Source organism: Mixophyes fleayi, chromosome 10 (genome assembly GCF_038048845.1).
Source record: "Mixophyes fleayi isolate aMixFle1 chromosome 10, aMixFle1.hap1, whole genome shotgun sequence".
Taxonomy (NCBI): Eukaryota; Metazoa; Chordata; class Amphibia; order Anura; family Limnodynastidae; genus Mixophyes; species Mixophyes fleayi.
In genome coordinates this window covers 25,747,868-25,892,046 of record NC_134411.1, presented here as the reverse complement: position 1 = coordinate 25,892,046, position 144,179 = coordinate 25,747,868, and the positions used below count along the sequence as shown (strand labels likewise).

General features: G+C 42.0%; 3 protein-coding genes across 12 annotated transcripts in view; 1 reads left to right on the top strand and 2 right to left on the bottom strand.

Moving 5' to 3' along the window:
- The window catches only part of LOC142103863 (para-nitrobenzyl esterase-like), a 31,301-nt gene extending 2,431 nt beyond the window's left edge, over positions 1-28,870 (top strand). Inside the window, exons 2-11 of one of the 3 annotated variants that reach the window (XM_075188168.1) lie at positions 978-1,078; positions 2,759-2,894; positions 14,863-15,551; positions 17,821-17,928; positions 19,303-19,499; positions 19,884-20,086; positions 20,614-20,672; positions 21,202-21,369; positions 26,778-26,999; positions 27,079-28,870. In XM_075188168.1, coding sequence (XP_075044269.1) covers positions 14,885-15,551; positions 17,821-17,928; positions 19,303-19,499; positions 19,884-20,086; positions 20,614-20,672; positions 21,202-21,369; positions 26,778-26,999; positions 27,079-27,221 — 1,767 coding nt within the window. In that variant the 5' untranslated portion in view covers positions 978-1,078; positions 2,759-2,894; positions 14,863-14,884 and the 3' untranslated portion in view covers positions 27,222-28,870. Of the gene's footprint in view, positions 1-977; positions 1,079-2,758; positions 2,895-6,970; positions 7,096-14,862; positions 15,552-17,820; positions 17,929-19,302; positions 19,500-19,883; positions 20,087-20,613; positions 20,673-21,201; positions 21,370-26,777; positions 27,000-27,078 lie in introns of those variants that run through there. The other 2 variants (XM_075188169.1, XM_075188167.1) reach the window with 2 other exon arrangements.
- Positions 28,871-33,177: 4,307 nt separating this feature from the next.
- On the bottom strand, positions 33,178-49,172 carry ARFGAP2 (ARF GTPase activating protein 2). 4 transcript variants are annotated; one of them, XM_075188162.1, is made up of 17 exons: positions 49,038-49,172; positions 47,051-47,169; positions 46,812-46,884; positions 46,552-46,683; positions 45,792-45,872; positions 45,429-45,534; positions 45,293-45,349; positions 40,921-40,965; positions 40,510-40,562; positions 40,289-40,425; positions 40,063-40,194; positions 39,007-39,132; positions 38,686-38,823; positions 37,810-37,933; positions 34,874-34,967; positions 34,127-34,230; positions 33,178-34,037 (listed from the first exon to the last, which is right to left on the bottom strand). In XM_075188162.1, the coding sequence occupies exons 1-17, from the start codon at positions 49,107-49,109 to the stop codon at positions 34,017-34,019; spliced, it is 1,614 nt and encodes a 537-aa protein (XP_075044263.1). In that variant the 5' UTR covers positions 49,110-49,172; the 3' UTR covers positions 33,178-34,016. The 4 variants fall into 4 exon arrangements, with proteins under 4 accessions (XP_075044263.1, XP_075044265.1, XP_075044264.1 ...); XM_075188164.1 differs by having other exon boundaries at positions 34,127-34,170; XM_075188163.1 differs by lacking the exon at positions 40,921-40,965 and having other exon boundaries at positions 49,038-49,171.
- An 8,983-nt stretch (positions 49,173-58,155) lies between these two features.
- PACSIN3 (protein kinase C and casein kinase substrate in neurons 3) lies at positions 58,156-116,206 on the bottom strand. Of its 5 annotated transcripts, none has more exons than XM_075188159.1 (12): positions 116,140-116,206; positions 78,504-78,584; positions 75,252-75,343; positions 73,865-74,021; positions 71,640-71,875; positions 69,122-69,277; positions 67,992-68,167; positions 67,710-67,830; positions 63,924-64,063; positions 63,004-63,066; positions 62,357-62,514; positions 58,156-59,327 (listed from the first exon to the last, which is right to left on the bottom strand). In XM_075188159.1, exons 3-12 carry the CDS (start codon positions 75,294-75,296, stop codon positions 59,212-59,214), a joined length of 1,368 nt encoding a protein of 455 aa, XP_075044260.1. In that variant the 5' UTR covers positions 75,297-75,343; positions 78,504-78,584; positions 116,140-116,206; the 3' UTR covers positions 58,156-59,211. The 5 variants fall into 5 exon arrangements, with proteins under 5 accessions (XP_075044260.1, XP_075044258.1, XP_075044262.1 ...); XM_075188157.1 differs by lacking the exon at positions 116,140-116,206 and adding an exon at positions 115,759-115,968; XM_075188161.1 differs by lacking the exon at positions 116,140-116,206 and adding an exon at positions 115,759-115,968 and having other exon boundaries at positions 62,430-62,514.
- Between the last annotated feature and the right edge of the window lie 27,973 nt (positions 116,207-144,179).

The window sequence follows — 144,179 nt, the reverse complement described above, 5'->3', positions numbered from 1 at the left end:
CCTCACCTTCCCCTCTGCCATAACCCTGACGTTCCCCTCTGTCCTAAGCCTCACCTTCCCCTCTGTCCTAAGCCTCACCTTCCCCTCTGTCCTAAGCCTCACCCTCCCCTCTGCCATAAGCCTCACCTTCCCCTCTGCCATAAGCCTCACCTTCCCCTCTGCCATAAGCCTCACCTTCCCCTCTGCCATAAGCCTCACTTTCCCCTCTGCCATAAGCCTCACCTTCCCCTCTGCCATAAGCCTCACCTTCCCCTCTGCCATAAGCCTCACCTTCCCCTCTGCCATAAGCCTCACCTGCAACAAGGGGGGCTATACAGAATTTAGCTATGGAGCACACAAATGTCTTAATGTCTAGTTACACCCATGTACCCAACAGTTATGTTGTCAAGTTCTCTTATTCATGAATACCTCCCACTATTTCTAAGCTAACAAATGGGACAAAATTGGACAGGTCCATGATTCAACTTGGGCACATCCAGCCATGTCCAAAATCATTATGGAAACACAGGACATCCAACTGGCCACTCATCCTTGTCCTCAAATCCTGACCTTATAGTGACTAGTGTTCATGAACTCCATTCACAGCCAGTTCATCATCTACAGGTAACTAATCACACTTTTGTAGTTTAGTAGAGCAAGATACACATTGAGTGGCCCACACTGCATATTGTAATTGTATGTGTTAATATTTATTTTTTACCATGCAAAATAGGTGTTTATAGATATGCTGACGCGTTTCACCTGAGACACATTTGTCCGTTTCCATCTTTGCCATTCACTGACCGACTACATTAACCTCTGATCAAATGATTCATAGCTGTAAAAACCTTTTTTCTAACAATTGGAAATGGAGCCCGGGCTACCGCAGATAGGAAAGTAATAAATACAGGAGCAGACAGGTCAGGTTGACATCTATAGTTTTGTAGAGTGGGAGATTGTTACTGTTTGATTAACCGAACTAATCCTTGTTCTCTCAGACAGGTGAAAGTAATCACGGCAGTGGTGACGTGCTTAACCCACGGACTGCCAGAAGACGTAGCAACACACTGGTTTAGACAACATTTTATCAGGCTCTGAGGTTTGCAAAACAATGAAATTTATTACCAGGGTAGTGCTGGTACCTTATTTGTATCAATGGATGTTGCTTGAATGCGGTACAGGCGTATCCACATGTATGAATATCTATATTAGCTTCACATTTTCCTGCGTATTGACCATAGAAACATTTGATTGCAAATACAGCATTTAATGATAATAGTCCAGTGTCCGTATCCATTTTTGTCTCTTCTCTTTTTATGTTTGTAAACTTGTGAGCATTTAAGATCATGTAAAACACTTATGCGTTACAGGAAGTTTTAATGCACATATCTGAAAATATCTGTGTATGTACTATCTGTGTGTGTGTGTGTGTGTGTGTGTGTATATGTGTGTGTTATTTTTGAATCTTTGCTCCACAATCTGGCACTTTGCAGCTGTTAATATGATTATTATGGGCCAATTCAATTAGCCGCAAGTTTCCATAGTAGTCTCGCGTTATGTTTTCATGCGCACATTACCCACAATAACTGTAATTAAATATTTGTCCATCTTTTGACCTCCAAGGCGTGTGTGTGTGTGTGTGTGTGTGTGTGTGTATATATATATATATATATGTGTGTGTTGTGTGTGTAAATGTATATGTAGATTAATCAGATATATAACTTTTTATTTAGATTTAGTATATGATTAAAAAAAGATGACAGTAGTTTAATAGATCATTTCAATAAACAGCATAACCCACAATAGGGCAAATACTCACATATTAGGCACCAGTCCTGTTCATACTTAATCTATACCTCAATCTGACTTATATTGAAGGGAAGTAAAATGCATATACCACCTTTTATTTAAGTTTAATGTATGCAATTCCATAAAGATGAAAATAATTCAGTTACTTGCATATAACCTGAATGAACTGCATGACGCATTGGAATAATTATCTGCATATTGGGCACTAGTTCCATCATAGCGCCCCCTATAGTGAAACAATAGGAAACATGAGGAATATGATCAGAAAAAGATACTTCTATAGAGATTCGTATTTTTGTAAAAAAAAAAAAGCATTTCTTTTTATTCAGTCGTAAATCACAACAACTTTCACATTTACATATAATCTAAATCATACACAGAAAGGAAATCATAAAACAGTACATTGATGGAAACCTATAACGTACCTAAGAATCCTGTGGTCATCAATCATTAACGTATATTAACATACACTGCGCTCACATGCAATATAGGCATTTTGCATCTCTGGTGAAGATACCTCTTCTCATTCTAGACCTATGTCTAGAAAGTTCCCAGTTACTTCCATCATGAACCTGAATTGAATTTTTTTTCAGAGTTGGCTCTAATTTATTAATAAATCAGCCCCATTTTATTGTAGAATTTCTTGGCTCTCTTACTTATGTACTTTCAAAATATAGTATTTATACAAGTGGTTATGTGAATGAGTTCTCTGTACAGCGCTGCGGAATCAGTGGCGCTATATAAATAAATGGTGATGATGATGATGATTATGAAGTTCTGGTTTCAGCAGAGCTCCAGGTATGTTTTTGAGCCTTTGTTCCACAATCTGGCACTTTGTTGCTGTTAATATCATCATTATGGGCCTATTCAATTAGCCACAAGCTTCCATATTAGCCTTGCGTTATGTTTTCATGTGCACACTGCCCGCAATAATGGTAATTAAATTTTTGTTAATTTTTTGATCTCCAAGGTCTAAACGTGCCCTTCTCTACATTTGAAGATAATGATAACCACACCAGGGCGTTATCCAAAATTAAGATTGGTTCAGTACTTTCCTGCAACACATTTGTGAAAATATGTGACTACCAAAAAATAACCTAACCAAGGTAATGAACCAGGTAGAGGTATGTATAATGCATTACATCAGGAAGCATGGTTCTCCAGACATCCACTAGGTGGCGATGTGTGCTAATATATTCTATACTGCGGATATACAGTATGTTTATCTGCGCTATAATCTGTAGAACACAATATTTCCCATATTTGTTGGGAGCCTACAAGTTACAGCACACAACTTCCTTCATGTACAATAATATCTTTACATAACGCCCTTCAGAATCAAGAAATGTGGCATGATTTGAAACTGGTTAAACCTTTTTAATTAGAATTGCCACTCCCAAGCTTTGAAAGTAAGCAAGGTAAACAATGTTATTTATAGGATTATTTTTACATTTAAGATGCTCAGCCTACATCAGGTGCGTTTCCTTCAGTGGTCCACATCAATATTTATTTTATGTACGTTTATAAGGTTTTTTTATCTCTTAATCGGGGACTTTGCACCCCTAAATTTCAAGTTGTAATTCTAATTTCTGCAAGTTGCAAAGACTATTCAGGATCATAATGTACAATAAGTCAATCAAATAAACCAGCTTTTTTTTATCACAGAAAAATAGAGCTTCACAGATGAATACCAGAAGTAGGTAATGTCACGACAAACCTCAATTGATAATGTGTGATGTGTGGATGTCCAAGGGTTAACAACAAAACCACCTGGTTTGACTAAAAATGACAGACATCTCCCAAAATTCTATCTTAAACTTACTATTCAATACCTAGCTATGGCAACAGTAAGATTTGGTTCAAGAGCTGACACTCTTTAAGAAGCCTTCAGTTACTCTTTTACTTGTGTCAAACTGCACTCGTAACCTCATTTAATCAAAGTTATGGTACCAATTATTTATCTGAAATGTAGCGTTATAAACCCAAGCCTAGCTGATCCGTAAATTATTTAAGAACACAGAATATTATTAAATGGAGTTTAATATGACACAGTAAGTTACAATGCTTAGAGAATCTATAACTGCAACACATTGTTCTTTTAAACAGGATTAAAAACAGAATTCACAAAAAAAGTCATATAACACGTTGCCTGGCGGTGACTAGAAAGTCTGGACTATTCATCAGTGAAAGACTGAGCCTCAAAAACTGACCATTTTCTAACATCATGTTAGAATTTTTAAACATTCACTTATTGCCCAATCCCCCCCCCCCTCTTCACTGTGAATTGTGTGGTATGGTAATCTGTTTGTCAAACCTGTTATTGCTTCTTGTTCAAAACCACTTGTAATCAGAAATTCTACAATCAGGATATCTTTCTTCAGGAACCTTATTCAGATATAATATTACACCCAATATACAGAGTATGATTTTATGCACATATGCATAGGAAACAACATTATGCTATATTGATTCTGTAGGAAGATTATTTATCTAAGTTCACTATCAGGCTGGTATTTATGGTTGACAAATGTTATGTGGCTTGTTTCTCTGATTTCAAATATTTACAACAGTCTTCCCAAATGTGGATTATAAAAAATATGGGTATGATGTATTTTTCCTATAGAAAATATACTCTTGTGGTCAACCAAGCCAAAGAAGTTATACCAATCTATTTTTTTTATAGATGAAATGGGAAAGTGTGGGGGCCAGGGGTACCATGGTCACCTTTTCTGTGAGTGGTGGGACAGTGGGCTTTGTGGGTCTTCCTGACCACAGAATTGCCACAACTACTAGATCTCAATCAATATATTCTACCCATTGTGATTGAAAGTCTACAAGATAGACCCGCCATGGGGAAATAGCTCTGCCGTGGGAAATCGGGGGGGCTAGAATCGTATATTACGTAAATGGAGATTCTGGTAAAGAGAAGCATTACTGATATTCCCCAAGACTCCTCTCAATAGTAATCAAAAGTTATTCTAATAAGTATTATCCTGGTGAAGTATGAGCAACGGAATAACAAGTAACATTCTGTTGAGTAACCAGTGAAACAGGAGTTTTAACCAGAAAAGCGCAAGAGAAATTGATCCCGAAAACTGTGTCTGCTCAACCGCTTTTATCTCTCAAGTTAAAGCAACTGGGGATAAATCGTTTCAATATCTGGTAATGTATTAATGTGATATCAGCATTGAAAACCACAAGTCTGAAACTCGGAATAAAACAATTGCAAGGTGCAAGTTTTGCAATGAAATCGATTGCAACGTACACAACACAGCAACATACACAGATAAATATTCTGTATTCATATCCACAATCACACGTGGTTTTCCTGAATCACACAATAAAACCAGATGTTTCAACTTGTGGTTTGCTCCAAACCGCATCCAATATTGTGTTTTCAAATCAAACCGACAGCGGGATGTGGTATTAAATAATCACTTCTTATTACGTTGTGTGATTTGCTTTTGAAAACTAAATCCCCTATCTGTCCAATTTAAATACGAGCGCACCCTGAAACAAAACTTTTATACATAATGGCCTTAATATTGGTGCATTATAAATGTAATTGAGGTAACTGTTCTGTAATATCTGTTTTGCATAGAATACTTTAAGTAACATTCAATGAGTCGCTGCTTACAGTAGGGTTCAACACAAATTCTTTTGAGATAATTTAGATGATCAATTATATTTAACGTTGGTTATTAAAGACTAAGGTTAAAGTATTAATAGCAGCTATTTCAGATATTTCCTATATACCAATACTCAAGTCATCCTCAGATAGTGTTAATGGCTTATGGCAAGTCTCTATGTAACATTGATTCTGTTTGCACTTTCCTCCGTTAGTAAATAAGATTAAGAGTTTTAGAAGAGATTAAAAAGTATTTGTATTACATCTGCTCTTCCGGGTGAGCAGGAAAGTGCCCTCAAACTGCAATCTACTTCCATGCTAGATCCATCATCATCATCATTTATATAGCGCCAACATATTCCATAGTGCTTTACAATTACCACCCACTCTAATAATTTTAAGTGCCCCCCCCCCCTAAAATACTTTCTGGTTTAGCATCCGTTATGGCTCACTGATCATGACAGTGAAGGGACATTATTTTTGTTTCATTGCAGAGTGTCTGGAAATTCACTTTTCCACAAAAGTAGAATGGAATTAAAAAATGCATCCCAATAAAAATTTAGAGATGAGGTTGGGGGGGATGTTGGCACCTCGGACCAGATAGAGTATTCCAAGTTCTTTTGCAGGGAGTAAAAAAGGCTGCATGCCTATCCCTAGAACCATTGTATACCTCACATAACGCGCCATCTCTACCCTTTCTAGCCTATCTAAACACGTCACACAAAATGTTATTTTCCCACTTCGACGCAGAGCTAGGCGCAGTTGTCCACTGAAGACAGTCCCGCCGCAGTCGTCCAACTCCTGCCATCAATCAGTGCACCCCCTTCCTTGCAGACACCGGGTCTGATTTATTAAGCAAAAATTAGGAGTAATTTTGCACCTGGGCAAAACCGTGTTGCATTGGAGGGGGAGGTAAATTTAAAATGTAGGGGCAGATTTATAGTTGGGTAGGACATCATCATCATCACCATTTATTTATATAGCGCCACTGATTCCGCAGCGCTGTACAGAGAACTCACTCACATCAGTCCCTGCCCCATCGGAGCTTACAGTCTAAATTCCCTAATTTACACACACACATAGACAGACAGACAGACAGACAGACTAGGGTCAATTTTGGTATCAGCCAATTAACCTACCAGTATGTTTTTGGAGTGTGGGAGAAAAACGGAGCACCTGTAGGAAACCCACGCAAACACGGGGAGAACGTACAAACTCCACACAGATAAGGCCATGGTCGGGAATTGAACTCGTGACCCCAGTGCTGTAAGGCAGAAGTGCTAACCACTGAGCCACTGAGGACATGCCCTAGATCAACTTTAAAATTCAGTGTAAAAATAAAGCTATCAAGTATTTGTGTGCTACATGAAAAAAAAACAGCCAGTATTTAACTTATGTGCTAAATAATAAAACTAATTTGCACCCCTTGCATTGTAACATGGTTTGTCCAGGAGAAAACTTACTTATGTTATGTGCATATGAATAATGTTAGATAACTGTGGATATCCACAATAAGGCAGACTCTTGCTACAGTGTGAACTCAGCTTGTCTTATCTAGCAGCTCAGACTGTGCAGGGAAGTGGAAGCACCAGGACAAAGGTTGGTTATCGCCCTGATGCCTGCAGCCACGGAGGGAGGGACTGGGCTGTACTTCGCGTCTGCAACATGGCCGGGAACAAGTGAGTAGTCTCCTGCTAGAGGCACTGATGATATGAGAGGGGGCCTCCAGAAAGGGAGGGGGTTGGACACTGGGAATTACATGTTTAAACCCCCCCCCCCTCCCCCTCCCATAGCCACAGTGTAGTGTTCTGGGATTGTCCAGGTCATCACAGAACATGTCAGAAAGTAAAGCATTCTTGTAGAGTTCTCTTAGAATTGTGCTGACACCATTACCAAACGTCAGATTTATATGTACAGTTATACAGCCTTGTGAGGTCATTGTCTATTACTGCATGATCCCAGACTACTGTAATACTGCACCTCACCAGGAATACTGACTGATTTCTATCTGTGTCAGACATTAACTCTGTGTCCTCAGTGTTTACATGGATTGAGTGATTATATGCTACTCCTATGATGCAAATGGGATTAAGTCAGTGGTTCCCAAACTGTGTCTCACAGGCGAGCTGTGGCCAGGGCGGGTAGTAAGCAAGCCGGGGGGATAACTAGGTAATTACTGTGCCTTAGGGGTGCCTTGAAAAAATTATGGAGACTCTAAGGGTGCCTCAAACTGAGAAAGTTTGGGATCCACTGGATTAAGTACCGAATCTTGTGAAAGGTATATGAGTTACTTGGAAACGGCTGCAGCTGAGTGACATGTTTATACAATAATAATGTTGTGTTAGTGGTTTATAAATATTCTATGTACAGGGTGATGGATGCTTTATTTTATTGTCTGGGTGATTTATTTAGGTAGAGTATTGGATTTTTTTGCATATTAGGAAAGGAGTGTGCATATCGGTCCTGCATCTTTTAGATACATATCAGTACAATGTCATTGACTGAAAAACACCTATTAACTTAATCCTCCATTAAATCCTTCCACATGCATGAAATACACTACACTATGGGGTCTATTTATTCATCAATTTTTGCCTGTAAATTACCCGAAAACTGCTGTTTTCGGGGAATGGCTGCAAAATTAAGTATACTGCACATTTATTATTGCTGCATCGCAGCAGATATCATAGATGTTTTTCAAATTACATAGCAGTCCCCGTAGATGTCTATGGGGACTGTTACCGCAATAAAAGAATGAATGAAAGTACTGTTACACCTATGGTAATGTACGGCATCTCAGGCTGTCGTACATTACTGTTTTCGCTCCCGTTCAGCTCTGCTGTGAAGAGCAGAGCTTCCCTGCGCCTGTGTGGAGGGATCACATGATCCCTCCCTGTCACACACCGCTCTCTGCAGCAGTGAAGCGCAGGGAAGTTTGTGCGCATGTCCAAAGGTTTCACTACGGAGCATGCGCAGAAGGCTGCTGTGGATCGCGCTGGTCATCGGGAACGAAGATGGAGTGATAGGATCAGTGTTAGACTTCACAGGGACAGCAGTTTATCAGGACTGTTGGCTTTGTGGAACTTTGTATGATAAACTTGACACAGATTTCAATCCTTATTTGTGCAACAAGGATGGAAAACTATCTTTCATCAAATGCGTTGGTACATATATATGTCCCTAAGACACAAAAGAGCTGTTATAGACTGGATTCTGGTGACCTGTACACTGTGCCAACACATTGCTCTGACTGCTCTGTCAAAAAATAAAATTAAAGCAATGTCGTCGCCCCCAACCCCCACATGCAGTAATAATAAAGACTAAATGAAATCTTTTCGCAACATATAGCCTAGGATATGAACCCACTGTGCTGCTTAGTAATAGAGTTGTCAGTTCTGGGGGGAACATTTGCTTTCACCAGGAACCCTCAAAGTGACTTATAAGCTTCTCCGTAGGGCATCTTTTTCATTCATTTTTATTTATTTTTATATTTATCTCGGCATTATATGATTAAATAGTTATGTGTCTTTTATTGTCATTATCTTTTCTTGTTCTCTATGGGGTAAATCCAATAGGTTAGGTTAATATAACTTTGTCTCTCATGGATCACCAGTTGAATTGGTTTAGTTATTTCTGAATTGATCGGTTGCGTTATTTAAGCAGGACCCAGAAGAGATTGGGTCATTCTGATTTACCTCTGATGAAGTTACCAGGGAGTAAATGTATCAAGCTGAGAATTTTCCAGCGGGTTTGAAAAGTAGAGATGTTGCCTATAGCAACCAATCAGATTCTAGCTATTATTTTGTAGAATGTACTAAATAAATGATAACTAGAATCTGATTGTTTTTTTCAAACCGCCGGAAAACTCCGCTTGATACATTTACCCCCTAGCACCTGACCTGTGTGGATTTACCGGTCCGGCCTGTGAGAGCCGGCCTGTGAGAGCTGGGGCAGGTTCGTCCTAGAGGCCTTATATGTGCAGCTTGATGTCCCTGTTTAGTTTGCAGAGATCAGGAGACCACTGAGGCTTTGCCCGTCTATCTACTGAGAACTACGGGAGGACTCATCCTACTGTATCTCTCCTCTCAGTTGAGCAGTTCCCATATTGAGACACACACTTATTCTTTACATCGTGGGACTAACAGTACACACATTGTGCCCAAATGTGTGCAACACGGACATTTAGGATGGATCCTGTATAATGGGTTCTGTATAATGGGTTCTGTATAATGGATCCTGTATAATGGGTTCTGTGTAATGGATTCTGTATAATGGATCCTGTATAATAGATCCTGTATAATGGGTTCTGTATAATGGATTCTGTATTATGGATCCTGTATAATGGGTTCTGTATAATGGGTTCTGTATGCTGACCAGAAATTGCTAAATGTTTTATTAATCCTTGCTGTATACAGTCTGATGAAGGATTTATTTTATATTTCTTAATTGGTATTTATACTTTTCTATATGTATTCATTTTATGTATTCTATTGGTTTGGTCTGCTATATCACTAATCATTTTCTTGATGGATACAGTATTGGCTAACTGGGTTGGTTTGTGTTAGAAGGATTAAGCATATATACATATGTTTTTTATTTATATGCATGTTTGTGATTTTTTTTGTATATGGATTAAATGTTATTGTTATTGAAATGAGTGATCTGTGAGAGATTTTATATGTTCTTCATATTTCTTTTATTTATTATTTTTTAGGGAGATTGAACCTAAGAGGTACACATTGGTTTTCAGTGCTGTAATTATACATTTTCCTCTGTAGGGAAGGCGCAGGTCTGGCAGAGCAGGTTTAGCAGCATTAAACAAGTTGCAATCAGGGTAGACTCATAAGTAAAGAATTTTAAATATGTCTGTATGAGGAAGTCAGGCAGAAAGTGCTTAAATACAGGGACTCTTAGAGATGTTCACTGACCTCCGTGTTCTGGTTCCGGTTTTGGTTCTGGATCTGGATTAACTTCGTGTTTTGGTTTTGGCAAAACTGCCCTTGCGTGTTTTGGTTTTGGATCCCTATTTTTTTTTCTAAAATTCACATCATTTTGCTTCCCCCCTTACAGTATTTTTAACCTCAATAACACTAATTTCAAGTCAATTTTGACCACCTCACAGGTCACAATATTATTTGCATACACTTTCAAACAAAGACTGCAGCGACCTGGCTGGATGCTAAGCGACAGAGCAATGACACAAACACACGGCAGTTAGGGGGAATGTACTTTAGTCCAGCGCAGTGGAGAATACTTTCCGTGTTGTGCATGGTGCTGAAACCACTCAACTAGTCACCTGTGAAGAGAGTGCAGACACTGTTATCTTGAGTCAAGTGATTCCCCTAATTAGACTTTTTGAATAGCAGCAAACGAAATTGAAGGAGGAAATGAAACAAAGCAATTCCGCTAATTATGTTGGACTTGTAGATTAAGTACTTTATTCGCTAGGATCCAAGAGTTATCAACATCTTGAAATCGGATCATTACATTTTGGCAACTGCTTGAGCCTAGGTTTAAGAGCTATGTGTTCTCTTTCTTTCCAACTGACCCAGTTCTCAAGAGATGCAATGATCTCCTGGTGAGCAAGCTGACAGCTGAAGTAGTACATGACACAATGACGTCTCCTCCTTCAATTTCTCTGGAAATTGCTGCTGGGACAAAACTTAGCTTTCCCAAGACACCCAGTGTTGATGCAGACGAGTCTGCACAACATTTTGACATTTGGTCTGATCTAAAAGAAATGTCCAAAAATTGTGACAGCTCTTCCATAAAATGAACTACAAATTCCATGGGGAAGGCCATTGTGATGGTGGATTCCAGCTGGGATGAATTAGTATTGTTTGAGGATGATGTATACACTGATGAGGGTGAATATGATGACAGTGTAGATTGTAGGTGCTGAGATCTAGCTGAGAGAAGGGAGCTAGCTGATGCTGGTATGCTTGTTAATATTTTGGGTAGAATGGCATGTTGGCAGTTTTATGTCAACATGTAAACTTTCACCTTTATTAGAGAGGTGTATTTTTTTTCATTAAAATGGTACAAGCTTTTATTTACATTTTGGTTTCCCTGGCTTAAAACCACTATGCACTTGAACATCGCTTTAGCACATGAGGTAGAGGGATTAGTATTTTCATGATTGAGACTGGAGAGTGACAAGGACACTGCCACCCCTCCTGTTTCTGTATGAGCTATGGCACAGTAAAATGTGACTGGAGAGTTTTAATAACACTGCCAGCCCTATTATTTGAATTTTTGTTTCAGCACTAAACACTGCCACCTCTCCTATTTCTGGGTGAGCTATGGCACAGTACAATGTAACTGCAGATTTTGAACAACACTGCCAAACCCATTATTTCTATTTCAGCAATGACAATTAGCAATGGAGCTCTCCTCTTTGTGTGTTTCCTATATAACACAGTACAATGTGACTGCAGATTTAGTAGATCAAGCCTGCCAGCCCTATTATTTCTATTTCAGCAATGACAATTAGTAATGGAGCTCGCCTGCATGTCACTGTACACTTTGAAGAACACTGCTACCCCTCCTCTTTCTTTTCTACCTATGATGCTGCCCAACTGCACTAGAGACTGCCAAGAACTGTGCTCCCCATTCTGTGTCCCTCTGTGAAATGGTGCTGGATGGCCATTAAGGGCGGTACTCGGATCTGCTAAGCTCGGATATGTTCGGTTCTCGGGGAACCGAGCCTGAGCATCTCTACTCTAAATGGTCACTAGAGAATAGTCTGAGCGGATTAAACAGAGAATGCTAAATATTATAGGAATATGTTTACCAGTTACTGGAAGGGCCTAAACATATGCGAGTATGTGACTTGCACCTAGCCATGCCCTAGTATATAAAGTGCGCCTATCCAGGAGTTGTGTCCTCCTGAAAGTGGACAACCTGGAATACAGTACCTGAGGCAGTGGGGATGCAAGGTCATGTTTGTGATATTGTTCTCCCTCCCCACACAGACACGAGCACACACACACACACACACACACACACACACACACACAAAAGCACAATGATCAATGACCACTGTTTTAGGTTTAATTTATCTCCTTGCTGTTGCTACCGTAGCACCAGGTTTTCTAGGAAGCTCCCCTGTTCTTTTCTTAAATTGTTATGCTGCTCTTTGCCCTCTTTTAAATGCTGCCACTTGGCGTCGTTGTGGAATTCTGGGCACTGTCTCCTGCATGTCTTGTATTTTAAACACATTTACTGCCGTATAGAACGACAAGGGACATCTTGACGTGTGATCATGTGGGAGAGGAGAGTTTAGAAAGAAAGTACAAAGATTTAATTTGAACACCAGACGACTGTGCCCCTCATAAAGTTTGGCTAAATATAGTACCATAGAGGAGGATCCGGTATTATTGGTACAATCTCAGCCTTGGCTTGTTGGGTGGGGCTATGATCTTTGTCAAACTGGACAGGCCTGTTTTTTAGGGCCAAACTTTGATCATAAAAATGCCTTCTTTTTCTTTTACGCTTGAGTTGTACACAGATAATACTGCAGTGTTTACTTAGCTGGAATGTAAGACTTTTACAAACTTTTACAGTATGTGTTCCATGGCACCTCTTCTATCCTGCGAAAAATGACTGGCTGAAATAAACATTTTACCCACAGGCTGCAATATTCTGCTTCCGCCCCTCTCGGCCAGAAACTCTTGCAACATTTAAAGCAGATTCCTTTTAAAGCAGGCACCAGTTAAGCCCACTGGGGCGTCTGCTGTGCCTACTTCACTGCCAGGGGTACTCCGAGCCTGCCCTGCTTCTCACCTGAAGTGCCCGCTCGTTGCTCGGGACCCCTCAGGTTAAGTGTTTAACACTTTACCCTAAATTGCAGCTTTAAATTAACATCGACAGAGGTCGCAATGACGTCAAGCTCTAGTGCCGAAGACCTGTCCTTTCGGACTAACGTGCTGTCAGCATGCTGGTAACATCGGGGACATGCAGCGTCGGGTTTCAGGTAAGTGTTTATTTTCCAATCGGTTTTTGATACATTCGGATTTTATTTGTAGGGCTTCTAGCTGTCGGATTTATGGTCATCGTTCAAGCGTACCCAACCCCCTAGAAGAGTGGAGGCTGGGGGGGGAGGGGGAACAGCTTCATATTCATGCCCACGGTTTTGGAATGAGATGTTCAGAAAGCACACATGTATGATGTTTGAGTGTCCATGTAGAGTGTTTTTTTCCCAATGGGAAACAGTGTGATATACATACAAATATTATTCTAATAATATATAGGCTAAACTATTTTTCATATTTTATAACTGCAATCATTGTATATTTTTATCAGTGCACAGTGAAAACACAGTGGATTTTTCATAGTTTCAGAAGGTGGGATTTAAAGCTGCACTACCACCTATGAAACATTTTTCCGAAGGTGGCCCCTCCCCAGAGCCAAAGTGGCTGCTACATGCAGTTTTTTTTCCTGGTTTGACTGTTCTGTAATACAGGACCAGCAAATTACATTTTTTACCCCACCCTGTGAGCCAACAATGAAGGGGGACATCCCAAGTGCAGAAATGGAAGCTCCAGAACCCAGTGAATGTTGGGACGTTGTTGTGTTGTGCGGTGCAGTTTGTCTTAGCCCTGAGCAAAAGGTGCCGAAGGTCAGAAGTTGGCTTCAAGTTGGAAGTTATTTTGTGTACAAGATGAAGATTTGTGATGAACAGGGACCCTATAGCTACCTGGAGAAAGGTCTTGCAGGTCACCTTGCAAATATGAACTTTTAGACCTAATAATGGTCAAAGTGGGAAGATGATGATGATGATGGTAAAGGGAGGTGCCCCCTTGAGCCTACAGTCTCCCTTGACCTTTGGCCGAGGGGAGATACGAGTAGGAATGGGCAGGTGTGTAAGCACCGGAGAAGGTAGTGGGTGTCCAATATCCCAATTCTGAATCTAGAAAGCATTTATTTCACCACATTCAGGGTAATGTTCTTGGTGCTCTAGATCAGTAAGAAATGCTGAGGAAGAGGAGAGGGGCCAGTGGTTTAGAGACGGTGCTCAGTCCAGAATGACTAGCAAGTAGTTAGCATAGAGGAGATATAGAGAGATTCGTACTTCCATCCTTATTCCCTACTCCTTCATTGCTTACCGATCCTGACTGCAGGGAGTACTGACGTAGAAGAGGAGCCAGACTAAGTGGTACCCTTGACAAGCATTGGCACATTTAGGACACTACATAACAAATTTTAACCTGTTATAGGACAGTGCTGGTGCTTCCACTGAATTATCCCTAAAAAAAAATAGAACATTTGCCGGCATCAAATAATCTTTGAACGAAGTCTCTGCTATAGATGGGAGCATCTTTCATTTCTGTAGAAAAATGTATGTAATTTGATTTCTCCCATTTTAATGATCTTTTCTCACATCTGTTTCTTCGCTGTTAGTTTTGTGCAGGAAATAGTAACTTTGTCCTTGTTTTGCTTGGCAGGCGTGTGAACGCGCGGAGTGAGATGGGGTCGCACTCTGAGTTCAAGCATCTGGTGGATTCGGATGAAGAAGTGGGCGAGCCCTCTCAAGATGACTTTTACACCTCCAATTCCTCCTGCACCTTTCCAACCTACAAAACAATGGCGTCTGTATGTGCCATAGTTATATTCCTATGTTTGGTAGTGATCGGATTGGCTTATCTGTCTGGAAACTCCGTGTGTACTCGAGTAGATGTGACTATATCATGTGAAAAGGTTCGAGGTCACCACTGTGACAAGGTTTACATGTTTAAAGGTATTCCATATGCTAGTCCCCCCATTGGACCTTTACGCTGGAGACCCCCTGAAGCGCCTACATGTTGGAATGACACTCTTGATGCCACGGAGTTCAAGTCAATGTGTGCCCAAATACAGCCTTTGAGTGAGAAGGGCATAGTGATGGGCTCAGAAGATTGCCTGTATGTCAATGTGTGGACACCCTCATTGGATCCTGATGCCAAACTGCCTGTAATGTTCTGGATACATGGAGGATACCTATTAATTCTCAGTGGGTCTGAGCCTGGGTATAGCCCCACAGAAGATCTAGTTGTGCACAGTCAAATGGTCCATGTCAGCTTCAACTATCGTCTTAATGCCTTTGGATTCATGGCTTTGTCACAACTCAGAGAAGGATCCCCCAACAACACTTCTGGTAAGCACAGCACCCACCACACATCTCTGCTTTGGCCATATCTGAGGTCTACCATCTTTACAACCACAAGAAACACACGTCTCTGTTATGGCCGTATCGGAGGTCTACCATCTTTGCACCCACCACACATCTCTGCTTTGGCCATATCTGAGGTCTACCATCTTTACAACCACAAGAAACACACGTCTCTGTTATGGCCGTATTGGAGGTCTACCATCTTTGCACCCACCACACATCTCTGCTTTGGCCATATCTGAGGTCTACCATCTTTACAACCACAAGAAACACACGTCTCTGTTATGGCCGTATCGGAGGTCTACTATCTTTACAACCACAAGAAACACACGTCTCTGTTATGGCCGTATCGGAGGTCTACCATCTTCACAACCACAAGAAACACGTCTCTGTTATGGCCGTATCGGAGGTCTACCATCTTTACAACCACAAGAAACGCACATCTCTTATGGCCATAACATGCCATATATTACCTCCATATTTACTTTTGGCACAAGCACATAAAACAACCCTACAATATTATAAACCCAAATACAGTTACTACATCCACCTGTCATTGGTTAAAACATAAACTCTAGCATATGGAGGGAAAAAAAAATCACAAAAAGGTGTCGTAATAAGTGTTAAAACACTACAATGTCTCTTAATGCTACCTCCATCCTGTACTGCCATCATTTTTCTTTTTCCTTATTTTGATATTCCCAAACTAATATGGTACATTTTTATTCATTTTGAACCTGTTTTTCCACCAAGGCATAAATGTATATCCTGATGCACTGTGCCTGACATTTATAACCTGTTTAATGCTGCACTACTCTGCTGTGTGTACTGTCCACACAGGAACTAGGCTGTCACTAGCAGAAACGGATGAGAACCATTGCAAGCAGTTCTGTGTATAGAGCTGCACATATGATGCAGTTACTCACCTTTCACTTCCTCTGAAAACCTTGGGACATCACCATCAAGGTTCCATAGAGCAGAGAGTCCCAGGTCTAGTAAGCAGCTCTCTACAGTGCCCCTAGTATACGTACACACATTCACCTGCTATAGTATGATCTTGGATGTCACTGACTTCAAAGCTTGTTATTGCATGTAAATACGTGTTATTTTAATTAATCGTTAACAAAAAAAACTAATGTCTCCACCAATGGGGATACAAATTAAACAAAATGTATAAAAAAAACACCCTCTATACTGTATATAAACCTAGTTAGCAGTCCAAGGGGTATATTTACTAAACTAAGGGTTTGAAAAAGTGGAGATGTTGCCTATAGCAACCAATCAGACTCTAGCTGTCATTTTGTAGAATGTACTAAATAAATAACTAGAATCTGATTGGTTGCTATAGGCAACATCTCCACTTTATCAAAATCGCAGTTTAGTAAATATACCCCCAAATCTCTACAACTATTACCAAATTCTGTGCATTGTATTAGACATACATTTAGAGATCTATTTGGGGGTTTTCCACTAACTTCGTAAAAATGAGAGAGAGACACTTTAAGCATTAACTAGAAACCCCTTAATCTCTGTCTCTCTCTCCTATAAACATGAGTTTGTAGAGCAAGATAACGTGGAGTAGTGCAAAAATGAGACTTCATTTGGCACAGTGTGAATATGGAATCAGGATAACCACAAAACATTTTAGGGGGGTTCCTTGCCGTGCGGAGGGGCACCCTGTCTATTTTTCTCCTTGTTTGTGGCGACATAAAGACAAGTTTTATTTTATGAAAGCGGGAAATTGTATTGTGGTAAGAGGCTGGACAGTGATCATCTTAAAACGTTTCCGCCTCTCCATACACAGAAGATTGCAGAGGCGTCTTGTTCAAGCGGACGGTAGGAGCACATCAAACAAGAGCTTTTAACTGTCTTGACCTTTGTAGCTGCTTGTATAATCCTGGTACAGCTCTGTGCAGAGTAAAAAGGTTTTATAGTTTTTATAGTCTCAGCTAGTTGGGATTATCTGTGTTCCAATACTACAGGACACTCATCATATTATTGCTGGGGACCACCTGGGTATCTTCTAGTACAAAGTTTTTGAACCACTGTTATATTGCACCAATAGGGCACATAGTGCTTCTATGCATTTTTTTCCTGTAAAGTGATTTATCTAATACATCTGTTTTTTCCTTTTATCTTTATGAACTGTATAAACCTTGTCGTCTCCTCTTTATGCCCAGCAGGTTCATAACCACCTTTCAGCTGTCATTTCTACCAACCGCATGTTCATAATCCCCTGATTTCTGCCCTCTAGGTAACTATGGTTTCATGGACCAGGTGGCTGCACTGAAATGGGTGCAGGAGAACATCCGATACTTTGGTGGGGACCCAAACAAAGTCACCATCTATGGCCAGAGCTCAGGTAACGTGTGACGATGGTGGGAGTCATAGTTCCAAACTGTGATAGGACAGACTATTTTGTGTTTACCCATTTATGCTGGGTTTTATGTGAACGCTCAGTGTTTGTGTTGTTTGTTTGTTTTACTAATCTGTAATCCATGCTTGTGGGAATGTTGTCCGGTGCTGCCCACATTCTCTATTCAGAGAAGGCAGACGTTCTCCTGCAGAAGCAGAAAGGTAGCCCAGACACATTAACTTCTACAATATACTATATAGTGTGATATATAGAATAAAAAGTACAGCATTGAGACAGTGAAAGATTAGAGTAACATAGAAAGAGGAATTCTCAGTTATACAGAAGGGTCAGCAAGACACCGCTCCCTGTAGAGCTCTATTCCTGAAAAAAAGAACAAATGTAAACATTACATGACATGAACTGAACATTTTAAATTCTAGCCAGTGGTGTTGCTACCAAAGGGCATGACCAGCACGTAGAGGAGGTGTAGCCAGATTGTGAGTTAAACTGGAAGATATCTGGCTGAACTACCATCATAGTGCTTCAGTGTGGTAGATTAAGATTTCAAGTCACAGTTGTCTCTCTAATAGCTCCTCTATCACCCCCACATTACATCAATAGCCCCTACCAACCGACACATTACATTAATGTTCCTCACTACAATAGTACCTTACAATGCATATCAGCCCTATGCAGCCAGTCAGGGCAAGGGGTTGCTCCCCAGCCTAACAAGGACCACTGCTCCCCCTAAGCCAGTACGAAAAGAATTCAATTAAAATAACAGAAGTGCAGCAGTGTGCCACAGACAACCAGTATCAGACGCTGTGTCAGTGACTGTCTAAAGCGACATGAACACATGTTCCACCCACGCTATGCCCAATTCTAGCTTGCACAAAATGTTGATGTTACATTTTCTAATTTGATATTTCCTCTGTGTGGATGATGCCATTTATACAGATGATTAAAGTTAAATAATGTGAGCACTGTATATGAAAATATAATTGCACATGTCCACATTCCCCTGTGCCTCTGTCACTTAGGGAAAGAGGACCTCCAGCGACTCTATTTGAAGTTCTGAAGCCGAAATATACAGCAACTCTTTATAGGGAGAAAAAACCTTTTCCATGATAAAATAACTTTTCTCCATTGTTGATGTAAATATGGTTGTTTTAAGCTCACCCTAGAATATAAAACTGCTGATCACCATTATTCCCTGAGAAAACAAAGTTACTATGAGAACAGAAGAGTGTTCTAGAACAGTGCTGTACTAGAACACATCGGATCATGCATAGTTTTTGGCTTTCACTAGAATTCCGTACCATAGATTTGCCGGTTGTGACGAGCCCTCAACAATCTCATGTGTTTATCTTGTTATTGAAGGCGGTACCTCTGTTTGGGCTATGATGGTGTCACCCCTGGCCAAGGGTCTCTTTCATCGTGCCATTGATATAAGTGGGTCATCCGTTTTTAAAGCCAGTTTGGAAGAGGCGGAGAAGGACAACCTCCTCTTCCTGAAACGCAGCGGCTGTCGGGATGCACAGTGCTTGAGGCAAATGAATATATCTAGTATCCTTCAGGTACGAACCAGCCTTGGGAGAAAGGCAAATGATCACTAATTATAGGAGCCCGTCTACTGACCTTAAGGCCCATATAGGATAATGTCTCAATTTCTCCGTAATATAATGGTTCTTCCATTGCTTTGAATTGCCATTTATTAGACCAACAAATTAAGGTCGAACATTAAATCCCTATAGTTAAATGCGGTAGTAATGACATATATGCAGAAAAATATTTAGTCGGGATCCAATATAATTAATTATAGGGTCTCACAAAGGGTCAGACAAACTGGGAGATAAACATATCCTCTGAATAAATTACACAAACTAACTGATTGAGTCAGAGTTTTATCATTTTGTTCGTAATCCATTTGTTAAATCATTGTCTATTGTTGCTACTTCTAGTCCATCCCTTGGTATGGATATCCAGATTGGGCTGCAGAGGACCTGTGCAACCTGCCACAGAAAGGAAAATTTGCTGGACCGGTGGCTGTCGTGGATGGATATGTGGTACCTGCTCCCCCGTTGGATGTGTGGAAGGAGAAGAGAGACGGGTATAGTGACGTGCCGTATATGATTGGCACCAGCCGCCAAGAAACAGAATTCGCGTAAGGGAATCTTTTTTGTAAATCTGCTGACTGGGTACCTTTTTAGTCTGGAAATGCACCAGTCTCCGATATACCAATCGAATATATAAAATAAATCATTTCGGAAGTTAACAATGGCCCATTACATATATAGACACACAGCATTACACTGTTCTCAAAATAAAAGCATCAGAATATTTATTCGAGTACAGAGTGTGCAAGAGGAACACATACCTCACAAATATAGGAAAGTCAATTTATGCTTATTTATAAGTTTATTTGCTCTGTAGGATATGGGTTTTGTTTCTGTATGTATATTTGCTACAACTCATTTTAATATTTGTATTATGATAAACAATGTGTATAATCAACTCTAATCTCCTCGGATTGTGACATGACTAAAAAGGATCTATTTCTGAAACAATAAGTTTTTTTTTTTTTTGTTTTTTTTTAATATATATATATATACTATTTAATTGTGGAATTTAGTTAATGCTGACAATACCGCCTTATGCTTAACTAGATTTAAATTGTACTCTTCTCCACAGCCCAAGTTATGCCAACATGTCCAAGTGGTCGGAAGAGGATTACCGGTGGTTTGTGAGATGTAAGTTGTTATGGAATAATTCTAGGCCAATGTCTTTTCACAATATGCTCAGTTTGTGTACGTACAGTACAGACCAATCATTTCAAAATGAACAATTGAAATGTTTAATTACCCACAGATAATCATATCACCCTACATACAGGCCCACCCAACACCCATCAGAAACAGGTTTACCAGCATGTAACCACAGCGTAATCTTTCCAATATCATGGGGTACATTTCTAAAATAAATTGCACGATTAAATACCGTAATTATATAGCTGCATAAGCCCTTTAGTAACATCTGCTAAAGCAAAAACAAGCTAATTTGTCAGCCCATATAGTAACTCTTAAACATCCTAAGCATTTAAGCATAACCTGTTTATTCAACTTCCATTTTAATGTCATTGATTATATATATTAAAGTGACGTAAAGTTGGGTAATGGGCAACATGATTATATTAAAAAGAGAAATGTAACCATTTTGGCTACTTATGGCTTCAGTCCCTATGATGTTAAGTAAAGAGGGTTTGTGTCGTTCTGTTCCCAGTAAACCTGAACACATTTGGTGGCAATCTGTCGGAGGATGCTCTGGCTCTATATCCAACCTCGGAGTTCTGCTCCCAGCCTGAGCGATGTGTGGAGAAAGCCTACATGACTATGGTGTCGGACCTAAGAGCATCCTGTCCTAATAACGAGCTGGCCAAACAAGCTTCAGGTATATGTACAGCCTAACCTTATCAATTACATCTCTCTGAATGTGGCCCAAAATACTAGTGTGCTACAGATGTACGGGTTAAATAATTATCAAATGAAAGGAAACTGGCTGGTGCCTAGAGGGAGTTTTAAAAGAAGATAGAATCTGTATACCCAATTTTAGTAGCTATAATATATGGATATATACAGATTTTATAGAATATACCCTAAAATAAGGGCACAGTCATTACAGATATGATATACATGTATACTTACATTTATGTACATATACCCCCTGGAAAAGGACAATCACAATGCATGGAATGTAAAGCAACCAATGGGGAAGGATGAAGTAATGTCTGTAGCCTTCTAAAAATAGATCCTGGATTGTTCTAGGTAGAATGTCTGTGAATGACAGCAATGCTGATTTGGGGACCAATAGGTATAGAAATTAAATAAATGCGATGTGTGAATTGTGTAAAGGGTGGTAATGGGGTAGAATAGCCTCGAGAGGTTAAAATGCTAGAATTTGATTGACAAAATGAGAAGAGTTTTCCTGAAACATTTGAAGGTTCAAAGGATATGGGGAAGTTTTGTGCGAGGGAGAGAGTTCTGCAGAGTGGGTTCAGCCCCCCAAAAAAGCCTGTAACCCTGAATTGGGAGCGATTAATGAGTGTGGATGAGAGGCACAGGCCACGTTGGGTGGTATTTATCTGTCATGCTACTGCGACAATGGGGTATAGCAGATGGCCGTTAATCTGAAAGTGTGAGCTGACAGCTCCTCTCCTACTATGCTGCTCCTAGATGGAACTATCCTCAGGTGTTGTTAAGTTCCTTTTGGAGTAGAGCATTTTTTTTTTAGGGCTCTTGACCTGGACTTTTTAATCATTAACTTTTTCATTCATTAATTTTTTTTCTGTTTGCCTCAAGGACGTCTCCCATGGAGTGGATAGCATGTGGGCTTCCTCCACTCTGGGCCGTTGAGGCGAGTAGCCTGCGGGCTTCCTTCACCTGCAACACGCTGCAGCCGTCCCCTGCTCTCCGCAGGCAGGAGATTGTATAGCTTTTATTCCTGTTCACTTTACTCCTTTCTCTCCTGTTAATCTTGTGTAGTGTGAGTGAGCGCTTATATCTGTTCAATTATAGTTACTGTATAGGTGTCAATGACCATTTCTGTCTGTATTATACAGATTTTGTGTTTACTGAAAATATTGATTTCTGTCCTTTCTTTGGTAATTGTTTTGTGTGTTTTAACTTTACTGCTATGGCCGAGAAGACTAAAGAGTCTGCTGGAAAGTCTGTGCTGCATTATACTTGTGCAAAATATAATGCTAAATAGTCTTGTAAACAGTCAGACCCGAATACCCAATGTGTAAAGTGTGAGGCGCTGTTCTGTGTACAATGGTTGCACACGGCTGCATCTATAGCTGTGGAAGAACCTGCTTAGCTTAAGTCTCTGACCACATCCATTGCCAAACTCACTCGGGTAAAGTCTCAAAGGAAACACTTCTCTTCTTTTTTACTGCATAGACAATCTGCCTTCGTCCACTATTGGGGTGTTCCAGGTGGAGGCTGGTTTGGCGTTGGCTCTTGCCGAGTCTGCCTAGAACCTCTTACTCTTTTGAACCCCTCCTTAGCGCCCCCCACAGGGATGGTTCAGATGATTGTTTCCGATTTCTGATCTCTCTTCTGAAGATGGTGAGTTGCTTAGGAAGTCTGACAGGGAGGGGCTTTTGAAGATTACCCAACCTCTCATTGCGTGGATGACTTGGTTTTGGAGGTACGGCAAACTTTAGGGTTTGCGGATCCTGAAGTTTCTTACTTTGCTGGCTTCTCCATTTTTAAACGTCAGAAGAAACAGGTGATCTGTTTTCTCCTCTCTGCAGCCTTTAGAGTTGGTTTTGGAGGCTTGGCAGAAGTCAAACCCGATATTCCATATGCCAGGATTTGTGGTAGAGGTACTTCTCCTGCTGTTTCAGGATCAATGGCAAACCTCGTCCTTGGATGCCTGGATTTGAGGGATTGTCACTGATGGTTGTGTTATTAACCTTGTGCATTTCCCTCATCACCGTTTCTACACTCCAAGAGGCTATCCAGAAATGTCTAGTTGCAGGAGTTGTTATTGTGGTTCTCTCTTTGGAGAGGGGTTTGGGGTTTTTCTTCAACCTCTTTCTGGTTCATAAGTTGGACAGCTCGTTATGTCCAATCCTGAACCTCAAAACCCTCAAACTGGTTCGGGTTCTGGGTCTCACAATGGGATTGTTGTGGTCCGTCATCACAGGCATGGAACATGGGGAGTTCCTTGTGTCCCTGGACATAAGATTCTTACCTCCAGGTCCCTATGTGGAAGGGGCATCAGTGTCTTCTTCAATTTGTGTACCGTGATACATATTATCAGGTCTGGGCTTTGCCCTTAGATCTAGCTACCGCCACACAGGTTTTGGCCATTATGGCAGGTCTCCTGCGTTCTTAGGCAGTCGCCATTGTTCCTTATTTAGATGACCTGTTGAAGGCTCCATCACATTTTGTCCTTTTACAACACTTTCAGCTGACAATGACATTTCTGGAAGCACATGCCTGAATACTCAACCAATCAAGACTTTGATTCTCACATAAGGGATGCGTTTTCTTGGCCACTGCCTTGACACAGTATGTCAGCAGCTGTTCCTTCTCGAGGACAAGGTCTTCTCGGTTCCATTCAAGACCTGGACCCCCTGGCCAGACGGCAGTTTTCCCTTCTTCGCTGTCTGAAGCGGATAGCGACCATGATATGTGTTTGAAGCTGTACTCTTTCCCTCTGAAAAGGACGAGAATGAAACTGGGTAGCTTCTCTGGAAACGGTCCATATCCTCCCTTCATTTTTAAAAGCAGCTCATCCAGTTTACCGTTCGCCAGTCCCTCTTCTGGTGATTGACCAGCGCAAAGCTCACCAACGGTCAGTCCTTCCAAACGTGGGAGTGGACCTTTATTCACTACGGACACCAGTCTGACCTTGTGGGGCTTGGTCTGTGCTCTACAGTTCCAGGGCTCCCCAGTAGGCACTGTTGCCCATCCACATGCTGGAACTCAGGGCGATTTACAGGGCACTTGTACAAGCTCGGGGGATTCTGGCTGGCATGTCCCTGAAAGTCCAATGCGACAGCTATAGCCTACCAGCACCATCAGGGAGAACCTGCAGCGCCATGGCTGTAAATTAAACGGCACCAATCAAATCCTGGGTTCCCGTGATTTCAGATATTTTCAACCGGGAGAGGAGAACTGGGAGGCCGATTACCTCAACCAGATCCTTCCGGGAAACTAGTCCTATAATGCAGAGGTTTTTGCTCTTCTGGTTCAATGTTCAGCTAGAGATCAATCTCATAGTGTCCCGTTTGAACTTCAAGGTCCCTCTTTAATGTGGAAAGCCCAGGGATTCCACAGCAAGGTCCACGGATACCATGCTGATGCTGTGTGCCGTTTCATCTGGTGTACTTATTTCCTACAATTCCCATGCTCCCTTTGGTGCTCAAGAAACTAGAAAGAGAATGAGTAGCTGCCATTCTAGTGGCTCTGTATTGGCCTTGCAGGGTGTGGTACTCCAACATCCCACCTTACTGGTTGCCTCTACTTCTAGATCTTCTGGTCCAAGGCCCTCTTTGTTGCCACTCTTTAGGTCGTATGGTTTTTGACTACAAAGCTACTGAAACCTTGAGTTTCTTGCATAAAGTTGTGCCGACCATGAATAAGGCTAGGAAACAGTCTTGTTTCTGGAATTACTACCTTGGGTAAAAAACATATATTCAGTGGTGTGAGGGTCAGAGGGGATCTTAAATTTGGTTCTACAGGCTCTTAATAATCTTTTGAGCCGTTGAATTCAGTTGATTCAGTAAAGTCACACGGAAGGTGGTATTCCTGCTCACTTTTTCTTCTGCTTGCCGGGTGTCTGAGTTGGGGCACTGTGGTGTACCCCACTTTTATGGTGTTTCATTCCAACAGGGCCATGCTTTGCACTAAACCCTCTTTTCTAGCGAAAGTGGTCTTATGGTTCCACTTACACCAGGAGATTGTTGCTCCGATGTTTTGTCCTGGGTCTCGGGCTTCTGATGTGTCTTTGCAGCTTCTATATGTAGTCTGGGGTCTCAAGTGATTTGTGGACCGTTCCGCTTCGGTTTTTCAGACTACTGACCTGTTAATTCTGTATGACGCAGACGAGCATGGTTGGCTGGCATCTAAGCAATCTCTTGCTCATTGGATTACATCCACTATTCATTTGGTTACATTCAGTTGTCTAGACTGGTGCCCATGTGTATGAAGGCTCATTTAACCAGGCCTGTTGGTGCCTCATGGGTGTCATGGTGCTTCATGGTCATCTGTCCCCAGCATCTTGTCCAAATTCTACAATTTGTAGGTCTTTGGGTCTCAGGATCCTAGCTTTGGGCACAAGGTTTTATGCACAGCTGTTTCAGGCCCTTAAGGGTATCTTTGGAATGTCCCCATTGTAACAGTGTCCCCCAATGAACTTTGAGAAATGGATTTTATGGTGAGTAAAAATTCTGTTTTCTCTTTCATGCCTTGCACTCTCTTAGCTCTGGTTGTTTGGTTGTTGACAGTTCACCTTTTTGATGGGTGTTGTTTCGCCTAGTTTGACCCTCTTTGAGACTTTGATATACATGAACGGAGGATGGCTCCATCTGGGAGGGGTATAGTAGGGGAGGAGCTAACATCAACTGTGTGAGATTTAAAGTGCCCTTGCTCCAAGTCCACCTACTATACTCAATTGTTGCATGTGTCCCCCAATGGACTCTGGAAAAATGGATTTTACTGTGAGTATAAAAATCCTCTTATTGGGCTCAAGTTGTAAATCCTGCCATCTTCAGAAAGCACAAAATGAAACTTGAATATATGAAATCTACATATTATTCAGAGCCACCCCCCACTACCCAATATTCTCAGAGGGAAAGGGGATTGAAGATTTGTAAGCAGATAAAAAGTAGTAATAATTGGTTGATGTGCAACTTTTCCGGATCCATTCACTGCCAATTCCCTGGTAAAGTAATTTCCAGATAACACACACTCCTACACTGTGGGCTGAAACAATTCATGAGCTACCAAGAACCATTGGACTGACACACACACACACCCCCCACCCCATTGCCAGACAAAAGCTACTCTCAGCATGCAGAGTAGATGGGTACATTTTAAGCTGCACAACTAGTACGGAAATAAGCAGTCATGAGTTAATAAGTAAATGTTTGCTCTGAGAAAGTACCAGTGATCCATGAAATTGGATTGAAAGTTCAGTATTTGAATGGTGTAACAATTTATACTGCGAGCTCCAATGGGGCAGGGACTGATGTGAGTGAATTACATAGTCTCTGTATAGGGATGCTTAATGATTGCCTTTCTATAACTAAATAATAATGGTGTCATTTTATTACTTTGTCATCTTAGATGCACTGATGAGCCCGGTCTATCGCTACGAAGTCACCTACACCCCATCCCACCCAGCTAAAATCAATAAAATCTTCTCCTACAATAGTTGGTTCTCTTTTCACATGCTGGATACTCTGGGGTTTTTTGGAACACTGCAATACTCACTGGAAGAGACCACAGAAGAGGATCATACATTCCAGAGGCTATTAAGAAAATACTTCCTTCACTTTGCCAGAGAAGGTAAGAAGCAGAATAAGTCAGATCCAATTGACTGAGTTTTAGATACATCACCTAAAGCCTTTGTTATTTTTATATACAGGATCCATGCCATCGGAATGGCCAGAGTATCCCAATGGGACAGCGCTGCTTTCTACATCCCTGACCGTGGAGAAGGACTATCGTTTTGCCCAGTGCTCGCTGTGGGAGAAGAACGATCTGTTCCAATATGCCTGGATCAACTAAGATGTTCTCAACAGCTAGAATACAGCACTTGTCCTCGCTTACTATCTTGAGACAGCTTAAATACTTTGCCATCTACAGATTTGAAAAGTAATAAACACTAACAGCTACTTTTCTTATAGTGAATCAAATATCAGGAGTATACATTTTTTTTTTTGTTCTTCTTTCTTGGTCCACTATACTCCAATCTTGTCCGAACCATTCATGCAGCTGAAAGTGGTCTAGTCTGAAACTTTACAATCCAAGTTAAATTGCATTGTGGAATGAAGCTACTTCTTTCAAGTTTATTGCCTATTATATTAGCTATTATTCTGATGAAGAGCACTGCGGTCAGGTGAGATCTCTTTCAGGAGAATTGGGATAATTATTGCCCACTGTCAGAAACTTCACGCAAACACGAGTACAATAGTTTAATGGAGAGATATATGCTACATAAAAAGGTATTGTAACAAATTAGTTTGCTATGGAGATTAAAAGTGCCTTAATTTAATTTGTTTAACTCCACCTACACACATTTACATCCCTATAACACATGCCTCAATCATTTCTGGGTAATAAAGGATATCCAGCTCCTGATTGTCAGATAGCGCCATTGTAAAAATCACAGAGGAATAACGGTGTTATTCAGTAGGAGAACCCTGTAGCTATGTGTCAAGCAAGGATTCACACTGACTAATAAGGGGGGTTAATAATTAATAATTAACGGGAAAAAACGAGCGCTCAAAAAAATATTACCGTTTATACGGTAATATTGCACTCAAAGCGTTAATACGGTAGTCTACTCGTGGAATTTCACTTCGCCGATCAGGGGGCTGCGAGCTGAAATTCCGCGAGTAATTACCGTATTAACGCTAAGATTTTTTGAGCGCTCGTTTTTTCCCTTTAATGCTAACAATTGAATACCCCCCTTATAGTTGGAACAAATAGGTCAGCGGTTAAAACAATTCAATTTAGGGTAGAAAATAACCTATATTGAGTGACTGTGTATTGCAAGCAATCATATGGTCTCTGTAGGGTTTTGTCTACTTTATGACCTTTTTAAAATAGAAACAGCAATGTTAGAAATTGGATCAGTCATAATGACACTTCGGTGCCTGAGGAACCAGCTGTAAAGGCAGTTTTTATACATGACCAAGTTTATATAGTCCAAGGTAGGAGCCTTCAGTACAGAAAATCAACAGGATTATGGCTCATTTACCAACATCAGTTGCTGTCTTTCAGTGCAAATAATACAATCAGAAATTGACTTTTAGCCGCTTAGAGTAAATTACACCATGATTCACTTCCCTGCTTATTTCATTGGAAACGCTCAGAGAAAGAGGATGAGAGGAGTTAAATATTGCAAAAAAACAGAGTGTGGACTGTACTATGGCAGCCAAGGTAACTTGATACTGTGGACTAAATGGACAGATCAATCGAAATATTTTCTTATTCAAAGTCAAACTTTACAAACTATTACTGCTGCAGGGCAATACATATTCGGCTTACAATGCAGCTCTGTAGAATGGTTTGTTCCCATAAATTAGTTTAACACCAGCTGAAAATGTGGCAGAGGGGGCTGGGTGCTGCTGTCTATACTGCAAAATTTGTCTTACTCCATGATTCCTGTTCTGCAACTTATGGAATAAAAATAAAGTGGTTTCATAAAGTTACTCATGAGATTTATTATTAAATTAAAACTTTTTTTTTTTTCTATAGCTCAAATCTATTGTAGTTTCCTTTTGCCTAGAGCAGTGTTTCCCAATCACAGTCCTCAATTACCACTAACAATGCATGTTTTCCATATCTCCTTGCTGGAGCACAGGTGTATTAATTACTGACTGATACATTGTAACAGATCCACAGGTGGTAGAATGATGTCACTTGTTACCTGGAAAGCCTGCACTGTTAGGGGTCATGAGGACTAGATTTTGGTAACACTGTCCCAGCAATTTACCACCATGCAGAGGACTTGTTTAGACAGGAAAAGAAAGTTTCATAAAGAAGTTTCTTTTTGCTGTCAAGCATAAGCAAACTGCACGAATGGTCGATCACAGGGGCGCAATGACAATAGGCTGATTATTATATACATATTCCAAAGGGGGATTTATTGTACTTTCTTCAGGAAATTAAAAGATCCTATGTAGCCAAAACCAGTTGATTTACATAAATAACTGGATGCTCATAACATTCACAGATGTAGCGGTTTCCATAGCTTGAGATATTTGACACCATTTACATTTAGTTTGTAGTAGAGTGCACGCTACTGCTCTCTGGTATCAGTTCTTTCAGAGAGAGGAGGAATGGCTGTGCCCATTAATGAGATTACAGAAAGTAAATCTGCTTAATATCCCTCCCTGAACACAACACAACAAATATCTTCCAGTTCTAATAAGTGCCCGACCCTTTTACATGTATATTGCTAAATATGCTCTTGGCTATTAGTATATAAAGTTTAGTGAACTTTTAAAAGAAAGGTAAGAGGCCGAGATATTAAAATCATTTCCTATTTCATCCATCTCAGACAGAACCAGTGACAGAATCACCAGCAATAGATGACTGAAAACTTCACAGGGTATAATCCTCATACTGCTAAATTATATAACATGACACTAAAATGTTCACAAATGACATAACCAGATGCAGCTAAAAGGCAATGTAAAACTACAAAGCTAAGATGGAACAATATTCAGTGCTATAAATACTGTACAATAAAGTACAGTACACATCTGGTGCTAAGTATCGGTGTGAAGTCTCTACTATCATGTCACCTATTAGCAACCTGATTCAGCTTTTCTACTTTATTTAGCTCAACTTTATAGAGGAATTAAAGCCACTAGATAAAGAGCACCTAGAACATGGTTATTGCCCATGGTAGTCTTTGCTTGGCTCAGATAAGGCCCAGGGACTTGACGGAACAGGAACACAGGTCAACTCACCGCTCCAGGAAGCCTGAAGCGCACTTGTCTTCATACCAGAACTCCCTACAAAAGGAGTCTCTTTGGACGTCCATCACTTACAGCTGATTATTCTTGCAGCAGCTGACATTATGTGGAATACAGGAGTAGTTTCTGGGTACAATCTACTGTAATCTGTGGAGACGGCAGTTTCCAGAGCCACATAATCTATGCCCACCGATACTAGGACAGTCTGACAGTCGCTGTGTCTATTCCTGTGGCCGCAGCAGAAAGAGGAGCTGAAAACTTTATAATATCAGATGGAGAATTAGAGAATGGAGAGGAGCAGACATCATACGTATCATCCCTGACTTCACATACATGAAGATGCTTAAAAAACAAAAAAAATGCAACGAGGGAACTCCTCTTGGCAAAAGAAGAGCAAGGACCTGTAGTGGAGGACAGGAGGCTTTAAGATGCTCCAATTTTTTTTTAGCTTTTCCATGTATACAAAATAATAAATGAAGAGTCATTCCTAAGAAGAAATCCTTCCTTTCCAAAATGATGGCTAAAATGTACCAGACAGCAGAAGGTAAGAAACATTTTAGGATCAGCCCCAGGGTGGATGCTGCCATCATCAGCATGGGCAGAATGACCAGTCTGGCAGAGGAGGATGGGATGACCCTAAAAGGCAGCATGTGTGGGAAAGAGATCATTTAGCGTCAGTGATGGTGCTAATACCAGCTAAAACCATCACTATATATTTGCAGAGCAACCAAGTTCTCTTCAAGTTACCCCCAATGGTGACAATTATCAACTCTCCAACAAATCAAATGCTTAATTTGCTGAGCTAGCTGCATGACTATTGTATACAGCATTATCTGTGGCAGCTAGACAAGTGTTACAGCTCCTGCAGAGCCAGGCACATAGGCAGTCCAAGAATAACGGACGCTTGGTACCTTTTCAAGGAGAGTTGCTGTTTGGTACAAGATTGGACAAAATCATTGCAACGAATGTGGTAGGAAAGACAAAATGCCTACTCCAAGGCAGCAGGCAGAATCTGGAGGTTAATACCAAGAGCTCTTAGAGGAGGCGAAGCCAAACAAACCAGGGAAATCAGATTCAAACCAGCAGGGTAGATCCTTTCATAACAGAAACTTTCTGAAGGATAAGGCTATTCAGGCAACACATTGTACCTTCTGAGAAGTTGTGTCTGCAAATTAGTACCACAGATGCTTTTCATTGTGCCCTGATTTACAACATGCCCTTACAAGTGGATTTCTAATGTCAGTGGAAGACAAGAGTCTCAGCCAGGTGCCTTTATCTGAAGAAACCCTAGTGAGCTTGTACTGATTGGTTACATCAAGGCAACTTCAAAGATGGCGGGTCATTGAGAATGCCTCACCACAAAATCACAGCAGATGCCAACTCCATAATTGGTTGGGAGGCTCCACTGGAGGTTTAGAGCATTCAAAAGAGGTGCATGTTTTTTAAAAGCAGGAATATGTCAAGAACAGAGGATCCCATCAGACAGCATGACAGTGGTCAATCAATAAAGGGCACCACAACATTTCTCCTCTTAACACTACTTGAGAAACCTTTGCATGGGCAGAGAAACCTATCCAAGCAAAAGTCCCTGGGATCCAGAATGTGGAGGCAGATATCCTGAGATGCATCAGTGACAGCCAGGAGATTGGAACCTTCACTTAATTGGCATCTATGGAAAATCCAGCAGAAATGGGGAATGGCTGGTCAAACACTTGATGGTAACGCCAACCAACATAAAAGTGCCAAATTTCGAGAGGATGGCATCCTTTGTAGGGGTGTTTTTGATTATGTGGAATCTTCCCTTGTCTTACCCAGGTGTCGGGGAAAATAAAGACCAGGAACCAGCTAACAATCCTCATAGCTCCTTGGTGACGCAGTTTGTTCCTGGTGCTTTTCCAGCTGTTTATAGATGATCCCGCCAATGGAGCGTCACCTGGAGCGCGGCGCAGGGCGGCTGCCAATGGAGCGTCACCTGGAGTGCAGCTGCCAATGGAGCGTGGCGCAGGGTGGCATCCAATGGAGCGTCACCTGGAGCGTGGTCATGGGTGTAACAAAATACAAGGGAGGAATCCTTCCAATTATTTTTGTTTCCCTACTGCTTAGGTATGTCCCTTTCTATTCCCCTTCTATGGCAGAAGGTACAGGAAAATTACCTTCCAATTTACCAGAATATTGTTTTCCTGTACTGCAGTGGGCATATTGCGACCCCTATAGGATGAGCCCACCAGGAACAGAAGATGACTAATATTTGCAGTGAAGAGGCGGCACATTTACCTTACAAAGGAACTTCCCATCCAACGCTGAGTCTACAATCCAGGAAGAGAAAATCCTGTCAAATTGTAGAAGAAATTTCCTATTACTTGGACAAGAGAACTGAGATTTCCCAGTGTAAGCCGGTAAGGAATATTACATCTAAGGTGATACAGTAGTCTACAGAGAATGTCCTATAACATTACAATTCATATTGGAGTAAGTTCAATGTCAATACTGAAGATTAGTAACATCATATCAGAATTCTGGTGAAAGAAACATGTATATGGAGAAAAACAAAACAAAAAACTAACAAAAAAGGTATAATCCTCTATAAAAAATAAAAAAAGCACTGTCCTCTATTCTATGCTGGGTGGAATATCACCTGTTAAAAGCCTGTCCCACAAGATTATGTACGCTTGGGGTATGGAGTTAAAGCCATTTAGCGGGGCAACGGCATCTTGTGCATGCGAGTCACTCACTCCCGCTGCTAGAGTGTCCGTCGGTGGACAACACTTTGCCTGGTAGAAAACAATAAAACACTCGAGCTCAGCGACTCCGGCCAGACCAGTAGTTTTTCAGACCTGTAGTATTTTGACCACCGACTCCACTGCCAGTGGGAGCAGGTAGGAGAGAAGTATATTGGTAGCAACATGTCAAGGATACCCCAAATTGTATGAATGCTGGGCTCCAGAAATATATGGTTTTGGGACAGATTTTTAGCTATTTTCAGTTCTGGGTAGAATTAATCCTCTGCTTTCATACAAGAAAAACAGACAAGGGAGTCATTGTGCCTCAGCTTCTTTATTGGATTTTAGCTGGTCAACATTATTTGATGTTCCATGGGGCATGTAAGTTCAGAGAAATTTGCATACCTAATCTTGCACCTGGAAGGCAGTCACCAGCGCACCAAGAGACAACATAATAAATACTCATGCAACCACTCTGTCGATTCACTCTCCAAACCAGGGACTGCAGTCTCTGCAACACTACAACTCCTCAAACCCCAAATCCGCTCCACACTTGTCCAGATGCAAATAATTCAAATCACAAAAATCATACCAGACACGTTAATAAAGCACAATACGAAATCTCAGTCCTAGGAGATGCGCAGCCTCATCCAGACAGTAACAGTCATTGGATTCCTAGAATGAGCTGCCCAGACATCTTCTCTGCCACACACACACACTTTCATTAACATCCTGCCCACAACATTCATAACATGCTACACAGAGACATCTCTCCTTCATTTACATTGCAGAGGTTCTGCAGTACAGACCCCATAGAGTCCACTCTCACAAACACACACGGTAAAAGCGGTGTCTCCAGGTGATCCCTGGCAGGAAGAGCAGCAGGAACCTCCGGGGAGGTCAGGAGCAGCTGATGGACACAAGCAGACACTGGATGTGGGGCGAGGATTGCTCCTGTTAGGGGCTTGGTGTTAGAGATAGAGGAATACTGAAGCGTAGTGGCCGTTTTCTAAAAAACAAAAAGGGTGTATTTGCCACCTGCTTGAAAGACGTTACGCTCTCCTTTTCTGGCCTCTCCATTTCCCCAGCCCGTATCTGGTGGGTATATGGGGGAAAATACTATAGTGGGTTCCAAGTTCCTCTCCATTGATGAGTTAATAGGAGCTGTATCGATCCTATGGGAAAGAAAAGTAGATTGTCAACCATTCTTCCAGAACCAACTAAAGTGGAGCAGAGAGTGTGGCTGGCGGAAGAGCTGCGTTACCTGTAGAGAGTTCATCACGCCGTTGGCCAGAACCGCCATCTTCCCTGCAACAGATTTCACACCTTGCTTAAAGTTGGTGATGTCAGCAGATGGTAGCACGTTACCTAGGGAGACTCCAACTATGAGTAATACACTCACTACACTCCGTCACGTACGAGGGTCTGGAATTAGACACGCACAATCTCTCACTGGTGGAAGGTTCGCACGACCCTGGGATTAGTCTCATTTGGGAGAACATCCGGTTCAGTCTCTACTCATGGGTTGAGAACCATGCTGGTCTGTAGCCATATAAAGAGATCTTCAAGCGGCTTCTGAATGCTTCGCGTCTAGTCGCTTGTAAAGGAGCGCGGGAGTTATTGGAAACGTTACCAGTTCGTTCGATTATTTCAGCTGGTTTGAGTTCTCATAAAGACACTTTTACTAGATGTTGGAGCAGGTGAATTTCTGATCTCGGAGCAGAGGTTGAAGTTGGTGTCCTCCCACTGTCTACAAGGGCTAATCAAAGGAACATGAGGACCTTCCACAAGTGACAGATTGTAAAGCAGACCTGGATCCCAGACCTTGGATTTAGTTGCATGCAAAGACGTTACATAATAGACCCTCATTCATGACACCATCACAGAAGTCCCCAGTACAAATGCCCAAGCAGTGCAAAATATGTACCACATCTGAGCACCCCATGTAATACCTAGCTCTATCTCTGCCATGAGGACACATGGAAACACACAAGAGAAGTAGATCACTTACCTGCCGCGTTTACAGAGTCTGCGTCTCCAAAGAGATCGGCTGAACTTATAGAGGTGCTGGAGGAAAGCTGCTGCAGACGGGATCTAGCTTCGTACTGCGGGGAGAAGAAACCTCATCACCATCACACATTAAAGGACTGGACAATAAAGCTAGGACTGGCGGGAGAGTCAACAACTCTGCTTGTGGTTTAAAGCAGCAGCAGATCTCTGCAGTGCAAGTCCGTTTTGGGTGGAATTATTTTTCAATGGGAAAATATACGATTTATCAATAGGATTTAATTTTCATTTTATTTTTCTATATACATAAAGGGGGGTGGATTCAATTCAGCTTTAGGTTCTTTGGGAGACTCATGCGATGTCAAGCTGTACACACATCCGGTTATTATGCTACTTATGAAACATCACTGATATCTGCTCGCACCCATACGAAGAAATATCAGCAATGTTCCAGATACTCAGCACCTCCTGGAGCCACAAAGCAGGAGGCTCTAACAGGGCACTGAAGCATAAAAAGACAAATAAAACATCCTATCCATCGCCTACAATGACACAGTGGACAAAGTGTAGAAAAAGGTCAAATTTACAGCTTATTTTATCAAGCAAAAAGGTCACAGAATCTGCCCACTCTAATTTGTAACGTTAAAGCTTATACTTTAATGTGTGCTAATTTTCATAGGCAACAGTGGGCAGCACGGTGGCTCAGTGGTTAGTACTTCTGCCTTACAGCGCTGGGGTCATGAGTTCACTTCCCAACCATGGCCTTATCTGTGTGGAGTTTGTATGTTCTCCCCGTGTTTGCCTGGGTTTCCTCCCACACTCCAAAAACATACTGGGAGGTTAATTGGCTTCTATCAAAATTGACTCTAGTCTCTCTCTCTCTCTCTCTGTCTGTGTGTCTGTGTGTGTGTGTATGTTGGGGAATTTAGACTGTAAGCTCCAATGGGGCAGGGACCGATGAGTTCTCTGTACAGCGCTGCGGAATTAGTGGTGCTAAATAAATAATTGATGATGATGAGCAAAACCATAATATTTGTGCTATAAAGTTTTTTTTATACTTGATAAAATCTCCTCCGTTCCCTATAATAGTACATTGGTAGAGATCTCAACCAATCTCTGTATTTAGGGTTCCGACACTCATATATAACCACTGATCACCCTCTGTACGAATGAGCTCTATATGGAAGATCTGATGCAGCATTTCTCCCAACCAAAATACTATTACTGGGAAGGATTAAGCAAAATTCCTTCCTTACATAACATGGAAACAGCCCCTTCATTGACCTAACTGCAGTGCTGTTCAAGCGTTTACACAAAGGGGACCACATGTATGACAGGACTAGGTCAATGCTCACAGCCAAATATTAACCTCCAACATCGATATCGCAATATATCTGGTCAATAGTAATCCAATCAAAATGAATGAGAACATTGTACAAGACGTTGGTCATCGGTCTGTGTGTACAGTCATCTACAAACAGCACTGGTGGGTGCTCAGCCACAGTACCAAATGGCAGGGTCTCTTCTAATTTGGCCATCAACACGTTGGGACAAATTGGACAGGGACCCAGTTATTGGCTCTTGGGGCAACTGACAAAATCCGTGTATGTGGCTAACATTAGTAAGCCACATATCACCAATATATCAGTGTCATTCACCAAAATACTTTTACTCTCCTGCAATATTCAGTACTTTTTTTCTGCCTCCAAACTCCAAGCTTACAAGCGTATAAGTACAAGTATAAGTATGCAGCCTAAGTTAGGCAGCATAACCTCCAGAGTTCCTGGCACAGTTCTGTTACAGATGGGCTGGTGGGGGAGAGCTCCGTCATAAATCTGTCGTTGCCTCATAAATGATCCCTTCCTAGTTGCAGCCAACAAGGTTACAGCTGAAAGAACACAGGACCCAGCCGTGCGCAGCAAATGCTCATATTATGAAACACTGAGCAAGACCGGGAGCAAAAGAGCTTGTAAGGACATGAGGCTGGCACTGTCCACACCAATGAATCAGTGGGGGGGGGGGGGGGGGGGGACATGGGTGTTGTACATTTTATAAAACGGTGAAAGTCTTTACAATAGAGACACAGCTCAGTCATATCAAACTAGACTTCTAGAAAGATAATCAGTGATGACTTTAGTAATTCTTAGTGTCCAACTGCATCACAGCGCTGCGGCCACGGGTTCGATCCCGACCAGGGCCCTATCTGTGTGGGTCTCATCCCACGCTCCAAAGACACACTGTATAGACTGTAAGCTCCACTGGGGCAGGGACTGATGTGTATAATTAAATATTCTCTGTACAGCGCTGCATAATATGTTGGTGCTATATAAATAACAGTTAAACATAAATAATACATAAATAACTGGGAGCTCCAATCTCCTGTTTTTTTGTCTGTGCCCATATACATTTTCTCAGAGATAGACATTGACGTCACAGCCATCTCGAGGCAGCAGCCTATCTTCCCCATCCAGCCCCTCCTTTCTCCATCTCCAGCCATCGTTCTGTCTTTTGTCCTGGTCTCTCCTTCCCTGTATGTGATTTGCTGGAAATGTCTCCCGCTTACCACAGAGAGCCTGCCCTCCACTGATTTATTATAAGTGCAGTAAGCAGATAATCTAAGTGGATCTAGTCCCTCACTATGCAGAAGGAGCAACTGGATCATGTTGGGTTCTGTGCGGTAACCCAGAGTCCACGACAGACTGATCAGCTGTTATATGACAGCAGTTCAGATCAGATGGGCTTTGGGTCCGCAGTTAATTTTAGGCCCATACAAGACGCAAATACAGGGACAATTGGTGTAAAATTACAAATGGCTGTGTGCCTTTGCAGCCCATGCCATATTTTCCACAAAGCTCACACACCACAATAATACAAAACCTACAACTTTATTTCCCTTCCTCTGAGAACCAGTCAGCGCACAGAAGTGTACAGTGGGCTCACCTCAGCATCCTGCTCTCTCCCAAAGAACATGTCTGAGGAGATGGCTTTGGCGCTGGCAAACTTCATGCGAGCTTCGTTGGACTCTGGCGCCGGAGTACTCTCTGGTTTTCTCCTGTTTGCAGGCCTGTGGGGGATGGACACATTGTTTACTGGGCAGCACGGTGGCGAAGTGGTTAGCACTTCTGCCTCACAGCACTGGGGTCATGAGTTCAATTCCCAACCATGTCCTTATCTGTGTGGAGTTTATATGTTCTCCCTGTGTTTGCGTGGGTTTCCTCCGGGTCCTCCGGTTTCCTCCCACACTCCAAAAACATACTAGTAGGTTGATTGGCTGCCATCAAAAATTGACCCTAGTCTACCTCTCTCTCTCTCTGTCTGTGTGTGTGTATGTTAGGGAATTTAGACTGTAAGCTCCAATGGGGCAGGGACTGATGTGAGTGAGTTCTCTGTACAGCGCTGTGGAATCAGTGGCGCTATATAAATAAATGGTGATGATGGTCAGCAGTACATTATGTCTGCTAAGTAAACACAACAAATGTGGCCCCATTTGTATTCAATGTTAGAATTCGCCTTTCTCCTGTCCCCAACATTCACTGGAGTGTTCCCAGCCATTCACATCAAAGGACTGGATTAACTGGTCTCACTACGGAACATTACCGACTCCCTAACTGATAACTCTTCCTTATTTAGTGACATAACCAAAAGTCACATTGTTATTTCCATCACTGAAGATCTCGTAGAACCCCTTATAGGAAGACATGGTTTGCACCATCTGTATAAAGCCACTACAGTGAGTATAAGCAGCCGAGTAGGCACTAATCATCACAGGCCATATAACAGCTGTAACAGCCTACAAACATTTGTACAGTAACTCACCGCTCTCGTGCTGGCTGAATACTGGAGATGGTCACCTCTCGCTCGTCCTCGCCCTTATCTACGGACCCCCACGTTGAGGTCTCAGTCTCCCACTGTGAGTTAAAGCCTTCTCCTAGCGAGAAGGGGTTGTCTTTATATCTGAGGGGTGACAGAACCAAGTCAGTCTCCTGGAAGTCCACAACAGAAGTAAAACCATTACATAAATCGCAATAAATAAGGAAATCTCCTGTCCAGACCTTGACAGAAGCTCAGGTGAACAGGAGACTCAATGCAGTGTTCTACTAACAGTTACCGTATAAACTGCAGGAAGATATAACGTACTTAGGAGGACCAGAGGTAAAGCTGGCATCTTCCATGAGGTCAAGCTGAGAGCGGGAGGATTTAGAAGCAACGGGTGTCTCCTGCTCAATCACGTGCATTTCCGTCAGAACAGAGTGCGAGATGGAGCTGTGTCAACAAACAAAGCGTTAGATAGGCCTGGCATGAGCAGACTGTATGATTAGCATAAATAAAGTTCATACAAGCAAAGGCCATAAAAATAAATAAATAAAAAAATCAATCCATATTAAATTGCACTGGTCACCTTAGACATCCATTCTGAGGGCTAAACCAGCGTTCACAGAGCGAGGTCAGCAGCTCTTCGTGAAATCAATAAGTTGCAAAAATATTGGTTCATCCCACAAAATTACTATCTAGGCATCAGGAGGAGAACCGGTTACCAGGTTCTGTATGTACATTGCCCTTTTCATCATTACCATGTGCTCTATGGTTTTAGAAAAAAAAAATAATGTACAGAGATTATTCTGTGCTGGCTGTGAAAGACCACAGCATGGTCTGAAGGGCGACTTGGAAGCAGAATTGAGCCATCAACATAGAGAACATGCTTTATTACATGTCATAGTCGCCTACTCTCCAGAATGTAAGGGAGACTCCTGAATTTCTGGGAGTCCTCCTGTACTCCCGGGACAGCAGGCAAACCTCCCCGGTTCTTGGCAGAAACCATTAATTTAGTGGAGGGGTCAATGACGAGATTAATTGAGCCCTGCCCCTGCACACCCACCTGCCCCCGATCTCCCAGACGGCAGCTTGCCCAAGTTGGCAAGTACGTTACATGTGCTCACACCGGAGTAAGAGAGGGGCCAGAGGAACCCAGTATATTTGGGCTAAACACAGAATGCACAATGTTGCAAAAAAAAACCAAACCAAACAAACAAAAAGAACAACATGCAAGCTTAATATTTCATAAACTATACTTGTGGAACCCGAGGAAGGCTGAACACATTAAAACTAATACTGAACCTGATGAAAGTTCCTGCAAGTAATACAGAGTAATGAGTATGGACTGGCACAGTACATAATATAAAGCACATCCTATACCTGCGGGATGCCAGGCCCATACCCAGACGCTCAGCCTGCTCTCTTTTCTTTCCTTCCAGGTTCTGCAGTTTCTTCTCCTCTTTCTTCCGGTCTATCTGGAGCTCATGGTAGGCCAGCCTCATGGAGGAGACACTAGACAGAGTGTAGGAGTGAGACAGTGGAGTTACACACACACACACGAACACACACACACACACACGAACACACACAGGACAGGGGAACTTACAGCGACTCCTCCGCTTCTTTCCTTAGCTCAGCCGCCTGCTGCTCCCTCAGCTTCTCGGTCACCTGAGCCCGTCGCTCAATCTCACTGAAGCTCTGACTGCTCACTTTCTGGGCACCGAGACCTTTCTTAGCACCCAGCTGAAAGACAACAAAGTATGAGAGCTGCCCTTGCGTGACATGGGCACACACACAGGCCCTTCACACTCACACACTCGTACTCACTCCTTTCTTAGCCGCTGCGGGCTTCTTCTTCCCAATGAGAGATGGTTTCACTTCTAGAAGAAAGTGGCAGAATTGGCAAGAGACTATAACGCACATGCAGGTGGTGTTAGAAACAAAAGGGCTGAGTGCCAGCACAGCAGAGTACCCCGTGCAAGAAAACGTATGGTTAGTACTGCAGGAACCCGGAGAGCAGGTCCGCAGAGACGGGTCACCTTAGGGTAGACACACATGGGCGACTAAGCACCAGCAGGAGTTATCCATGTGCAGCTCCACTTAGAGCCATGTAAATCAATCATGATCCACAGCGCAGCTACAAAGTCACCCATGTGAAGCCGGCCTTATAGATGTGTCTATAAGGCTAATACACTGCACGGACATGCCAAGCACACGCAGCCACAGCCAGGCAGTCACCTGTGCTGGGGGTCAGCTTCTGATCAGAGAGGCACATGGCCCGGTCTGAGGAAGAGAGGAACACGTATGTACGTTCAGATGTATATCGGGACAATAGGGCAGAAACATAAAGCAGGACAGGGCTGGTTTATAAAGAAATATTTCGAAGACCCCCCTTTTTTGGGGGGAGAAGAGCATGTTGGATATACTTAATGACCGCTGTATATTATGAAAGCTATCTAGAGTAAGAAACTACAATAGAAGAATGTACAATCAAACTGAACGCTCCTCACTGGGGACCTATAAACATTTACCTAGATGTGAGCAAACTGTGTGAGTGCTGCTTTTAGCTTCTGTGGAATGGTGACCTCCATTGTGCTCTGTGATGAGGGGTTGGGGGGTAAAGGCCAAATTCTACAGGCGAAAGGTGCAAGAGTCCACACCCAAATGCAGAGACAAACCTATTCACATTTACCATGATCTGACCCAAGAGTGCATACAAGACGCAGACATATTTTTTGGACATGAAGATAAACCTGGAGATAAAAAAAAAACTATATAGGTCTTTCTCCAAAGGAGGGAAAAGAAGTCAGGCCGCTTCTCCCCCGACTTGCCATTGGTTCCTTTGCCGCAGCAAGGGCACCAATGAGCGGGCGTAGACTGCGGTCAGATATGGGAAACAGAGAGGTAGAGAGAAACACAGGAGTGTTTGGGCAGAATGGTGGCTAAGTGGTTATCACTTCTGCCTCACAGCACTGGGGTCATGAGTTCGATTCCCGACCATGGTCTTATCTGTGTGGAGTTTGTATGTTCTCCCAGTGTTTGCGTGGGTTTCCTCCGGTTGCCTCCCACACTCCAAAAACATACTAGTAGGTTAATGGGCTGCTATCAAAATTGACCCTAGTCTGTGTCTGTCTGTGTGTTAGGGAATTTAGACTGCAAGCTCCAATGGGACAACGACCGATGTGAATGAGTTCACAGTACAGCGCTGCTGAATCAGTGGCGCTATATAAATAAATGGTGATGATGATGAGTAGAAAGTGATACAGGAGGAGACCATAAGGGGGCAGGGATGGCAAAGACACAGAGTGGAAATAAAACTAATGTTACAGAGAAACTACTGTGTATCCTATGCTATGTCATGTCCTCCATGCTGTACCAGGTAACATCTGATAGTAGCGTAACAATTGTATGAGGGTTTATGGATATCCGTGTTGGGCAACTGGCAGCCATGGGGTAACAAGGTCAGGAAGACCAGGAATAAATTCCCCTTTAAACGTTTCTGGCATTTGTGAATTCATCCAGATGGCATCAAAGCCTGAGCAGCAAGCGACCCATGATCAGATGGGCATACACTGATCACATAGGCACTGGCTGCCAGTCAGACACGTGGTTTCAACAACTGCTCTGATAAAAAATACAATGGACATCACACAGTTGTACTAGGTATAGGATGAATATGGTCCTTCTCAGCACACACAGTTGTACTAGGTATAGGATGAATATGGTCCTTCTCAGCACACACAGTTGTACTAGGTATAGGGTGAATATGATCCTTCTCAGCACACACAGATGTACTAGGTATGGGATGAATATGATCCTTCTCAGCACACACAGTTGTACTAGGTATAGGATGAATATGGTCCTTCTCAGCACACACAGTTGTACTAGGTATAGGATGAATATGATCCTTCTCAGCACACACAGTTGTACTAGGTATAAGATGAATATGGTCCTTCTCAGCACACACAGTGGTACTAGGTATAGGATGAATATGGTCCTTCTCAGCACACACAGTTGTACTAGGTATGGGATGAATATGATCCTTCTTAGCACACACAGATGTACTAGGTATAGGATGAATATGATCCTTCTCAGCGCACACACAGTTGTACTAGGTATGGGATGAATATGATCCTTCTCAGCACACACAGTTGTACTAGGTATGGGATGAATATGATCCTTCCCAGCACACACAGTTGTACTAGGTATGGGATGAATATGATCCTTCTCAGCACACACAGATGTACTAGGTATGGGATGAATATGATCCTTCTCAGCGCACACACAGTTGTACTAGGTATGGGATGAATATGATCCTTCTCAGCACACACAGTTGTACTAGGTATGGGATGAATATGATCCTTCCCAGCACACACAGTTGTACTAGGTATGGGATGAATATGATCCTTCCCAGCACACACAGTTGTACTAGGTATGGGATGAATATGATCCTTCTCAGCACACACAGATGTACTAGGTATAGGATGAATATGATCCTTCTCAGCACACACAGTTGTACTAGGTATAGGATGAATATGATCCTTCTCAGCACACACAGTTGTACTAGGTATAAGATGAATATGGTCCTTCTCAGCACACACAGTGGTACTAGGTATAGGATGAATATGATCCTTCCCAGCACACACAGTTGTACTAGGTATGGGATGAATATGATCCTTCTTAGCACACACAGATGTACTAGGTATGGGATGAATATGATCCTTCTCAGCACACACAGTTGTACTAGGTATGGGATGAATATGATCCTTCTCAGCACACACAGATGTACTAGGTATGGGATGAATATGATCCTTCTCAGCACACACAGTTGTACTAGGTATAGGATGAATATGGTCCTTCTCAGCACACACAGTTGTACTAGGTATAGGATGAATATGGTCCTTTTTAGCACACAGTTGTACTAGGTATGGGATGAATATGATCCTTCTCAGCACACACAGTTGTACTAGGTATGGGATGAATATGGTCCTTCTCAGCACACACAGTTGTACTAGGTATAGGATGAATATGATCCTTTTTAGCACACAGTTGTACTAGGTATGGGATGAATATGATCCTTCTCAGCACACACAGTTGTACTAGGTATGGGATGAATATGGTCCTTCTCAGCACACACAGTTGTACTAGGTATAGGATGAATATGATCCTTCTCAGCAAACACTTTCCATGATTCTTATATCTGTTACCTTCACACAATAAGAGAAACCCTAGAATTTTGCACCTAAATTTAATTATCTCATGTGTCTACAGGTCTCAAACAGATACAGTTTACACAACGAACAAAGAACAAAGATACATCATGGTGACTGCAAGAGTCCTTATGGATGGCGCCAGGGGAGATAGGAATGGTGGTGGGCGAACAAAATGTAGGAGGTTGTTGTATTGTTCATACATTTCAGCACTAGTAATTATGTGTGAAACTCATGCATTAGGGTGTATTACACAGTGAGAGCTGGGTGTGCTCTTACTGTGGTGTTTTTACTTGACTAATTTTTTTATTTATTTTTTTTAAATATTTTTGTTATAATAGGGGAGCAGAGGGACCTAATGCATGACTCCCATGCACCTCTGATTTGGAAGATATAGATAGATTATATCTAGATAGATATAGAGAGCAGTCCTGGTGTTGTCATGACAACATTATCCACTTGGGTTAAGTGTTCAGATTGAATCCTACATTTGAAAGATCGCATGGCCAGGACCCGACCGAGATGGTTCTTGATCATGCTTCTGAAACCAGCAGCCGTCATTGACAGCCCAGTCCCAGGACAGCACCTTACAGCACTAAAAGCGTAGGTCAACGACGTGCGGGTCTTAAAGGCTTGACGTTCATCGGCCAGAAATCCAGGACCATTCAGATCCATTTTGCCTCTAAGGGCTAGATTTACTAAACTGTGGGTTTGGAAAAGTGGAAATGTTGCCTATAGCAACCAATCAGATTCTAGCTGTCATTTAATTTAGCGCATTCTACAAAATGACAGCTAGAATCTGATTGGTTGCTATAGGCAACATTTCCACTTTTCCAAACCCACAGTTTAGTAAATATACCCCTAAGAGTACAAGAGTAATAGCTACAATCATCCACAAGGTTTAGTGAAGAAAAACACAGGTCTGTCGCAGAATAAACCATTAGTGAGAGAAATGGGCAGATTAGTCAGAACAATGGCTCTTTGTCTGCATGTTTCAGAGAACAAGTTGGAGAACAGATTAGGTACCTAGTAACAATAGCCCGGTGTGACTAGCAGCCTAATGTTTGCAGAACACCTCTTTGTGCTGGAACAATATAGCAGTAATGTAAATACCACATATGCTGGCATGTATTCAAAATGTAAATATCTACAATACAAACGCTCTCTAGGAACGTACTGGCCTCTTCAGCATATAACTAGTATATCAGGACTATTCCTTTAAAACAATTTATAACCAGCAGTTAGAATTTTACCTGTCTGTATTGAGGGAACTGATGCTGAACTATAGAACCTGTACCCTGTGTTACAGCGACTGTGTTGGCGGATCTCAAAATCTCCTCCAGCACTTAGCGGCTCCATCTGGGATGGGATAGTCAATAGGAGATAAAGGACTCACTTACCCAGTGTAGCTTTGGGTGATGTGCCGAGGTGATCAACACAGGGACCAGACTCAGGAGCTACGGGCACAATGAGGAGCGTTAAACAGGACAGCAGAGACACAGAACTACAAAATACAGACTATAGACAAGGGCTCACAGGGGGGCTCGCAGCCTGCAGGGGCGCCGGTGGGCTGTTTTGCTGCTGATGGGCTGGTCTCCGATATTTGTTCTATAGCTGATGCTGCCTCCCAGGAGCTGGAAGACTAAAGACAATACAATCAGAATTGTACGAGTGGTCCCATCGCTTACTCAGAGCTATTGTGTGGGCTTAACCAATATATAGGAGAACGCGACCTATAAATTGACTAAGAACTAGCGACAACACTGAAGCACAAAGTGCCAAAAATCTTGGCGAGATCTCTAGTAAATTACATTCCTGTGTATAGAGCAAACACAAACTGCCTTCATTATATATAGCCAACACTTTACATAAATTAGCAGTAAGACTTATAGAGCGTACCTGGGTTAGCTCAGCAAAGAAGTCCGACTCCTTCTTCTCGGGGGAATTAGCAAGGGAGCAATTCATGGCATCTATCCAAAGCTAATGGGGGAGACCACAAATATTGTTCAGATCCCATCCAGTACACACACACACACACACACACACACACACACAACCACTGCATTCCTACTTACACACATGTCAAACACATAACCAGTCATAAATGATCACGGATGATTGTTAAGTGCAGCATTTTTTCTTTTTAAACTTTATATTTGTGTTGCCGTTTTGCTACTACAATGTGTGAAAAAGTTTCAGCCTTTATAAGAACTTATAAGATGCTCCCATCTGAACAGAACACCTTAAGTATTGTCTCCATTGTTTATTTAGTTTTCTATAAATATTAATCAAAAAATAACTTGCTCTGCACACAGTCCCTGGATTTTGTACATATTTCTATTTATTAGGGTGAAAGCAGCAACTGTTACTTAACTCTTGTTAAAGAAAACATCAGCCATAAACAGCAATGAAACAGCGCCCACTACTGGACAAAGTAAGGAACAATTCCAGAATGCATGTATGCAGTGGAGGAACAAGCTGATCTTCTTCTGAGAGCAAAGCGTGGGGCCGAGAGTGGCATCGCCCAAACTTAGGTACGTGGCCTGTCAATGCTGGGTTCATTACTGAGCAATAGCTTCTGGATAAAGCATGCGTCATACAGACAAGCTCTATACATCATTTACTGTTTTTACAATAATGTCCCTTTAAGAGCACTCACTTCTGTGTCATGTTTAGACATGGCTGTGGTGGCCAGTTGTCGGATCTTCTCCCGGTACATCTGAGCACTACGACTGTTGTACTTGGCATTGGTGTCATTGGTGGTGCAGCCATGCTGGTGGAAGAAAGCATTCTGCAACAACAAGAACATAAACAGTATAAAAGTAGATCAGCACAAGCTTTAATGACAAAAGAAGACGTATGCACAATTACATGCAGAATCAGATGAGTTGCCAATAGTCTTGGTTAACAGTTACTTACAGCATTGGCGTTGCCTCCAACTTGCATACACCTCAGCTGAAACCAGCTCCAGTTGGAATCCAGCTCAGTGGACCTAACGGAGAGACATCAAAGTCCACATTTCATTAACGCATTGAATCTGGGCTCGGCCAGAAAGTTATATCAGCATTACTGAGAATATGCACAGAAGAAACACTCAAACAGTGACCAGCTTGGATCTTTAAAGGGTCTGTCTGCTTGTGGTGGTTATTGTCACTCACCTGATGAAGCTGAGGTGGACTCCCAGAGACCTGTGGATGCCAGAGCAATCAATGCATAGAAACACTCCATAGGTAATACTGGACCAGCTAGGATTCTTAGCACCACAGTCAAAGCAGGCCTGACGGGAAACAGGGTTAACTTAAGAACAGCAGCAACTAACACAGGAATAACCTGCACCAAAAAAGCTATAACAAAGCATAATGGAAAATCAGTCAGTATGCCATGTAGCGGTCATCACTTTTTGATGGAAAAACAAACATATTTACAGGATATAGATGAAGCGCTATATGGAACCTGAACAGCTAATAGCAGCTTTGATCTCATGGATTTGTGCAACTTTCACCACCATGAACCATGTCACGGCTTTATGAGGATATATTACACCTTGCATGGCTGCATATTGCCAGCTACAGCAGACGCTTAGGGCCATAAACCTTTTCTATGAAACTCATACAAATGCTTTTTGTTATTCCAAATCAATCAATCCTTGGGATCTGTATGCTCTCACCGATTTCTGTGGCCATTGCAATCAATAACATCCTTTGTGAGGCATAGTGTTCTATGAGGGGGAAGGGAATACACCCCCTAGGACAAAATCTATACCTATAAAGAACAGATCCTAAAATAATGCCCTGGAAGCAATGTTACACATCTTAAAAAACAAAATATTTATTTAGGTTCACCATTTCTGTAGTTAAAAAAACAAAACCTCTAGATTATATATCATATATTTCATGTATTGGCTTATGTTGGATAACAAGCAAAGATCACAGGGCTGGAGATATATTAGCACAAGCAACACAGATAGGATGTTTTGCTGGGATTTTATGAGGACTTTTCACTTAGTTTCTTTTCAATCCATTTTAGCCTGATGGTGCCTTCAATAGCCCAGTTAATGTAAAAGCAGAGGTGATAATTCCAGGTTAATGTTTTTTCCCCTTAAAACAAACAAACAAACATTGTCTTTGACCTGTAGGTTACCCATATGTGTCATACATACTAGGTGCTTGGTGGCTTGAATGTCCCACACAATGCCACCCAAAAAAAGGAAGCCCTGGTTACATTTCCAATATTTTGAAATGTCCGGGCTGCTGTCATTTAATTATTTTTGAGCTAAATACTGGCAACACAAATACTAATATACACATACATAATAGTAAACAAAATCTGGTTATACTACAAGTCTAACACAAACATAAATGAGGCATGTGACGCGTTACCAGTTTAGCTAAAGAGAAAACGGTTGCATCCAGGACATTTCAGAAATGACAGCAGAGATGTAAATTATACATCTGCAAACACAAGCAGAGTTTCCTTCTTTTTTGGTGGCATTGTGCCCATGCCAGCAATGGGTAATCTAAAGTGACATATAATGTGCTTTTAAAAGGGAAAAACATTGACTTGCAGTCATCACCTCTGCCTTTACATTGTTTAATGGAGGTGATGAAGGTATCATGAACAAAAAGACCAGAATGAATGGTTTGGAAAGAAAGAGAAAAGAGTACATAACATATATTGTTGGGATGACATGCCATTGTTATACTGGGAGAGTTGCTAGGTCATCACTGTAGCATTATAAAGAATAGCATCTAGTGTAAATCAAGGCAGAGATTAGAAGTCACAGTGGAGTTCTGTGAGTAGTGGAGAAAGCACTAGACTGCACCATCGGATGACTTTTACTTTCCTAATAAATGACATTACACAATACCCATTAACCCATTACATCCCCTGTCTGCCCTCTCAGTAGCAGATTCGGGTACAGTTTTGCTCGCCATATGCTTTTTGGAACTACAAGTCCCAGCATGCCTTGAAAGGCTCTGGATAGCAGGGAATGCTGGGAGTTGTAGTTTAATAAACAGGTACCCGGCCATAGCAGACACTGGGATCATGAGTCACTGGCTGATAACAAGGCCACTGTTCCCATACACTGCTCCAGCAGCTGGCTGGACGCCCCCCAGCTACCATACTTTACCACCCCCGTCTCACCTTGTTGGTCGGTGTAGCCCGCAGCCGCTTGAACACGGCCTGGATCTCCGCTTTAGTCGGCTCGGCCGCCATGTTTTCTCCCTCCCACTAACCACTGCGACCCTTCTACATCCCAACCAATGGCAAAGCGCGACTTATTCCACGAAGCCGCTACCGAAACTGACCAATCACAGCGCCGCGGAAATGAGCGACCATCAGCAGTCATCTTAGTACTCTCAACAAGCGTATATAGGCCATTATTACACCTTGGAAATATGTTTATATTTGGGTGATTTTACACTTAATACGATTCCCCCATATCAGCACAGCTTTTGAAGTTGTTTTGTGACTACTCTCCTCATTCATCTTTGAGCCTTGGGTGTAGAAAGATGGCGTACTTACGATATCTGCAAAGGGGTTCTTAAGAAGAACTGCATGGATTTAAAAAAATGCATGGTAATATATGATGTCACTAAGTTTATACAATGAAAACATAAAAAGTAACGTTATGGTTAAAGTAAACGTTTTTTATTAAAAACTAAACGCTTTTATTTTAGTGTGTCATTGTGAATGTCACAATCCCTTAGTTAGCCTCCAGGGGGAGCTGTTGCAGTTAATATGCTTTTTTTTTTTTTAAGAATCAAAATTGTTCCCGAAATGTGTTTGGAAACCGCCTTTCTTTTTAAACTACTATCATGCCTGTTTCATCTGTCTTATTCCTCCATTTTACTATAACCCCCAACATTTCAAATAGCCAAGATAAAATTTTACGCTTTATATAAATGTGTATGTATTTTTATTTGTTCAGACACTCGTATGTTATTGCTGTCATCATAACAATTGCTGATGTTTGGGGATTTTTTTATTTAAATATTTTTTTTAGAGAAAAAGCAAAGATGAATGAATGGGGAAAAAGACACAGGCCCTAACTTCGGATTTTGCTACATATTTAGTGTTTATTTTATATCACTTTATGTATTACATCACTGTTTTCTGTAAATATTCCTTATGTACATTAGAATATTCATATTACCCAGAATAGATACAGCCCACAAATGTGGATAGCCTTCAAAATTAGGAACCAAACTAAGCTAATTTGAGGGGACTGTTCTGCGTTTAGCCCAACTCGCAGAAAGTTGGGAGGTATCACCCCACTCACCACGGGTGCTATGTCCACCAATTCAAGGGTGTTATTTTGGGGTGTCCTGGCACTTCAGAAGAGGTGCAAATGCCCCCAGGGGGGTGTCTACATTAGGGTCTCCTTAATGTGACAAGACAATATCTCCCTTGTTTAAGGAATTTTATTTGTTGGGTGTATGTATAAATGAAATGTAACTTTTGTCAAGGATGCAGTATTGGCATATAGAGCTTTGCTATCTGCAATCCAAAGTGATAGGTACTTCCAGATCAAAGTTTTGTCACCATGGATAAACTATACTAAATTACAAATAAAATACAATATAGTTGGGGCTGCAAAAATCCAACAGCCATTACTACTTTATACACAACCCATTCAAATATTATATTCATTATCTTCATCTACATTAAAACAATTAACTAGATTTTGTCTGTAGTTTCTGCCCATTTATTGTTGTTATTATTATTAATAACATATATCACCGCTATGTGCTGTCTTGCTGCTCTCCAACCTATTGCTTTTGTCTTGACTACTGCCCTCTCAGGCCCAGTGCTTGCACCATCGTCCTCCTACAGATCTCTCCTGGTACACCTGTGACAGCCACTGACACAGTCTCCACTGCCTCCCTCTGCGACAATCCACCTCTGACAATCCATGCACGCCGGCTTCCGCTTGCCACTACCTTGGTCTACATCCCTGGTCTATATCATCAGCCATGTAAAGACCTTTGAGCTCCCTCATGGATGCTGGAGAAAGAGGTGATGACCAGCACATCCCTCCATCCTTCAGACTCCCGGAGACCGGACCTAGGGAAGACTGTGTGCACATCCTGCATGGCAAGCACCCTTGCAAACAACAGCTCTCAGGACCTGGCTCCAGAGTCTGCGAGTACATCCATCATACCACAGGACACCTTCAGAGGTCTTGTGGAGTCCATGCCTCGACGGGTCAGAGCTGTTTTGGCAGCATGAGGGGGACCTACACAATATTAGGCAGGTGGTTTTAATGTTGCAGCTGATCAGTGTACATTTGGTTTGTGACTATTTCGGCATATCACAACAAGAAGATTGTCTACTCAGAGGCGGAAGTACTTGAGACTTGATTGCTGGGACAACAGGATCGACGGTGTCACTTCAGACATCCACTAATAGCCATCGGTGTAATAATGTCCTAAGTCACAAACCACCAACAATAGGCGAATGTCTCTACAATATTTAAAGAAAATGGATGCATCACACAGTGTGCACTCTTGTATCTTTTTTTTTATTGTTTTCGTTTTAACACTGGATCTGTAAGGATTAACATGCACCAGAGCAACTTATCCTTGTATTTCTTCATATAGTGCCAATCATATTACACAGCGCTGTACAGAGAATATAATCATTCACACCAGTCTCTCTCAAATTAGACAGATGGGACACCAGCTCTGTGAGACCACAATGCTTACCACAGTGCCACCATGCTGGCTATATACCGCATTTTTATTGAACTTCACTTAGGATTTCTATAGGGGTAGGACAAGAGATAATTGCGGATCAGCGCAAAACAATGGAGAGAAATTTACAGAAACTAAATTAAATAATTGTGGCCAAAAAGGCTGTTTAAACAGTCCAAGATCAGGGCAGGTAGAGATAAGCGCAGATCTGTTTAACAAGCCAAGGTCAGGAGCAGGAGAAGATAGCAAATTCCAATAACAAATCAGGTCAAAACCAATGAGACAGAGTCAGCTCAGGATACAATAGCACACTTGGTCAAACAGGAACTGTCACCAACACCGGTATAATACAGGAAGAGGTTTAAAGGTTTGTTAAAGCCAGATGAACTAATGAGAGATAGGTGATTAGCTGCACAAGTGTGGCAACACTAATTGTAAGCTGATGCTGCCTAGCAACTGGCTAGATGCCAGAAAAAGTAGAAAGAGGATGATATGGCAACCAGCTTAGATCAAGGCACCGTCTGCTGCCGCCCGTCAGGAAGAGGATGCCGGCTTCATTTACTAGGCGACCGGTCCCGTGTGCAGGGCAAGTGCCACGTTTCGTAACAGCACCACATCTTTTGAATGAAGCCTGCATTGTAGTCTAACCAAAACTGGGACTGGACTGCTGTGACAGAAGGGCCAGCTTTAGCTCATTCTTCAAAGCTTTAGTCAAAACAGGACAGTCAGTGTGGCTTTTAGCCCCACACACCGAAATATATAGAAAACATTTTATCCAGTTGTCATACTGACAAAATCTTTCATCATATGTCTTGGTCTAATCTGGTCAGAGTTTTGATGGAAGTGTATGTGTTTAGAAGGAACATTTAGCACGGTGGCTAAGTAGTTAGCACTTCTGCCTCACAGCACTGGGATCATGAGTTCAATACTCGACCATGGCCTTATCTGTGTGGAGTTTGTATGTTCTTCCTATCTTTGCGTGGGTTTCCTCCGGGTGCTCTAGTTTCTTCCCGCACTCCAAAAACATACTAGTAGGCTAATTGGCTGCTATTAAATTGACCATGGTGTCTGTCTGTGTATGTTAGGGAATTTAGACTGTGAGCTCCAATGGGGCAGGGACTGATTTGAATGCGTTCTCTGTACAGCGCTGCGGAATTAGTGGCGCTATATAAATAAATGATGATGATTTCTGCATCTTAATCTGTTGTTATTCTGTTGTCACTCAAACTAAGACTGAAACTAAAGTTATGTATATTGTACTTGATTAATTATTTAGGATATTAAACCTCAAGTAAGCCCTACTGACAATTCTACAGATTAGATATATTGCCCAGCTATAGAGCAGGTAGAAAAGACTGGCGTCTTTACATGTAAGTGGTTGGTATATTCCGTAGCTTGCAGGGTATATTTTCCCTGTAGTCCCCCCAACTCTTCAATCTATATCATGAATGGCCTACTTGAAAACTTTGGTCATATATTTATAGGTCAAATTAAAATAAAAAATTTCAACTTTCCTTCCAGAAACCTACTATTTGTTTTCCAAATTTCATCCCTGCCAAGAAAATTAGATGAAATCTTTCTTTGTAAATTATTTTGGAATGTTGTGCGACGGCCAAACCACAAACCCTGCATTTGGCTATTTAAACTTTCAAGCAACATAAAAGAGACTATAAACACTATATTTTCCATTTTCCCTAATTTTGTCTAATGTAAATATGGGGAGTGATCTTGATGCAGTGAGTAATGGCAGCATTATGTTAGAGCTACGCTACCTGCCATACAGTTATAATTAACCACCATGACTTACTACATTTATATAGCCAGTTCTTGGCCTCCTCACTCCCGTAGCCCAGTCAGAGGCGGAGAGGACTCCCGCTGCTCCGTGCACTAAACAGAATCTAATTGAAGTCCTGGAACAATTTAAGAAAGATCTGCAAGTAGATAGTGACATACAGAAAGCCAGCACAATAAATCAGCTTTGAATATCAGGATATATGCTGCAGAAGGGATAGATAACAGAGGCAAACGTAGGATTTGTAGAGGAGGGGGGGGTTCCACACCACACCACCAGTGGGAGTGACCAGCATGCATGGGGGCGTGGCTATAATATTAGACAGTGCTTGGCTGCTCTCCACCTTTTCCTATCTCTATAATATACATGGCAATGCTGCATGCACTACTGTTGGGTGCACACAGCTCTCCCTTTTCAAGCAGGGCCGTGTGAAATGGGGGCAGGTTCCAGCCACCTCAATTATACAGTGCCCCAGGCTTGGAGGGGGGTTTCCAGGCACTAGAACCCCCCCCCCCCTCGGTTTGCCTATAGATAACACACAGTCCTCTAAATAACTGCCACAAAAGTAGAGATTACTTTACAAAACCATCATCCTGGCTTGCAATACACAAGAACGGAAAGGTCCTTCTTGGTACAGATCTACCAGTGCGATCAACATTTACTACCATGTAGAAAAGACACATGATAGGCTGCAGTAGTTCACAGAGAGGGAAGAAATTATGAAGGCAGTTAACCCTGTCCAAACAATGCTTAATACCCCCAGGGACTGAGGCACTAAGGGCAGCAGGGGTGAAGTTCCATTAGGCCTTCTCTTTACAGAACTCTAAGAATGGACTATATTCTTCAATTAGAGACACTGCTGAGGTCCCGTATCATCTGACAGCTACTGGCATTACCAGATATGCACAAGCATCCCTCTAAGATACCTGATTAGACACAAAAGACTACACTTGTTTATTTGTGAGGACTTTTATTTGTACCCCAATTTAAAAGGTTCTGTTTTCCTGGTGACTGTTGGATTTCCACCTTCAGCTGCATGTAGAGGACTTCAATAGGAAACAAGTTGTAAAAATAGTCCTAAAATCAGTTTACTGTCCTTGCCATTTTCCAACTTCCATCAGATTTTTCAAACGTAGGATGGGTTTCAGTCCAAGTCTTCCTTCAATCTTACGGATTAGCCGATAATACATTGCAGATGGTGATGCTCTTATTTGTGGCAGTTGTTCACTTTTCTCTTACTACAGGGATTTTGTGACTTTACACCCCAAGGTTTCTGCACAGACTTTATTTTGTCCTTAAATATCGCACCTCATAGCCCCCTTCTCAGATACAGATTGTGTTAGTGGTTTCTGAGTTTTTACGACATATGAAACCTAGTATACGGTTTGAGCATCATTATACATACTTCCCTAAATGTTGATGCTTTGTGTTGACTATATCAAACATCTGAAGAAGCTGATTAAAGATAAATACTGCAGTCATAGACCTTTAACTAGACTCTGACCACTTCACATGAACATTCTCAGCCGGTAGCCCTTAGTCAGTCGGCACATAAGACACTTATCTCGCGTAAGTTGTCTTTTGTCGGATATAACCCGAGCCCAGCGCTTTCGTTTTATTTACCAATATCTATATTTCACTACCATTATATTTATCCCTTTTTGGCTACAACTTTCTATAAGTGATATTGTACATTTTACACACATCTTCTAATGTGACTTTTTTTCTATCCCATTGTATACCGTCTACGATTGGGGGGTTTATTTTTTACCCTCATTTACTCCTCTGAACAAACATTTTATATTGTAAGGCACATTAAAAATAACAAATACAACAGGCTGACTGATCCCTCTCTATCCGTAATTGTCTAGTTCTTGCTTCAGCCCAACACCTAAGTTTCAAAAGCTGGGGGGAAATGTCCACCTTCTGGTAAATGTAAGTCAGCATTCTATCCCGGGCAATGGGTAGGATTGTACAATTAGATCTTAAAACACTTTTACTTGGGTCTCCAAACACCGTAACCTTCTCTCAAACAGTTTATTATCGGCAATGGGTTTGGGCCCTGGCAGAGTATAGAATGCCCCAAACTCATTATAAATTCAATATCTCTAGAATAAGTGATCGCCATGATCCAAAGTGAATTACCAATATGGGTTAACGCTTGTCTGTGCACCTTGGACTGACTAACTTAAGTCTGGTGGGTGGGTAGGGGTGTACCTGGATATATGGAAGTGCTGGTGATGTTCCCATCTAAATAGAGTAGTTATCGCCACCCCTATAATAATTCTTCTTTCTCCCAGTTTTGTTCATCTTCTACCACTGGATATTATTGTAATTATCTCCCAGGTTTCATTATTTCAGCAACTTAATCCACAAAACCTGCCTTTAATTCTATCTGCTCTTTTAAAGATTATATGTGAATATCTCGCCAAATCCACTCTGAATTAGCTTTGTTTTCTTAATGCTAGTGTTTTTATATCATTATATTTGTATTTACATCCACTTGTGATTTTTTTTTCTTCTTCTAACTGATTTCTCTGAAGGGGATAGGTATGGCTGCTCAACATTTAATACAGTTGCAATGTTTGCCTTTCCCCCCCCCCTCTCCAAAATCCCCTTAGGTCTGTCAATCTAATATGTTAGGTGCACGCAGCTCTCCCTTTTTCAAGCAGAGCAGTGTGAAGCGGGGGTAGGGTCCAGCCACCTCAATTATGCAGTGCCCCAGGCTTGGAGGGGGGTTTCCAGGCACTAGAACACACACACACACACACCCCGCCCCGCCCCGCCCCCCCCTCCCCTCGGTTTGCCTATGCTCAAGCACCTGCTCACTCATGACTCGTTGTCTTCAGCCTTTACCATGGGAATATATCCTGATTAAAACTGCACTCCATATTATATTTCATGTTTTCTTTTTGCTTTGGAGAATAACTATTCTTATATATTAATTAGTTTATAGAGTCAGGTCCATAAATATTGGGACATCGACAGAATTATCATATTTTGGGCTCTATACACCACCACAATGGATTTGAAATTAAACAAACAAGATGTGATTTAAGTGCAAACTTTCAGCTTTAATTTGAGGGAATTTACATCCAAATCAGGTGAACAGTGTAGGAATTACAACGGTTTCTATATGTGCCTTCCATGGACCTGACTGTATATCTGGCTAGGGTATGCTGTAACTTGTAGTTCCACAACACCTGGAGAAGGTTGTACAGGCCCACATTATATGAAGGTTTAGAATAGTCTTTACCTGCTCATATTCAGTCGTTATCCATACGTTGTCTTCCAGCATGTGAAATGGCAAAATGGACACTTATTGCTTGGTTATATAAAGCCTTCCATGGGTTTAAACAGCCCACAAATCTTGTATTGTTTTCATATAAAAATAAAAACACAGGAAAAAAAAACCAAAAACAAAACACAATCAGTATTTGTGAATGACTGGAGACCATGGCTAGGTACACACTATATAACATTTCTCCCGATGAGATATCCTTAACGATTTTACCAAAGATTTAAAAAAAATAAAAAATAATCCCCAATCAGCATGCTTCATGATTCATGTGTACACACTAAACACATTTTACCTTCATCTGTCAACCATCGGCTGAAAAGATTGTGACTCTGCACACTCCACAGAGATCTATGGACACTGTCGGTCGTAGTGCAAACACACTGTAGAATTGGAACGGCATTGTTCCATCGTAGATTTTTAGTCCGGTTTAAAAATCAAACGATAATTGTTCCTCATTGGAGTGTACACGCTAATGCGATATTGGGCCAAACGGTCTTTTATAGTGATCAGCTGAAAACCTTGTAGTGTGTACCCATCCTTCGTACTATAGTTTACCTTTGGTTATTCTACTCAGAATGGGCAAATATTAGTTGAAACAAGTCAATTAAAGTCTACTATCTTCACTATATTCCACTTGGACCAAGTCAGATGTCGGAGACAAATATAAAAGATGATTGATTTGTCTGTAGCCCTTCACTTGGTATGCTGCCAAATACGAATAGCTTGTGAGACGCCGGAAAGAGTGTCCAAGCCTTGGTTCCATACATCAGACACGGAAATGAGGTGATTACAACTACTTATATTCTGGACAACTATGTTTATTTTAGTTTGCCTTGATAAAGACTTATATACAGTCAAAACGCGTTGGTAAAACAGCATTTGAATCGTATTGTGAACAACAAGGAGAACGTGAGATACAAACAGGATCTGTTAAAACTTCCAACGCTCAAGTCACGTCATTCTCTTGTATGAGTCCACCTTATTTTAATTTTTATTGTTTTTGTCTCAGTCCATGAGTCAGTTTTTGTTTTATGCATTTTGTATTAAAAGTTTTAATGCACTAGATCCTATCCACTTCTCTTTTTTTGGTCTCATGACTATTTGGCTGATTGACTTTGATGACTAACTATCGGGAGTGAGGATGATTTGATCTGAAGGCCTGAATAAGCTGACCATCTTGTAAGCATAAACTCTTATGGGCTACAAACATGTGAGGATCACGGGTGACATATTGGGACTTCATAGTCACTGTGGATGGTGGAAAGGACTTTATGTTTGACAATTGTATTCCAACAGTATTACACTATGTTTTAAATATGTTCTCCGTAGATCTCACCTTGCGATACAGTTACCTTGATCAGGAGATCCAACCATTTTTTGGGAAGTCTGAAGACTAATTCTCTCTGTTTGGAGGGAGTGCTTGATGTATGTATATAAGACATCAGAGACACTTGAGAAAATAAAAACTTGGGATAAAAACAATGTGGTTTTTATTATTATTTAAATACAAAATACATCTTTCACAATAAGGTCACTTGCATGATGAGATGGCACAAAATTCAACCTCCCTACTCGTCTCTTTGTCCAAAGGGCTTTACAAAGTCTCATGCTGAACTCATTGGCTTCCTGAAGATCTTCAAAGTTCAAATATTCTAGCACTGACACTGCAGGAGACAATACGGGGTGTATTCCCCCCCCCCCCCCCCAAGAGCATTTATCTTCAATGAACCCTCAAACCTCAAAAATTACAAAACTAAATATCCCAAACCTTGTCCAGCAGACAATCTTAAAAACCAGACACTATTATTAGTGAATTCTATAGATCACCCGTGTACGAGGGCTTGGAAACATACCGAATGACAATATGAAACCAATTCCCTTGGACATCAAGGTATTAATATACTTTCTAAAAACACCTCCATCCACTATAAGAGGGTGAGAGGTGTTTATTGTGTGCAAATGTGGGCAGTAAGCATCAATTAACGTTGACAACTTGTTCACTTGAAGTTAACTAGCTGCGAATTGTAATTTGACAGCTGGCATATCAAGTCACTGTCCCTGCCTTGCGGGACGGAGGCCGAGGCTGGCACATGCGGGCCTTAATTGTTGTGTTTAACAAACAACATAAATCATTACAATTTCCATAAAATCTTTGAACGATTATCATAGGCGACAACCATAAGAGGCGCGTGTGGAGGAAGCACTATTTTTGGTGTATTTAGTTTCACGCTCTATATATTCGGGTGTTTCCAACAAGTTCTTTTGTACCCTTCAGAACAAAATAAAACGTTAGTATGCACACCCTTTGTTCGCTGTAACCTCATTATGCTGCGGAGAGCAGCCAGGCAGAATATTTTCTGGGTCGTTTTATTAAGAAAAAAAAAAAGAACTGCATGTCTAAAATAATATGGTAAAAGCAGCAATGGATGGACTAGAAGGATCCAATGTTCATAGTTTGCCCCCCCCCCCCCCCCCTCCCACTGTCCTAATGAAGAACTGGGACACACAAGGACACAGCTTGATGGACTCTCAAGACACAACATCCTCCACGTAGTTTGCTGGATAAAGTCCAGATTTCCCGGAGACGAGACATCCCCTGCACCAGCCCTGTTCGTCTTCTGAGCCCAGCCTTATGAGCTCTTCTCCTAAGGACCAGAACATCGAGAGGCAATGGGACAAAAGCAGCAATTAAAAAACAGAAAACATTACATTATTAGGAGACGGCATTACAGAACTGAACCCAGTAAATGTACTGATATCGTGCAGAGGTGGTGAATCAGAGCTTACCTCAAACTCCAACACAATTTTGGTCAATGGATGCTGCCATATTTAAGATATCCATACCATAACCAAAGCCACCGACTTAAATACATTGAACACCCAATGGGTGGCAATCTGTGCCACAGCAAATTTTTACCTCCTTACTTAGAACAGGCAGCTTTCAACCAGAAATAGAGGGGATTGTATAAATAAATCTGTATTTCCTGATTTATACTAATGGTCACGTATAAAGACCTACCTTTTGGGTTTAGTTTAACTTTTGCCACAAAAACCACCAGATCTGAGATCTATGTTAAAATCTACTCATCACATCCGCAACTATTTTGGGGCCTGGTCCAAAATTTATGAAAATGTAGCCGGTCAATCCTGTAGGAACTGCAGACCTCACTGAGGCACTCTGGCTTAGCCATCAGTGATGTCACAAGTATAGCTGGCTGCACACTCTACAGATATCGGCCTACGCTGTTGGTCATGAGTGCATGCACACTTACACATTTGACCGACATCGTTGATAATTTTTTAAGAAGTTCAGAAAACCAAAATCAACACATGCGATGTGTTTTGGTAAGATAAAACATGATCGTGGGAGCGTACACACACTTGCAATATCAGAACAAACAGTCATGAATCGTGTGATATACACGATAATTGCATAGTTGTGTACCCGGCTTATATTGACAAGGTTAATATTGGATCAGCTGATAAAATAGTTGCACTGTGTAGGCGACGGCAACAACTTGTCTGTGTCTCAGAATGGACTTATACAACACTTACTTTTCTATATATTTTTACCCAGGTAGATCTATACTGTACATGCACCAAAGTCATTTCATGACCCAAGATTAAAAGATGTCCTGTATTATAGGAGACCAGAGATCTCACCAGATACAATCACTTTAATCTGATAGTCTTGAGTGTTTGTTTATGAGGAATCTTGTAACATTAACAAGTCTGAAGAATATCAATAATTCAGCTGCCCTGGTTATCTCTGGAAATGAGATACATTAAGGTCACTATAAGAATATTAAAGACTTGATCCTGCTACTGTTATTGATACAGTTATGTTGATTTATTCAGTACAATTTAAGAATTGGCTTTAGTTATTCCAGTTACCTATACTTTATAATTTGTCATGCACTTTAGTTTTGTTGGCCACTTTAATTGCTGAGCGAAGGTCATGAAAATGCAGCCAATCAATTCTCTAGAAACTTGTGACATCACCAAGTGACTTCTGCCCACAGAATGACTTCTGCAACCCAGTAGGTCACTATTATTTTGTGGGACATCACCGTGGTCACCTGCATTCTATCCTTGGTCCACTGTATCTGACAAGGTTAGCAATGGGGGATTACACCAGTCCTAGTTTGCCAATAGCCAGGAGGGGGAGGGGAGGTACATTATATACAACATGTGACTAAAACATCCAATGTCCAGTAAGCTGCCTCATATGCTAAATACCCACAGAGACTGGCGTTTCATTCTCCCGGCCACCCGCCACTGGGAAGAGATTGCGGGTAATAGTGGGTGCCCCGGTAGGCCCCATCTGAAGGGCGAGTTGACAACCTACTTCATTTGCATGTATGAAAAATTACATATTATATTCTCTTGAAACTTATGATACAGATCTAGCACACGTCGAATGGTCTATTAACGCTGGGCAACTCTGCTGCTATTGCGTACCCCATACAGTACGATTTTCCCTGTGTAATATTAAACATGAAACCATTACCAAGCTTTACTTTAATTATATGGCTAACTGCACAATGAGTTTTTTAAAATCACTGTAAATATACAGTATGAGGCCGTGGTGAGAAGTTTACACTGAATAATGGATGAAACTGAATTAAAAAAACAAAACTAAAACCTTTTTGCACCCCCCACCCCCCCCTACAAAATGAAAACTACCTCCTGTGCTGTCCACCCTGATTTTCACTATAGCAGGAGTTCCCCTTACTATTGGTCTTCCTGCTCTAGTGGAAACAAGCCCAGGGGGCTATACAGATACAGTGATTAACGAACCCCCATAGCTAAAACGCAGTGGATCTGACCCACCTTTAGAACTGAGCAAACTTGGACCCACCAATCTACCACACATTATGAGCTTGATCAATTCCCCCACCTTATGAAAGCTAGTTCTATTCTTTAATATTAAACTGTTGTGGAGGTTGGGACTCCTGATGATAGAAACACTGCAGTAACAGGTACCAGTTAGATACTCTAGCAGCTTGTATCTAACCAATAGCTAAAAATTTCTCAAACATTTGCATTTTAAAATCAACTTTTAACTCAACCTGCTGCCAAGAAGTCATCTTTTTGTAAGTAAAGCTGCAGAAATTTTATTTTAGCATGGAGTGGCAGCTTCAGGACAGGAGGTAATCATGGACATTTCTGAAAACTGGAGCAAAAAGTAACCGGGGGAATCTAAATTGCAAGTACAAAAAATCTGGTTGCTATGAGTTACCACAATGTCTGCCCCTGTTACCCATACACCGGTTTTCAGAAACACCCTCGACCAAATCCAGAAACCATAAATAATTGAACAGATTCCAGCGTTCAATCCATTGCTTTGGGACACAAAAGGTTGGATAAATACCGGATGCCCGGTTTTTCATCCAGATCACACTTTGTGCGCGTTTCTCCAAGGCATGACCTGTGTCGGTCTCATGCTGGAATTAGTGATGTGTTAATGGTGGGTGGGTGAATGGATGGTTGGATAGGAAGGTAGCGAAATGCGTGCGTCATACACACATGCTAGCCTGCGTGCTCTGCTTTCTGCCAGATTCATGCACTAGGCCTGACAAGGGATGGAGGATGGAGGGTATATGGGAGTGGGAAACGTGCCTGTGGATAGGAAAAAGGAAAGGGAGGTTAAGGGAAGGTTAGTGGTCTGTACCTGCCGAAAAGCTCAGCTCGTCAGCTTCCTGGCCACAGTAATCATATAGTGCTCGCACACGCACGCCCTCTACCTGTGACACCTCCCGACCATTACTGTCCAGTGACTTTTTAGGACTTTCATCTTCTGACCACTCCGACGTGTCATCCTTCCCAGGGCTGCAAGAACCAGACAGATTAATTACACCTCTAAAACATCCACATTTAAAAGGTAACCGAAACACCAGTATACCCAAAAGCATACAAAAGGCTCTACAGACACCACTACATATTTATCCCAAGTACACCTTCCTACTTACAGATACGAGACATAAGAGCAGGGACTATAACCAAGACCCACATACATACAGACTTGCAGAAGATAATCTAAAGACGATAGTTGTTGGTTATAGGTTCACCAGGGGATTAATGGTGATCAAAAGAACCTAACACCGAGAAGGTAGAGTCGCAAGAAGAGAAGGAGAGTGAGACACGTTGTTTATAATTAGAAGAAACTGATCTTGGCACAATTCTTCCTCCAATTAGAAACAAGCAGGTTCTCCACAAAAGCCCATCACCATTATGAACCAAAGACAGTCAATGTCAATGGGGAGAGGATAGGAGGAGCTCAGACAAGGGCACCATGTCTGTAAAGGGGGCTGTACTGACTCTGAACGTGGGGTATCCGTCAGAGTGGCATAGAAATCCTGGTCTTCATCAGCGTAGGAAAACCTGGGGAGGGGGGGGGGGGATGTCAAACAGATTGTGAGCCAACACGAAGCCCAAGCAGTTACTTCCTGGAACACGTTACACTCAACAGTCCCATAGTCTTCTATCGTGTCAAACAGGTTTCCTACCCTCCTAATGATTTTGCATTTACTGGTGTGAATAGGCCTTTATGCAAATTTTACAGTGCGTCTCCTTGATGGTGTTTCTGTGGTTTTCAGCAAGTCAATAAGCTGGTGTATTAGGATAGTGGAAAACTCAAAGCCACTTCCCAAAAATCTGTCACTTGATTATATATATATATATATATATATATATATATATATATATATATATATATATATATATATATATATATATATATATATGTATATATATGTATAACCCCACACACAATCATAATAGCTGTTTCCGCAAGGATTATAGAACACCGGTGATCATGTACATGTTTATTCCCTAAGGATTCTTTGTTGCCAGTGGTTGGATTACCAATAGGAAACAAAACTAACAAGACACCAAGGTGTAATCAGTATTCTAAGGAATAATCCACCCCCTGCTGTAATTTAGTATGGATAGTAGAAGTCCCCTCTGATTTCTGGGAGCTGTATGGAAACATTGTCTTGTGCATTTAAATGCTCACAACACAATGCTTTGAATAGCCATATAATTTACTGCAGGGAGTGCCTGTAAACCGTACGTTCGGATGTCATTCTTCATTGTTCATTAGGTAAACATGTTTACTTAAGGAATTTAAGGTCACCTTGTAGCACATTGTGCATTGGATCAGTATGATGGGTAGACGGCATCTATAATGCAAGCTGCATTTAGGTTTGTAATAGATGATCGAGGAAAAGGTCACTCACCCTCTGTTCAGCTGCTGGGTGGGGCTCCCAGCTGACACTCCATCCTTTGCCGGCACAATACCGGTGAGGGTCACTTCCTCGACATTCTTACTGGTGCGCTCCTTCTTGCTGATTGGCCTCTGCGTCTCTGGAGACCACTCCTGTGATCAGGAGAAGGAGATTCCATCAGTATCTGGACAACACCTCCCGTTCCCTATGAAGCTGCACCTCAGCTGATCCACATCCGCACCCCAACTAACCAGATGCGGAATGGTAACGGATTTGGAGGGACAACAACTATATATTGCAGAGTATTTTCCACTTGCACCCACACACCAGTGGATCACTCCATCACGTAAAACGCAGGTGGGGTTTTAGCCTCTGGGAAGTCTACCCATAAAGGGGTTGACCATGGGATGAAGGACGTTCCCGGCTAATAGTCAAGGAGGGTTCTCCTGCTTGTTGCTGCTGGAAAGGACATTGTTACAAGGGGTGTAGAGTCTGCAAGACACCAGTAAATGATCGTTCAAGGTAGCCATGAAGTGAAGCAGGTGCTGCCTTTGCTCCAAAGCCATCTTCAACAACAACAACACGGCTTCCTTTGGGCACTCCAGTAGAGTTTCCCTTTAAAGTCTGCTGAAATATGGTCAATGAGGGGAACAAAAGCTAAGGTCTAGCAAATCTCATTTCTACCCTAAGGATCTATATCATATATTCAATGACAACGTTAAAGTCTTGTATATCTGGGAATGTAGTTACAGGACAAAGAAAAAAAAAAAAAAAAAAAAAAACAACCAAAGTAAAACCTACTTTGTCATCGTCCCAATCTCCTATAGTGTCTACCAGGACAGATCTAGACCACTACTTGAACACATTTTCTCACCGTGCATGCGAGAATACACAGTATGGGGTTCACCATTTATAGGACAGGATACAGATTACTACAGTGTATTATATTTCTTGGCAACGCTACATAATACAAATAATGTAGATAATATCTATTACCCTTACACAATCTTTTACTACATATTGTATAGAAATATCGATATATGCTAGATATACAAAGATAAGAGCTACGATAGAAATGGGATAAATAGTTAAAACACAAAAAAAGAATGCAAAAGAAATTCCAATGACACTGCATAATTAACAGATGAACTGAGCAGGATATATACACAAGTCATGTTGGCAACCATAATGCAATGGAATTCAAGAGGTCATCCCAGATCTCAAAAAAACAGGTATATACACAAATGTCCAGCGGACAGGTTCAGAGTACACGGGTGAGCGGAGTGCCTCTAAGGTTACCAAAAATATCTTGTAAACTTCAGAGACCATACGAACGCCAAGGATGTTGGGTCACTTAACTTATATTACAATTAGTGGTAATAAGAATTCCTGATTGTATACAGGCATTGTGCATTTTAAGACAGGTCTAAAATTCCTGGGGGCATTTTGCTGTGGGTAAGCGTGGCAGGCATAAAGCACAGATAAGGCATCACGATTACTACATGCAGTTAGAAACCTAATAATGCCTGCATTATGTAACACTAAAGGTAATGCAAACAGTAACATGGGTGTGTGTGCTGGGAGCACAACTCCGGCTTATGAACGGTCTGAAAAAAAAACAAACTACACGGTTTGAAATCATATTTGCTGGTGGTGAGTGCATACACTGCAGAATTAGCCCAACGTCGTTCCATCATTTAGATTTCTAGTCCGTTTATAAAATCAAACGATACGATGTGCTTTGGTACCATAAAACATGATCGTGGGAGCGTACACACTAATGCGATATCTAACCCAACAGTCATCTATCGTGCCATTGGCCAGATACTTGGGTGAAAAACCTGTAGTAGTGTGTACACAGCCTAACTTGTGACTGTAGCTGTAAACTCTGTATATCCTCAAACTATATCCATGGTAGCACAGCAGTTAGCATTTCTGCCCCACAGCATACCGAACATATAGATAGAACAACCCTGGCTCATTATTCACCTTACAGCGAGGAGCACTGTGACATATTATTGTAGATTTGTAAGGTGCCACAGTGCTCTGCAGCGCCGTACAGTAGGGAAAACAGGACATACATAAAAACAGGGACATACAAAGCAGACAAAATAAACGCAAACATGAAAACAAAGGTTATGGAGGACCCTGCTCATTAGAGAGCTTATATTCTAAGTGGAAGAGGGCACATCTGAAACAAGAGGAGCGAGTGTGGCTCAGAGTGGAGATTGGGACAGTTGTGAGGGTGCATTAGTGTGAATAGTGTTATCGGGGATAAGGTCACCTCTAAAAAAAGAGATGGGTTTTCAAAGAGCATCTAAAGATTTGAAGGTTGTGGGAAAGTCTCATTGAATGTGGTAGGGAATTCCAGAAGTGGGGAGCAGCACGGGAGAAGTCTTGTAGGCGGGATTGAGAGGTGGTTACCAGCGAAGGTCAGAGATAGATCTAAGAGGGCGGGAGGGAGAGTATTTTGATATGACATTTGAGATGTATGAAGGGGTGGTGCTTTGTGGATAAAGTTGAGTAATTTGAATTTGAATCTGGAGGACACAGGGATTTGCAAAGTGGTGCAGATGTGGAGCGTTGAGAGAGAAAGACATACAATTCATCCATCTGTATAGAGGTGTGTGCTGACAAATTGGAGTTCTACCTCGAATAGGCAGCTGTAGGGGAATGCAATAATTTTATTATGTACTGCCCACATCGGTCATTTTTGCAGATAAATAGTGAAATTATATCTTGCGGGAGCTTTAGAATCAAATACACAGTATTGGACCTTCTTCATATGCTGCTAATTCACATAAGGGACAGTATAATACAACAGAAGCCATCGACATGAGGCCCAGCGTATGATGTCCAATGTAGGACTTGGCTTTTACAGTGGAAGAAACACACAAAACTTGACAATATCAACTAAGTGTTACAGAAATAAGGTATAATAGTACAGCTAACAGAACACATCTTAAGATGCTTTCAGTTAATTTCTGAACCTTTCATAACTTGCTGGGAAGCCGTCCCCGCGACACGGCGACTTCCCAGCATTTGTTTACAGAAGCAGAGAAAGGGTTCAGTGCGAGTTTATGGAGGAAATGTAGATGTTTATCCCAGAACTGAAACAACTTTTTCCAAGATCAGGAAGGAATTATTTTTGTAGTTACCAGCTAGAAAGATATTACTTGGTTGGGGGTTCTGTTCTTGTTCCTTCAGTTGATCCTCGGGGGGGGGGGGGGGGGGAAACAAGAAGATATAGACTGACCGATTTTAATTTATTTTCCCACTTGAGCAACTATTAACATTTTAACTCCCCGCTGCCTTCTACATTTGCCAAATGTAGCTTGGCCATGGGTAAAGCGGAGCATGCCACGAAACATGGGGATTACTAGACCGTGACGGCCGTGGGGCATTGTGTGGCCTCAGGTGGCGGTTCAAGGTGGAGTTGGTTGGAGAAGAAGCAACAAGCCAACGGACACTGCTGCATAATATACAGTAAATCACGCAGCAGTGAGGAGCTACCTGTGCACCTTACAGCGGATGTTGACACAGTGGAAGCAGCCATTTTGTGAGGTAAACCAATACTCAGGAGAATGCAGCCTCTCAATTACTAAACGGACAGGGTTCATTCACACAATGGCTGCCTTCACTGTGCAGACATTGCAGAGATTCCTATAAGGATCAATTTAGTAGAATCCTTGACACCACCATATTGATACATTATGCAAACCTAGGCCAGCACTAGGCAAGTTCCTAATGCTTGTGCAGATTAGAGATTGACATTTTCATCATGCTCCCCGTTTTTACCTCAAACTGAGGCCAGTTCATGGTGGTGCCTGGCCCATGGGTGTTTCTCCACCATTTCAGATCCTGTTGGTCCTCAGATGCCTGGATTCCCTGGTACAGGTCTCTGTATAAAGCATGGAAGCTGGGGGAGAGGAAACACACGTGAGCACGACAGACATTCCGCCAGCACAGGGCATGTGACATTGGCGGAGGGTAGTGATTGGCTGAGGGCATGAAGATCTCTCTGGCTTGTAGAATGTGCAAACTGCATTCACAGGTCCAAGATGTGGGGACGGACGTTACCTGTCTTTGCTGGAGAGGTCAAGGTGTTTTTGAATGTCCAGCAACATCTCCTTAAAAAAGGCCAGGCGCTTCTGCTCAGCCTCCTGGCAGCTCTCAAACTGTTGTTCCATGTCTTCCATGTAGCGGGGGTTGTAACGATTCAGCTCGTCCAAAGCCTTCTCATACACACCTTTGTCCTGAAATAAAACAAAAAACAAATGAAGTACTATCTATTACTATTATACGCACAAATAAATAAAACTTATTCCAGGTGAAATAAATTTGCAGCACACACAGACACGCATACACCCCCCTGCTCATTCTGCCCCTGTCACCCCCTCCCCGTTATTGTACCGTGTAGGTACACTACCACTACCATCCCCTGTCCCGTCACATAATAGGTGGTCTGTAGTGGGAGAAGGAACCAGCACAGCAATAGCAGCAAGACACCCACTCTTGTAAGATACATATAGATGTATATTATAAAGGACGACACTCACAGGTCTTTAAAGCACTCTGAAAACAAAGCTTCAGCAGCGATGATTCAAAACTATTGCGGTCTCTTTTATGGGTAATTGTATGAAAGGGACCAGAGACCTGATCCTCATCAATAATAATAATCTCCCCCTCCCGAGTACTAGATCTATGCCTCTGTAACGAATACATTTTTTAACTGGAAAACAGTATTGACATGTCCTCTACACTACAGGATAAAGATATTAGAAATCATTTTGGAGTTTTTAACCAATGTAATACACATTTATCAGGTTCCTTATTTACAAACAAGGGTTCTTTTATTCATTATGTATTTTTTCTTAAGATTGAAACAATTCTTAAAATTGATAATACATTGCAACGGTTCTCCTGCACTCTCAGTGCTGGACTCAATGTTTAGTGCAAATAACTGCAATTTTGAGGCATAAATTGCATCAGTATCTTTTAGGTTCCTATTATATTGTGGTTGTAGTGACGTTTATAAAGAGCAGCAGAACCGTTCACAGTGAAGATAGATCTAATACAGGGTGTAACCCAGACGTGAGAATGCAACGCAAATCCGCTTCACCCACTTATATACAAATTTACACAACATTTGTGTCCGACAGTATAGTCAACACAGGAAACGGGGTCTGCCACAACGCCCATCCTCTGACCTTCTCAGCTTCCTGGTTGCACCTCTCCACGCGCTCCTGCAGTTTACGTAGCTGCTCCTGTGAAACGGAGGCATCGGCTTTCGAATGATCCTCTCGCACCTGCGCTGCCCGTTCATCCTTGCGAGCCACATGGTACCGCTTCTTGGCAACCTCCACCTGAACAAGGAACACGAAACAGACATTAAGTATGCTACGTTACTTAACTAACTTCATACAGTGCCCACATATACTGTACTGCATACCCTAGATATAGAAGGGGAGGGAGTTGCAATTTAAAAATAAGAGTCATGGCTCCTCTTTGCCACTATCAGCCGGTCAAGGCGGACTAATGCTGTGGTTAATGCGGAAGCACTTGCACCATAACCCAACTGGCAACAAACTACTCTGCAGCAGGTCGCAGCAATCTGTCCGTGGCAGCTTCAGACTGCTAGAGCCAATACTAAGAGAGGCTGCCGGGACACTAAGAGAGGCTGCCGGGACACTAAGAGAGGCTGCCGGGACACTAAGAGAGGCTGCCGGGACACTAAGAGAGGCTGCCGGGACACTAAGAGAGGCTGCCGGGACACTAAGAGAGGCTGCCGGGACACTAAGAGAGGCTGCCGGGACACTAAGAGAGGCTGCCGGGACACTAAGAGAGGCTGCCGGGACACTAAGAGAGGCTGCCGGGACACTGCTGAAAAGTTACGAACGAAGCACTGTTAATAATAATGTAGATCGTACTCCTCCACATAGCAAATGCAAAGTCACATCTCAAGAACTGGAAAACACATACATATTATAGATTTGCAATATACAAAAGGTAATGTACATAAAAGATTATTATGTCCTTGTAACAATGCAAAGAAAGCAGTAACAGCCAATACTCCGCACCAGCAGTATTGCTCAATGAATGTATTGATTTTCTACTCTGATCCATCATAAATAACATGCTGGAGAATCGCTGCAAAGTTGTGTTTCCACATTCATTAAACACGTTATTATATAATTTAGAGCTGCACATAGACCTTACCTTTCGGGTCTTTTCCCCAACTTCCCAAGAAGCCAACACTCGGACTGGCACGAGAGATACCTGCGCTGGTCTTACCAGAGAATTATACTGTGCCCTGCTCTTATACCACCATGTACCACTTCACAACAACATTAAAGCATAATAATGCCAGTATTAAACACGGCCTCTGCTTTCTGTAGACCACTTACTCTTACGCTGAACAATAACTGTTGTTTTCCAAATCCATTCATATAAATATTTACATAAAAAGAGGAAGATTCCCCCTAACACAAAGTACTGTATTTACTTTATCTATAAACGTTTAAAGGCGCAGGAAGTTGAGAGAGCAACTGTCTGACAGATCAGACAAACATTTCACTGTTTCTACATCAAAAAAGTAATTTGCAACTTGATTTCCAAAGAATACAAAACCCATGACCAATGGGTGGAACACTCAGACATATCACCATATTAAAAAAAAACAACATTAAATAAACATTTTAAGTGTTGTGTGCGTGTAGAGGAAAACAATTACGTATGAAAACGTTGGCAGTTAATACTTTAAAATGTTACTCTCAATGTAGGGGATAAAAGTGATCTTATTTGCATGTACTGATTATATTCCCTGACACATTCACAGAAAATAACGTTCAGGTATATGGGGTGCCCATTTTATACCTTTATATTGTTTCATTGATTTCCCTGGTAAAATCCATCATTAGATCTCCAAGTACAGCCACATTCATTGGTTTTGAACAACAAGAGGTGTGATCTCTTAATACGAAAGAGTGGGGTGATAAAATAGTGTTAAAAAAAAAAGAAAAAGATAAAAAAAAAAAAAAAAGGTACGATGGCTCAGTGGTTAGCACTTCTGCCTCACAGCACTGGGGTCATGAGTTCGATTCCCAACCATGGCCTTATCTGTGTGAAGTTTGAATGTTCTTCCCATGTTTGCGTGGGTTTCCGCCAGGTGCTCCGGTTTCCTCCCACACTCCAAAAACATACTAGTAGGTTAATTGGCAGCTATCAAATTGACCCTAGTGTCTGTCTGTGTGTATGTTAGGGAATTTAGACTGTAAGCTCCAATGGGGCAGGGACTGATGTGAGTGAGTTCTCTGTGCAGCGCTGTGGAATCAGTGGCGCTATAGAAATAAACAATGATGATAATAAAAAAGGTACATACCAGGGGTACAGAATCTTGATTGGCAAGGATATAGATATAGATATATATATATATATATATACATACATACATACACACACACACACACACATACAACTACCCTGTGATCTTAGCATAGAATACAGTTCTCTTCCCACCGCTAAAATTACAATTAAGATTATGTAGTCTGCACCTACTACTTTTGCATGCAAATTATGATTTTGATTTAGCAATCTGCTAAACCTTATGTGAAAAACCCCTAGTATATACAAGGACATTTTTAACATAGCTTTTTTTCAAGGCAACAAACAAACACAGCACATTCAATAATCCAGTCAGAAATGGTAACATCCGTATGACACACTTACATCTTTGAGCTTTTTCACCCAGGGTTTCTGAGCCTTGCTAAATCCATCTTCTGCTTCCTTTGTCTCTCGGAAACCTCCAATCATCTGCTTGTGGTAGGCTTCCTTCTGCCAATCCCGGACCTTCCCGCTGTCTTCATCCCACAGCTGATTCCGCAGCTCGGTGTGAATCTCGCTGAGCTTATCCGCTGCAGTTAGGAAGGCGTGCCAAGCTTTCTCCAGGGTGCCGTATTGAGGACCTGCGGGAGATGAGACGAGATCAGGGCACTGATTAAAGTAAAGCAGCATTATCATCTACAATACCTAGGTATATTGTGAGACTTCACTGTAAAGTTATTGTTTGGCAGTAGTACATTAACTTCATAAGATGCCTGCTGGGTATTGAGTCTGCCCAAGATCCAGGTATCATACCATAGGCAAACCGAGCAGGGGAGAGAGGGAGGTGTTCCTAGTGCCTGTAAACCCCCTCCAAGCCTGGGGCACTGTATAAATTGAGGTGGCTGGACCCTGCTCCCGCTTCACACGGCTCTGCTTGAAAAGGGAGAGCTGTGTGCCCGTAACAGTAGTGCACGCAGCATTGCCCATGTATATTATGGGGATAGGAAGAGTTGGAGAGCAGCCAAAAACTGTCTAAAATTATAGCCACACCCCATGCATGCTGGTCACGCCCACTGGCGGTGTGGTGTGGAAACCCCCCTCTACAAATCCTGCGTTTGCCCCTGCATACAGGACATAGTTTGTAAAGTTATTTTTGCTTTCATTTTACCTTGGCAGAGCAGACAATACTGTGACACTTCGTTTCCATGCACCGTCTCGGTTTAAAGAGAACTATTTACCTTTGTTATGTTAATAAAAGTCCATTCCTACTTACAAACAAAACTATTTACCAGAGTCTGCATTTAAAATTAACCTGTAAACTAACCCAACTTCATAGAATAGCTCTACCCTAAAGCAACTTGGTGAGCAGTTCTGGGTGTGTGAAGTAATGCAGCTGGCACTTATACATGCACACAGCGAGTTCCCAGACCCCGCCATTAGAACAAGCCACAGAAAGACATGCGGGCGCTACGGTTCATGCAGATCTGTAACCGAGTACTGTTCATATGTAGCCCTCTCTGTTCCTCACCGCACACCTCAAAGAGCAGCTTGTCCGCTTCCTGCGACATCACTGCCTGTGTGTATGTATCTACCAATCAACACAAAGCAAGCCATCAAGCCTGTCACTCCTAGGCTTCTCCAGGGTCATGCAAGACAGACTCCCCTCCCTCCTAACAAGGCAACCTTCTACAATAGGGCGTAATACATTGCTTGTAAACACTTCAGCTACAAAAGTTACATTCAGCTTTGTAATGCACAACATTTTTAGTAAATAAATCGCCAACAGCATTCACAGTAAAATCCCTTGTAGGACTAAGTACATACACATATTGCTTAAACATGGACATTGTTACAGGTGGTGGATATCCCCATATGTCACGGAAGGGTTGAGGGAGGTGGAGCTCTCCTAATGATTGCTCGGGGCAGACATCCAGCCGACTATTATTGAGTCATTAAGGTCAACGATTATATTCTGTATTATCAAAACTGTATTATTATTTCATTGCATCTTGAAATTGTGGAAGATGTGCATACCTTGGTTTGAATATCTGAATGTCAATGCTTTTTCTTTTGTGATCCTATTGTGTATGAATACTTGATAATACCTGTAACACTGTGTGGGTTATAATTGGGGATTAAGCCCAATGTTATGGGCTTTTTTGTTGTTTAGAATTAAAAAAAAAAAAGAAAGAAAAATGCAATAAAATTTTACCCAAAAAAAACATGGACATTGTGCTCCTCTATTTCCAATTTTGCTGTTAGTCCTATGAATGCTGGTAACTAATAATTTCAGCCCTGCAAGTACGGCTTGCATAACTCTTCTATTAGCCTAGGGGTGAGCTTCCTTCTCCTGCAGCAGATCACATTACAATAAATAATTCCCTTTCCCACAATTTGTGTACAGCAACAGCTCTGAACATCTGGATCAGTGACAAGTTTTTGTTTTTTTTTTATATAACTTTTATTTCCCTGTTATTTTGTGTTTCCCCATCAACGTTCCGTCAGCAACAGCACGTACCCTGGACTGTTCCGCACAGGAGCTACACGTACCAGTATCAGGTTAAAGTGAGGACAGTGCGTCCCCAGCAGATCTTTATCCCATTTCTATTCCGCAAGCTGCAGCCACTCACCCTTCTCCAAACTGCTCTTCCACTTGCGGCTCCAGTCCGTCAGCTGCTGGGCGTAGCCCTTCTCAATTTTGGCTCTCTCCCTGAAACAGGTGACCAGGTCGTTACACAGCCGGTTCCCGTCCTCGATCCGCTTTACAGTACGACGATAGTTGCCAGCCTAGATCGGAGAGAAGGGGTTGCAGAATGCTCAAATAGTAATTACGCCCAGTGTGTTGCATGCTGGGTCTTGTAGTCCTACACTGCCAGAGAACCACAGGTTGTCCACGAGTAGCTGTTAATAAACTTACTTTAAAAGTAGATAAAGGTTCTCACAAACCCCAATGTGCGCAGTGGAGGGTGAAATGCGGACTCCATATATGAACAGATTGTGGCAGTCCCTACTATTTGTGGCAGTGGTTTAACAGAACCCTTAGATTGCCAGCACTTGCAGCAGGTTGCCAGTTATAGGATACTATTGTATTTGTATAGAAGTCTCATTTCCCTAAATGTTTAACCCCTTACATACAGCTCTGGGAACATGTTGGCACATGACTAATAGTAATATCTTCCGCCCTGTGAGCAGTACGAGTAGGCCACATGTAAAACCTAAGGGATTGGGTTTGTGTATTTAGAGATTCAATCATGTACATGATTGAATATTAACAATAAGGCATATATGACCACATATATTAAACATATTACACAAGGGTAAGAATAACTAAATTATACAGACATGTATGGGCAGATTCCATTACAGCTATGTCCAGTTAGGCACATTTCGGGTACGACGGTACCCAAACATCGCAGTCTATGGGTTGCCAGGAAAACTCTGCAATGTCGCTTAGCTGCAGATTATCCCAGAGAAACTCGCTAGTCATTGAATTGACCCCATAGTGACACAAAGTACAGCAAGTACAGACGATAATGGAAGAAATGCTTCAAATCCCCCCCCCCCCCAAACTTAAATGCCTATCAAAACCTACAAATAAACATTAAAACAAAAACTACTATAAACAGCTGATGCAAGGTACCACAGTACAATTAATATACTTAACTCCAATAACTTAGAATACATTGATACTTTACACCAAGGAGAGATAGAACAGTTTACTAATAGGATTAAACTGTAACACATACAAGTCAATAGTGTAATAGCTGCAATAAACACACAACCTCCTTTAACTATACCGGAGTAACTCAGCTGATAACATCCACACGTGAATGATAAAACTACAGGTGAGCACCACACTCTATAGCCCTCTCTTACCATATACACAAGTAGCCATATTATTCCATGTAACCTGTCTGACCTCCACCAGCTCTAAGGGGGCATTAAGGTTGTGTGAGCAAAGTCTATTCATGGAAATGTTTGCTGAGTGGGGGTGGTAGAGGATTACTGACTACTCACTTCCCAGAAGCTGCCACCGACGGGCCCCTCTCCCTCGTCCGTCATCGTCGTGGATTTCTTACAGCACAGAATGTTTGCAGATTACGCTGGCACTGTAGAAAAAAAAATATTATATATCAATATATCTCACAAAGGGGTGTCCTCCACTTGGGCATAACCTTCCAGTAGACATGGGGCATGTATAAAAGGCGAATACGAGCATATAGGTACAATGAGCATACGTAGAGTAAAGGCATCATCACCATTTATTTATATAGCGCCACTGATTCCGCAGCACTGTACAGAGAACTCATTCAAATCAGTCCCGGCCCCATTGTGTTCTGAACCAGCCCTCGCCAAATGCAGCCTATCCGTTAAATAGCCTCAATATTCTGTGGAAATTGGTCCATTTAATTATAAAAGTAAACACCGTGTTCCACTATGGTCTTCAAAATATTGCCAGAGGAGAAAAGAATAAATTCCTCAGCGTGAAGCAGCCAGGTCAGCACATTCTCCATGCACAACCAAAGCACTTACACACTAATATATATATAGATATAGATATAGATATAGATATAGATATAGATATATAGGTGTTTTGTTCTTTCCCCACCTATAGCCATCTTTTCTTCTCCTTTGTGCCGTTACCATTTCTCTTTGATTGTTTGGTGACGGGGATTTTCCCAGCATTACAGCTGGCCCACACAACACAATCATCTTACTGTGCATTACACTACGTTCTTCAGCTCAACCTGCATCTATTAAATTACAACATAGATTCCTAAACCAGGCAATAAAGATTATCTTTCTACATTAGGGATACCATGAGGGCACCAATTTAATATGTTTCCATACAGACGAAAAGATAAAGTATTTAGGGAAGGTTGCAAGAAGCCATGTGCAAGTCAATAAACTGAAGGGGTTTGAAGTGTCTCAGTAATTTGTATTAAAATACTGCTAACTGTATGGTATAGCTTGACTCAACAATGCATACCCTGCATTTAAAAGGGAGAACACAAGTATGGCTGCCATGCCATGTGACCGGGGTAATAGGGAGAACACATGTATGGCTGCCATGCCATGTGACCGGGGTAATAGGGAGAACACAAGTATGGCTGCCATGCCATGTGACCGGGGCAATAGGGAGAACACAAGTATGGCTGCCATGCCATGTGACCGGGGCAATAGGGAGAACACAAGTATGGCTGCCATGCCATGCGACCGGGGCAATAGGGAGAACACAAGTATGGCTGCCATGCCATGCGACCGGGGCAATAGGGAGAACACAAGTATGGCTGCCATGCCATGTGACCGGGGCAATAGGGAGAACACAAGTATGGCTGCCATGCCATGTGACCGGGGTAATAGGGAGAACACAAGTATGGCTGCCATGCCATGTGACCGGTGATTTCCAAAAACCACCACGGCTTAGTAAGGCTAGACCATGGGAATCTGTAATTCTGATATGACCCAGGAGACTTGAAGGCTGGAAAGAAATTCATGTGACAGAGCAGATTCCTGTATCAGTCTTGGTGACCTTTTATGGGTGAAAAACTTCATGGTAAAGGAGCGTCTCCTAAGCCCTACTAACATGTGGTCTAATTACCCTGCTTTTACTATATGACAAAGATACTTAAAAAAAGTCATTGAGATTGGAATTTACGCTACAGACTTGACGGCAACGAGTGCTTTATGGCATGAGATTAGACACTCCCTGCTATATAAATCAGGCAAACGTGATCTGTGTATAACGACAGATCACGGTGGTGTTCTAGCACCACGTAGACAGAGATGCTCAGTACCCCAAGGATAGATCCCGGTGTCAGATCAGTGACTGGTCTGGGCTGTACGATTCACAAGTACGAGGGACTCTGCGGCCTCCATCCCGGCATGCCTTGTTATTAAAAGCTCAGACAATCCAAGAACGGAAACTGTTCTCACTCCCAAAATAAACATTGAACACAGGCCTAAAATATCAACACCTGCTGCCAGCTATGAGAGGGACCCCTTCCCTCCCCTCCCAAAAAGAAACAAAACTCCAGGGGATGTAGAGACAGGGCTGCACCTTGTAAGATCGAATACAAGATCATGTACTGGACAATCAGAATTAAACCAGAGGGCACAGAGACAGACTCACTGTGACATATAGTACATCCCTGTATTTCACAAGCAGCTCTGAGAACACATTTGTGCTACATCTTCGATGCTCTAGCCATCGTGATTATTAAAATATATAAGGTGAGAAATATTACAAAAGAAAGCAGCAAAGTTCATGGGAAACTTAGATTACTTGCAAAATTTTAGACAAATGTACTAGTGAGCTCTATCCACACACACACTTATAGCTCCCAATGCTAGCTTTATAATTTGTGCATTTAAATATACACTTGAGCCCAAGTCATTGGAGTTTTACCTCTTTTTTTTTTTTTTTTACAGCACTTTTCATAAAGCAAATGAATAAGTGCAACACGTTTGCTAAACTTTTTAAACTCCAGATACTCTATTTTCCTACACCTGTACCAGGACGCATTCATGTGCCCTAATAAGAGTCTTAATGGGTCAAAACAACTAATGGGAGACGAAGGAAACTCTTACAAGAAGTGAAATCAAGTTTTTGGCTACCCTTGAAATCATATTTTAGTTGTAAATAAAACACATTAGCTATACTTCCTTTTGGATATTTAACACGCTCCCATTTGTTTGTGATTCTGCTCTTTTTACAATGCTCTAACAAATGGGGTCTCACTAAAAAAATTAATTTAGGCTGTCCTGGTAGATGTCACAAGGTCGAAGACCACCGTCCTACCCAATTGTTCTGCCATGTTGTACCATAAGCAGAGGCACACACAAAGACACAGGTCCTTGTACAGTAATCAGTTATATGTTTATATTTTACAATAAGCGGTTTTTTAGAAGTCTGGGAAGACCCAAAACACAACGTTGTTTTATTAAAAAAAAATAATAAAAATAAAGCAGGGACTGACTTTTGCAGACTTTTAATGTCATTTTTAACATTCTGCACCTTCAAGCCTTGGTTTCGACTAAAGAAGAATACTAAGCATGCATCAGTTTGTGTTTCAAAATCACTAAACCGGTATAACACAAACACACACACACTATGTGCTTCAGACTGCACCTAGTTTCTAATTAAACAAGCTCTACCTGCATGCATAGGACTCACCAAGACAGCACCCAGCTCCGGAGTGCACAGGACGCCCCGGCAGAGCACCCAAATTCCCTGTATACCTAAAAGAACGTATTCGTGTCACATACCTTCCTGCCAGAAGACAAGCTCCAGGAAAGGGAGGAGGGGGGGAGGTAGCAGACCTGCACAGACCTGTGCTCTTCCAAAATCTGCAGAGAGAAGATGAACAGTCAGAGGCAGCTGCACACTAGACTCTTTCACATGACTCTACTAAATATGGAGACACCAATATAGCACTGTCTAATTTGACGCTTATGCCACCAGCTCCCAGTGATGTCGCTTGTACCCCCCACCCCCCCTTCCCCAAGAACTGACACCAGCAAGCCTTAGTGACTCATACAAATCTGTCAGAAGGGAGTGGGTCGGGGGCACAGGATCTAGAGGACGAGTTGCAGTTGCTATATTGAATTGCATCGACCCGTCCCAGAACGTCACACCTTACAGAGACATCTGAAGAATCAATTAGAACGAGAGAACTTATTCATCAAAAGATTTGGGAGTTAAAGGCCAGGAAGAACACGGGCCGGAGGGGTTAACGGCACGTGATAACATGGGGAAATTTTAGTTGTTCATAGAGACGGGGACTTTTCCGTCATTAATACAGAAGGGTTTATTTCTCAGTATTAAATTTACAAGTCTAACCTGCTCTTTCAGTAACACTTTTTGGATGTGGGATATTTTGGTAACAGATATTACCCCAACTTACTTCCCATTACAGGTGTAGACAGAAGTCAAGGTTTAGTTAAGATTCATAGCAAGCCATAACACTGTAGGAATAAACTGATTAACAGGCAGTTTATATTTTGTGTGTCTAGGTTCCCTTAGTGCTTTCATCATACACACTGCCATAAATCTGCTGGGGTGGTATACCACGATTTCATGCTCAAGTTGTTGCTATTTGGAGGTCGTATAACAATTTCCTCTACGGGACACAGACAGAAATAACTTCTTAAAGTAATACAGTCACCAGCAATATAGTGGAGGCAGCCATTTGTGGGCGGGGCTAATATTCATGAGCAGACAGCCTGTTCATTAGGAACTGGAGTATGATGCAGTTTGTGAAGGACAAATAGCATAGAGGAAGACAATCAGACAATGGTAACACTATGGAGTTTAAGTTGTCACTGCACACTGAGCCACTCAGAATACATGAACAGCAATGGATCCTGTTCTAAAAAAAAATAAAAATTTTTTTTTACAATTAAACAAATGTAACGTTAAAGTGATTTTTTTATCATTTTTTTTTTTATTATTTTAGCAGTCGTTAAGCATTATATCTTCCACTGCAGCAAAAAGACCAATTTCTAAACCCTTTCTTAGACTATGGCATGTAACAAAAGTCATGCCGAAAGTTACAATGTTGGGACAGTGACAAAATGCCCAAACCTAGAAATAACCAGGAACACACACACGTACGTTTCCTGACTAGACACCACTTGTGATGTTAGCACTGTAGAACCATCTGATAGGAGATGGTTTCCAGTCTGCTCAGAATGCTGAAGACAAGAGATAATCCTAGAATTGCCAATTATCCCTACTTTCCAGGGACAGTCCCAGCCTTTATAGATTTGTACCCTGGAAAAGACCTTCAATTTGTATTACTGGTCAACTGCATAATCAGTTCCTCTTTTTCTATATGCTGGATGTATCTGTTCGTACTCACACACACACACGAAGTTGATATTTGATGGGCAGTAGGTAAAATGCAAAAGTTACATCGCAATTAAATTCAGTTAGCGTTACAGGTCAATGAATTCCACCGAAAAACTAAAAACACATTTGAGATAGAAGACACAACTGTCGAAGTCAGCAAATTGGATAAAGTAATTTCAATTAATATCGAGCAAACTTGGTTGTCTTTGTCTGAAAATATGCGTAGAGCACGCTACGGCGTGGAAAGGCGTATCCAGCCGCAACACGTGGCAATAAGTTTTTACACTTTTATACACATTCACACGAACACACACACACACACACACACACCTGTAAATAGTACACATTAATTGTAGTTGCAACACAGTTTATGTCAAAATATAGCAGTATTTATGTGTAATATTATAAGTTATATGCACGTTCTTAAAACTCAAGGTTCAGGTTGCGGGAACTGTGTCATGTTTAGTATCATTTTAATCCCCATATTCATCAGCAGCTGTCCGGTTCATTCGCCGAATAGATCGCACATTGCATACTCTAGTGATTGATGTTAGGGAATAAAGGTTTAAAGTGATACCGACAGTAAAATGCTAATAGACTAGTTGAAACTGGATTCTTGGCGGGAAAGTAGGAGCACATCCCCTGGAGAGATGACCCCCACCTTTGGATATTATGGTTTGAACTGGCCTATGACCTGCAGTATACTGGACCTTCCTGAAGCCTGGACCAATAGAAGCAAGCCACACCATCTGCATTGTTTTACTGTATTTCTGACTGCATAGAAGCAGGAGCATTGGGCTTAGTGAGCAGTCTTTGACCACAGCCTTCAGACCTGAATGACTTCACTGGATCCAGGGCGCCTGCGATAAGCAACGGCTGTACTTATTATTTCGCTTGAATTATTCTGCTACTTTAAGATAATTACTTTGTGCTTTGGAAACACAAAATCGAGATTCGACAATCGTTATTGGATAGCGACAAAACGCTCATGACACAACATAAAAGTGGCGATCAGTGGACCTGGCGATTTGTGAAAGAACATTCCAAGCTGGAGGAATGTTGTCAAAGCCCCTCCTCTGTGAGCTTTCCATTCACACACATGAGAAACACTCAGGAGAGTCTTTGACAACCCAATGCAAGGCTCGCTGAAGCAGGAGAGAGGATATCCCCTGCTCTGACTCATCAAGGGAACAACTGAATCTCCATATTTACTGAGGGCTAGTGACCAACTACATTTTAAAACATTTCAAGTGTTATAGGTATTTCCTATTGTAGACAGCCATTAAATAAAACAGACAGTGCAAAACATCATCAAGTTATAGATGACTGTAGTGGGGCAGATATATTGACATATGTAGATAAACTCCCTTAAAGTCCACCTGTACGGCGATACCACCGAAATGAACAGATAAGGCGTGGTCCCCTAGCCTCAGCTGTACAACACCCAAATAAATTATGACCAGCCCTTCATACCACAGAACAATGCATATGAATTTCAGCAGCGTGCAGACACGATTACCTAAAAGGTCAAATATGCTATTGAACCAAAAATGAAAGGACATCCTTAGGGCCTGTATGTACTGTAGTCACTCTCGGTGCTTGTGGTGTATTAACTATGGAGGCAGCACCTTCTGTTCTGTGCAGCTTCTACTGTGTTCACAAAGTGGGTATCAAAAAAGCTATAGAAATAAGAGACTGTTTAAGATAGGGATATTTTGTTTTGTGTGTTACGTTTCATTGGCTTCTGGCTAAAAGTGTGTGTGTGTGTGTGTGTGTGTGTGTGTGTGTGTGTGTGTGTGTGTGTGTGTGTGCGCGCCAAGGGGCCCTGTGGGAGATAAATTAAGATTGCCAGCTTCACTGGAAAGGGGAATATGCCTGAATATGATTATCCCAATTATACAGCATTGTTGAATACGAAATACCTATCTTTTTTGTATATATACAAAAAAATAATAAATTATGGATATATTTTCTCTTCATAGCATCTCACTGGCCTCTCCCGTGCACTACAAGACATTGTGTTATGACTTACTGCATGAGAAATACTGGCATAATATTGCTACAAACTAACATGAAATACACGTCCCACTGTATCGCAGCCATTATTAATAAATCTGGTTCATCACCACCACACTGTGCAATACTCCATCTAGTCATCCAAATGGTTTAAGCACTAACCTCTGTGTCACCCAACTTACACATGTGAGGGTTAAAAGCAAAGCAAGAATATAGGTTAGGCAAAGTTGCATGATTAAACTTTAATATACCGTATATATATTTATTATTATGATGATTATGATTATGATTATTAACAAAACAAAAAAAAAAAAAACACCTGCCCTTAACAAAATGGAAAAAGAAAAAAAGAAGAATACAGATTTACATAGATTATCTAGATTCAAAAAACAAAACTCGTCACACACTGCATTATCCTAATCATGAATATTACCCATTTATCCTACCCAATGTCACTCAAAGAAATAATTGTAAATTTTGGGCGGTTATTCTTTAAGTACTTTTGTTACTCTGCAGGCTGTTTGTATAGAACCTAAAAAGGGGTCATAATTATTATTGCTAACCAGAAAGTGGTTCAATTCCCGGGGACAGCTTAAGCTAGGTACACACTACTGAAATGTCAACCAACGTTTTATACTGAGCAATTTTCCATGCGATCGATAGTCCGATCGCTCGGTCCATGGACTGCATACACACTAGCCTTGTTTAGGACGATAAAGGGAAGAGCGGACGTCCCTTTAGCGACTTTTTACAGCCATGTTGTCGTGAGCAATGATTGCAATTTCATACACACTTAAGCAACATTTGCGGGAAATGTAGCAAGATACCAAAGACATTAGCATAAAGGGGCAGAGCTTTCGCTATAGTTAACTCCCAAAACAGCATAAAAACAAAAAGGTTAATATGACTTTATAACTTTAATACTTTATAAACTTTATAAAAGGTTAAATGAGAATTGATTGTCAACATAGATGCAAAGGGTAATAACACCCATGCTTTATACACGTGTAATGGTCTGCAGCCAGACAGGTGCAATACACATCGATACAAAACACAAACCTGTGATGTGTGGATACCGCACCACGTGGGACTGGGACAGACATCAAAAATTTACATACATACACACGCCCCCCAGGTCGAGGAAGTATCGGAGGATTGTCGCGGATCGGTAGGAAGTTTATACACACTACACAACGGAAACGAGATTGGAACGAAAATATTAAACGGTACGACCAACCAAATGAGGCGACAATAGTCCATTTGGGCAGACTTTTGACCATCGTGTCACTGCACACACTGACCCGACTTTTGAACGAGCGGTCGTATGTCATCTGTTTGAGCAGATTATTGGACGAAAACAGTGTAGTGTGTACCTAGCTTTAGGCCCAAATGCTCTTTCCAATTCCTAATGACAGCAGAGAAGGGTCAGTGAGCAAAAGCCTGTTTTATGGCACAGTCCTAAATGTGAGCATCCTCCGGCTGCCTCACGACCCCGGGTTACAGTCATGTGTGAGCAATGAACCAAGGGTCCATGCAGCTATATTTCCCAGAGTTCCAGGGAGAGGGGGAGGAGCTCATTAGCTCCAGATGGTAATACTACTTTGAATGAACATTCCTATTAATAGCACATTAGGTATATCTATCTTTACACTCCAGAATTTTGTGGGGATATGGTTTTCCTCGAGTGTCCAGACCTGCACTGCAAACACTGAGCTATATTCACATGCAATCTTCTCCAGGCATAACAATCTGTAGAAGCATTTGTTGTTCTCCTTAGATGCTCTCCACAGAAAACATACCATACGCAACACCACAGGAACAAGACATGTTTTCTTATAAGGTTATATTGCGTAACAAGAAATATAATTATTAAAGAAAACATTGTGATTATACAGAATTCCTTTAATGCTTAGTCCAGGAGCAACTATTTCTCTGTTACACACGATTAATGTCCTCTCACAAGTCCTTTCATGGATCCGTGAGGAATACTGAAACGTGCCCAACTCTACACAACTTCTCTGGGAATACACGCATTGCTACATTCCTTTAGCCTCTTCAGCGCATTAATATAAAGATTTATTGGGAACATGGCAATCTACTACCTGACAATGTGCAAACAGGAAGCAACAATTATACACAAAATAGAATAAACATCTGTTGTTGACTTAAGAGGTCAGTAGAGACCACAAGACTATTTATGTTAAGCATGTCATGCCATAATTTCCATGTCATGTCCAAAACATACAGAAACACTTCTTCAGTTATAAAAAGAGCCTTTATAGGTGGGGGGATTACATTACAAGTGTTAAAATAATGCTTGAGGTGCAGAGCATTAAACTCTAGCATCTGCAGTACCACTTAAGGCCAACAGGGGGAGAAACATCTCCCATTGCTCTTATCACACCTATACATACACTTGTAGCGAGTCTTGACTCTTAACCTATGAGGTTCATATTAGATGTATAGTATGCATACATTGAGACTGATATGGCATTAATGTTCTACCCAAACTCCCAAATAAAGCCTGTGCCTGCAAGGTACAAAACTATAAGCTTCATGATTATTGTATCAGGCCTTCCCATGTCACAATTAAAATTCATGTAAAATAGGGAAGTGTCACAAATTTTAGATATATGTACTCACTGGAACAGTGTCCTGCGTGGTCAAAATTTAATGAAACAAAACTTACAATGTTGTTGCCTGGTAAGTTTCTCTCAATTATCTGTCAGGTCATGTGACTGTTCCTACATAGGTCTAATATGAATCAGACATTGCTGCCTCTATTAGGCAATGAGTCAATGTTAAAAACAAAAAACAGACAAACATACACTTTATAACTCAACTAGAGAAAATGTGAGAAATTTAAAAAGTGTGATTACAATGATGAAGGGTAAATTGGGAGAAATGTTAGGAGAGAGGCATCACTTTAAAATGTACATTAGAATTTCTGCTGCACCTTAGAATTAAACTCATGATGGGACAGTCAGACCCCCACAGGCTTCACATCGAAACCGCTATATCCATTTTTAGCACTTCTGCCTCACAGCACTGGGGTCATGAGTTTGATTCCTGACCATGGCCTTATCTGTGTGGAGTTTGTATGTTCTCCCTGTGTTTGCGTGGGTTTCCTCCGGGTGCTCCGGTTTCCTCCCACACGCCAAAAACATACTAGTAGGTTAAGTGGCTGCTATCAAAATTGACCCTAGACTCTCTCTGTCCATGTCTGTATGTTAGAGAATTTAGACTAAGCTCCAATGGGCAGGGACTGATGTGAGCGAGTTCTCTTTACAGCGCAACGGAATTAGTGGCGCTATATAAATAGCTGGTGGTGATGATGAAGACTCACATCAGCTGTTTTTGGGCCCATCCTACACGAATGTCAGAGGCTTGTAGTTTTTCATATCTCTTCGAACACATGTAATAAAACTGACAGCAGAACAATGCAATGTACCCAGGATGAGTAATACATGTATAACAATCAGTGTGGATTAAAGGACACGGTAGAAACGAGTTGAGAGAAGATGTATAAATACAGGTTTTATATTCTTGCTTTCTATAAAAGGATAGGACGACCAGAGGTCCTCGGTTTATAGCGAGTCGTGTTTTAACTGGACAGTCCCAGATCCTGACAGCACAGAGTAACTGATTGTTGGTGCCCAGTTGCTCTATCTACAGTGAATTCTGGCAGTCAACAGAGTTTTGTGCACGAAAGCAAACAGGGATTTCAATTACCAATAAAAATGATATAGGATGATAGAGTTCCTACACTTAACAAATGGGGCAGAGCTTGGCATAATGTGAGGCAAGTGAAGGGACCTGTATAGAGCCTTAGTCACCAGGGTTATGGTCTGTTTTGTATACTAGCCACCAAGAATGGAGGGGTGCTTTGTATACAGATAATCAGGGGGAGGTTGGGGTAGCAGATGTGTGCACTAGCCACAAGGATTAAATTCCTTTTGAGGGATAAGTTATCCATAACAGACACCAGGAATGGGAGTTGGGGGAGGGGGCTTTACCATGTACGCTAATCACCATATTTGCTGAACGCTTTTATATACCATCAGATTGAGATCTGTATTGTGTAATAGTAAGCTTAAATGTGAGCCCATACATACTTTGGTTAATATTCTAGGGGTTTTGTCCCATGTTAATGGGAGCCATGAAAGTCAGCACATGTTCATTGTACCATTTTGTCCTGTACATCTCTGGTTCCGTTGGTGAAAACGGCTGATGCAGATTATTAAGACATTATTAGATAACAGAGTCTGGGATCTTCTGTAGAATTTATCACTATCCTAACTTCAAGGGCAAATGGCACTTGAGTATGATTATTGGGCTAATTATTCTGTTCCCTAGAATGGATGTTGGGTCACACTACAATCTAACCCTCTATGTGTAATCCTAGTTGATATCTAGCTCAGCATTCCCTTGAACAGACAGCAGGGGAGGAGCCAGCAGCCTCAGCAGGGGAGGAGCCAGCAGCCTCAGCAGGGGAGGAGCCAGCAGCCTCAGCAGGGGAGGAGCCAGCAGCCTCAGCAGGGGAGGAGCCAGCAGCCTCAGCAGGGGGAACTGGGAAAAGGTGAGCTGCCTCTTCTTGGTTTCTCCTCCAATGAGGTTCTGAGGTGTTGAATTCTATGGTTAACGCCATCCACAGATGTTAACTTCAAGGGGCATAATTAATTGGTTCCGGAGATGGCGGTTGCATTACATAAAGTAATATGTTATAGCAACAATGCAAATGTCCCTTTGAAACTCTATGGGGCAAAGGGAAATCCCTCGCATGCGGTTCCGGAGCGCAACTGCGATTTCCAAACCTAACTGAATAAACCCACAAGAGAAAAATTTCAGTCACATTTTTGCCATCCCCATAGCGTTCTGTGGAGCAATTTCACCGGTGTTAGCGGCTTCATAAATAAGCAAAATGAAAAATAAAATAAACCTCTCTCTGGTGAAAATAGCCATTTCCACAGGAATGGAGGCTGATCATTAGATAAATGAACCCGAAAGGGAGACTCCTCTTCACACTAACATAGCACAATAGCAACAAATCTTATGAAATGCTGCCCTTACTTAGCTGAAAAAGTATTGAACAAAAGTCACAGCAACAATAACCCCTGAATTTTAATAGTAAAAATACACAAGAACATGAACCTCAAGTGGACGTAGGATTTCTGTGTTGAATTCACTTCACATTGAAAACCCTCTTGAGAACAAACCTAGTGCATCTGTCATTGCCTATTTGCAGGTGAACAAAACAGTTATCTTTTTATTCTATAAAGCACTTAAACCAGTTTCAACAACTTGAAAACATGAAACAGTCAAACCTTCTGTGCCGATCTAGCACTCAGTGCTGTATAGCACAATATCTTAAACATGACTCAGCTGTTGGTCACGATATTGGAAACCATCTGCGGGGTGTTCCGTGATTCTCTGAATAGTCACTCGGACGTCACTGTGGGTCCAGGAATAGCCGATATCATCATCAACATGAACAGTCACCAATGACCGTGCAGGGCAATAAGACTCCCTGCACTCGATGGTGAGGTTGACATCGACACAGAGGGCAGAATGAGTGTGGTGGGAGGTAAGTGATGGCCGTTAGTCACCAGAATTAAGATCTGCTTTGTAATCTAGTCATCATGAGTAATCACTATGGTCATTAAACAATACTGTATTTTAAATGTTTAAAAAAAAAAAAAAAAAAAACACCATCTTCGTCTAGGAAATAGCTGCTCCTTAAAATTATGGATAACTTACAAACTTAGAGGTGCAGTGCACAACTTAAATTAAACCAGCTCACCGTTGGCAAGAGATTCAGTATGTAGACTGAGCACTGAATGGGCAGGACCTGCATCTGCTACACACCCCAGACCTAGATACTTTAACAGCTTTCAGGAATTGGGCCTATGGGCGGAGCAGAGCGGACAGCATTCCCCATTCTGGTTGTCAAAAAACAAAAACAAAAGTGAAAATAAAATTTAAAAAAGCATACCATGCATACGTTAAAAAAAAAATAGATAAATAAATGATCTCCTTGGTGTTCAAATGCCTGAATATTCGGCGTAGGGTTCTCACTTGACACTTGAACAATTCGCACTGCAGAACAAACAAGGAAACATTTCACGCAAGTTCCCTTTAAAAAACATTCCATATCCTGAAAAGACTTCACCAAAAACATATTCCTAGTTGTCAGCTGGATTAAACACACACAGCTGTTCACTAAATGTCTTACACCTAAAATAAAAATAACACCCTTTATTTTATATATCGCTATGCTGATCTTCCCCTTTAACTAACGAGCTGATAATTAGTCATGGTTAAGAGGCATCAGATCAATTACAGTCCCCACCCTGGTTCCAGATTAGAGACTGAATTCCCCTGTACCCAGAGCGGCTGTTCCCTTCTCTCCCAGTGTGCTGAGCCTACTGAGGGCGTACGGCCGCCTCTCCCAGCATATATAAATAATCCATGCAGGATCCCAGTCCCTGCACGGGGGCGCACTGGGAGCACTGTGCCAAAGGGAAAGGGGCCGAATTGATGACATCAACATGCTTACTGTTAATCATTGGCAGCCTCTGGCTTGCTGGCTGTTGAACCAAGACTGAGTTTTAGGTAACCACTCAAATAGTTGCAATATCTATAATATATATATATTCCAGGTGAGGCGGCACTCAAGGATTTAAGACAAAGTGGAGTATTATCAAAAGGGTGTATTTAATCCAAAAGGATGTATATAATAACATTACTTTTCTCAGGGACATCATGTGTAATTATATATAGACATACACACACACACACACACACTATGATAGTTAAAAATGGATGCGACTGCTTTCCAGCTCAAAAGAAAGTGTAATTAAGAATTCTGTGGCTGAGCGTCTGCAATGTGTGGTTGGCGAAGCGATTCAGTAAAATATGGCACTCTCAGTATGTGCTGTAGATCTTGCAAGGCTCCGTGCCAAACATTAATCCCAGATATTGAACAGAAGCATTCATCAAAAAAAAAAAAAAAAGAAAAAAAAAAATCTCCCGGACATTTAGAAATGCTAGTAAAGTGGACTTATACTAGAGATGCTCACTGACCCCCGTGAACTGGTTTTGGATCTGGATTAGCTTCGTGTTTTGGCAAAAACGCCCTTGTGCGTTTTGGATTTTCTAGAAAAAAAATCCTAAAATATGCTAAAAAAAGAAACAAAAACATAATTTTGCTCTCTCTTTTGTTCCTACATTATTAACCTCAATAACACTAATTTCAAGTCATTTGCAGTCAATTTTGACCACCACCTCAGGTCACAATATTATTTTCATACACTTTCGGACAAATACTGCAGCGACCTGGCTGGATGGTAAGCGACAGAGCAATGACACAAACACACGACAGTTCCTACCACATCTAGGACACATTGGCACACAGCAGTGGCAGAAAAGAAAAAGGGGGATCCACCCGTTATTTTGCATCTTAAAAAGGAAACAAAAACTTGTGAGATCCAATGACATAACAATGATGTTTTGCCTCGTTTTCAATTCCGAGGGAGCGCGACAGTACCGAGCCGGCTCCGCTCGGTACTTGGATCTGCTAAGTCCGAGTATGTTCGGTTCTCTGGGAACCGAGCCGGAGCATCTCTAACTTATACCTGTATACAATTAAACATCCATTTTTGGGATGTTATGTAGCCTGCTGAGAAGCAGTGAGGTCACTGAGATACTGCCTAACATTCACAAGACCAAACTTCAATTCACAAGTTACTGGTTTCTGGAATTGGGGCTTAGGTCTCTAAACCAACAGAAAGCACCAAACATTTTACAAAAAGCATCAAAACAATTGCAAGAAATGTGACCAGTTTCTCACAATGTGCATTAAAAGTAAATCTGTAATTTTATCAAAAAGGATACAACATACACCATAGAAGAATCCATACAGCTGATCATAAAACGATCAAGATCCATAGCAACTATTAGCACACAAGACTAAACTGGCCAGTCTATACCCTATGGCAGTGGATTCCAAACTTCTTCAGTTCAAGGCACCCTTAGGGTCTCCATAATTTTTTTTCAAGGCACCCCTAAGCCAAAATTATTACCAAGTAGTCCTCAGCCTTGCTTACCACTGGTCCTGGCCGAGGCACCCCAGGGAGCCTAGACGCACAGTTTGGGAACCACTGCCCTAGGGACCTCATGTCTGCTACAAAATCAAAATTAAATGTAATTTATGCATTACCCTGTAAAGTCATATCAGATTAAAAAAAAAAAATTAAAAAAAAATCCCTCAAATTATTTTCTCAGAGTTTTAAAAGAACAAATTTGCTTTTATTATACTCGTTTTTATAAATTGGACTTGCCCTTTAGTAGTAGACGGTGGTACATCCCGAGAGCCCATTCTTCTGCCCTATGTGGACCCCTGATGAACGCTAGGCCACTCAATCTCCAGAAAAGGCCACATCACGTTGAGCTGCCCACTCGCCACTTTAACCAGCCAACATAAATGACTTCTAAAGGTCTCACCACAGATGACTTAAGGACACGAGTCCAAAGACCAATAGCAGCCAGATGAAGGGACATAATGACATTCGCACGTGTGTGAGTGCGCTGGTACAATGTGCCACACTAGCTTGGTGTATACTATGATGGTCATTTGGACTGTGCAATAAATTCTGCACTAATCCTCCTCTTTAATTGGCATATATTGTATACCAGAAAAACACAAACAAAAAAACACATCCACCCCTTTTCTTATAATATTGCCTGCTCCAACGCTTTGGATGAGCTCTGTCCGGGCCCGAGGTAAGTACCTATTGGGCACACTGATGGACTACTACGGTGCACATTAAATATTACACGGGATCTCGTCTGGCCTATCTTGCTGGATATACAGCCGGCATATCCTGTGCCTTGCTTAGCATATTATGTGTTTGTGAGCATATTACTGTACATCATGATGCTGGGAGTTTTAGTACCATGTCTGTGGTGATATTCTGTGGGTACTGACCAAGTAACTATATATGGTGGGTATTTAAGGTTTATATACCAGTATTTACTTAATTAGCATTCCTTATGTGCCAAGTATTAACTTTCTTTGGCCATATTGTGCAATAGCAGCAGACTGAATATACTCTCCTCCGCTCTACCACACATGCAAAGTACACACTGTGCCAACTATAACTATCCTGTTTTTTGCTATGCTATTCTGGTAACTGCTAGATTAGTGCACATGCTTCCATTTAAATTACTATTTATATAACAAAAAAATACCCAAACAAGCCTTGCAGTGAAATCACACACTCCCGCTACGCATAATCCCCCCACTCCTCCAAATGTCTCATCCCTCAAACTTTACGGCAACCTCAAATTTTGACAATTTAGTTCTGCTCAGCTTATGGAGCAGCAGCTCACCCACAATCCATGCCACAGTGAGGTCTCTGGTTTCTAACACATCAATAAGCTGCAGCCCAATATCAATGCATTCAGACAACAGAACGGCGGCCTCCATTGTGTGTTGGTGTTAGAGCAGGAATATATATAATAAATGAAAACAAAGAAGTTGCATAGAGCAGCCAGCAGGGATATGCAGTAATGCAAAAGAATGTTAGAAATTTAATGTGATGGGGGAGGACAGACATTTCACATTATTGGTCAGTCACTAGAGCAGGATAATGTCAAAGTCCTTTATCATACAAGGTGACTGCACATCTAAGTTCGATCTCATGGAATACCAGATATTCCTTCACGTTCTGTCTGTATTGATGGCAGACAGGGCACACTGTACACAGCGCCTATATCAGAAGCCAGAAGGCTGCACATGCACAGAACAATCACAGCAGAAGAGTTAAGTGCTTAGCAAAGTAAATGCTAAAAAGGTCAGACCTTTGGGCCGCAGTGGGAAAAACTGTTTCTTTTGTAATTATGTTTCCTGCTGTAATTCCCTGCAGATATAAACCAGCCAATATTTAAGTGCAAGCACAATATAACAGACACCCTTATAATAGTTTCACACAAATCGCATGGAGGCTGGATTGCAATGCTGTGACACCATTACTGAACACTCCTGCTGGTTCTAATGGGCATAAATTAAAGGGGGCAGGTGACCGCCTTATTTTACAGTTGCACTTGGCGGACTGTTGCTATTACCCACTTGAGGAGGGAAGGGCACTGTACGCAGCAGTCAAACATGGCAGGAGATATGCTAGAAATTCAATCTAATTTCATTGGTTCAGTGTCCCTGAATATGTTCATTTTATAAATGGCTATGGACCCAGTTTCGAACTTGCAATTTGAAATTAGTAGTTCCCATTCAAATTACTGCTTTGACAAAAAAAAATAAAAAAAAATAAAAACCCACTACTGTGACAAAAGCCACAGTCCAAAAAACTAATTGGGAAGACGCTACTGAAAGCACGGTTTGTCCAAACATGTGTAACCCCTTTAATTTAATAAGCCACGAAAAGACGAATAATTATACTTGCTAGTAATGGTCAAACGTAGACCTCACATGGATATTCTGAAGCAGGAAAACGTTGTATTAAATGCTGGACTTGCACCTCCAAGAAGCTGCCCTTTGTACTCATCACAGACCTGCAGTTAGACATCTCTTCCTAACAATTGCACACACAGAATACAGCCCCATCACTGTATCTGACACTCTATAGGACCCTGGTCAGACCTTACCTCTAGTACCAACTACCTTACTGTGAACTTGAGGCAGCCTTTCATAGGGCCCTCAAAAGAATTGCATATGCATGAAAGATCTACAAGCCCAGAAGCCAAGAGGAGTGAACATGTCAAAACTGTCCTTCAAAATCCATTTCTTTCATTCCACATTCATTTGGCCACAAACTTTTGCACAGTGGAATTTGCCCTTAAGTGCTCCAAGTCTTACCCAAAACACAATAAGTTGACCGTCGTCCCTGCTATATTCATAGAATAGAAACTCTGAAACGTGAATTTACAATCATAGCATGGAATGTAAGTGAAATAGTGAAACGCGCAACTTGAAGATTCTATCACTGGAACTTCCCAACCAATGGTCCGCTTATACAAGCCCCTTCTAATATCATATGGTGATGGCCACGATCCAAATAACTACAGTTAATGCAGCTTCCACTCTGACTCTTTTTGGACGGGCACAAAGCTGGCAGAGCATAGATGGTAGTGCCACCACACCTTATAGTGAAGAATAGGAGTACAATACTTGGGGTCATGGGAAAAGTACGTACACGGACAATGGAACCTAAGGAGAAGCAAACAAGTATGGCACAACTATATCACTCCACAAAGAGCAAGCTGAAACCTGGAGAATAGGTGTGGTGCTTTCAGCACTAAAACTTAAAGTGGGAGAGAGTGTATAGTTTGTCTCCTGGAAATTAAAGCAGATTTGTTTCTATAGCAACGGAAAGTCTCATGTCACAACCGAGCTCATATAGAACCTATACACTATGTACCAGCAGGGAGATCTGACAAGTAATTATAGATCTGCCAAAACGGTCACACTGATGAGCCTTTAGGTGCCAAGTTTTATTATAAATGAGCTTGTGGATGATTCAAAATGAAAAACAATTACATAATAAAGACTTTATATGTACACACATTATGTATGACACACCTATAATAAATATGGATGAGGTGTAGCACCCACAGATCATATATAAACTTTAGTAGTGTTGATTATTTAACAGTTTGTCTTATGCCAAAATGGAAAACATTTTTAAAGCATGGTATGCAATTCCCATGAAATAATAAATAAAATTTACATGCGGTCTAAAAACAAAACCCTGGTGAAATTAGATTCACATCCTGGGTGTAATGTTTATAGCTCTTTCAGGAAAAAACGTAGCGTTGTTACCAGCAAGATGATATCACAATAGGCACATAGTTTGTATGGAAATCTTACCCTAGAAGTCTCTATACATAGGTCCTGGATTCTGCTCCTTGTTTGCCGATTCTCGGCATCCACACTCGGTGTAATGAGAGTCCTCATCGCACCTGGAACGCGGTAGTGACCTATGGAATACAAACTATGCTGGCTGGTGCGTCAGAAACTACCAACGCGTTTCATCCGTGTCTTGGGACTTTTTCTAGGCTATTGCTCAGTGCGATGCAGCGGTTATAAATACACTGCCTCTTCCGCTGATTCCATAAACAATTTCATTAATTTAAACAAGTAAAAACTAATACACTAATTACCATAAGTTCCTCTAATCAGAAGACTAAAATTGATGTATGTGGGCAGCACGGTGGCCAAGTGGTTAGCATTTCTGCCTTACAGCACTGGGGTCATGAGTTCAATTCCTGACCATGGCCTTATCTGTGAGGAGTTTGTATGTTTTCCCTGTGTTTGCGGGGGTTTCCTCCGGGTGCTCCGGTTTCCTCCCACATTCCAAAAACATACAGGTAGGTTAATTGGCTGCTATCAAATTGACCATAGTCTGTCTGTGTTAGGCATTTAGACTGTAAGCTCCATTGGGGCAGGGACTGATGTGAACGAGTTCTCTGTACAGCGCTGCAGAATCAGTGGCGCTATATAAATAAATGGTGATGATCATGTGTACCTATTAAAATAAACTGGATAAAATAGCTGTTTAAGTATTATATGTACAAAAAGGCATGTATTGCTTCCATCGTATCAAAAGGAATTGAAAAAGGAGTGAACACTAGCTCTCACCTAGCATGCTTCCATAACAATTGCAAATTTATGGTGTCAAAAAGGAATCCAGGTCAAAATCAATATTAAAAAGTCCATGTGGCATAAGAGACTTCATCTGATAGATCCATTTCACTTCTATTTGCAAAATGTTTTCCATAAAATTCCCACCTCTCCAAAGTTTCTTGACCCATTGGATTCCCATAAACCTCAGTCCTTTCGGTCACAGTTGTGCATATTAAAGGAAGTGGTTTGAAACACTATAGGTAGCAACACCTCTCCGGATATTGTTCATACGTTCAGCAATCCTGCTTTTCAGTTTCCGTTTAGTTCTACCTATATATTGTAGTCCACAGGTACATTCCAACATATACACCACTCCTGTGCTACAAGTTGATATTAGCTTTAAGCCTAAAATTCCTTCCATTGGAATTGGACTTGAAATGATTAATGGGTCTTGTTGAGGACATATCACTACTCTTACAACGCTTACAGTTCAGGCAGTGGTAACATCCTAACTTCTGCAACGACTGCAGAAGTTTTATAGACTGAAATGCTACCAAGCAAACCTCACAGCTTTAATATTTAGAAATCAGAACATTGCGCACGAGAAGGGGGACAATGTCACGCTACAATGGGGCGATGGAGAATCACTGGTCCACCTCAGCCCCTCCAATGCGGTACACACCCACCGCTGGTACGCGCAGCTTTGAAAAGAATCGTCACAGACACCTACCAACTGCCCTGAAATTATGGGGGAGTGGGGGTCCTGATCCGTGGGGTGGAGAGTCCTCTAAAATCGGGGTATCTCGGGTATCTCCCTCCCCCCCCACCTTTACAATCGGACACATGGGAGATATGAATGATATCCCCACAATAAGAGACGACTGTGTGTGTGTGTGTGTGTGTGTGTATATATATATATATATATATATATATAATAGATCGCTACCCTACATTGTCCTTGACAGAAGTCAGCAGTGAAATTGGATAAGTCAGGTCAGAGAATTAAAAGATTGCCAGTGTGGTCCTGTATACAATGTACACAATGTCCCCACAGAACACTACAGGAACAGAGGTCTATATTTACAGGCTCTCATGTAGAAACTCAGCATATGGAATAGAGATCAAAGTTCCGGAGCCCAAGAGCTGAGGCTCTGACTGAATCTACCCGCTGTGTACACAAATCTTTTACTAAAAGCGACGATTGTGCCACCAGCGTAGTGAGAATTCCACCCGAACATGATTTTTAAAACAAAGTTGTTGTTTTGGGGTTTTTTTTTCGTTGCGTTTGCATATTTTGTCCCCCCCCCATTATCTTAATCCTTGTGGACTACTTCTAATCCTACTTCATTTGTACTGAGATAGTGCACTCCTGATTTGAGGGAACTGCCTTTGCCATCCCAACAAGAACGCCAGAACTGTTCGGAGGAATATCCCTCACAGCACTGCAAGTGGGCGCCGTAGCAATGCAGGGATGTTTTTAGGGGAGTAATGAGGGACAGCATAGAGTTCAGATGACCTAGGCCTGCCTTCAGGGTCATGCCATGGGCCCAACATCCATTGTGACCATACATTTCTACAGCGACACTTGGTGACGCGTTTCACTGTGTCAATGCTGAGAGGTATGCTGCTAGGAGTGTTGCTAACTCATCCATATACCGGTAAAAGAGCTAACATGATTTACACAGGTTCTGGAGCTTGCCCTGTGGGAGTAGATGAGACTATTACCTCACGGTCTGCATCTCACTTGGCCCATGTGAGCAAACCTCAGATCCTGTTTAAATCATAGTACAGCCAATCTGGTAACACTAGCTGCTGGTCCTAAATATTGGCCACTGCTTAAACCATGTTATATTTGAAGTGTAATAATGGTGCCTTAACTGGATTTTTTTTCCCCCTTAGCTGAAGATTTGGGCAGTATTCCTTACAGCTTCCAAGGCATTGGAGAAGCTGTGCTTTACATGATTACTAATGTAGCATTGTATGTTTTTTGCTTCTGTGTTTGAGAAAAACTTGTATATCACATTGCTATCCTGGTGTTATAGAGGTTGCTTAAAATGGTACAAAATGACACCAACAACAGTATTACAAATACACTGCAAAATCATTAAGAGCATCTACAGAAGCCCAGTGTGGCTGATGAAATTGCACGCGTTTTGTGATATTGGGGGGATGGAGACTAATCATTTTAAAAACAATGCAATGTGATAATCAAAAGTTACACATGAATGAACCCCCCCCCCCCCCCAAAGGACCACCAAACAGTTAAATATCTGTGCACTGATGGTGTGACCATGAAGCAATATTCATTAAAATGCAGTCACATTAGGGACCAATGACATCTGTAAGCATACCACCCAAAATTTTAGTACCTGGCAGTGGGTTAGGGGGTGTGGCCATGTCATTGATGGTGTGGCCCCGTCATGATGGGGGCGTGGCCACACACCAAGACATAGCTCCCTTGCCTTCTCAACACTGCTGCACCCTTTCACCACTGCTCTGCGGCATTCAAAAATCGGGACTGTCCCGTCGAAATCAGGGCAGTTGGAAAGTATGAGTAGGGCATGAGGCTGCATTATCCCGAATACTGGTTTAGCCCACAAAAGGCCGACTTCATGTGTAACAAATGCACTTTAAAAAGCGAAGCCGACAGAACATGTAATCAATGTAAATTGCAAAACAAACCAGTACTGGGCTCCTGAAACAACCGAGTGGATAAATTAGCAATGGAGAAAGCTTGTTGCAAACAGTATTACACAAACCATGTAATTAGTCCAATGTAATTTAGCAACTTTTCAATAAAAGGTTCCAAACTGAAGTGGATGAGAATTTTATTTTAGCTGACATTTGCTAAGGGCAAATAAAGTCAGCGAGAGGCCAGACGTGAGGAGCTCAGTCAGAGCAGCTTACTATGAAGACAGTTTGGCTTTACCGGTCACGGGAGGGTAAAGAGAAAACTACAACCAAATCTCTGCCACCTGGAGTACGTGACAAAGTAGTCCTATTTTGAAGTAACCAATCGAAAAAAATACAGGATATCTTAAGTGCAAAAGTCATTAAAATTTGTATTGAAAATATATTATATATTAGACATATGCAATAAAGTATATACAGTAAAGGAAAAAAAATAAGAATAGAAAATAAATAAAGCGCAGGGGCAAACACAGGATTTGTAGAGGGGGGTTTCCACACCACCAGTGGGCATGGCCAGTATGCATGAGGGCATGGCTATAATATTAGACAGTGCTTGGCTGCTCTTCAACTCTTCCTATCCCTATAATATACATGGGCAATGCTGCATGCACTCCAGGACCGTGTGAAGCAGGGGCATGGTGCAGCCACCACAATTATAGTGCCCCAGGCTTGGAGGGGGGTTTCCAGGCACTAGAACCCCCCCCCCCTCGGTTTGCCTAATAAGCGGTACAATAATGAGTGTCTACAGGCAACAGTGTAGCATGGTGGAGGCTCTTTGCAAGTTTCTGGCTACATTTCAGCAAATGTAGTTAAAGTTATGGTCAGAATTAAAGGTGTCCTCAATGCTGAGAAATACAGGCAGGTACTTATCATGCAATACCATCAGGGAGGCATCTGATTGGCTCCAAATTTAATCTGCAGCAGGACAAGGACCCCAAACTTACAGCTAATGTCATTAAGAACTATCCTCAGCGTCAAGAAGAACAAGGAGTTCTGAAAGTGATGATATGGCCCCCACAGAGCCCGGATCTCAAGATCGAATCTGTCTGCGATTACATGGAGACAGAAGGATTTGAGCAAGCAAGCCTACATCCACAGATCTGTGGTTAGTTCTCCAAGATGTTTGGAACAACCACCCTGTAGAGTTCCTTCAAAAACTGTGTGCAAGTGTACTCAGACTTTGGACAGTAGTGTGTGTGTGTGTGTGTGTGTGTGTGTGTGTGTGTGTGTGTGTGTACACACACGTAAATACACACACACACAAATATATCATAAAGATGTATCTTGCGTGCAGATTATTTGAATGTCTAGTAAAATCTGAGATGGCCATGTGCCGCTTCCAAACGGAAACGTCCTAATTCCCTCCCTTATTTGTCAGACACACCAGTTACCAAACACTGAGAGACACAATGAGAGACACGGACACACAGATCTGTGCTAAGGCTGGGTACACTACAGGTTTTTTCCACCCGATAAACAACCGTTAGGTCCAATATCTGATTAGTGTGTACGCTCCAACGGTCACGTTTTATTGTTCCAAAACACATCGTATCGTTTCATCTGATTTTATAACCGGACTAAAAAAAAACTCTATAGGCGACGGAACGATGTTCTGCAGTGTGTACTGTAAGCACTCACCACCAGCAGGGTAGGCAGATCTCCATACAGTGTGCAGAGTCATGATCTTTTCAGCCGATGGTTATGACAGATGAAGAGCACAGATCTGAAGGTAAATCTTGTAAGACATGTATAGTGTGTACACATCAATAGGCTGCTGATTGGGACCTTCAGTCGTTGGTAAAATCGTTGCATAGGGAGAAATTTTCTGTAGCGTTTACTGAGCCCAACTCATTCACTTGCCTTCCCCTGGTTTACTGACACAGTAAAGATAACATTCATTCACTGCCCTCTCAGCAACTCAGCAATTCTCTACTGCAGTTCGTGACATGAAGAGGCAACGCGCATTCACCTCTCCGATAATACTGCAATGGCTGCTGTCTGTACTTAAAAAGAATTCTGCAGTCACGGATGTTCTAGATACGTGTGGAAATGGGAAGCAAAACAAGGTTATGTTGTGGATAGTGGTCAATTCAGTGATTGACATCCTCACTTCAAACGAGGAAAAAGAATTATAGGTGGAGGGGGGAGACAAACAAACCCCAAAAAAATAAATAAATATTATATATATATATATATATATAGGTTCTCTACCCAAATTAATTATGTCTGTCCCACCAAAAACATTATATATCAGTGATGGCTAACCTGTGACACTCCAGGTGTTGTGAAACTACAAGCCCCAGCATGCTTTGCCAGCTATCAGCTAGTTATCTACTGGCAAAGCATGCTGGGGCTTGTAGTTTCACAAACACCTGGAGTGTCACAGGTTAACCATCACTGTTATATATCCAGCGATAGGCAGAACCTTTACACTTCTAACCAAAAAAACAAAATACACATCCCAGCTTTTATAGTAATATAATTTTTCACCAGTGTATGAAACATTAGAATAACTTTGGGGAGAGGCACAGGACCGTCAAAAAACGCTTTAAATAATTTTATTAGAATAAAGGTCTAACGGTTTCTTAAGTTTCTTGGCTACAACATGCAACTCTTTATCGTATGTTTATTTGCTTTATGCATCCTAAGCAAGGATGCCAATTATAATGGAAATTTATAATAAACAAAATAAATACTCCACACACAATACCAAAAAAATGTGCATTTTCATCAGTCGGCAAAGTCATTCCTTGCTCGTGAAATAAAACCAGGCAAATCCGATCTCAATTTATATGCCAGGAAGCAAAAGAGCACACTCAATAATGGGTTAAAACAAACTATATAATCTTCTTACAGCTGTGATCCTTAAAGCTACAGCATTACTTTGTACCGAGATTGAACGCCACACTGTCCTTTGTGCACCCACAGATCAGCACAATGACACAGTGTGTTCTGTATGTTCAACCACTCCAATGGAGTGTAGCCCTCAAACACTGCTTTTTGAAGAAATATGTACCACCAATGACTATTTCAATCATCTAAAGTGGAAGTTTCCACCCCGCCCCCCAATCTCAGTTATTTTCTCAAATGAAACCTACAGACTAGTAGAAGGCTTACTAACAATATCTAACAATTGAAAGAATGTGTCTGGGCATTTTTTTTTATTCAAGTTAAGCCGTGAGCCATTTAAGACATTTATTCTCTCTATGCAGTATGTATTGCACCATAATAGAAAATCATTTTTTCAGTCATTATATGGAAAACATAATTAATCTAGAGTAGGAGCAGCTGTAGCAGCAGCTTGCACCATAGACAGCAGAGATGCCAGCTAACAACAAAGCTTCTATATTATGTTCCTCAAGTGTAAGTGATGTCATTACTTGTGAATCCATAGGCTGAATAGAATTATTAGTTTAATATACAAAATGGCTGCCTCCACTATGAGGAAGTGACCGGGACACTTCCTGGTTACCAGGTAAATAACGGCGTTGTTCCTTCCCGGTCGTGGAGCTCTAGGTTCTGCATGCTGAAATGTTTTCCCCCCCACTGGGGCTCCTCCTCTTCTGTAGTATACCACATGCAAATGTTTAATCGTTCCTCTCTCTACAATGGCTGCCGAGATGGGTGTGAGCAGAAGGACCAATAAAAAGCTGCAATCTGAAGCTTGTGAATTTGTATTGTTCCACCCTCCCAGTTGTCGACCGGGGTAGCGAGACAAATGACCGAGCCCCGCGAAAAACAGCGCGGAGGAGCAGCCACCAGGCCTCGGCTCAGTGAAGCCGTGGGTAGAGCGATTTCTTTCACCCTTGCAGGGAATTTAGCTTCAAAAAGAACCACTAAAATATATAAGCCATGGGTTTATTTATACTGGATGACTAATACGGTTTACAAAAAAAAATAAAAAAAATAAAAAAATGATATTTGAGCTACAGTCATGACTGCCAGGGGAGATCTTTCCCCCCACACACTAGGCTTCCTGTCAGAAACCCAACTAAAGGACACCACACTTGGCCTCTAACAAAAAGTGAATAGGTAGCAAGGTTGGACAGCTATCTACTGTCATGGACCCCAAATGTGAATTTGTAGAGACAGCCAGTTTGCCCAATCGCAAAGCATGCTGGCACTATTTTATATTATATTATTTATAAAGCGTCACAAATTCCCTTGCGCAGGAAAACCGTACAAAATATGCCCCCGCAGGTATGCCTTCTGTAACGATACCGCTACTATGCAAGCAGTCAAGCCCCAGCAAGGACAAATAAAGGGGTTCCATTAGTTGCAGAAAGGGGTACAGAACTTTAATATTTTTGTAGGGTTGCTATGCACACTCCTGCATATAAACACCAATGTGTATCCATAATTACAGTAAAGAGGACCACAGCAATAAAATAAACACTGAAGTTTTTTTGTTTGGGGTTTTTTTTCGGGTCTACAGACTGCGCTGGAGTGTAAAAAACAATGCAGACATTTTCCAGTGAAAAAATATATAAAATATAATATATATTCCCATTGGGTGAAACAATGTATACCATGCTTGCCTACTCTCCCGGAATGCTCCCGAATTTCGGGGAGTCCTCCCGCATGAGTAGGCAAACCTCCCGGACCCTGTAAAATGTCAAAATTCACGACATTGACTAACAGCGGGGAGTTTAACCACGTCATTAAGCCCCACCCCGTTATTCAATATTGTTAATTTTTGTATTGCGGTGGGGGCGGGGCTATAGTGATGTAATGATGTTGTCACGCCTCCTACTACCCTCTGTCAGATAATCTGTACTCTGATCTCCAGGAGTACAGATTGAAAAAGTTGGCAAGTATGATGCATACACTATACATATTTTTGGCATAGATTTGCTTTGTGTGGCTGCCTGCTTGAGCACAGGTGTAACAGAATGGGCTTTAACTGACCAGCATATAAGTGGACAGAGACTTTAGATACAGCCAATTAATCATGTCACAGACTGTCATTTGTATCTCCAATTGTATAAAACATCTCAAGACAAAATGCCTCTAGCTGTAGGCTGGTCCAAGACAGCTGGCATGAGAACTGCCCCGACGGGTTTATGGGAGATGGAGTCAGCTGCAAGTACCTCCCTGATGCCCACACAGTACAAGCTGGGAATAGCTCTTCCCCAGGTCCCCTCCTTCTCCAGCACCAACACGATGAGCAGATACAACAAAAGTGTCTTTTCATCCCTTCTCTTTAAATGACCAACACAAAGCTGCCAAAAACCTCAGTGCGCTCCACAGAAATACAGGAAAACCTCCTTGGCTCGCCCCTAAATAGGTCTACTGTCCACAGGCAGTTGCTGTCACTGCAGGATGCCATAACCAAATCCAACATATAACAGGATATATTGTATATTCAGCAGCTCAGCAACAGGACTGGAAGACTGGAGTTTGTTGCAAATTCACAAACTGATAGAGAGAATGTTTCTCGTTACACTAAACCACTGTACAGCACCCTTCTATATAAGCAGAATTACCCTGGAGCCCTGGCATGAACACAGCGCTCTGGCAGAGGAAGGGTTACGGTGCTTGGAGAGTCTCAGGTTTCAGAGTGGCATTTTCTGAAGCATTTTAACCTTTACAGAAAGAATGTTGCAGCAACACCTGGCCAGAAGCCTCCATGTACCAGCCCTGTACTGCACACAATCCTCCCTGAGATCTGTAACTCACTTTCTGCAGGGAAAAAATAAAAATCTTGCAGCTAAAATAGGTCACATTACTGCAGACAAATTCATGTACAGGCTGCTGAACTGTACACAACACAGAAACCCTGTTGGCCGTTGCCCTGCAGACGGTCTCTGTTGACTGGTACAGAATTTGCAGACTAGGAACGGATAGTGAATTTCAGAATCAATGCACAGCCCCCCCCCAACAACTTCTAGGTTCTAATTCAGAATCTTACCTGGTTGAGAAGCAGCGAGGATGCAGACGGGGACTGCTAGGGTAAACACTGCCCCAGGAGCCTTTGGTTTGCCTGGCAAGCAACTAGCTTGGAAAATTTCAATCTGCGTTGGCACGAAGCAGCAACAGCACTGTGTGAGGGAGCTGTATACAGACACGGATTGAATTAATCTACGTAATGCAGAGAGATGCCAGAGCAGCCACAGACCGCATATAGTGGAGGAGCCCCCTTGAATTCGTTAAAGCATCACAGTGCTGAACTGGACAAAACAAGCTTTGTTCTAGAGGGGGAAAAAATTAAAGATAGGAGGGGGGTGTGGTGGGAGCCAACATAACCTTATATGCCTAATATACACAGAGCTGAACATTACCATGTCCTTATATAAAGGGGGGGGGGGGGGGGGGGGAAATCACACACAAAGCTCTGGTACACAGGGCATTAAACAGGGGAGGGATGGCAAATTTTAGCCCGAAGGCAAGACGACCCAGCAGCCTATTAGGTACATTTTAAAGGAGAAAGAAAAAAAAAAAAAAAATGTAGGTGGGCCACTGATCCAGCCCAAGGTAGCCCCCTACAGGACTGGCCCGGGGGGGGAAGATGACCCCCTGGCCCCCAGCCCAGCCTGGCCCTACGTATAAGCCAGTAACACAATGTCAGTAGAACCCATCTCTTACTAGATCTCAGTCCAAAACACCAACATCAGGATTAATGTTCCAATTTAAAGACAACATATTAGGAAAACAGCCTTTCATTCATTAACCAAAGCAGAACTGTAACCGCCATCATTTCCCATCAGATACGGACGATGATTACAGATCTAGCTCAGGTTCTGTAGAATGCCAGCAAATATATTTTACATAAGTGAATCACATATGATATCCACATTATCTGGGTACACTTGAACTGACAATACTCAGAAGGGATTGTTGGGATTGGCAAATTGGCTAAAGACCATTCAAAGTAAGGCTTTATAGGTCATTTATTTTGTGGAAACAGCTGACCTCAGGTGCTTCCATGTCTAGAGCGATATCAGGAGACTCACTGCCAATCTAACATACAGGGGGTGGGAAATGCATTTAGGAAAAATAAAAGTGGGGTGTAAATATACTTCTCTCACCGCTCCACATCTACAGCACCCTTTGCAAATCCCTACACTGGTTCCCTGTGTCCTCCAGAGACCAATTCTAAATGCTCAACCTTACCTACAAATCCCTCAACACCACCCCTGCATACATCTCAAATCAAAATATTCTCTCTCTGACCTGCGCCTTATCTCGTCTAATCACCTCTCACTCCCGCCTACAAGACTTCTCCCATGTTGCTCCACACTTATGGAATTCCCTACCACACCCAATCAGGCTTTCCCACAGCCTGTACACGTTCACTAAAAACACATCTCTTTTTAAAAAGCTTACCTTATCCCTGAAAACACCATTCACATTAATACACCCTCACAACTGCCCCAATCTCCGCTCTAAGCCGCATTTGCTCCTCTTGTTTCAGCTGTGCCCTCTTAGAATGTAAGCTCTCTAATGAGCAGTGTCCTCCATCGCCCTTGTTTACATGTCTGCATTTATTTTGCCTACCTTGTATGTCACTGTTTTATTACTATATATGTCCTGTTTTCCCTACTGTACGGAGCTGGGGAGCACTGTAGCACCTTACAAATCTACAATCGTAATACTTATAGGCAAACCGAGGGGGGGGGTTCCTAGTGCCGGGAACCCCCCCTCCAAGCCTGGGGCACTGTATAACTGAGGTGGCTGGACCCTGCCCCCGCTTCACACGGCTCTGCTTGAAAAGGGAGAGCTGCGTGCACCCAACAGTAGTGCACGCAGCATTGCCCATGTATATTATAGGGATAGGAAGGGTTGGAGAGCAGCCAAGCACTGTCTAAAATTATAGCCACACCCCCAGGCATGCTGGTCACGCCTACTATTGGCGTGTTGTGAAAACCCCCTCTACAAATTCTGCGTTTTTCCCCTGACTTACCCCCACAAACCCATACGGCCTATATCAAACAGAGCTTGCTGAACTTTCTCTCTGTGGGCAGAAGCAGGTATTCACTTCAGATGCAGACATGCTTTCACTTCATTGTCCGTGTCATGCCTACCACAAAAAAGGCCATCACATACAGACAGCGGCAGTGTATTGCACATACACACAGCAGACTGATCTAACAAATGCTATAGGCATTTTTAAATTTGTCAAGGGAAGCGATGGACCTATAATGTGTAATTTTATGTAGAATGACCCCATGCAAATTCCATGGATAAGGAAATCCGGATTAGATCATGTTTTTGCACAGTTGATATTACGGATATGAATGCTATTTTCAGTCAAAGTCGGTGAATAAATTCCAAGACAACAGGTCTAACAAGTGCTAGACTACAGCACAAAACATGATATCATTACAAAAACAGAAGCAGTCTGTCTGCTGGGCTACCGGCTCCACACAACAGAAATTGTACTTCTAAGACTTTGTATAGGTTCCAACACCTTTAGCCCAACAAGTGAAGAGCCACTTGGTGAGTTTCACACCATTGTCAGGAGATTGACCTGGAGACGACCAGAGATTCAGACGTCTGCAACATCTGCCCAATCACAATTCAGTTACCTGGAGGATGATTGCGTGTTTCTCATCCAATCACAACAGGCATTCTCCTCATGGGCCCCCTCTAGCATTAAACCTTCTTTGCAGGAAGGTTAGGAATGAACAGATCATCACTACAGTTTTAGGTAGCAGTTTACATAAGAGGTATCCCCAGATTTAGGTTAGAAATTTTAGTATTCAGAATAACCAAATTTCTTTCAAAAGAATAATATGATCAATAATAAGGTATACATTAACATTTATTATTAATTACAGTAAGACTTTCCTCTAGTCTTCAAGCGTTCTCTGAAAACCAACCTCTTCAGTCAAGCTTATAATATTCCTCAACCAGCATCTTAATCTCCCTAGGTTACCCTATTACCACCCTCTACACAGCTAACAAGACAACAACCCTCTGACCAACATAGTTGTGTGACTGAGCATACACCACTAAATATTTAGCAAACTTTGCATTCTAGCTGGACAAATATTGAATATGATGTAACACTTACCCTTGTGTATCAAACGCCCATAGATTGTAATCCTACGAGCAGGGCCCTCTTACCTCTCTCTCTGTATGTATGTATGTATGTATGTATGTACTACCTAGTATTGTTTTATTGCTCTTTGTTCCCTATTGTAAAGGGCTACGGAATTTGCTGGTGCTATATAAATAAATGATAAGCATAGTATATAATAAAAAGGTAAACTTCTAGTGTGTCCATCACCTACAGCCAATGGGGGCAGACATTTTGCAGGCTGAACCAATATTTAGCATATCGATTCACTACCAACATGACTGATGCAAAAGACATTCATTATTACCTCATTTATATAGCACCAGCAAACGCTGTAGCGCTTTACAACTGGGAACGAACACCATAATAAAACTGGGCAACAACAAACAGACAGGTAAGAGGGACCAGCTCATCTCTTACTATCTATAGGACAATATACAATTCATTCAGGAGGCCGCAGATTCTACTCTGTGCCAGGCAGACTGGAAGAAGTGCTTAGTGGGGCTATAAGATCCAGTCACACAGCAATACTGGTTTGAAAGTCAGTAGGTTACAGTATAGAAAGTAAAATGTAAATTATGTGTGAAATGTGTAGAGGGGTGGTAATTAGGCAGCACAGACTAGGGAGGTTCAGGAGGCAAAAACTACTGCATGCAAGAATAATGGTGGAAAGGCACTAATGGGGGAGGGAGATGTTGTTAGGAAGTTGAAATTACCCAAAAGGATTGTGAAGATGTCAGATAAGAAATAAGGGAGCCAGGCCGAGAATTGCTAGTGTGATAGATCAAACCAAAACTCAGAGAGAAGAGTTTGAAAATCTGGATAATAAGGGGGGGAATTCAATGCAAGCAAGGAAAAATGAGCAGAGATTTCTACCGTAATTGCCAACAAGGTGCGCGGCGCGATGTCCGAGCGCAACATTGACGCCAACTGAATTCCCATATAAGAATCCAAGAGATGGGAGTGTTAGTGAAGGAACAGGTTGAAAAACTTTGAATGTGGATCATGGGGAAAGAGTCCAATCCCACCTCCAAGGGTCAAGCGGAAGCCGTATGTGAAAGTGCTACGGATGAGGCCGTATCTGATCATATTTTTGTTATTTCCAGAAGGTTAATGTTTAGGAGGAAGAGGTTATAGATGGAGATACATTTGCTATTGATAGATAGTGAATTGCAAAGGGCACATTTAAAGGCTCTTGAAAGTGACAGGAGACAGGTGATATCTTTGAGATTTGATGGATTTCTATAGTACACAGAACGAAGGTTATGGGAGATGTGGGAGGGTTGGAGGTGCGGCTGGATATTTTGATATACCCCCGGCTACTAGAAGCCGAAAGATTGAGAGGTAGATGAGTAGGTTGTGAAATGTATTTATTTTGTACAAACAGGTTGAATTTATGCAGTTATGGAATAGACAGCAAACAGATTCATGAGTGTTATTTGGTGGGCAGTGTGGTAGTGAGGGGAAAGATTGATAAAGGGGTGTGATCACTGGCAGATCCAGAAGGGGGCGATCGCCTCCCCCAGAAGCAATCTTCATACCCTTTTTAAAATTGCTGCAGAGAAGTCTGATTATCGGGAAGGAAGGGGTCAACCAATCAGAATGAAGGAGGTGCATAGCTATGCAAAATGCCCCCACCCACCCCACAAAAAAGGTCTAGGTTTGCCCCTGGGTCTGATGCAAGTGTGGGGTTGGGTGAATGATGTAGTTATTCAAAGAATAATGTCATAAAGGGCTAGAAAAGAAAACAATTTGTTAAGCATTGTGCTATTCAATATGGGTCTGAGAAGGAGGAGTGACAAAGTACCAAGGCACAAACAAAATGAAAGTGAGAAATAAAGTGTTTCATTGTCCAGGGTAATGCCATAGTGAATGCTAAACATTAAGATAATTGTTTGTGGTCCTCAGATGTTATTCAAAGCTAGTTCAACTGTCTTATTTCAGTGACTTCCCATAGACTTGTAAGATCCAGTCATGCCTCAGATGTCATCAGACCCTAGCTAATGAATAGGCTGCATACTCCTGCTCATCCCACATAAGAGCTGCCTGAAGGGAACAAACACATTTGTTGCACAAACTGAACTAATTTCATGATTCAGAGGTGGGACAGGGAGGAGCCCAAAACTGCCTCCACAACGGTCTGTAATTTCACGTAGGGGGCAGAATACAGTGACTCAGGGAACCTAGTGTAGGACAAAAGGAAAATTATACTAAAATAAGCATTTAATCCAGTAAATTGTAAAGAAAAAAATCCAAATCCAAAAAATTGATTTAAATGTGTTACAGTATTACATTCAGAATATCCACAACTTTGTAGAAAGAAAAATAAAACCACACATTCATTGAGAAAATTAAATCCATAATGTCATTGAATAGATGCAGCAGGTGCATGTAGATAAGATTCTTGCAGGTAAAGGTCTCCAGACTTTGATTTAGAACATACAGAAGAATCTTAACAGGTACATTATTAAGAACAAAGTAGTAAAGAGAACATTGTGGAAAATAGTTGCACAATGGATAGATTTTATATTATAACAGTTATACTTCTCTTCCAATTAGTGTCAAGGGGAAGTTTTAGAGAAAACAGAATCAAACGTGCTTGGGAAGGGGGTCCCCCTTAAAGAGTCAGGGCTCATTCACAAATATGCACTAGGTAAATGGATACAGCCACATGCATTTTAATGCTTTACATGCGCTTCTATCAATATAATCTATTGTACCGATAGTGTCAGGTAATGCATGAGAAATAGCGCATACCGGGTTCTAACACTTTTTAATTGCAAAGTCCATAAGAAGCCATTTATCCCATTTTTGTTGTGGTTTTCAGATTTTTGTGAATGCAAAGTACATGAACACCAGATAGGTGTGAATGAGACCTTAAAATGATGCTTTAATTAAAAGCAGTAATATATTACACGTGTCCAGATATTTACACCCAACTGTCCCAAACGCCAGTCGTTATCTTATAAGCAGAGACCTTCCTACTCTTTGTTTTCACATATGCATCCATTGTGCCCACCTTGCACCTTCCTGTTTTATTTATTCTGAGCACTGTGACCCCTCACAAATCAATAATATGCATTCATTTTATTTTTATTTATTTTTTTATTTTATTTTGGGGGGGGGGGGGGGGGGTCTGCCGATGTTAAAGGCTTTTAATCTTCATTCAATAGACCCAAATATATTCAGCTATAAACACTAAGCCAAAATGCCCCCCTCCTCCAGTCAAACCCGTAATGCTCTATAATTATGTGGTGGCAGTAAAGGTGTATAGAAACTTCAACATGGGCCTAAAAGACATTCAACAAAATTGAGCTGATGGGGAAAAAAATAAAAATCCTCAAAAAATTCCACAAACCTTCTTTACAAAACCAAGACTTGAAGTTAGCTGAACATTACACCCAAACAGATGCAAAATGCAGGCCACAAGTCACACTGAAGGCAGACCTCTGTTTTTTTATTTGGTTAAACACCAAGATTTCAGCCAAATCATTAGGATTCAATCAAGCAAATCCACATAACGATGTCCCAGCAACTTTACTGTGTATGACACAGGGGCTTATTGAAAAAGTTCAAAGACAAGCAATATGCTACAACAACTAAACACTTAGCAATAGAATATGTTCCGGAACCCAAAGTCAATGTCTGATTGGTTGCTCTGAGTTCCAGAACATAATTACTGTTTGCACCACGTTACCGAATTTCCTGAGGGCCTTATTTAGGATTATTAATTTTTATATAGCGTGCTGACGTATTGGGCAGCGCTTTCTGTACCACAAAACCAAAACCACCAACCTACCAGCATGTTTTTGTACTGTGGGAGGAAACCAAAGTTGCCTTTATTGAGTCCTCTTCCATATACTGTTAATATTCAAATTAAGGTGCAGTGTTCATCAAAAGCATTATGCCGCCTGATCCTAAAAATGCATTCGGTGCATTTCTATCAAGAACACATGCATGATGTGGAATTTATTTATTTTTTACATATACTAAGAACCGGTATGCTAAAAAGCGAAACTACTTCTCGCGTTTATCTATGTACATATACACACTACCATGTGAGGTAATCTGTGTATATAAACACAAGTTAAATAGCAGCCATAGTAATTAGATAAAATATCTATAAACTTGCACATACACACAAGACACCTTGTAAAACAATATCCTCAGCTGATAGCACTTAACTCTGTTCATCCAGATTACACCACTGTCAGCCTGATCTCACTTTCCATGAACTTGGCATCACACACAAGCCACCACTAACTACTCCTTAGCTTAAAGGACCACACAAACATAAAAATAAAAGTTGGTGTACATAATAGAGCTATAAATAATATTCACAGGTATATAGGTAAAAGTTTCAGAAACTTATCAGGACTGAAATTATTTGAAATAAAGTTATGATTTCATAGGGGGTGGGAGGTATTTCTCTACACACAGCAGACGTCCTGTCAGTAACACCATTGTTATACACAGCAGTTGTCCACTTTTTCAAGAAGTTGATATTTGAGAACAATGGCTTGTACTCAGCTATATAGCAAATGCAAGTTGAATGTCAAAGAATGAGTTATGTGTAGATGTGTTAATGTAAAAAGTGGTGACAAAATCATTGTTCTAAACGAGTCCTTTCCAATTTGCATTTTTAGGAACACTACCAATTCCATTTCCATGCGTTCACCTCACTTACATGCATTTGGAACTATATAAAGAACTCTAAAACATTAGCAAGACTGCATACCAAACAAGGCTATTTTATATGCACTTTAAAAAACCCATATCAAATGTCATTGGGCATGTAGCCTAAATCAACGTAGGCTGGGTACACACTACAGAGTTTTCAGCAATCACACGACTGTTCGGCCCAATATCACATTAGTGTTTACACTGCAACGATGAACGGTTATCATTCCAAAGCTCATCGTATTGTTTCATTTGATTTTTAAACTGAACTATACAGATCTATAAACAATGGAACGATGTTGTTCCAATCCTGGAGTGTGTATGCACTCAGGACCAGCAGTGTGCAAAGATCTCTATGGAGCGTGCAGAGTCGTGATCTTTTCAGCTGATGGTTATAACAGATGAAGAGCACAGATCTGAAGGTGAATCTTGTAAAACGCGTATAGTGTGTACACATGAACCGGCTGCTAATCAGGACTTTTTTCTTTTTCTGTCGTTGCTAAAATCGTTAAAATTGCTGCAGCGGAAGAAGTTTTCCGTAGTGTGTACCCAGCCTTACAATACCCTGCACTGTACTTGATAGTAACAAGGTGGGAAAACAATGCCTTAGACCAGTGGAACCCAAACTTTCTTTGTTCGAGGCACCCTTAGGGTCTCCATAATTTATCAAGGCACCCCTAAGCCAAGAAAATAATTACCAAGTAGTCACTCGTCTTGCTTACCACCAGCCCTGACCACGGCACCCTAGGGAGGTTGCCGTGGCACCCCAGGAAGCCACGGTACCCAGTTTGGGAACCACTGCCTTAGACCCTACTCTACTCCTTTTATCCCCTAGTGCAACATTCAGGGCTGCAAGTAATGGAGGATAGACACAAACAGGAACTGTAAGTAATTGTCTTAACAAAGTTCCATTAAAGCTTCCATTCAATTTAGTTTTGACAACATCCCTTCCCTTACTCTCTAATTAGATTATACTAGATTAAAGGGTTACCTTGCACCCTAACTAACTCAGACTTGACTGTACTGGACTGTGGGTTAATTATTCACCGACTTAGACATCACAGCACTTAACTGGTACTCCCTGCTTATCCAAGACCCCATTGTTGTCACCCTTTAATCTACCTGCCTTTACTCATTAAGCCAGACCAGTGATGGGTAACCTGATAAACTTCAAGGGCTGCATGTGTGGCCTTGTAACCTTCAACAGCCTGCACATTACCTTTAATATTTGTAACAATCATTTAATCAAAGAGACATCACATTCCCTTAGACTAGATCACATATATACTGCAAAATACCCATCGGATTTCTACACATACCACTCGCCCCAAAACACCCCTCAGACTTCTCATGATTCCTACTCACCCAAAACACCTCCATACACCCATTAAACACCCGTTTTCAAAATAAAATTGACCCTCATACCTCCCAGTTGCTCTAGAACAACCTGTAGCCTCCTTCTTTAATAAGAGTTGGGGCGGTGAGTGATGCTCGGTGGTGATAAAATAAAGAATAAGAGCCGGGGCAGAAAGCAGGGATAGGAACGGACACGTCATATATCAGGAAGAAGCTGGGGCTGCAGGTGAGGGCTCAGCAGGCGGCATGTGGGCCTTTCCAGAGTTACAGTACTAACCCAGGCCCAGAAATAGTCACTCACTTACCAGCCCCCAACTACTACCCTAGATTTCTACTCATTTAGTCCTTACACTTATTCATTGCTCCCTAACCTAGAGCCCACAGCAATCACACCTAGCTCCTCACCTTGCTACCCTAGCCCCACTTTTCTCAGCCTGTACTTACTCTCTAGACCCCACTGCACTCCCCAGCCCGTCCCTGGGCACTAGCACAGCCCTCCACCCTCCCCAGCCCGTCCCTGGGCACTAGCACAGCCCTCCACCCTCCCCAGCCCGTCCCTGGGCACTAGCACAGCCCTCCACCCTCCCCAGCCCGTCCCTGGGCACTAGCACAGCCCTCCACCCTCCCCAGCCCGTCCCTGGGCACTAGCACAGCCCTCCACCCTCCCCAGCCCGTCCCTGGGCACTAGCACAGCCCTCCACACTCCCCAGCCCGTCCCTGGGCACTAGCACAGCCCTCCACACTCCCCAGCCCGTCCCTGGGCACTAGCACAGCCCTCCACACTCCCCAGCCCGTCCCTGGGCACTAGCACAGCCCTCCACACTCCCCAGCCCGTCCCTGGGCACTAGCACAGCCCTCCACACTCCCCAGCCCGTCCCTGGGCACTAGCACAGCCCTCCACACTCCCCAGCCCGTCCCTGGGCACTAGCACAGCCCTCCACACTCCCCAGCCCGTCCCTGGGCACTAGCACAGCCCTCCACACTCCCCAGCCCGTCCCTGGGCACTAGCACAGCCCCCCACACTCCCCAGCCCGTCCCTGGGCACTAGCACAGCCCCCCACACTCCCCAGCCCGTCCCTGGGCACTAGCACAGCCCCCCACACTCCCCAGCCCGTCCCTGGGCACTAGCACAGCCCCCCACACTCCCCAGCCCGTCCCTGGGCACTAGCACAGCCCCCCACACTCCCCAGCCCGTCCCTGGGCACTAGCACAGCCCCCCACACTCCCCAGCCCGTCCCTGGGCACTAGCACAGCCCCCCACACTCCCCAGCCCGTCCCTGGGCACTAGCACAGCCCCCCACACTCCCCAGCCCGTCCCTGGGCACTAGCACAGCCCCCCATACTCCCCAGCCCGTCCCTGGGCACTAGCACAGCCCCCCACACTCCCCAGCCCGTCCCTGGGCACTAGCACAGCCCCCCACACTCCCCAGCCCGTCCCTGGGCACTAGCACAGCCCCCCACACTCCCCAGCCCGTCCCTGGGCACTAGCACAGCCCTCCACACTCCCCAGCCCGTCCCTGGGCACTAGCACAGCCCCCCACACTCCCCAGCCCGTCCCTGGGCACTAGCACAGCCCCCCACACTCCCCAGCCCGTCCCTGGGCACTAGCACAGCCCTCTACACTCCCCAGCCCGTCCCTGGGCACTAGCACAGCCCTCTACACTCCCCAGCCCGTCCCTGGCACTAGCGCACAGCCCTCTACTCTCACCTTCATGTCAGGGCCCTAACTAGGGCTGTACGACAGGGGCGCAACGCTGGGGGGGGTTCATTTTAGGATTATTTTAGGTTCATTTGGTTAAAAATGAGGGCTAGGGGGGCAGCATTTGTATTTCTCGCCCCAGGCGCTAGAGTTCTAAGTTACGGCTCTGCTCCATGTTTCTGGGCACTACTAGCACAGCCCTCTACCCTCCCCAGCCAGTCTCTGGGCACTAGCACAGCCTTCCCCAGCCCATCTCTGGGCACTAGCACAGCCCTCTACCCTCACCTTCATGTCTCTGGGCACTAGCACAGCCCTCTACCCTCACCTTCATGTCTCTGGGCACTACTAGCAAAGCCCTCTACCCTCCCCAGCCCGTCTCTGGGCACTAGCACAGCCCTCCCCAGCCCATCTCTGGGCACTAGCACAGCCCTCCCCAGCCCATCTCTGGGCACTAGCACAGCCCTCCCCAGCCCATCTCTGGGCACTAGCACAGCCCTCCCCAGCCCATCTCTGGGCACTAGCACAGCCCTCTACCCTTCCCAGCCCGTCTCTGGGCACTAGCACAGCCCTCTACCCTTTCCAGCCCGTCTCTGGGCACTAGCACAGCCCTCTACCCTTCCCAGCCCGTCTCTGGGCACTAGCACAGCCCTCTACCCTTCCCAGCCCGTCTCTGGGCACTAGCACAGCCCTCCCCAGCCCATCTCTGGGCACTAGCACAGCCCTCCCCAGCCCATCTCTGGGCACTAGCACAGCCCTCCCCAGCCCATCTCTGGGCACTAGCACAGCCCTCCCCAGCCCATCTCTGGGCACTAGCACAGCCCTCTACCCTTCCCAGCCCGTCTCTGGGCACTAGCACAGCCCTCTACCCTTTCCAGCCCGTCTCTGGGCACTAGCACAGCCCTCTACCCTTCCCAGCCCGTCTCTGGGCACTAGCACAGCCCTCTACCCTTCCCAGCCCGTCTCTGGGCACTAGCACAGCCCTCTACCCTTCCCAGCCCGTCTCTGGGCACTAGCACAGCCCTCTACCCTTCCCAGCCCGTCTCTGGGCACTAGCACAGCCCTCTACCCTTCCCAGCCCGTCTCTGGGCACTAGCACAGCCCTCTACCCTTCCCAGCCCGTCTCTGGGCACTAGCACAGCCCTCTACCCTTCCCAGCCCGTCTCTGGGCACTAGCACAGCCCTCTACCCTTCCCAGCACGTCTCTGGGCACTAGCACAGCCCTCTACCCTTCCCAGCCCGTCTCTGGGCACTAGCACAGCCCTCTACCCTTCCCAGCCCGTCTCTGGGCACTAGCACAGCCCTCTACCCTTCCCAGCCCGTCTCTGGGCACTAGCACAGGCCCCGGTGCAGTCATCCTGTCTCAGCAGTCCAACTCAGACCCCGGTGCACTCACTTACCCAGGCACCACCGCACTCATTCTACTTTCCAACTCACTGTACCACACTCACCTTGTTCACTCATTCCCTGCGGTCTCAGGATGCCTGCAATGGGGAGGGGGTCCGCTCAACTCAGTACAACAGACCCGTAGACCCCGGTACCCTCACTCTGCAGTCCCAGCACACTCACCTCCGGGCAGCCGTCCGAGAGTCCAGGCGGGGCGGTCGGTGTGTCTGACAGCTCTCCTGGGTGTATATCCCTTACAGCTCCCTGGTGTGTGTATATTCCTTACAGGCACCCGCAGCGCTTCCCACGCAGAACTATGTCCCCTTCCCCTGTGTGTAAATTACACGAACATCTCCTTCTCTCTCTCCCTGGGTATATCTTCCTCCCCCTGTGTATAATCTGTGTATACGCCCCCTCCCTGTGGTAATTAATAGGATCCCCCTCTCCCCGCCTCTCTATGGCGCTGGAAGGTTCTTACACAACACTCTCTTACTCCCTTTTTATTATTTATTTTGTATCCACACAACATGTCCCCCTCACCTGTGGCTGCTGTGTGTTACTGACCTGTACTGGAAGAGGCTGTGACTGACAGCTGGTCTCAGGCTCCTCTCCCAGGTGCACGTCACCTGACCGCTATTAGCTTAAGGGGGGGCAATTAATAGCCCCCTCCCCCATTATTGTTGCATGGAGGTAACTTGTCACATGACACACCCCTGATCATATTTGGACATGGACTATAACTATAGCATTTAGTTTCTGCTTTCACACATTATTCCTGACCGTATTAAGGTACAAGGTTATTTGGGAGGCTCATAAAAGAATCCCAATAGATGGGGTGGACAGTAGAAAGTACACTGAAAATGTAGGTCATTGGAATAATTGATCCCTATGACTACCACAAGGTCTGTTTCACATGAGTGCATGCCCATATGACAGTGTGGCTTGCTATTCTGACAGGACTGGAAACAGAACAAAAAGGGATCATGATCCCTACTGTGGATGAATTATTATTATTATTATTATTATTACTAGGGTATTTGATGCAGAGCCTAGATATCCCCATACAAACTCTGTGATGCAAACATGTGAACTTTGCATTGCTGTGCAATTTTATGTTGCTGTACATTTGAAATTGTATCAGATTTTTAAATAGATATTAACCCCAATCCCCCAAACACACTGGAGAAGCTGAATGCAACCTTTGACGGCTGTTGGACATTAATGCAGCAGTGGGTATACAAGGATGCAATGGTATAGGAACATTGGGATCAGTGACCCTGAAGCCTGTTGTAGTTTCAGTGCACTGGGCATGTGCGAATGAGCCCCAACGCTTGCTGCGTATTAATTTACGGTGTGATGCTTGCTGCCTTTTCTAATAAAAAAATAATTTCAGTAATATGGAAAATCATGAGCATTTCAGTTGAGGTATTCAGGCACAAAATATATATGGAGTCGCAGCCTGCAGCTTTACGAACACCTGTGGTAGTTGTAGACCACCACTGGAACTCTGTGTGTGTGTTTTTACAGAGGGGTTTGCAAAATATGCACCCACATAATATACCCAATGAAATGGAAACACAATCAGTTAGAGTAAAGAGATGTCAACATCACTCATTTAAATTATTAAATACATTTTATGATAAATTCCACGAATAAGTTACCACCTGTATGCTTAAAAAAATGCCCTGTCCATTGCCATTTAAAGCTGCTCTACCACTGAGGAAAATATTTTACTAACACAGCCCCTCAGCGAAACCCCAGCGGCTTCTATAAGCTGCCATTTTTTCCAAAGCTCATCTGTTTCACTCAAAGCCTCAGACAAAAACCTAGGGGGCAGGGTTTTAGGCGGGATGACCAATCACAAGCTGCAATTCAGAGAGTGTGGGGAGCAGGTGGAGGGGGGGGGGGATTTATGATAGTCAATGATTCAGTTCTGAGCAATTTTTAATTCACAATTGCAGTTACCTAGGTAATTTCACAGATTTATTTACTTTAATTTATTTTTAAAAAAACAACACCTATTCACATTAATTATTTCAGTCCACGTAACTTCAATATTAAATTAAGTGGACAGTTCAGGATTATTGCATTCTGTATCAGGGGTCATGTTGAAGGGTCTCTGAACAACCCCTTAAGTTGGTTCGACCATGACTCTTGTGGTCCAACTCATTTTGCTGTATCATGATACATTTATAGGTTAATATTTTCATGCATTCTCAGAAATTATATTTTAAACGATGTGTTGTTGATCTGTGCATAGGGACGCAATTGTCTCTGGTGCTTTTGCTAAGCATCCAGTCCAAGCACTTGTATGCTGAAACTAACTGTACAGGAGCTAAGGGGTTAATCATTTTCAAACCACTGGATCTTTGTATCGACCTCAAAGGATTATCAGTGATCATCGTTGAAAAACCAGATTAGCCCTTCACTGACAATAGAAAAACACGGTTTCAACACATTTTATGTTCAGTTTTAGATGGTGATGTATCGTGAATTATTGTTAATGGTTTGATCATATTGCCCTGTTATATTATTTATAATATGTATACCCTACTTTCATCCTAGCATTTTATTAATTATTTTTATTTGTTGTGGTAGATTGTATGTTTAATCCGGATTATACCCCAAACAAGGCTTTGTGGATGTATTATCTGGCTAAGAACTAAAAATCCACTGACTATGTTTTAAAATGCAAACTGTTCAAAGAGATTTTAATAATCCTTTCAGGGCGGTGAGGATCTTTAACATGAATAATCGTTAAAACTTGACCCATATGTGTGAACTTGAATCCTTTGAATTCTGCAGATAACTTTCTAACTTTAAGTGGTTAGTTCTGCAATTTCCTTCATTCCTCACACCTGCCGTCTCTGTGTGATATCTGGTTTGTGGTTAGTGGATCTATGATGGACTAGGGCTCTGCAGGCTGCACACAATCCTGTCTCATTCCCTTATGTAAACGTATTATATATGTGCGCTTCTTAACTTCAATTTGGTTTACCTCTGTTTTATTACTATAATTTCACAGCAATAAATGTTCTGAAGATTACAGGTAGACATAGAGGGCCTGATTCATCAAAGAACGCAGTATGAACTCAATTTGTGTTATTTAAAATTACACGCAAGTACACCCGAATTCAAGTGCAAGCGGATCTCAACAAATATTTTTAGTTGATTTTGGGTATAAATATGTTCTGGCTATACAATACTTGCTATATACAGACAGATACAGCACACTGCAGGATACGCACAATGCATATGTGGAATAGAAAGTCCCAGAATGTATAGATTAGATAAAAAATATTAAGTACGTTAACAACTCTTAATATTATAATCATTAATAAAAATACATTAAAAAAAAAAAGTATCTTTGTTTTACATGAAATACATAAATCAGGATGTTTTTAATACTGTACTGAACATAAAATGCATTTTTACAGTTTGTCTTAATTGCAATCACATGTCCTGGCATACATAAGCTTCCGTCATCACTATCAATCAGCACTTACACCTGCGCTATAGCTGGTGCAAGTGATACGGCTAAAAGTCAGGTACCAAAGAGATGCCCACGGACGGGCACCCGCGCCGTTACCTCCCTCCTGTAAGCAGTGATTCGGGTGTTCTGGCCACATCCTCGGATGGCAGCCGCCATCTTGCTCCTGGGTCTGCGCATGTGCAGGTCAGCTCTCCCCTCTTCAGAGCTCCCACTCGCTCCTCATTGGTCACAGCATTATGGAGCGGTATTTAAACCTCCTAGTTTCTCCTGTCAGATGCCTGTTCTTCGTGTTCACTTCGCTTGCTATAAGGATCTGGCTCTCTCCTGTCTACATAGATCTCCCGTTGTTCCAAAAACTCTACTACCTCTCCCGAGTTACTCCCGCATTGCATGCTCGGATCTACCTCTCCATGCTGTGATCCGCTGCTGAACCACCGCTGTGCCTGAGACTCCATTATTACTCCTGAGTACTCCAACGTGCCTGCTTCGGTCCAGCCTCTCCAAGCCACAGTCTGTATTGAACTACCACTGTTCCAGGTACACTACTGCCGTTACCCTGAGTTACCATCATCAGGTCAGCTATAGTTCTCTACATCTCCATTGCTCTTATTGAACTACCACTGTTCCAGTAACTCTACTGTCGTTACCCTGAGTTACCATCATCAGGTCAGCTATAGTTCTACATCTCCATTGCTCTTATTGAACTACCGCTGTTCAAGTAACTACTGTCGTTACCCTGAGTTACCATCATCTTGTCAGCTATAGTTCTACATCTCCATTGTTCTTATTGAACTACTGCTGTTCTGGTGACTCTGCTGCCATTGTCCTGAGTTACCATCATCTGGTCAGCTATAGTTCTACATCTCCATTGCTCTTATTGAACTACCACTGTTCCAGTAACTCTACTGCCGTTACCCTGAGTTACCGTAATCAGGTCAGCTCTAGTTCTACATCTCCATTGCTCTTATTTGACTTCTGCTGTTCTGGTGACTCTGCTGCCATTGTCCTGAGTAACCATCATTGGATTAGTTATAGTGCCGTACCTCCGCTGCTTCTATTGAACTTCTGTTGCCCCAGTGACTCTACTACCGCTACTCTGAGATACCATTATCGGGTCAGCTACAGTTCTACACCACCGTTACTTTGAACTCCCGCTGTTCCAGTAACTCTACTGTCGTTACCCTGAGTTACCATCATCTGATCAACTATAGTTCTACATCTCCATTGCTCTTATTGAACTACCGCTATTCCAGTAACTTTACTGCCGTTACCCTGAGTTACCATCATCAGGTCAGCTATAGTTCTACATCTCCATTGCTCTTATTGAACTACTGCTGTTCTGGTGACTCTGCTGCCATTGTCCTGAGTTACCGTAATCAGGTCAGCTCTAGTTCTACATCTCCATTGCTCTTATTTGACTTCTGCTGTTCTGGTGACTCTGCTGCCATTGTCCTGAGTAACCATCATTGGATTAGTTATAGTGCCGTACCTCCGCTGCTTCTATTGAACTTCTGTTGCCCCAGTGACTCTACTACCGCTACTCTGAGATACCATTATCGGGTCAGCTACAGTTCTACACCACCGTTACTTTGAACTCCCGCTGTTCCAGTAACTCTACTGTCGTTACCCTGAGTTACCATCATCTGATCAACTATAGTTCTACATCTCCATTGCTCTTATTGAACTACCGCTATTCCAGTAACTTTACTGCCGTTACCCTGAGTTACCATCATCAGGTCAGCTATAGTTCTACATCTCCATTGCTCTTATTGAACTACCGCTGTTCCAGTGACTCTACTGCTGTTACCCTGAGTTACCATCATCAGGTCAGCTATAGTTCTACATCTCCATTGCTCTTATTGGACTTCTGCTGTTCTGGTGACTCTGCTGCCATTGTCCTGAGTTACCATCATTGGATTAGTTATAGTGCCGTACCTCCGCTGCTTCTATTGAACTTTTGTTGCCCCAGTGACTCTACTACCGCTACTATGAGATACCTTCATCGGGTCAGCTACAGTTCTACACCACCGTTGCTTTGAACTCCCGCTGTTCCAGTGACTCTACTACCATACTGTCCCAACTCCCGGTGTCAGTCGTCATCTCTCTCCTCCGCTTCTGGCTCCTCCTACCATTCTGCCCAGTACTCACTCAGGAGACCGCAATCTGTGGAATAGGGGCAGCTAAGACCATACCTCCTTGCGGGGGTCCCTGGTAAATACCACCTATCCGTTAGACACCACACCCCAGACTGAGCTGAGACAACCTGGCAGATACAGAAGATCTGTTTAACACCCTTGAATTTCGTGATATTGCATCTGACGAATGTGCGTGCGCTTGACCTCAGCACGCACTTACTGTACATTGCCTACGTGCATACGCTCCTACCCTTCCTGTTCTGCCCTTGAAATCATAGGCAGTAAGAAGTGTCATTTGCATTTGAACTTGTATTGCATGCACTTGCGTAATTTCACTCAAAATACACCACGAAACAAGACGTACATCAGAAGATGAATCAAGCTCAAAGTCTCTGTAATTCATGGACCTGGATAGGATTCCAATTTTCTCTAAACAAAACTAGGACACCCCTTCTTGCCATTAAATTTTTGGTACTTGTTAACTATATGGGTGCCACTCTGATCCTTACATTCTAAGCAGATCTTAGCTCAACTGATTTCAAATCTCCCTCTGCAGAGTTAAGCCCTACTAAACCCGAAGTCAATGCCTTCCTTTTATCCCAAACCCGCTATCTGCCTGCCACTCACCCCAAACCTTCTGCCTGTCTGTGTTGAGCTGAAGTGTAATCTGATTACAATGTAAGGGCAGAGTGGCGCCTGTATAACTAACAAGTACCAAATATTTATAGAAAGCCACTCCCTCTAAACCCAGTAATCCAATAAGTGTATAAGCATTCTGAACAAGAAAACATGACTGTCCTGAGAAACCCAGGACAAACTACAGTACTATAAGTGAGGTGTTGTAGCTTCCTCCTATTGCCTGCAATTAACCTTTGGGCAGAGCTGCCAACTTGAAGATGTGTGGTCATCTGGTGTGGTACAGAAAAACAAAAGTAACCTAGTGCCCTGTATGTAGTGCAGTATATGTTATGGTGAAAAAAACACTTGACATACCTGTTGTGCCGAGAAAGGACACATGCATGGCACTCAGTACATAAATAACATAAATAATCATGCCATTCCATGATGTCATGATGGAATTGTGCTGTATATACTAACAGCCTCATGATGAATATACAACCCAATGCCACCATTAAAGCTCTATTATATCATAAAAGTTTATGATACCAGCCCAATGCCACTATAAGTACATGCCAACATAATAGCCCTGTGCCATCATGTCCAGCAAGTCTAGGTACATCCAGGCTGATTTTTTTTTATGCTTCAGATACGATTCTAAAATGCCCCTGCATTCACTTGAGTAGAATTCTACAAAAAAAGACAAAAATGCCTATGACATTTCTTAGAACACTGATCCTTTTTCCTGACCATGTGTGAGGGAACACAACGCACGTTAATTTTAGAAAGATAACCAAGGGGTATATTTACTAAACTGCGGGTTTGAAAATGTGGAGATGTTGCCTATAGCCACCAATCAGATTCTAGCTGTCATTTTGTAGAATGTACTAAAAAAATGATAGCTAGAATGTGATTGGTTGCTATAGGCAACAGCTTTACATTTTCAAACCCACAGTTCAGTAAATATACCCCCAAATGTCGAATTGCACCCTACTTAAACAGTCTGCACTGCTGCTGTTATCGCTCTAAGGTTGTATTTCCTAGATGGTGAACTCTGATTAGCTGTGGTTCTCTACAGCAAGAGCAACCAAGGAGCTATAACCAATAATGGTTCTGTGCAGTAGTCATCTGATTACTTTCTTCCTTCTTCCGTCATTAACTTTTCCCATACATAGTTTTAGAGCTTCTCTAGCTCTGTACCACACCTACTTGATTCATTTCCACAAATTTCAACCCCTTGCATCTTTCGTTGAGTAATCCTTCAAAACATATCTTTTAAGAGAAGCCTGTCCCAAATTGTGTTCCTCTGATCTTGCTCACCATTAACACATTCTAAAACGTTCCATTCTACTAATAGTTTGGTATTAACCCTGTACAGGGCAGCACAAGGCTTAGGCAGAAGATGTATCTGTCCTGTGTGCAAGGTTTGTTCTTGTGGGTCTGAAGCTGTCACCGGGTTTACTGGCTGTTAGTCTGGTCTAGTTTTATTGTAAAATAAATAAACTATATCAAACCGCCCCTCCCATCACCAGCACTCATAGACTGGGAAGGTTGCAGCTAATGCTGGTGGACAACAGCTTGGGGACCCCCGCGAAAGCCGTAAATATGTAGCGTGAGGTCCCGCTGTCACAGAGGAACCAGCCTCAGCCAGATCAGCATGGGCTGAATACCCCAGGTGAACCGAGCCTGCAAATAAAAATGTGAGTAACCAAACAAGTGTTTGTAAATCAAATAATGTAGCACCCCACCCTTTGCACAGTAAATGCCCTCCTTCCTCAATCACAATAAATGCACCGCTCCCCCCCTTCCCTATCACAATGAATGTTCTGCATACCCCGTCACAATAAATGTTTCCACAACACGCCGCCAATAGGTGTAACCATCATGCATGGGGGGTAGCTATAATTTTAGACAGTGCTTGGCTGATCTCCAACTCTTCCTATCCCCATCACAGTGTCGAAGTCAGCAAATTGGATAAAGTCATTTCAATTAAAGTCTAGCAAACTTGGTTGTCTTTGTCTGAAAAGATGCGTACGGTACGCTATGACGTACAAGGGCACGCTACGGCGTGAAAGGGCGTACTCATCCACTACACGTGGCAGCAACAGTAATTGGTCTTTTACCATACATTCGCACAAACACGCATACTTATAAAATAGTACACATTATTGGTAGTTGCAACACATAGTCAGTTATGTCGAAATATAGTAGTATTTATATGTTATATCAGAGTTACATGCATATTAGTGAAATACACAGAACGGGTTAAAGGAATAACATCATGAGTGGTATCATAATGAACCTTGTTACATATCCTACTGTTTGGTGCGCTCTGCGAGGGAATCGCAGAGTGCGTACGCAAGTTATGAATGATAGGGAATTATGAACTACTTAAGACTAAGGAATTCTGGCGGGAAGAGCAGAGCATACCCCCTGCAGAGATGACCCCCTCCTTTGGATTCCTTAGGATGAACCAGCCAATGATTGACGACCCCTTGGACATTCCTGAGACCCGGACCAATAGATGCAAGCCATACCATCTTCATTGTATTACTGTACTTGATTGTGTATATAAGCAGCAGCTTGTGATCCAGAGGGCAGACTTCTTGTCCCCAGACTTCAGGATTGAATGACTGCACTGGATCCAGAGGGCCTGCGTTAAGTAACGGCTGTATTTACTATTACATCGCTTGAGCATATTTTTTCCACTTATTGCGAATAAATCTTTGTGCGTTGGAAACACAAATCGAGGTTCGACAATCGTTATTGGTTAGCGACAATACGCACATTACAACAGACACGGGCAATGCTTAACAGTAGTGCATGCAGTTCCCCCTTCAACAGCAGAGCCGTGTGAAGCGGGACATACATCCCAATTTTCTCTACAGTCAGGACAAAGTCCTAGATGCGTGTATCAGTCCCCAAAATCGAGACTGAATCACCAGAACCAGGACAATTGGCAGACTGTTCTGCTCTCTCCTACCTGTTCTTGCTGCTTTCACTACTTGTTGCTTCTGTTCGTGTCCTAAGCTCAGTTGATGCTTGTCTGGATCCTGGAATGTTGGGTCCCTGTTTGGAAAAATGACAGGTACGTGATATAGAAACCCCAGCAATGAGTGTAGACAGTAGGCCTCCCTCCCCCGAAGCAGCCCAATATTAAATTAAAAGCACCTATTGTTAATAAGTAGGCCAAGCAGCAACCAACCTGGACAGTAAATTAATGGCATTCACCTTTAATAAAAAGATCCATTACCCCCCAAACACACCCTACCCACATCACATAAAATGCACCCCCTACACTTACAGTAACCCCCCCTACTCCGTCCTCCACACTTATATTAAAAGCCTCTCCAAATTTTATGATCATCACACTTTTGTCCGATATGTAAATGGGGTAAACTAAAGCAGTCTTCTGTAGCATGCAATGCAGACCATCTTATATATAGGACCAAGTCAGTCAATTGGGGTGTGGGGTGAGCTATTATGGAAATATGGCAGTGGACATTGAGCACTGTCTTGATGATTTTCTTCATCAACAGAACATATCTGACATTCAAGGAGAGGCCAGATCATACAGGTCACCAAAGCATCATATTGAAACTACTTCTTGGAGGAGGGGGAGTTAGTTTCACTATAAGATAGCAAAGTGACGTTATGTTATCTAGAAAGAAATTTGCAAGGAATTAAGAAAAGTTATGTTTGACAAGACAGTCAGGATTTACAAGCTTTGTGCTCTTCTGGAACCTTACAATACAATACAGAACAGGAAGTATTGTCACCCAAAATTGCTTGGATTCCATAAAAGAAAAGTTGTTTGACGGATTATGCTGGGGGTAAGGGTATGTAAAGAGTGGCATAAAAACAGTGCAAATGAACTGATCTGCATGCGTTCTTAACTGTGCTCCAGTGCGTTCTGTTTAATATATAACTGTTTAAACAAATATCCAAGAGGATGATACTAAAGCAGTCTCCATATAGATATGACCCCTATAGTCCACAATGCGTGGCTTGTGAAACCTGATCCATCTTAATTGGGCCTAATGAACATCAGTCCGACCTATGACCTCCACCATGTGTGAGATCAATGGCTGAGCTGAAAGCAGAAAAGGCTTCCTGCGTTAGGTGATCTGATCATTCAGGCCAATTTCTAATCTAATATAATTTTGCTCTCAAGGTGTGTGGCCAAATTAGCCACGTGTCCCGTTGCCCGATGATCGGCTCTAACAACCAAATTGTGGGCGCTTGTGTAATGTGAGCATGTATGAGGTTTTCTTGAGTTAACTTTCTTCAATGAAGTTTTAAAGATAGAATATAAAAACATGAAGGTAAAATACATTATTCTATGTTAATCTAACTTACGATCTCATCCCAGAAAAATAAAGTTGAAGTTACTCCCACATCTTTATGGCAGAGCCTAATGGGTTTTGATGCAGGTAACAAACACTACAATCTCAGATTGCAGTCTGTTGAGCTGCTGTAACATCACTATCAAGTTTGTCAAGATGTATGAACAACCCTGATTCTCAGACCTACCTGCTCAGAGAAGCACTCTCCTAATATGACAACCTACTGCAGAGTGGTGTAAAAAAGCATAATATACATATGTAACCAAATATACACATATCAATAATTTCATGTATATTATTCAGCTCAATAATATGCAGTCACTCTTTAATATACATTAACTTCAAATACAGACTTTAATTACTCTTGTGGCAGCACGGTGGCTCAGTGGTTAGCACTTCTGCCTCACAGCACCGGGGTCATGAGTTCAATTCCCAACCATGGCCTTATCTGTGAGGAGTTTGTATGTTCTCCCCGTGTTTGCGTGGGTTTCCTCCGGGTGCTCCGGTTTCCTCCCACACTCCAAAAACATACTGGTAGGTTAATTGGCTGCTAACAAAAAAAAGTGACCCGTGTTTGTGTGTGTTAGGGAATTTAGACTGTAAGCCCCAATGGGGCAGGGACTGATGTGAGTGAGTTCTCTGTACAGCGCTGCGGAATTAGTGGCGCTATATAAATAAATAATAATAATACTCTTTAACAATTAATTTCTAAACTAGCCATACACAGAGAGATCAAGTTGGACAAGTTTGTTGTTCTCAGCTGATGTGTGGGGCCAAAGCAGCTAGCCAATCAAATCAAAATTCAATCAGGACTGATGGGATAATTCTACTTCCCAATGGTTTCTCATCTCAATGCTCTAAATCAGGGGTGTCCAACCTTTTAGCTTCCCTGGGCCACATTGGAAGACGACGAGTTGGTTTGGGCCGCACATAAGATACACTAACAATAACGATAGCTGATCATCCAAAAAACCATAGAAAACATAGTTAACATATATATATATATATATATGAGAAAAAAAGTGATATATATATATATATATATATATATAATCACTTTTTTTTCAAATCCCCCTATACTTACCTTTCAATCGCCCTGTGCAAAAAATCCTCTAGTTATTCTACTATAATTACTTTTTGTATTGTTTCGATGCAATATCAATAAAGTGCATTTAAGCCAGGCATTGTATATCAGGGTGCCCTGACCAGGGCTGCGGTACCTGACATATACACCACTGTGACCCCAAATTGTGACCCGTTTTGATAATTACACCACTATGTTAGTTAAGGGATAACAACTTATAATGGGCCAAAGAGAATAATATATAATGCCCCATTAGTATTACAAGTAGAAGTATGTAGTTGGGAGATAAGGTCCATGATGCTCCAGGACCAGGTGACTTTTATTCACTGGTCAGCGTCCCTTGAAATAATAAAAAAAATCCCCCTTAACTTACCTTTTAATCGGCTTGTTCTCCTGTCCTCTTCTCTAATTCTGTGCTGCTGATTGTTCTTCTCGCGCGGGTGACTCCTCTGTGCTGCGCTCTGCAATGTATGTTGGGTGTGATGACATCACGCCCGACATTCACTCAAGGGAGGGAGCCGGAGTACCAGCTGACGTGACCACGTGACCGCAAGGTAAGTATTTTCTTTTCTTTTTTTTGCAGGATTTTTTTTTTCCAACAAAAGTGCTGCCCCCTTGCCACAACCAAAACTCCTTCTGGGCCACATTTACAGGCGTGCTGGGCCGCATGCGGCCCGCGGGCCGCGGGTTGGACAACCCTGCTCTAAATCATATTCAGGGAACACAATAGCTTCACTAAGCTGGGATGAATCAAGCCCACAGGAAGCAATCCGGTGTCATTTTGGACACACAAGGGCTCTATGTGTTCAGGGAGGGTGTGATATTGCATATCCGGGTTTGTCTGAAACCGACCATAACCATGATGTCATCACCGGGGTTTTCCTGCTAGTAAGAAAAATGGAGAATTAAAAGACTCAGATTTGATCTCCCACTGCTCCTCTAGTAATAAAAGCATTATTTAATTTACCTGAAACCTACACTATACAAACGATGACTGGTGAAGTTGCATTGAGACATCACTGGGATCTCCTGTAACAATGCAGTCGCACAGCTTGTATTTAACAGTATTATCCGCAGATATAAAGAATGAAGATATAGCATTCAGTCATGCAGCCTGAGACAGAGCCATAAAGTCAACTTGAGATTGGTGTTTTATTCTTATTAGATCTCATTAGTGCAGGATAAAAACCAGTGGCCTAATTCATTAAAGCACGCAAAACAAACATATTGTGCATTTTTTTAAAAACTGCACATAAGTCGGGCATATGCATGTCCCGTATTCAACAAGGAGCGGATGTGAAGATACATCTGTTGATGAAAACGGGTGTAGGTCTGCTCTGCGCTAACAGGCAAGACACTGTCCATAACCCTCCCTGTTGCGCCTCTGAAATCATAGGCTGTACTAAGAGTCCTTACCACTCCAAGATAAATTAGACGTTGCTGCTGATTTGTTTCTGGGCACGCACAGAGTTTTTTTACACAGAATACGGCTCGTATCGCCATTTTTATGTGCCTTGACGGATCAGGCCCCAGAACTCCACTTGGGGGTATATTTTCTATGCAGAGATTCCGTAGAACCCGGCGTTTTGAAACCATTTTTTAAAACGGCACTTTTATTAAAGACAAAGCCCATCGGTTTGTCTTAATTAAAATTGCCGTTTAAAGAAAATGACTTCAAAGGGCTGGGAATCTGCAGTTCCATGGTAAATATACCCCTTGGTATCTGATGCTAACTTAAAGATGACATTGCACTGCATTAAGCATTCCAATTTTTAAATCATATAAAACTTTCTAACGCATTTTAAAGTGTATTTTTGTATTGTATAATGGCACTTCCTTATCAAATAAAGAAATGTTTGGCACAACATAATGAATGGGCTGGACTAGCTTTTCAGAAAACAAGGGAAGGTTTATGAAAGCAACAACTTGGAATCTGGCCTATCATTCTTCAATGTGCAACATGCAGTTCTTTTGTTGACATGTTCAAATTATTTGTACTATAAGGTCACATTACTACACATAATGCTCGGCCTATGCCGGTAGGCCAATGGCATAAAATATTATTGGGTTTAATGTTGTCTATGCAGTGTCAGCCTGAACAAAAGCATCCTGCATGTACCGCATAGCCACAGATATGTTCAGGGGCGGATTGGGAACTTAAAGTGGCCCTGGAAAAAATTATTGAAGTGGCCTCATGTCGGCGGGACCAAAATACCTGTAGGTGGGGCCAACACAAAAGTAGGCGGGATTTAGAACTACAGGAATTTGGTTGTAGTAACATTTAGGAAAACCTAGATGTGATGACTTTACACACAGTGGGTCATCTCTAAAGTCATGCAGGGCAAATGTATAGTATACTATAGGCAGCCCCCTCTTAGTATAACCTTCAGTTGCTCTGAGCAGCGTCTCTTCTCACATCAGGCAGACAGGAAGTGAAGTCAGACTTCCTGTCTGCCAAACAGCACCGTGGGAGCCTAGCAATTGGCTGCCTGTTGCTGCCCACTGAACACCAATATTTTAGATTGCTTTCCTGTACGTGCCTCCCCCCGCCGCATCCAAACGCGCCCCCCCCCCCCCCCCAGGAAAATCCGAGGTGGCCTCCAAGTGGCCTCGTTAGGCCATCGGCCTACCGGGAAACTTCCCTGTAAGGTCTATGGCCAATCCGCCCCTGGATATGTTACTAGATGGTCTAGTGGGATTATGGAGTGGAAAATAATAATATAAAGAAAAAACTTTTATTATACGAAATATTTATTTTGAATAGCAGAAATATGTTGAAAAATATAGTGGAAACTCTTCTGCCATCCTCAAATGATGTGAATGATTAAATGATCTCTGTAAAGCACTGCGTAATATGTAGACGCTGAATAAAAAGAAATGAATCCAAGTTGGAGATGTAAAAACCATTCGTTCTTTAGAAAGGGACAAATGGCAATTTATAGATATATAAGTACTTCTATCTCAGCTCTTAATGACTGAGGTTAGCCATTATGACCTCTCAAATAAAGGCAATGTTTTGTTAAATACACTGAGCATAGCTGCCAAGCGTTAGTACATTTACTAACAGCCAGTAAAATGAGGTGACATTGTCATCATGCTTTTTTTTGTTTGCTAGGTCTGAGCGCACGAGGCCCAGGTAGTGTAGTTGGCCAATTACCACGAACACTGGACGGTTGCACCCATTCAAAGTTTGGCCTTGTACCATCTCAGTCATAGCCTGTCCCACTCTTAGGTGGAAAATGATCGTACGTTATTTGTCGCCCGCTCCAATGGCGTTGCCCGTATGTTAGAACGTCTATTAAAAGGGACGCATACGGCTCAAACCTAAATAATCTCTTGGACAACCAATCCTTAATTAGACACGTTGGAAAAACAATCTTGTAGAGATCGCTATCTCCATATGAAAACACACAGAAACCACAAACTTTATATATATTTTATTATAGCTTAAAACACAGACCAGACCGCCAATAAAGTACACATATTTAGAATCTCTGTAAACATTAGAACTTAAATATGGGGTATATTTAATGGGTTGAATTAACTTAGTAAAAGTAGCTAAATGGAGGACTTGCAAAAAATTACAGTTTTGAAAACATATTTGCTCAACAATGGTACCAAAAGTAAGCTCCCCCCCCCCCCCAAATAAATAAATAAATAAATAAATAAATAAGAAATTCACCTGGGGAAAAAAATAAAGTTATTCTGACCAGTCCTGCTCAGCTCGGAAACGGCTACCTCCACTGTAAACAGATGAGGAGTACACTTTAAACAGCTGCTGTTTTTTATGCTAGTATCTCTATATCGGAGACAATTCTACAGCCATCTCTACCCTTTACCTAAATACTAACATTGTTTTTGATGTTTAGTTTTTCTCATTTTCACGCTCTGGAACTTCTGTTTTCATTTTTTGTTATTCATACCTAGCAGTCATTTCATGCACAGGTATGTGTATATCTCACTTGTCTTTTAGGTCTTTAAATGCTTAAAAACACAAAGCAATGCCTTCCAGGTCACTGTCACTGTGTTACGCAAGAGATGAGATCTGTAACGTCAAGGCTACTCAGTGGTTGCTCTGTTTCATCCCATTATATATAAATGCATGTCAATGATCCATGACTAATGGAGCCCCTTGTTAAATATTTACAATATTTCATTGTTAAAAAATTAATATGCACAGAGTTAAATACATTAAAATAAATATAATTAAAAGTAAACAGTGTCACTACATACCTCTACCCATCTTGTCCTAGGCGTATATGTAGCCTTTCCATAAATCTGGGGAAGACCGAATAGTTAGCAACATTTTATAATAACTTCCAGTGATGCTCTATGGCTGAGTAGCTGCATTTAACCAAGCCAAGAGTGTTAATAAATAGGTAGACCTTAATGTATAGCTCCATTTCTTATATGCTTTCTGTACCTGGTAATAATGTGGTATTTTTGCATTTTAAATACTCCATAAAAAATTTACTGACCTGGAGAATCAGAGTTTATACTGTTAATTGCATCTAACAGGGGGTGTGGTGGCAACAATTTTAACATTTGGTTTGGGCGACATGGTACAGTTGTGTGTATCTTTTTATGTTTCTTTGCTGTAATATGTTTTTATTATTGCCATCATTCTGTAGCAAGAAATAGTTGTGACAAACCAACCAGTAGTAGAAACCTGTGTTCTAGCATATACTGTACATTGCATGATGAGCTTAGGAGAGAGTACTGTGACTGCTGTTGTCTGCCTGCCAAATCTAATCATCTGGAGGAATGCCCAGAAACCAGCAGTCATATTCCATTGGTATTCACCTGAATACCGCTGCTAGGAAATGCACGTGATTTTAGTTTAGCTACGAGAACTATGGATTACGTAAACAAAGGTGTGTGGCCTTAGCTGTTAACAGTGCAGGTTTTCAGCATCACCTAGAGGCGAACTAGGACTCATAAAATGAAAATAGTTGTTTACTTAGAAAATAATAGAAATCTATTATATGCTGCCAAATCTCTGAACAGTCCAAGTCAACAAAATAATTGTCCCATAGATTGTAAGCTTGTGAGCAGGGTTCTCTTACCTCTTTGTCTGTATGTATTACCCAGTATTGTTTTATTAATGTTTGTTCCCAATTGTAAAGCTCTACGGAATTTGCTGGCGCTATATAAATAAATGTTGATGATGATGATTGTGCAAATCACTAATAGTTATTAGTGGCAAGAAATTAACATTTTCCATGAATATTAGTTTAGTTTATCAATAAAGAGGAATTATTTTGTGAAAACTATCAGGGTTTATTTTTTACCATGTTTTTTTGGATGCTTTTTTAATTCAGTATAGCAAAAAAAAAAATATTAACAAAAGAGGGTCAATAGAGGTGAGATCCAATAAACCGTATGGTTCCGTATGAACCTCGCATGATGCGTGCGCATTTGTTATGTGATTTATTTAATTGACTTACTTTCACCATGACTTTTCACAAATTGTTAATGGGCCACCCAAAATAGCTTGTATACATGCCAACCCAATGGGCACTGCACTGGTGTAGCAGGATAACCACTACACTGTATACGTGATCAGGGGCAAACGCAGGATTTGTAGAGGGGGGTTTCCACACCACGCCACCAGTGGGCGTGGCCAGCATGCATAGGGGCGTCGTTATAATTTTGGACAGTGCTTGGCTGCTCTCCAACTCTTCCTATCCCCATAATATACATGGGCAATTCTGTGTGCACTACTGTTAGGGGCACACACCTCTCCCTTTTCAAGCAGAGCCGTGTGAAGTGGGAGCAGGGTCCAGCCACTTCAATTATACAGTGCCCCAGGCTTGGATGGGGGTTTCCAGGCACTAGGAAACCCCCCTTGGTTTGTTATGGTGATAGCCAAACAGGCTCTACTTGTATACTTATGACTACCATAGGTTCTGCTTTACATACTTGAAACCAAAATAATTTTGCTCTGCACAATGGGTTGCGTATTAAATGCTGGTTATCACATGTATCTTGCATTATATACTGATCATGAAATATATGTTATTAGTATGAATTTATATGGTGCCACATGGTGTATGCAGCACCTTCCCAGAATAAGTAAAACATTACAATATTGTGAGACACGGAGAAAAAAAAACATGACGAAAAAGTACCCTGTCCCAAAGAGCTGGTAACCACCTCTCACTTCTGCCCTCTTAGATCTACCTGACCTGCGCCTTTTCTCATCTCTGGCAACCACCTCTCACTTCCACCTACAAGACTTCTCCCGTGCTGCTCCCCACTTCTAAAATTCCCTACCACACCCAGGCTTTCCTACAGCCTTCAAATCTTTAGACACTCTCTGAAAACCCATCTCATTTTTAGAGCTTACCTTATCCCGGATGATACTATTAACACTAATGCACCCTCACAACTGTCCCAATCTCCACTCTGAACCACATTCGCTCCTCTTGTTTCAGCTGTGCCCTTTTCCACTTAGAATATAAGCTCTCTAATGAGCAGGTTCCTTCATACCCTTTGTTTTCATGTCTACATTTATTTTGTAAACCTTGTATGTCCCTGTTTTATGTATGTCCTGTTTTGCCTACTGTACAACACTATTGTACAAGACTACGGAGCACTGTTACAATTTAAATGGGTGATGTGGGGGTATAAAAGTATAAGGAGTTTCTAGGTTATGTGGTCGCCTTGATAGTAGTTTGAGAATCCTAGTAGCAAAATTAAGAAGAGGCTATAGAAGGGGGAGGATTGAAGCAGGTAGGCCACATTACAGGAGGTTACAACAGTCCAAACAAAAATGAAGTGCATGAATCAGTGTGTTACTTCTGGCTTTGGACAGAAAGTGGTAGATTTTTAAAATCCATGTAAAAGTAGCCTCTAAAAAATTATAAATTGTTGACTGGATCTCTGGAGCGATGTCTTGGTACAGATAGGTAGACTAGTGTCAGGGGCAAACAAAGGATTTGTAGAGAGGGGTTTCCATGCCACACAGCCAGTGGCGTAGCTATAATTTTAGACAGTGCTTGGCTGCTCTCCAACTCTTCCTATCCCCGTCATATACACAGGCAATGCTGCGTGCACTACTGTTACGGGCACACAGTTCTCCCTTTTTGAGCAGAGCCGGGTGAAGCGGACATACCTCCCAACTGTCCGTACAATCAGGACAAAGTCCTGATTGAGTGTGCCAGAACAGTTGACAGACTGTCCTGCTCCCTCCTATCTGTTCTTGCTGCTTTCAATACTTGTTGGGGAGAGATGGCTGTGAACAGTGCAGACAGAAACGATCTGCACACAAGCTGCAAAGTGGCTGGTCCCGGGGCAAGGTCCAGCCACCTCAAGCATACAGTACCCCAGGCTGTGAGGGGGGTTTCCAGGTACTAGGAAACCCCCTTCGGTTAGCCTATGAGTGTGTCATCTGCATAAAGATGATAATTGAAGATTATTACAGAACATGTATAAATGAAGATGAGCAGGAACACAGGGAGATCCATGAAGAGCAACAAAAACAGCAATCTGATAGATAAGAAGTACAATATGCAGTCACCCAATTGTAAATACTCAATGCATGAACTATTTGAACAGGATTAGAGTGATTACCAGTTTAAAAAGTAGCCTAGCAATATAGTAGGACGAGAATTAAAAAAATGACCTTTGCACTTAGCAGAGTGCAGATCATTAACCAATTTACAGAGGTCAGTCTACACGAAAACCAGACTGCAACGGGACAGATCATGGGTGCTGAGATAGTTAAAGAGTTTAAAATAGCATTCTAGTATTTTAGACGTAAACTGTAGTTTGAAGACTTGGCAGAAGATGGACAAGCAAGATGAGTCAAGACTTGTGTTTTATCTAATTAAGGATTTGGTGTAAGCAGTGTCTGCTTAAAAGAAGCTGGTACAATGCCTGCAAACAGATGAGTTTAAAATGTGAGCAAGCACAGGATTCAAAAAGAAAGTTAAATGCTTGAGTAGGTGAGAACGGACAAGGTCAAGAGCACAATTAGTAAATCGGTGGGAGGAGAGAAGTCAAAAGTGGATGTTGAAGGTTTAAGCAGATCAGAGTCAGAGTAGAGACAAGCAATCTGTGAATGTGGTTCTATAGTCAACAAAGAATTGTGGATTGAATGAAATCAACAGCAGCAGTTTTGCATGGGCTTAGCAAACAGTCAAATATGGAGAAAGTATGAAATGGGTTTCAGTTATTAATATTAGTTGATTATCTGTTTTCACATTAAATCAAAGCAGCTCAAAAGCAAGAAGGGAGATTTTAAATTGAGAAAGTGGCGTGTGTAAATATGATTTTCTCCTGTCACTTTGTGATGGATATAGGAGCAGAGAGTATGAATATGAAAGATATGCCAAGGACTGGGATTTACTTGGCAGGATCGTAGCAAAGTTGTCAATAGCTGAAGACAGCAGAGAGTTTTATGAATCCACCAGGATGTTAGGGTAAGAAAACAACGATAGAGTAACAGTTGAATGGAGATAGTATTATAGACATGTCTTGCTGGAGGAATAGTAAGTTAAAGAAAGAAGTAATCATAATAAAGGAAGTTAGTTGGTAGAGAACAAAAACTGATTTAATGTTAAAAAGAACAAGAAATTTCTGATAAAGACAAAGGGCCAGATTTACTAAAGGGCGGTTTGGGGAAACCACCAGTTTTTAGAGATTTTTTTCTGTCAGTTTTGAAACCGCCAAATTTACCAAAACCCAAACCGCTATTAAAATGGCCAGAATTGTCTTTTTTCAAAACCATCACTTTACAAATAGCCATCCTGATTTTAACAATGATGAACATACAAACCACTGGATTCACTGAGCAAGGGTTTGCAAAACCGCCACCCAAACGGCCAAAATAAAAGAGGTGGTTGTGAGTGGCGAGATTGTTCAAACTGCTGCTGTTTGTGCTACCTGCCCATTCAAAACATAAGAGGAAGCACCATTGACATTTAAATTATTTGGGCAATTATTATTAAGGCGCAAAATTAATTTAATATCAACTTATGGGGGGATTTTTTGTTACTGTGAGCATTATATTATGGTGAAATGTGAATATATAATAATATTAACTCATTATTAATGGTGGATATAATTATTTATGTTGTACAATGTGGCATTACATAGTGCCTGAATAATATAATAATGAAATCATTTTGTCCCCTTAATATAAGAAAAAAAAATTCCCCCATCAATTAATATTAAATTAATTTTGCCCTTTAATCAATAAGGATTGCCTAAATAATTTAACTGTCAATGGGGCTTTCTCTTATGTTCGGAATGGCAAAATAGCTCAAACAGCATGTCTGAGCTATCAAGCCATGCAGAAGTAGGTATTAAAACTGTCCTGTCCCGTCTTTTGAATGGCGGTTTCAACAAAACATCATAAGAGGATGTCAAGGTAAGAATAGAAGCTCAGGATACAGAGGGATCAGCAGCAGAAAGGGAAAAAGAGCCATGGTTTGGGAAGGAAAGTATACGAAGGAAGATCTGTTACAAGGGAGTACGTATATGATGGAAGGATGTATAGGTCAATAGCATGCACTTCAAAAGATAAGATGGAAATCATGAGGGGCATTAAAATCCATTTAAAGTGACATTTTGATGATAGGAGTTCTACACCTCCAGCCCTTAAAATAAAGTATGGGAGAGGGACAGACCACCATGAGAAAGAGCATCTCAAAGCCAGGTTTCAATGAGAACAAAATGTGTGGAAAATTTGACAGAAAGGTGAATTACTTCAATGTTGAAAAGAAACTGGGTAAGAAAGAACAAGGAGGAATAAGAATGAAAATCAGAAATGACTGGTGACAGAGAAATTCGGATAGGAAGTGGGAGAACAGCTACGTATTGTTATGTCGGTGGGTCCAGGATCAGGAACAAATGTATATTTATGTTTTAATTCTGTATTCTAAATTTTGTTGTCAAGTTTGTAGTTCTAGAGAAATATGAGGATCATTGCTGGATATGTTAGACACTGATGTTTATAATATGCTTCTGGGTATAATGTATTTTTTACAAAATGAACAGAATTGCTCACTGGGCAGCAGGCCCAACATTTTACTTCAGTCTTAGGCCCCACATTTTGCCGTAACAACGTTGTGTTGGATTGGTGATTTGTTCCTAAAAATATATATTTATTACCATTTTAATAACCATTATTATTATTTTACAATATTCTATTTCAATTAATTTGAAGTTAAATTAGCCATCAAGTAGTTAATTGGTTATAAGTCATCATTTTGAGCTGTGCTGGATTTATGTGGATGCTGTATGGGCATGCTAAATAATTAAACATTGTTTATTTCATGTCCCACTTGACCCATTAACGTAAATATCTTTTATGCTCATTTGGAACATCCAGGCAACTACCGGGCAGCACGGTGGCTCAGTGGTTAGCACTTCTGCCTTACAGCACTGGGGTCATGAGTTCAATTACCGACCATGGCCTTATCTGTGAGGAGTTTGTATGTTCTCCCCGTGTTTGTGTGGGTTTCTTCCGGGTGCTCTGGTTTCCTTCCACACTCCAAAAACATACTGTTAGGTTAATTGGCTGCTAACAAATTAACCCTAGTCTGTCTGTCCGTGTGTGTGTGTGTCTGTCTGTGTATGTTAGGGAATTTAGACTGTAAGCCCCAATGGGGCAGGGACTGATGTGAGGGAGTTCTCTGTACAGCACTGCGGAATTAGTGGCGCTATATAAATAAATGATAATAATAACTACCGGATCTTAAAAAACATATGTTTGATGACCAATCAATCGCTAGAGGTTTCACCTTGATGCCATACTAATACTTGAATACATCAGTATTACCACCTTATGGTCCACAGTGCAGTAAATGAATCCATTAAGATGTTATTTTCCTCTAAATACTTTGTGACTGCTTTACATGACTTTTTAATCAACTATTACATGCTAGAATTTACTCCATCTTCTCCAACATCTTTAGGTTATGGCCTCAAAATTATTTAATGTTTATTTTACTAAAGTTAGGTTCATATTTCATGTTAGCTTGGCCAAGATTAATATACCATAGACAATAATGACAGAACTGAATCTCACTTAATAGAAGGAATGACAATAATACACCTGACCTCCAGAGGCAAAACCTACATTATTTTCTTCTCATGTACTTTCCCTCAAGGCACAAGCTTTTGGTATTTGTTACTTAGATTGCTGTTAATTGACAAGTTTACTATAATCTTGATAATTTATAGCCACTGCCCCATGGAAATATTGTGTGATCTACCCATGTCTTCAGAGATACTGCAAGCGGTCTTAGGTTAGAAAATTGCACTTAGACGTCTTCAACAAGAAAATATATCATAAATCAAGTCTTCATTAGGTGCTGTTCAGACGAAACCTGATATCACAACAAAGTGAACAAGAAGTTTAAAATCGCTTAAACTGAAAGCCCCATCGCTGATGGCTTCTCGACACTTCTCTTACAGCCCATATCGCAATGATCCATAATCCCACTGAAGACCCTCTAAATATCAATATAGAAAGGCCTATTTCTCTCCTTATCTGGTTGATGTTATCATCGGGGCTGCCAATGCCTCCAAGATTCAGTCAGTAACCAATAAATGGTATTTTTAACAAATCAAAGTTGCGGTCAGCTCTTGTCCTTACAATGGCGAATGTGTATGTATCTAGCAAAATTAAAGTATGAGGTATTGATTAATATTTTGATCAAAACATTTAAGCTTGTAATCTAACATCAAAGATCCTAATTTTTGTATCAAGTGCTAAGTGGCTAGTCCACTGCCTATTAACACAAGGGACCTATCATGGTGCTGGTTTGCTCCCAGGAGAGAACCACTTGGCAAGAGTTACTATCAAAGACACACCACGACTGTCCAAACCATTTAATCCTGAGAGGACGGGTTGCGAGGGTCAAAGTTGAAGTTAACGCATTGGTGAAGGTAGATTCATAAGGGACAAAGTCGATGGGTTGGAGGATGTAGAATCATGAGGGACAAAGTCAATAAACAGACAAATAAAATAAGACTCTTTGAAGCAGCAGCAGCAGAGAAACAAATTTCCAACTTTCCTTGTGCAAAAATTAGTAGAATTAAACGCTTTATGAAAGCTGCAAACAGGTGAGGTCTCAGTATTAATTGACTTGAACTTTAGCAAATTGCTAAATGCAGTAAGTCCAATGCTGAATCAAGCCCTAAGTGCAGAAACATGTACCTTTAAGGTTCAAAGAGCAAGAACTTTGCTAATGCCCTCATGAAGAAAATCAAGAATATGTGAGATATTGACCAAAATTAGATCCAGTTTAGATTCGCACCAAATGATAAACATCTTCCAAAATTTTTAATAGATCACAGATGAGTTATTTTCCATGCCTGCCCTTATGTCTCAACAGTGACCACTCAATCTCTATAACATCAAAACTAGCCCCTCTACGTCTGTACGAAAAATTCGGCCTTTGTGTGGAACATCTGGTAAAAGAGGAAGAGGTTGTTCCAGAATCATCTCTCAGGCCTTTGTGAACTAAAGGCCTGGGAGATGGCGTGGGCCAAGAGGAATTTGGGGACCCGGTACAGCAACTTTCCACTCCCTCCTCCACACAAAGCATGAGAAGGGATGTGCGCCAAAGGGGGCGTGGTCGCATAGTGATGGGGACATGGCCAACATGGGCTGTGACTGCACCTCTTTAACATTGTGGGGGGAATTCAATTAGCCGCAAAGTTTGTCCGGAACGTCCGTGAGACACTTTGCAGCAGAGATTTTGACAGAAATCTCTGCTCGATTTTCTTCGCACCTGATAGAGAAAAAATGACTGGGGATTTCTACTGTAATCGCCGCCAATAAGCACGGTGTGCCACCCACTGGACGAAAAAAAAGTGTTTGTTTTTTTTAAAACTACCTGGCTCCAGTGCCCGGGCACCCCAGGGCCTCTGTAATTGTACCCGCCCCTCCCCCCCTCTTGGCGCTCCTGAGCGTGGTAGTCAGAATGAAAGAATTGCTATGACTTCTGCTTTCTCTTTTTTGATATCTTTTAGGCGCCAGCAATGAGGGGAAAAGGAGGAACATTACCCTAGCTGGGAGGTCCATAGGATTAACAGGGCATCTATTCCATTTGTTTATGGAACTTTGTGGGGGAAAAGAAAACGGACTATCTTGGTTTTGATCTATAGAACATTTGGTGTATTTGGGGAAGAACAATGACTTTTTTGGCAGTAATTGAAAGATTTCCTGATGCAGGGTTCACACTCTGAACTTGATTTCAGGCAGAGATAATCTGCTATGACATTTTTCTGGCTTGCAACATGGAGGGTCAAGAGTCTTCTGATTTTCATTTTGCCCAGGACATGACTTTTATTTCTGCCATCATAGTGCTGGTCTTGGACCATCCTTGATAGTTTATGAAGGTGACTACTGTTCTGTTATCTAAGAATATCCTGAGATTATTACCTTGCAAGAAAAGATGAAAATGCTTAATTGCCTTCTAGAATATCTACAAGTAGTTTCCTTTCTGTCTGTGACCATGTTCCTTGAGGCAATTTTGACTTGGATATCAGAGGCTCACTGGAATCTGTCATTAGAATTGTCCATTATGGTTTTAGTAGAGCTAATCCTCATTCTTTTAAATTTTGGATCCTGTAACCCGTTGAGATACCCCATATGGTTCTTGTTCATCAGATGACTTGATCCAGAGAGTTTTTTTGCTATCCAAATTATTAAGTCTACCTGAAGGTTTGCATGTGCCACCTTGCACAAGGGAGGATACCTATGGTGGTGGAGAATATTCCTAAAAGGCAGAGTTCCACTCTTATTGGAATCTGTTGTTGAGACTGTAGCTGACAAGCCAAGGACTGGATCTTGATGGACCTTTCTTTTTGACACATTGGTCCTCACAGTATCTATTTTACCTCAGTCCAGGATGCTTCTCATTTTCTTCCTAGCAGCACAGCCAGGTTCTCTTCAGCCCGGCGGCAGCGGCTCCCAGAACTGTAGTCCATCGGGCACGCCGATCTCTTATAGACTCAGTCACATGACTGATTGTGCCCTCAATACGCCCTCCTGTCCCTCTCTTCTCTATTTAAACTTGCTCTGTGCACCGTTAGGGTGTCAAAGTGTTTATATAAGACCCTCAGTCTAGACTTTGTTTCTGGTTCCCTATTTGGAATCCTGCTGGCACCTTTTATATTGTTAAATCCTATTGGCATTTTCTTGGTGCGTATACGGCTGGCATATTCCTGGTGCTGAACCCTGCTAGCATTTTCCTGCTGCTGAACCCTGTCGGCATAGTCCTGGTGCTGATACCTGTTGGCATAGGCCTGGTGCTGTATCCGTCTGGCATATCCTTCATGTTTTGCATTCTGGCCATGGAATCTTTAGGAAACCCATCTCCTCCAATATCTTCTGAGTCGAGTTGAGAAATAAGAGGCATCTCAGAAGCAGCTGATACAGTGTCTTCAGGGTCTGTCGACTCATTTGGACATACTTCAAAATACTCTGGCTACTTCAGCGCTTACTGTTTCTTCTTCCCAAGCCACACCTGCTCTAGCAACTCCTTCCTAACTATGGATTCCAACTCCAGCCAAATATTGGTGGTCCTAAAATTTGTTGTATTTTTTTTAAACCAATGTGTCATACAGTTCAAATTACTCCCAGCCAATATTCCTTCTGAAAGGGCTAAGGTGGCATACGTCATCTCCCTTCCCTTGGCACAGGCTTTGGCCACACCTCTTTGGGATCTTGACAATCTGTTGCTTCAAAACTACTCTCTATGTTTGAAATCCTTTCAGAAAATTTTCAATGATCCAGGATGGGCTTCTTCCATTGTGGAAGGTATTCTACATCTAAGACAGGGATCCCAATCAGTTCAACAATACGTGGTACAGTTCTGCACTCTAGCCTCTGAGCTTCAGTAGAACAATACCTTGGTGGAAGAATTCACCACACAAGAATTATCATCTTCTCTTGATGACCTGATTACGCTTTGCTACTAGATTGATATCTGCTTCTGTGAATGTGTCTAAAGGGTATTTTTACTAAACGGCGGGATTGAAAAATTGGGGATGTTGCCTATAGCAACCAATCAGATTCTAACTGTCATTTTGTAGTATGTACTAAATAAATGATAACTAGAATATGATTGCAATTGATCTAGGCAACATCTCCACTTTTTGAAATCTGCCGTTTAGTAAATATACCAAGAGAGAGCAGTCTCGTTAAGCACCCATCAAATTAGTTCCCCATTTTCATTCTCCCCCACAGCCGCAGGAGGAAACTATGCAATTGGCAGCTCCCGTTTATCTGCCGAAGAGCACAAAAGATTTAAAAACAATTTATGTCTGCATTGTCTGGAATCCAGTCATGTCATTACTAAATGTCCCAAGCACCCGGGAAACTTCAAAACCTAACCTGTACCGTAGAGGCTGGATTTGGAGTTATGAGAATCTCTACTGTTATTAATCTCAATGATTTCTCTATACCAGTTACCATTGTATATTCTACTGGTTTCATCTCTTTGCCTGCATTTGGACTCTGGTGCTGTAGGTAATGTCATTGTTCAGGACCTGGCTTCCAAGTTATCTATTCCAGTAATTTCTTTCAAGAGTCTGATCTTTTTGACCGCCATTGACGGACATAGAATCCCTGGAGCCACTATTCGATTCCAGACCAACCTCTTAACATTACAGGTAGGGGCTTTAAACATGGAGACTATGTCAATCTTAGTCATTCCACAAGCTTCATGCCCAATCATCCTGGGCTGCAGCTCCACTCCCCTACTCTGGATTAGCGTACTGCACAAGTTTTAACCTGGGGCTTTGATTGTCGGAGTTCTTGTCTGAAGAGAGTCTTTCCCCTCAACAATTCTACTATTCATCCCATTCGGAATACTCTGCCATTCCTCCACAATATTTTGCTTTTAAGGATGTGTTTAGCAAAGAGCAATCTGAAGAACTACCTCTCCTCCTCAGATTATGGGAATGTCCCATTGATCTTCTCCCTGGGAAGCTGCCTCCTTGTGGTAGGGTTTACCCCATCTCAAAGCCTGAAACACAAGCTATGTCAGGATACATTAAACAGAGAGCTTTCATTCGGAATCGTCTTCACCGGCTGGAGCAAAGTTTCTTCTTTGCAAAAATACAAAACAGTAGCCTAAGACCCTGTATTGAGGACTCCATTCCATTACTATTAATAACCGATATTTTCTACCTCTCATCACAGAATTATTTGATCTCATTAAATAATATCAACTGCATATGTATCAAACTCGATCATTCTGGTTCTAATAACTTAATTTGCATTAGAACAGGAGACAAATGGAAGACTGCTTTTAACACCAGAGATGGCTATTAGGAATATCTAGTTATATGCTTTGGTCTTTGCAACGCTCTTGCGGTATTTCAAGTATTCGTAATTGAAATCTTCCAAGACCTTCTATCCACTTCGGCAGTGATCTATCTTAATCTATTCTAGGATTCTCTCTGGTCATTGTTCCCACGTAAAGGAGGTACTCTCTCGCCTTCCAAAACATTACCTATATTGTAAACTCCAAAAGTGTATCTTTGAACAAATAAGCATTTCCTTTCTTGGATATATTGTCTCGGACTGGAGTGAATATGGATTTGTAAAAATTCAAGCTATTATTAATTGGACCCATCTGGTTTGAAGGTGACACCAATTTTGGGGTTTTGACAATGTCGCCAATTTATTCAAGGCTATTCTACCACAGTGGCTCCCATTACCGCTCTCAACAAGAATGTTAAGGAATGGTTCTCTGAAGCAGTTCAAGCTTTCAATTTTCTAAAAGAAGCCTTTGTCTCTGCTCTGTCGTTCAGACAATCCGATCCCTCCCATTCTTCATCAAGGTCGATACCTCTTTTGAGGGTGCAGGTACTATTCTATCCCAATGTTCTTCTTTGGGAAAATTCCATTCATTGTTTCTACTCCAGAAAATTTCTTCCTGCTGGATTTAATGTTAATC

What these genes read in the sequence shown, in the direction of transcription:
- PACSIN3 (XM_075188159.1), bottom strand. Translation starts at nt 75,296, where the DNA reads ATGACGGACGAGGGAGAGGGGCCCGTCGGTGGCAGCTTCTGGGAA. An exon ending in TCGGTGGCAGCTTCTGGGAA is followed by an intron (nt 74,022 to 75,251) that starts GTGAGTAGTCAG and finishes TCTCCGATCTAG; the next exon opens with GCTGGCAACTATCGTCGTAC. An exon ending in GGGTGAAAAAGCTCAAAGAT is followed by an intron (nt 69,278 to 71,639) that starts GTAAGTGTGTCA and finishes TTCCTTGTTCAG; the next exon opens with GTGGAGGTTGCCAAGAAGCG.
- ARFGAP2 (XM_075188162.1), bottom strand. Translation starts at nt 49,109, where the DNA reads ATGGCGGCCGAGCCGACTAAAGCGGAGATCCAGGCCGTGTTCAAGCGG. An exon ending in TTGGAGGCAACGCCAATGCT is followed by an intron (nt 46,684 to 46,811) that starts GTAAGTAACTGT and finishes TTGTTGTTGCAG; the next exon opens with AATGCTTTCTTCCACCAGCA. An exon ending in GGAGAGAGCAGGATGCTGAG is followed by an intron (nt 34,968 to 37,809) that starts GTGAGCCCACTG and finishes TTCTCCCCGCAG; the next exon opens with TACGAAGCTAGATCCCGTCT.